We start from the raw sequence: 115,187 nt of genomic DNA, 5'->3' as shown, positions 1-115,187 counted from the left end.
GGGGGCTGTGGGGAAGGGAAGGGGTGGAGGGGTTGAGGGTCAGTATCCTCAGGGCCAGAGGCCTTCCCACACCCACCCTGAGAGATCTATGGGGCAGAGGAGGGAGCAGGATGTAGGGGCAGGACACAGGGCAAAGAAAGCTACAGGGAGAAAGCCAGGGGCCGCCAGCCTCTCTTCTTGAATCCCTGTCCCAACCTTGGCCTTTTCTCCTCCCACCTTTCCCTGGAGTACTCCCCTCCCCAAACCATGCTATCATTGTTCTCAGACCCCCTCCATCCCTCTTGCTTCTGAACCCTCAACTCCTTTTCTCTCCTTGTCTTCTCCCACCACTTCCACCCAAACACCAGCCCTGCCCGTCAGTCCTCATCCCACCCCTGAAGTCCTGATGGACCAGCCCCTCCCCCAAGTTCAGGATGCTGGCCTGAGCAGAATCCAGGATGTACCCATAATGCCTTGGTAGATGAGAGGGGCAGAGGGCTCGCCCTCAGGGGGCACCCCACGAAGTGACAGCTCATAGGGCGTTCCAGGAGGTGGTGAGGGCACCAGAGCCTGGCGGACATCCCCTGGCAGTAATTCCTCATGTGCCCGTGACCCATCAAGCACCCGTAGGCGCAGCTGGAAGTGGGCAAAGGTGTCAGGCTGGGCCGTCCAGGCCACGCGCAGGTGCCCTGTCTTATCTCTGCCCAGCACCCTCATTTCTCCCAGCTCCTGGGGGCGCTGATGCAGGCCAGGGGCCTGAGCCCCTTGAGTCGTTGAAGGGCCTGAGGGAGGAGGCTCATCAGTGGCCCCCAAGAGGCCCGAGGGGAAGGACCCTAGGAAGGGCAGGGCGAGAAAAACAGGAGAGTAGAATATGAGAGCCAGAAAGGGACCCAAGCCCCCAGGTTCTGCCCTCTAGCCTCTGAGAGCCTACAGACCCTCCCTTTTCTGCTCCTGGGTACACTCCAGACCACCTCATCCTCCCAACACCCCTGTTCCACCACACCTGAACATACAGGCCTGCAGGCAATAAACGTAATAAATAAAGCCTGCCACCCCACCCCCACAAGACTCCTATGACCTGCAGCCCCACAGGCTTCCATGTCCCTCCCCACAGTCTCTCCCGCCCCACTGGGTGGTGGTCGTGGCTTCCATTAGTGCTGCAGTGAGAAGCCTGGAAGAAAGGAGGGTAAGGTGGTGTTAGGAAAGGCGGATGCAAAAGGAGAATGGGTAGTGAGAGGAGAGGGAAAGAGGGGGACGTCCGGCTCAGGTGGCATCTGGGCCCTATGGGGGAAGAAAAGGTCCACACACACACACACACACACACACCCCACCACCCCCGCCATGGCAGCCACCAAGCACCCCTTCCTGAGCCCGGATATCGTTCCTGTGGGAGAGACTAGCATGAAGTGAGGCAGGAGATCTGGACAGGCAGCTCGGGAAGCAGTGGTTCGCCCTCTTGTACACACATGCTGCCTCGTGGCTTCAAGGCCACCTCCAAGCAGTTTCAATGTATCTCTTTGAGGTCAAGGCCAAATTGTGGAATAGTAACCACTGACCACAGTCTCCAGCCACCTTCACCACAGTGAGTCAGAGTGGAGGGTTCTGGTTTCACTCCTACCCTACCCCACCCAAACTGCTTCAGTGAGCGTGCAGTCACTCCGCCTCCCACCAAATGCCCCCTGTCTGTTACCTAGAACAACAATCCGGGCAGAAGTGCCTTGGGAACCCGAGTGAAAACTAGGGATCCTCAAGACCAGGTCTCCTTGGCCTTGGGCATCTGCCAGGACCCCGGGGGTGGGAGGATGGGGGGCGGGGCTCTAGAGACACAGGAGAGTGTGCTTTGCTGTGGGGTCCCTGGAGCCTGGACAGGGTAGGGCTTGAAGGCAGAAGGTGTGGTGGGGGTGACAGTCAGCAGTGAGCAGCGGGAGAAACTGAGGGATGCAGATTCCAAAGGCAGGCGAGCCTGGGCAGGGGATGAGTGGTCCTGAGCCCCAGCCCACGCTACCTGTGGTGGTGATGAAGGCGTAGGACTTGGAGGTCTGCCCTGCCCGCACCCCGTGCACCTCCACATGGTAGGTAGTGCCAGGCCTGAGGTCGGGTATGCTGACGGTGCGCGTGGTGCCCGGCACAGTCAGCTCCCCGAGGGGGCCCTCTGCGGGCGGCTGGGGCTGCCAGCGCAGCACCACGCGCTCGAAGTGGCCGCGGAGCCCATCGAGGGACACGAGTAGTGCGCCATCAGCGGAACTGCCCAGCACCTCAGGCTTGGGGTGGCGGGCTGCAGCCACCCCATTGACGCCTTCCGGCGAGAGGCCGTAGATGCCCTGGTCAGAGTCGGGGCTAGTGGTGGGGTGGGAGCGGACGGGCGAGGGTGCGGGGGAGCCGGGGGCGACCGCCGCCAGACGCCGCTGCAAGTATTCGTGGATGCGGCGCGCCACCGACGTGTAGGTCTGGTTGGCCCGCAGTGGGTAGCGGTGAGCCCGCAGGTGGCGCTCCAGGTCCTGCACCGTGCCGCGGAAGCGGCCCAGCTCGGCCGTCAGGTTGCCCCACGGCCGCCGAGAGGGCTGGGGCAGGCTAGGCCCAGGCCCAGACTCCTCCTGCCGCTCCTCTGCAGGCCGAGGGGGCCGAGTGGGCCGAGTGGGCCGAGCTGGGCGCGGGGTCCGCGGGGCCGGGGCCGGGGCCGGCCGAGGACGGGGCTTGGGGGACAGGGCTGGGGAGTGCACCTCCGGGTAACTGTAGTGGCCTGGTGCTGCCGGGGGCAAAAAAGGGGGAGGGGGAGAGCAGGTCAGTGGCAGCCCCCCACCCCCGCACTCCTCCCACGGCCGTCCCTTCCTCCGGCCCTCCCACCGGAGCCAGAGGCCTCGTCCATGTGCCCCAGCCCCACCTGGAAAGAGAACCGAGAAAAAGGAGTCAGTGTCCCAGGATCCCCTCACCCCTGGCCCTCCAAACCCGCCACTGTTGGCGCCCTAGAAAGAAGAGAGAAGCCAGCGGGTAAGGCCCTGTGTCTGAAGGAGAGAAAGGGAAGTGGGAGAACAGGATGTGAGCTACAGCGAGGTGGGCGTCCCTCTCTGTCACAGGCAAAGAAAAGATCCAGGCATCTGTTAAGAGACCTTGAGGTTAGTGGAAAATTGCTGCTCTGAGATCTAACTCCCCAAACCCCAATCCTGAAGTCAACAGGAGCTGGTCTCTGCTGGTCTCTGATCGGCCTAATTCCAGTCCCTACAAGATCTGACCACTGACTGTGAGCAGGAGAGCTGCTCCCATCTGCGTGGGTTGGACAGCATCTCCTATTCACTGCTTTCTCCATGGGCAGCTTTTCCCATACTCCATCCAGCACAGCCTTCCTATAGGAAGGGCCTGAGGCTTCTGCCTCCCCGGTGCCCTTGGTACCAAACAAGGCCCCCAGCAGGTGCTGTGAGACTGCCACCCACCCTGCCAAGTGTATTCAGAAGAGCCTGTGAGCCCTGCATGGGCTCCCAAGGAAGGGGCTCCTACATTCAGGAACCAGGCCCTTCCCTTCCCTAAACCCTGGCCAGCCATACCTGTGTTGGCCCTGACGGAAGCAGGGTAGCTTACTGCCCGGCCCCGCTCCGCAGTGACAGTCACCACATACTCCACGCCTGGCATCAGGTCAGTCAGCACAGTCCCGTCGGCCTCAGAAGGCACTACCAGCCGCACCCTCTGGTTTCCAGCACTGACATAGGACACCACAAATCGGTCCACCTCGGCCTGGGGGCGCAGCCAGCTGAGCTCCAGCGTGGTTGGAGTCATGGCTACTACCCGGAGGTCCTGGGGGCCATCAATCACTAGTCGGGATAGAGAGAGGAAGCATCAGGTGGGAGGCTGGTTCTTTAGTCATTAGCTTTCTGTCTAATATCCTTGCCCCGCCCAATCCCTCCCCTCTGCCCTGCTGGAAGGCAGATTCCTCCCTGCCCCTCTCAAGTCCAGCTCTCCACTCAGGACACACCCCACAGCCCCAGCTCTCACTGGTGGTGATGGTCTTGGAGGCAGGAGGGCCCCAGTTAGTCCCTCGAAGGGCGCGGACGGTGACCTGGTACTCCTGACCGGGGGCCAGTCCTCTCAGGTCATAGGCTGAAGCAGAGCTGGGCACCCGCGCCGTGAACGGGGGGCTCACCCCCTCCGTCTGCAAGACAGAGAGCACAGGGTGGATCAGAACTGGCACTCTTACCCCTGCTGCTCAACCCCCCTTATATCTCCTTTCTCCAATTCCAGGCAGTGTCAGCCTGGGACTGTGTAGAACTTGGCCCTGTACAGTTGGGGAGCATGGGTGGTGACAGCAAAAGTGCTAGAACACTTACTCCATGCCAGCTACTGTCTAAGGCAATGTGAGTAATAAACTCACTGAATCGTCATACAAACCTTCTCAGGTAGGTTGTATTCCCACTGGACAGGTGAGGAAACAGAGATACAAAAGGATTGAAAGTATCTTGCCCAAGGTCACCAACATCAAGAACGTGGCAGGAATTTAAACCCAGGCAGTGTGACCTCAGAGTCCCCTCTCATGGGCACTACCTTTTAGCTTGTTCATCAGCTGTCTGCCAGAATTCTACCCCCCAGGCAGTGTGACCTCAGAGTCCCCTCTCATGGGCACTACCTTTTAGCTTGTTCATCAGCTGTCTGCCAGAATTCTACCCAACGCCAGCCAGGTCTCTCCCTCTGGCTCCACCCCCTCCCCACCCCCAACCTTGACTTCTTTAGCAGGACAAAGCTGCTCTTAAACTCACTCCTACCAGAACAGATGAAGTGGATGAGGGATGCCCCTTCAAGTCTCACTTCCTCCTTAAGGCATCTGCCCCAGCCTGAGCCTCCCCACAGACACCCGCCCCTGGCTGTGTAATCTGGGGGTGAACCATGTCACGACATTTCCCTTTAGGCAATTTTCTTATCTCCTCAGCAGAATTGTAGGCCCCTCAAAAAAAAGGCCCATCTGCTCAGAGTTCCACAAATTTGTTTCCCAATTTCATACCTGGCACCATGCTGGGCATTGGAGACACAAAAATAAAAGGTATGGTCCCTGTTCTCAGATAGCTCATGCTCTAGTAGCTAAATGGATGGCCACGTCTTATGTTTTATTAGATCCCTACCCAAATCTCTACATGTAGTACCTGCCTGTGAGAAAACAACCCTCCTCCAAGTGTAGATGGAAGGGACTATGATTATTTGTGGTGAACCCCAGGAAATCTGCTAACCCCTGCTCCAAGCAGGGTCTCCTAGAATGGCAGCCGCTGGGGGGACAGGAGGAACTAGACATCCGTCCAACAGCACCACATTTCACTGGGTTGTCTGTCCAGCTAGGACAGCTTATAAGGAAGCTCTGTTCTGCTTAGCTATGTTGGCGGTGATGGGGACACCTGCATTCGGCCAAGCAGGATTGGAAGTTTCAAAAGGTACTCTCCTAAACCAAGAGAATTGGTGGGAAAATCAACATAGCAAATACCAAAGTATAAAACAAATGAGAAGCCACGTAGATTTCTGGGTTGAGGATGAATAAAGCTTTGTCAGCATTTCCTTGGCTGAAAAGGTATCCTGGGCACACAGGACCCCTGTCCTTCTACTCATCCTGCCCCAGGATACTCCAGCCTAGGAGGCCTTGGGTTAGCCTCAACTCAAGACCTGTGAAGTCCTCATCCTCCCCATCCATCATTCCCCAACACCACACACACACACACACACACACACACCACACACCCTTGGGTGCTCCCTGATGATGCCTGGTCCTTTCAGCGAGATAAGCCCATCCCAAGGTCTCCCTCTCCCTTCAGACCACCTACACGACCCTTTTAGACACCTTAGTCCCTCCTGAGATCCATTTGGGAACTGCCCCCTGAAAGTCCCACCATCAGCACCTCTGGCTGGTCTGAGGGAGGCTCCAAAGCCAAATGCTGGCAGCTGGCTCTGCACCTCGGTGAAAGCGTGGCTGCTTCACTGACTGTCCCTGACGAGTTTCTAATCCTAGTCTCGATATCAACCTTTTGGCCCCAGGTAGGGGACTGCACCTTGGCTGGTCCCTGGAGCTTACTGCACCCTCATCCCCCTTTTCAGATCAGACCCAAACACAAACTTTTCTGAGGCTGCAAGGTCTTGTGTCCCAATGAAAACTTGGTGTAGCCCTGGATTGCAGGCTGCAGAATGCACCCAGACAAGGAATACCTGAACCTTTTTCTGTTCAGGGGCTCATCTCCCTCAGTTTCCGCACGCTTTCTCTCACATTTCATAGAGGAGCCAGCATTTTGCAAAATAACAACATTACTTAAGTTAGTGGTCCTCAGGCTTGGGGTGTGCCAGAATCACCTGGAGGGCAGGTTACTGGGCTCCACCCCCACAGCTTCTGATTCAGACCTGGGGGCAGGGTCCAAAATTTGCATGTCTAACAAGCTCCCAGGTGACACTAATGCTGCAGATCCAGGGCATACACTTTGAGAACCGCTGAGTCAGATTAAAATGACACGTATGCAGGGAGAAGGACAATGGTGCCTCTCTGGTGTTCTGAAAATTGTTCCAGTAACGAGGTGTGTCCCTTGGCCGGGAATAGCAGAGTTTGGGCTTTGAGAGAGAAGTGTTTCCAGATAAGGTTAGAGACGGGCTTCTAGGAAGATGGCAGTGGCCAAGCTACTGAATACATTCCGTGCCAACAGAAGTGGACGGAGAGCACCGGCCAGGGCCAGAGGCACAATTCCAGAGGCAGCCATAGAAAATGTAGAAAGCATAGTCTGAGAGCCAATAGCACAGGCTGATGTGGAATCTAACTGGGGTATCTATAGACCAATCTTACAGGAGCATTTTTCACACCCGGGCTCAGAGAGGACCTAGGATGTGACAGAGGCCCATACCCAGACCACAGCAGATGAACTGAACGCATGGCCAAGCCGGGCATGGGCCATCTTGACACCACCAGCCCCCTGGTGAGGGAGGAAGCGTAGGGCACCTCTTGAGAACGTCCAAGGCTGGGTTCATACTTACTAAGAGCAGGAGACCGTGCTGCCCTTCAAGCTCCTCCCATCCATCTCAAGCGTTTATTTTAATTCCACTTTCCATGAAGTTTCTTTGGAAAGTTCCTTTTAAAAGTTCCACCCTCTCAAGATTAGAACTATGTAAATAAAATATGCAGCGAAGAAGAGAGTGGGAGAAACACTTTAAAATGTTCATAGTGTTTGTTTTAGTGTGAAGCAGCCAAGAATTATTTGTTTTTTCCCTAGTTGCCAAATTCTTGTCTTGTGATTAAACTATTTTTATAACAACAAAGAATAATTTTTTTCAAACAGAAGAAAAAAAATCCAAGCTAACTTTCTTGTACAGCAAAGTGGGGATTTCTGCTTCTGCTTCTATCAGGGAGTGAGGCGAGACAACATGGTGGGGGTCTGACTTTGGCGGTATAAAAAGAAGACTTAGAATAATGAGGCCAGCTGGAGTGGAGATGACAGCCAGCATCTCTGTCCTAGAGCCTTCCTAGGGTTTAGGCCCTGAGAGTTACTTATTTTTTCAGAGTCCGGGCTGAGCAGAGACGAGGGTGACATGGCCTACCCACCCCAGCCATTTCTGGGATCATGCAGGAAAACATGAATTGGACAGTAGAAATGTCAGATGATTTGGAGCTGGAAGACTAAACACATCATAAAAGCCCAATCTGCACAAAAAGAGTTCTCTAATAGACCACAAGACGTTGTCCTTAGGGTGGCCCCCAAATATTTTAAGAGCGAGTTGGAAGGAGGCAGAGAAAGAATGCTTTGCGACGCACTGACGACATAGAGGCGGGAGAACCACTTCACAGACTTAGAATTATTGCAATAGCCTAGACAGCTTGGCCGAAACCAAAAAAAGATAACATTGAACAGAGCCAGCTGCAAAGCCCTATATTTAGGCTAAGAAAAGGATATATAGTTGAATGCTATCTTTTTTCCTTCTTTCTTTTCTTCTCTCTTTTTTCCTTATTTGTCTATATTTTCTAAAGTTTCCACACTAATCCTATATGACTTTCATAATAAAAAGTTATTTAAAAGAAACAAATATGATCAAAACAGCTCACAGTTTGTGTGACCACAAGTTAATATATGCAAACTCTGAGAAAAGTGCCAGTCTCCGGAGTTAGCCAGGTGAATGACGGGTTCTTCTCTGCACCCACGTTCTGGGGTCACATGCAAAAAGCAGAAGGCACTAGAAGTGCGAACTCTGGAAGGGAAGATTTCAAGAACAAGCCCTAGGGAAGAGGGGTGGAGGAACCAGTGGGTTCTGCCTGTGAGAATGACATGATGGCTGATGTCTCCCAATCCCTGAAAGCCTGTGGCGTAGGATGCAGGACAAGCAAACAAACAAACAAACAAACAAACAAAAAAACACACACTCTGACTGTTGGTGAAGGCACAGCAAGGGCCACTGGATGATGGACGTCAGAATGGGGCAGATTTAGACTCAACAACAACAAAAAGAACTAACAGTGATGACCAAGAAAAGACTGGACAGCCTCAGGAAGTACTGAGCTCACTGTCATCAGGGGCGTTCCAGCAGCAATGGGCCAATGCTTGCTTGAAAGGCTACAGAGGACTTCTGTGCCCCATGTGGAGCAGGTTGAGAACGCCTTTACAGCAGCTTCGGGAACCTAGACATCTGGACTCAACCACTGATCACCTGGAATGCCCTGCATGTGGTGAGCACCCCCTCCCCCCTAGTCCTGCCCACTCAGTCCCCTCCTGGAGCGTGGTGGCTCTCACCGTGGGGATGAACTGAATTTCATAGGCATCCACGGGGCCGGGAGCCCGGGTCCACTCGGTCCGAACTGTCGTCTCTTCCAGTAGGTGCATCCTCATGCCCTCAATGGCTGGCACCTCTGCCCAAGAGAATGGATACAGGAAGCTGGTTTAGCCCAAGGCAGCTCCCACCCTGACCCCCACCATCACAGTCCCCCCTCCCCCCTCAGGGCCACAGTAGGAGATCCATCCCAGTTCTCACTCTTCTCTGGGGGTGGGGCAAAGCTAGCAGAGGTCTGAACAGGCCCTGGGACTTCACCTTCCCCCAGCTCCAGGAACACAGAATCTCCCTAAAAGCAACCAAAAGGGACTCCAACCTGCTCATGAGAGCATTAGAGGTCCTGCCTGCTGGCAAGCCCCCATGGCTCTGCTGCCCTTGGTGGACACTGGCTCCCTCGCTCCTCTGACGGCCCACTCCCCTCATATATGACCTTCCTCCACTCTTCCTCCAGGTCCCTGGGATCCTAGGCCTCAAACTGGGGCCTTCCCACTGGCTCAGATTCCCAGCCCCTGACGGAGCATACTGGGAAAGGCTGCCTACTCACCTTCTCCACAGTCCTCCCCTGCATAGCCGTCTTGGCAGACGCATTGACCCTCACGACACTCTCCCCGGCCGAGGCAGTCTCCAGGGCACGTCTGAATGGCGCAGTCAGGGCCTCTGAAGCCCTCGACGCATACACATTGGCCGGCTCGGCACAGTTCCCGGGGCCCGCAGCCCCCCGGGCAGGCACTGGCGGGAGGCTCTTCCTGCCCACAGTCCTCGCCGCTATAGCCCGCATGGCACACGCAAGCTCCCTGCACACAGCGCCCACGGCCCCGGCAGTCGGCGGGGCAGCTGCGGGAAGCGCAGAAGGGTCCGGTGTAGCCTGAGTCGCACACACAGCGGCCATCCTCACAGCGGCCGCGCCCGTGGCAGTTGGAAGGGCAGGTACGGAGGGCGCAGTCCTCTCCGGCGTAGCCCTCCCAACAGGCACACACTCCGTCCTGGCACACGCCACGCTGGCTGCAGTCGCGCGGGCACCGCCTCACGCCACAGTCGTCGCCTGAGTAGCCGTGGTCGCACACGCAGAGCCCGTCTAGGCACTGGCCGCGGCCTCGGCAACTTCCAGGGCAGCTGCGCGCACTGCAGTCCTCTCCCTCGTAGCCTGTGTCGCACGCACACACGCCATCCTCGCAGCGGCCCCGACCGCGGCAGTCCCCGGGGCACCGACGGCTCCCGCAGTCCTCTCCCGTGAAGCCCGGGTTGCACACGCAGCGGCCGTCCACGCAGCGCCCGCGCCCGCGACAGTCGCCAGGGCAGGCCCGCGTGCCGCAGTCCCGGCCAGTATACCCGGGCCAGCACACGCAGCGGCCACTCTCGCAACGGCCCCGGCCGCGACAATCCTCAGGACAGCTGCGCACGCCGCAGTCCTCGCCGCTATAGCCCGCGTTGCACACGCACACGCCGTTCTCGCAGCGCCCACGGCCCCGACAGTCGCGCGGGCAGGCGCGCGCGCCGCAGTCGGGCCCTGTGTACCCGGGCCAGCACACGCAGCGGCCATCCTCGCAACGACCCCTTTGGTTGCAGTCCCCGGGGCAACTGCGCACGCCGCAATCGTCCCCGCTGTAGCCCTCGTCGCAAATGCACTCGCCGTCCTCGCAGCGCCCGTGGCCCCGGCAGTCGCGTGGGCACGTCCGTGTGCTACAGTCCTCGCCCGCGTACCCGGGCCAGCACACGCAGCGGCCATCCACGCAGCGCCCACCCTCGCCACAGTCCCTCGGGCAGCTCCGCGAGCCGCAGTCTTCGCCAGCATAGCCAGGGTCACAGACACAGCGCCCGTTCTCACAGCGCCCCTTCTGGCTGCAGCCCCGGGGGCAGCTTTTCACCCTACAGTCCTCGCCAGTATAGCCGGGGTTGCACACGCAGCGCCCGTCCTCGCAGCGCCCCCTCTGGCTGCAACCTCGAGGGCAGCTCCTCACCCTACAGTCCTCGCCAGTATAGCCGGGGTCACACACGCAGCGCCCGTCCTCGCAGCGCCCCTTTTGGCTGCAGCCTCGAGGGCAGGAGCGCAGGCTGCAGTCGTCGCCCGAGAAGCCTGTCCGGCACACGCACACGCCCTGCACGCAGCGCCCGCGGCCGTGGCAGTCCCCGGGGCAGGAGGGCCAGCCACAGCTGGGGCCGGTGTAGCCAGGGAAGCACATACAGCGACCAAGGACACAGCGCCCCTGATCGTTACAGTCATCTGGACAAGATCCGGAGGCTGAGGGTGGGGAGGAAGGGGGCACCGCAGCGTCTGTGGGGTCCGAGCATGTGGGCCCACTCCAGCCTGGCTCGCAGAAGCAGGCGCAGCGGCTCAGGTCAAACACACCATGGAGACTGCAGAGACTACGAATGTCTGTCTGGCCTTGGAGAGGGAGAGGAGGGCCTCAGTCTCCCTGAGGGAGAGGGTGAGCCCAAATAGTGTTCCCCTGAATCAGCCCCTCCAGCAGGGCCAGCCTCATTTCCTAAAGCCACCTTAGCTTCCAGCTGCCCCTTGTCACTATATGTGGTCTCCCAGGGCCTTAGCATATGCGGAGGGGTGGGAGTAGGGGTGGGGGCTGAGTCTAGCCAGGTGGCTCCCTTCTCCAGGTTGTGCCCTGGGCTGCATTCACCACTCCCAAGGGTGAGAAAGGGGTACCTTTTTCTAATTCATACCCAAGTCCTTTATAGACTAGCGATGCCCACCCAACTTCTCCACCTGCCTCGTTTTCTTAGTCACCTACTCACCTGTGCCAGCCTGGGCAGCAACAGGACAGCATCCCCCAGTGCACTGTTCCTTGAGCCCCTTCACCAGCTCCTCCAGGATCTCTAGTCGAACCCTTAGGGCCTGTACCTCTGAAGCCGGGACAGGGGGCTCAGTGCCCGGGGGACAGCCACAGACAGCCGAAGGGGGCAGGTTAATGCGGTGGGTGAACACCACCTGCTTTTCCCCTCCTTCCACAGTGTGCTCATAAAGCTGAGAAGAGGGCTTCCCCCGTCTTGGCTCCGCTGTGCGGCCCCCTGGCTGAGGAGGGGGCCGTGAAGTTGGAAGTGGCATATTGGAGCGTGAAGAGAAAGGGCCTGCTCTGACTGTGCCCAGCAGCACCAGGAGGGCCAGGTTGGAGATTAGGGAACATTGGCTTGGCATCATTCAGGAGGCTGCAGGGAGAGAGGGCAGGTGTGAGTGACGCTTCAGAGAAGAAGATAAGATGTCCGTCCACCCCCCTCAACACACATTCACAGCCCCACCACCCACAACTAACCAACTCAACTTACATAAAGGTCCACCTGCAGCCAAACTGTAAGGGATACCTTTGGCGAGAGATATTGTGTCTCACTCTCCTTTTGACATCATTTGGTTTCCCTGCTCCCCAACTGTTACTGCTGCCCTACCCACACCACTCCCTTGCTTGTTACACGGGCACTAAGCTCACATTAGCCCAAGGGCCTTTGCGTAGTATGTTCCCTCTGTCTGGGATGCTCTTCACTCAGCTCTTAAAGGCGGGCTCCTTCTTGTTCAGATCTTAACTCATATGTCATCGACGACCAGAGGCCTTCCTTGCTGCCCAATTGGAGCATTACTGTCTATCTCAATGTCCCACTTACGTTCATGGCATTCACTGCTGCCTGAATCATCTGTCTGGCACTTGTTATCTTTCTCCCACTACTAGAATGGGAACTCCATGAGAACAGGGACCTCATCTGTCCTGGCATGGCTGAATGCCTGTGCCTGGCACATAGGAGCTGTCCAACACATTTGTTTATTTATTTATTTTTTAAAGGTTTTATTGGGAAATTGGAGAAGGGGACCAGCCAAGTTGTTGTTCTTCAATCTTCACTGTGGAAGGCGCCAGTCGCCATCTGGCTTCCCATCGGCAGCTCATGGCCTCTAAGCTCAAAGTGCTGTGTTCAATCTTAGTTTCAGGTGGGCGTAGCCACCATCCCATGCAGGATTCGAAACAGCAGACTTGTTAAGAGCGCACGATCTATCCACTGAGTCATCCGGGCAGCAGCTCAACTCAAGGTGCCGAGTTCAGTCTTAGTTGCAGGTAGGCATAGTCCAGCATCGAACAGACAATCTTGTTGTTACACCAGCTGAGCCATCCTGCCACCTGTTGGTAGCTCAGCGACAGCTCAGCTCGGGTGCAGTGTCCCTGGCCCATGTGGGAATCGAATCGGCAGCCCTGTTGCTCAGAGCTCGCGCTCTCAAGCCAACTCTTAACCAACTGAGCCACTCGGCCGGCCCCGTCCAACACATTTATGTTTAATGGATTAGTGGATAAATATCTAAGGCCAATTCTTCCACAAGGACCTGGACCCCAGTTCCTACTGTCTTCTCAGGAACCTTAAGGTGCAGATTGTCCTCTTTCTCTTTTATTCAACCTCTCACTGTCAACTAGATCCTCCCATCAGCTCGTCTATGAACTCAAATATCGCCCATTAAACAAACAAACAAACAAACAAAAAAACCTCTTCCTCAAGGCTTACATTTCCAAGTATGGAAACTTGATATAAAGGTGCAAGAATAGACAGAACAGAAGAGGGTCCAGAAAAAGACCCACACATATGTGGTCACCTGATTAATGACAAAGGTGTCACTACAATTAAGAGGAGATGAATCATTTTTTAATTAAATGGTGCTGGGTCAACTGAAAATCCATATGGGAAAAAACCCTATCTCTACCTTATGCCCACATACAGAAATTAATTTGGAATGAATCTGATGGGCCTAACTGCGAAAGGTAAAGCAATGCTTTTCAGAACAATATCTTATAGAAGAAAATATAATCTTTATAACCTTGGAGTAAGCAAAGATTTCTTAAAACCTATCCACAAAAATTTAACCTTAAAAGATTTCACATAAAACTTAACCACAAAAAAGAGACAGATACATTGGACCACATTGAAGCTGATAATTTCTGTTCATCAAAAGACACCATTGAGAGAATAAGAAGGCAAACCACAGACTGGGAGACAATACAGTTGACCCTTGAACAAAGCAGGGTTGAATGGCTTGGGTCGCTTATCTGCAGACTTTTTCCAATTGACCCCTGGAGCTCAACCCTGCCTTGTTCAAGGGTCAACTGGCAGTTGGAAATCCAAGGATGGAGGGTCGATTGTAATTATATGTGGATTTTTGGAGTGGGCTGTTGGTGCCCGTAATCCCCACATTGTTCAAGGCTCAACTGTCTGGGAGATATGTCAGGGAAAAATAGATAGATAGATAGATAGATAGATAGATAGATAGATAGATAGATACAGTTCAGGGGTCAGCAAAACTGCGGGTTGCGAGCCACACGCAGCTGTTTGGGTGCATTCCATCTCAGCATTTGCCGACCCCTGGAAGAGCCAATCCTGTTCCTCACAACAATTTAAAAACAATTTAAAAAGTTTTGCGAGACCTATAAAACAAATGAAATCACCATTATGTGAATAATATCCTGTAAAAATTTTATAAGTGAAATTATGATAGTTTTATTTTCATTTTCAATTTTACTTCAGAGGCCCGCGAGTCACAGTTTGCTGACCCCTGGCGGCTCTTCTGTCTCAAAAACATAGAAAAAAATATGTCATGACTTTTCCAACAACTATATATATATATATATATATATATATATATATATATGTATATATGGAGAGAGAGAGAGAGAGAGAGAGAGAGAGAGAGAGTGAGAGAGAGGTTAAAATCTAAAATAAAGAACTTCAAAACAAAGACAACAAATAAAAGACAGGCAACCCAGTTTTTAAAGTGGGAAAAGACTTAAGCAGGTACTCCAGAAAAGAATACAGTATATCCAAAGGGCCAATAAACATGAAAAGGTTATAACATCACTAGTAATCAGGGAAATGCAACTAAAGCCACAAAGAGATGCCACGAAATATCCACTGGAATGGCTAAAATTAAAGGAACTGCCATTGCTCGATACTGGCAAGAGTATGAAGCAACTGGAACTCTCATCTATTGTGAGAAGGAGCATAAATTAGAGCAACCACTTTGGAAAACTGTTTGGCAGTATCTACTAAAACACATAGTCTAGGGCCGGCTGAGTGGCGCGATGGTTAAGAACTCGCTTGGGATGCCAGAGGGCCCCGGTTCGGATCCCACATATGAGGGCCAGTGACACTGCCCTCCACAGCTAAGATGCTGAACAACAGCTCAACCTGGAGCTGGGCTGCCGTGAGTCGCTGGCGACGGCGTAGGCTGCAGTCCCTGTGGCAGTGGGTTGCCATGGGCTACCGTATGTAGCCAGCAGCCAGCGTGAGCGGCCAGCAGCCGCAGTGAGCGGCCGTCCAGAAGCCGGCGACTGATCTGCCTCGCCAGGGAAGAGCGCAATGATGGTGCCAACTTGGGCCAGTGAAGCAGCGTCCTCCACAACTAGATTGAAGAACAAAACGACAGCAACTTGTCTGTTCCCCTTCCCCCAATTCCCCATCACTGTTCCCATCCCCCCAATTACCCAATAAAAAATCTTTAAAAAAAAAAAAAACACATAGTCTACAGCCTGGCAATTCTGCTTCTTGGTAAATATCCAATGGAAATGACTTCACATATCCTCCAAAAAACATGCACAAGAATGTTCATGAGATTTATTTGTATTAGCCCAAAGTGGAAACAACTCAATCTATAGTAGAATGGAGAAAGGGATAAATTGTGGCATGGTCATACAATGGAATACTTTACAGCAATGAAAAAGACCCTCTTGCTACATGCAACAAGAACAATTGTCATACACAATGCTGAGCAAAAGCAACCAGACACACACACACACACAACCATTCTGAATGATGCTATCTATATCACATTCAAAAACAAGCAGAGTGAATCACTGCTTTATTTTCTTTTATTTTTTTTATTTTTATTTTTTCATTTTTTTAGCTGAGCCATCCTGCTACCAGTTGGCAGCTCAGTGGCAACTCAGCTCGGGCTGGGCATCGAACTGCTGTTGCTCAGAGTTTGCACTCTTGCATGAGCTCTTAACCAACTGAGCCACTCGGCCGGCCCCATCATTGCTTTTAGAAGATAGGCCAGGATGACTTTCAGGGATAGTATTGATTGGGAGGAGTCACAACAGGGGATATCTGGAAATGTTTTGCACCTTGATCTGGGTGGTGGTTAAACAAATGTATACATATCCCAAAATTAATTGAGCTACACACTTAAGATTTGTGCATTTCGATATATGACAGTTATACCTTAAAATAAAACACAATACCTCCCCAATCGCATGCTCCCTTCAGCCACTGCACATCGTTCTCCTCTACTTCATGGCACAGTTGTCAAAAGATTGACCTGCACTCACTGTTTCTATTTCCCCATAGCCCATGCATGCCTCAGTTCACTCTCATCTGGCTTCTGCACCTCCTTCAAGCCACTGCGCAGCCTTCCCTAAGGTCTCCCAATGATCTGTATCAAAATACCTAGGAGACATTTGTCTTCATCTTACTTGACCTCTCTCAAAATCACTAAACACTGTTGACCATATCTTCCGTTTTAAGACATTTTGTATCTGTGCTGTGACTATGGTAGCTAGGAGAGATATGTGGCTCTTGAACACTTGAAATGTGGCAAGAATGACTGAGGCACTGAATTTTTTTCCAGTACTTTTTAAAAGCTCCCCAGCTGATTGTAATGTGCACCCAGAGGTGAGGCCTGCTGCTCTAGTCACCCACCTAAGTACCTTCGTCCAGACTCACGACTGTAATTTCCCCACTAGCCTCGTCATCTCCTCTCCACTCCAAGCAACATATCCAACTGCCTACTTGGCATCTCCTCTTGGGCACCCCAAATTCAGCATGCCTGAACCTGAACTCATGGTCATCCTTTCTGTTCCCCACCCCCTTGCAGTGTTCTCCACTGCAGCTCACAGCCCCACCATGCATCCAGCTTTACAAGCCAGAAATCTAGCAGCCCACCAACACCACTATCTTTCATTATATTTACCCATATTTTCTCATAAACACCTCTTTAGTTTGCTTATTTATATCCCTCTTACCAACATCACAGTCCAAGTTATTGCTCAATAACTGCAATTGAGTCCTAGCTGGTCCCTCTGCTTCCACTCTTGCCCCTTACAATCTTGAAAAGGCAACTAGGATGTCCCTCCTTCCCCTAAAAACTCCTCAGTGTCTCCCTTCCGAATTCTCTTCAAACGCTGACAGACAGCCCCACGCCATCTGGCCCCTGCTGACCTCTTCCACCTCATCTTCCGTAACCACCACCCCCCATTCTAGTCCCACGGGCCTTCTGTAAGTCCCTCCTGCTCTTTCCAAGGCCAGACTTTGTATATGCGGTTCCCTCTATGTGGAACGCTCTTCCCTTTCCTCTTGGCCTCCTCATCCTTCAGGTCTCAGCCCCACATCACTCCCTCAGGGAAGCTTTCCTGCCCAGGTCATGTCCCCCTAGCATGTGATATCAGAGCACCATGCAACTCTCATTGGTAGCATTTACAACATTTTGTAATCACATATTTATTTGTGAGGTTATTTCATTACTTTCTCGCCCACTTTCCATCTTGTCCGTAAGGTCTATGGGGGCAGCCATGGCGCCTGTTTTTTTCTTGGCTGTTGTATCCTTGCACCTGTGCTCAATAAATGTCTGTTGATTAAATGATTGAATGAAAGGTTCAATTTAAGCCCAGGACTAGCTTCAGGGCTGAAACCAAGGACAGGACTAAGGTCAGGGCTAGAACCACAGACAGTATCTGGGACTAGAAGTTGGTTCAAAACAGCAGCTGTGGCAGAGAGCCAGCCAGATGTGGATCTGGCAGGGTCACATGGTACAAGCACTTTGGGAAACTTTGGCAGAATCTACTACAGTTATATGCAAACCCTGTGACCCAACAATTCCATTCCTGGGCATACCCACCATAGAAGTACTACTCATTCTGGGAACTCTCCAAATGTCTCCATCAGTAGATGGGATTAAATAAAGTGGTTTATTCACACAGTGGAAAGAAATAAAGCAATGAGACTACTACAGCTCTATGCAATGGACGGATCTCACTAATGTGGGGCTGAGCAAAAGCAGTCAGACACAAAAAAGAACATGCTGCAAAATTGTATTTATATGAAGTTTGAGGAAAGCCAATGTTAATTTACAGTGAGCGTTACAAGTCAGAAGTGTGGTGCTCTCCAAGGAACAGTGACGAGAAGGGCCATGGTGGGGGGAATCCGGGATGCTAAGAATATCCAGTTTCTTGATCTGGGTGCTGGTTACATAGGTGTTTGTTTGTGGAATTCATTGAGACAAGAATTGGGGAGCACAGGGAGAGAAGGGTTAGAGAGTAAAGATAGTGGGGCGCTCCGGGTGAGCCAGGAGGGGGGCTCTGTTGAACACAGGAGTGTGGAGGGGGCGCCAGAGTTCAGTTCAGGAGAAGGGTTAAGGAGAGGTGTGGACTGTGCCTGGCCTTCCAGACCAGAGAGGCTGGAGAGAGAAAGGAGGGCCGGGTGGAGATGCTGACTGGAGAGGCGGGGAGGGGGCAGGACTGGACCCTCCCTGCAACACACATGCATTTCCTGGCTTCCTTCTCTTAAACTTCTCCTCAGGGTCTGAGAAAAAGGGACTTTTCAGGACTGCTGGCCATTCCCCCCAGCTGCCAGCCCACAAAAGATGAAAAAGGATCTGGGCCACAGGGACAGAGCGTTTCCACACTGAGAGGCACCCTGAGGGAGGAAGCCCAGGCGAGAGGCCTGGCATGCAGCAGCCTTTCTCTGGGCGCCTCGGCCCTTCTCTCAGCTTGGGGTGTAGCCTTGGGTATGAGGTGGGGTACTTCCCTGCAAATCTTTTCACCGTGTCTAAGGCCATGCAAATCACAGGTGCATGCACATACAAGTACATGTACACATAAAGTACACTTGTGTGTGCTTACTCACAAGTGCAAATATTTAGACATTTGTACACACATATCCATCCAAACAAGCCTGCATCTTTGCAGATGTGCTTGCGTGTGCACACACACACACACAAACACACACACACACACACACACACACAGTCTCCCCTTCATGTTCCTCCATACCCAGTCATTGGTGATGCCTAAAAAAGCTGATTTCTCCTTAGCTCAGAGGGCAGCTATGAGAGTCAAAGAGCTTAGTTGGAGTGAGAGGAACCAAACAGGAGGCCCTTTTGGGGGAGGGAGGGAGGAGAGGCTGCGTGGTGCCCCACAGCCTTGGCGGCCTTTGGGAGTTGTCCTGTACCCCTCCCCCACGACTGGATCCCACATCTTTCCCCATGTGGTGGGGGCACGGATAGGGTCCCTGCAGCAGGCAGGGCAGAGGCTGGGAAGTAGTTAGGCTGGTCCGAGAGCAGAGGAGTGGCCCCCCAGGCCATACCCCCAGAGCCTCCTTCCCCATCCCCCTCTCCTGCCCTGTCACCAGCACCCCTCCAGTTCCCCACTTGCAGCTCTTGAAAGAACTCCCCTTTTCTCTCAGCATTAGGAAAGCAAGGAACTTGGGTGTCTCTTGCATTTCCCCATCATCCTCCCCACTACCGCAGCATCTGGGGAGCCTTCCTGCAATGGGGACGGGGATGTGGCCTCACCCTCTTGGCATCGTCCCCACAGCTGGAGGGCTGGCAAAAGGAAGGCATCTTCCCGAGCCGTGACTCAGCTTGCTGGGTATTCATGTCGTGGCCAACTTTGACACTTCGCTCATCAGGGACTGTAGGTCCCAAGAGGTGGGGAGAAGGGTTGGCTTCCGTGAGGGATGTGCCATGAGAGGTGTCCCCATGCCTCCCTCTGCCACTCATGTCACGTGAGGGGTGAAGACAGAAGGATTCCAGGAGTGTGAGAGGAAGGAGGGAAATGAGGGGGCCCCAGATATTGGACTGGAACCAAGGTGGTAAAGAGATGCGGAGCAGGGGCGACTTGGGGATCCTCATACCCCTCATGCTGGGGAGCTAATGGGCCAGGGGAACAGAACCAGTAATGAGACAGGATTTCAGAACCCCCGGGGGGCAGTGAGAGACAGAAAGCCAGATTTGGGTCCTGCACTGAGTGACGAGGACTCAAGGGCAAGGAAGTGTGAGGAATTGAGGTGCTGGGTCCCCAGGAATTTGGAAGCTGGGCTGGGTGAAGGGGAGGAGGCTGGGGATCGGGAAGCGGGCGGGGACTGGAAGCAGACAGACGGCAGCTGCCGTGTTTCCGAGCTGCTTCCCAGTAGTTCCTTTCTGTTCATTTCCAGTTGTTTCCAAGCCATGAAATTCTTTCCAGGCGAGATAAGGGGCCGTGCGCCCCACCCGGGGTGTGTCACGTGTATGGGGGGGGGGAGTTCAGATGGACAGAAGCAGGGGTAGCCTAGAAGGGGGATGGATGATGGATGAAAGACGGATCCCTGGGCCCCTGGAGGCATCTCTCAGTCGTTCCAGGCCTGCTGAACTGTGAGTCATGGGTGCAGAGCTCTGGGCCAAGAACAAGTTTTAGGATCCTCTCTGCAGGCTCTGTGCCCTTCCCAGACCTGGGAGTCCTGCTCTGCTCCATTTCAGCATTGCCTAAAGGCTCAAGACCCCCAGCCCTCCCTCCCAGGCCCTGCAACCCACACGCTGTCACCTGGGCAGTCCCCATCTGGATGCCCAAAGAAGCTCCAGCCAGAGCATTCGGGTTACTTCAGCACTTTCCTCCAGAGGTTCAGCTGGCCACCAATTCAGCCTAGCCTCTGCTTCCCCCCAGCTCCAGCACATCCGGGGACCCTGAGTCCCCTTCACCAATAACCACCTCCACCCTTGTGCCACCATCTGATGCTGTCTGAACCCCACCCCTCCACCCATGCACTGACCCATCTTCCCAGAAATACCCTCCAGAGAGAGTCCAGTCCCCTCTGCACGGTTCTATTTCCTCTGCCCCAACAGAAAGTCCCTGTGCTGGGGACTCCCCTGAGAGGAATCCTGCCAACCTTCCCTGGGGTGTAGGGACAGGATAGAGCACCCCACCTCACCCGACTCGTCCCGTCCCTCGGTCTCTCCAGAGCTGTTCCTTACCTGGGCAGTGAGCGGCTGCAGTGCCTCTGCACCTGTTCTGTCCCCAGCCTCAGGAGCGGGCCTCAGGGCAGGGCAGGGTGGGCTCCCCTTGGCAGCCCTGAGCTCCCTGGATGTCCCTTGCTTGTTCCCTGCAGCAGGGGTTCACTGAGCCGCGCAACCCGTCGATCTGGGCAGCCAGCGGCAGTGAGAAGGAGGGAGCCTGCAGCGAGCAGGGGGAGGAGAAGGGGAGGACCAGCATGAGGTCAGGGAGGGGAGCTGAGATAGGGCAGGTCCTCCACCCCTCCCGCCCCTGCCATGCCCTCCCGTCATCACATGCTACCTCTCCTCTCCTCCCGTCAGCACCGACCCCCTCTCTGTCTGGGATCACAGAGTCCCACAATACCCTCATCTCACCCCCTCCAGCCCTGGTCCTACCTGCCACGTCCTTTCCCCATCTCATTTTTTCCTCTTTTTCCCCACCCTAATTTCTGCCCAACTTGACATCCTCCCCTCCCTCGCATCATTTCTCCTCTCCCCTCCTATTTTCCCACCTGTTGCTCCTGCTCTCAGACCCTGTTTTCCCTCTCTACCAACACCCCTCCCGACGGCCGGCCCCTCTCTCCTCCTCCCCTGTGCGTCCCCTCCCACCTCAGCTAGGATCTTGCCCTGTCTGGTACCCAGCACCTCCGTGTCCCACGGATTCTCTTCTGGCAGTGGAGGGCAGGAGGAAACCTCCCTGCAAGCCCAAATCTCTCTCGGCCCTGGGCCTTCTCAGGGACTCCTTGGCCCCATTTGCTCCCACTTACACTCTGTCCTGGGGTCTCCTACCTTCTGGGCTTGCCCTGCTCTGCCCTGCCTCTCCCATCTGTTCTGATCAGCGCACCTCTTCTCCTCAGCTTTTCACCCCTTTTATTCTCCCACCTCAGCAAATTCCTGGAGAAATGGCAGATGGGGGGGCGGGGGCTTGGGCACTGGCTGGCCAATGGTTTGGCTGAACACCAGGACATATAACGCTTGGGAAGGCAGTGGAGGTTCTGGGGAGACAGAGGACGGAAGCCTGGAAGTTAGGAGAAAAGTTCAGTGATGGAGAAAGAGCCAGAGGCAGGAGGGAGGTATGGGGCGCGGCACGGATGGCAGGGTGAAGCTGTGGGAAGCGGAAGGGGGCTAATGTCTGGGGGCCGCAAGGGAGCAGGGTAGGGAGAGTTGGGGGCTGGGGGAAAGGGCACTTGGGTCTCAGGCAGAGTTGGGAAGACCAACACCAGAGGGCTGGCAGCAGATGCACCCACATAAGGCTGCTGGCTGTTTCTCTGGCCTCATTTCCCCCATGTGCTTGCTGCGCTGACAAGGGGCTGAAAAGACTTTTGACACAGAGGAGAAATAGCCAGGCTGTGGGAGACTCCACCCCAGGTTTCACACTTGAGGATAGAGTTCTTGCTATCCCGCTATAATCCTCACCACTGAGGAGTAGCTCGGCCAAGTCACAAGTGAAGGGACTTGCAGGAAGGAGCCTATGTGCGCCTGATGCTGCCACTTGGGTTGGGGCACAGGTGTCTGCCCCCCAGGGCAGATCCCCCTTGTTACAGATGTGGTGTTCCTGGGTCAGGGCACACTGGGCCAGCATGCGGCTGTGCCAAGCGCCATTAGTTCCCTGTGGCTGAGGACAAAAGCTCTCGCGTGGGTGTCCCTGCATGTCCGTATGTTTGAGTGTGTGTGTGTGTGTGTGGCTGTTTTTTCCTGGCTTTGATGGAAAGATGAAGTCAGAATATTGGATGGAGTTAGATTCAGCTTCCTTCCTCTGCCTTGGCCAGAAGCCCCCGGAGCCTGGAGTAGGTAAAAGCTTCCCTGAGATCTCTAGGCGGGGGTGGAGGGAAGTAGAGGACAGGGTCAATGTCTGAAACAGCGTGACATGTAACATGGGGAGAGCAGACTGCACAGAGGATGGGTTTTCTCTGATACCCTGCAGTTTCAGTAATTCTGTCCTGTGGTCACATCCACTTTTTTTTTAAAGTCCTGTGCCTTAAGGCTTGGTTTTATTTAGGAATATGGCCACCGTAAGTATAGCTGGCTCACAGAGTGACCAAGAGACCCTGGAGAGAAGCAGGAGCTGGAAGGGTGGCCCTGGGGTGTTTTGAAGTCCACTGCTGGGGACAGGCAAGGTGCCAAAGTCTCAGAGGGGAGCGCGGGATTCCAGACGTTTACAAGCTAACAAGGAATTCGAGGAAGCCACTGGAAGTTTGACAGATATAATTCCAGGTTCTGAGATAATCACTAAACTTTGATTCCCCTGGATTTTAAACCCAGGGGAATCAAAATTTGAAAGCCCCTGGATTTCAGGCTTTCATGTCTCTGCAGGAGCTTATGTCTTCTATATGTTTGCATCTCATCAGAAAAGCACCAAGCCGTACACAGAGCAGGTGCCTGATCAATACTGAATTCGTCAATACTGAATTGTGAAAAGACTGGGGAGAAGGACGGTAGGGAGCCCCAGGCGTGAAGGCAGGGAAGCCTCGGGGTTAGAGCGGGGTCGCCGTCACTGAGGTGTCCCGGGTGACATGTAGAAAGGTTGGGTGCTGTCGAGAACTGTCCACATGGTCTGACTGTTCACTGACTCCTCAGTCCAGGTGTCTTCAGCTCCAGGCTTCCATCCTTGAATGAACCTCCAAGTTCCTGTCCTGACCTCAAGAGGATAAGTGATAAGACACAGAAAGGGAAAAAAGGGAAAGACAAGGGAGAAGGGAAGGAAGACAAAGAAGAGTAAGGGTAATTAAGGGCAAGGACCTGAAGGATAAGGCGAGGGAGGGGCGGAAGACAGGCCAGGAGCCGTGATCCAAGGAAGCAGTCCCAGAGGCGAAAGACAACACATTTGTGCTGGGCTTCCGATTACAAAGCACGTTCCCACACAGTGTGGGCACTTTATTAATCCGGCTTTGCGGCCACAAGGCTGAGGAAACGGAGGCTCGGGAACATTAAGTGACACGTCCAAGGTACTTTGCTGGTGGTGGTGACAGTGGGCCTCTGCCCAGGTTGTCTGATTCCCAAGCCTGTATTCTCTCCCCTCCCTGAAGAAGAGCCCTGGACAGACTGAAGGCTTAAGACAGAAACAAATGCAAAGGCTTCTGGAAGGGCGTGAGAAGGAAGGGTGGTGACCTGGGTTTTTGAAGCTTCTTTCTGCATCATTATTATACAGACCCAGTTAGGAGAAGCTGCCAAGTATTTGGCAGGGGGTCAACAGAGCATCATTGAGATTTCGGGCTGAGAGATGGTGAGGAGGGGAACTTGGAGAGAAAAAGCTGAACCTGAGATGAAACACGAGGCTCGGGCAGGAAGGGGGCAAGAGGGCCACAGGAAGAAAGGTTTGGACCCTTAGAACTTCCTTTGCCTGGAGACATGGGTGTGGGGAGAAGGGAGGAGGGAGGACATTTCTATCTCGTGACAAAAGAAGGTCATACAATTGTTTTGTTCTGTGCTCTGGGGCGGGTGGGCGCCCGTGTTTACCAGAGGGACCAAGGTCGCTGTGGCAACCACACATCTGGGTCCCGGAATCCAGATGTGCCGCATCCAGAGCCATAGCAGAACGATGAGGCAAATGTTAGGCTCTCCAGTCCTGGCCTCACAGCTGGGGAGAGCACAGGGGACTGGAGTGGGGAAGTGAAGGAAGAAGGGGGAGGACGGAGGGGGGGAGGGCTGAAGCAGGAGGACAGGAAGTCATGGAGAGGGGACAAGAATAGAGGGCAGAGCAGTGGAAAGGAACCGGGCACAGGGTGGCACGAAAAGGGAGGAAGTGAGGACAGGGTCACCAGCAGCAGGAAATGAGAAGACCGAGAAAAAAGAAAGGGAAAAGAGACTGAAGCAGAGGGGAGGAAGGAAAAAACACCAAAGCAGCAAGAAACAAAAAGATGCACAAAGAATAATGGGTCAAAAGGAGGTGATGACTCACGGTGGGGTAGAGGGCAAAGTCAGAAAGAAACCTAGAGAAGAGACGCAGGGAGAGACAGGTCAGTAGTAAGAGGAACAAAAGGCAGGATCCTGAGGAAGGAAAGTAGCAGAACAGAAAGAAAAGGAGGGCCTGGGACAGGAAGGGCCAACAGGAGGTGCAGGAGAAACAACAGCTGCCATGGTGAGGTGGCCTTGGTAGAGGCTGCTGCTGGAGGTCTCGGGGCGCACAGGGCGGCAGCCCAGAGACTGCCCTGCCTCAGCCCCATGGCACAGCCACTCTCCACGCCTCTTATCCTTTCTACCCCGCTCCCTCAGCCAAGAGAATCTGACTCCCAGTTCACACCAAAGTGCCAGCTGTCCCTTGCCACTCAGCCAGAGGAGCTGTGAGCCCCACTCCAGAGCCCCCAGTCTGAGATGCCAACATTTCAAGCACTTTCCTGACTGGGGGTCAGGAAAGACAACGATGAAACAGTGATGGGCCCAGAAGGACGCAAGCAAACTAGAGAAAAAAGGACATTGTAAATGGAGAAAGGGGCAAGGGATGAGGGAAAGGTGTGTCTGCTAAGGACCAGGCACTGGGAGCATCGTCTCTGTCCTCACACCAACCCTAAGCAGTGGTAGGAGTATCCCGTTTTACAGATGAGAAAACTAAGGCTTAGGGTGTTTTAAGTTACACAGCAAGGACATCCACTATGAAAAGCCAACTCCGGTCATCTGCCGCCAAACCCTCGTTCTCTTTGCATTCACGGCCTGGCTAGGCTCAACAAGGCTCGAGGGATCTTGGGACAGGAAGTGCTAGCTGAGGAGCCGGGCTGCCTCTGGAGGGAGGACAGGCCTAGTTCCTGGGAGCCCTAGTTCCAGGTTGCCACAGTTACTCAGTCTGTTTTCACCCCAAACACAGTAATGGGGATGGGGGAGCCTGGCTGGACATGTGAGTTTCTTCCCCGCTCCTTCAGGCCTGGGCTTGTGGCCTAGGTGGCCCCTGTCCAGTCATCTGGGCATTGAGCCCAGAACCGGCCCAGCCCTCCAGCTGACCCAGGACACTCCTGCAGGGCGGGGCCAGAGGCGCTGCTGGACAGGAGCTGCTGATGGGGATCCCCACAGGTTGAGTGAGCCGTGGCGCCTCACACTTGGTCCTGCTCCCCTTCCTCCTAATTAGAAAGCACAGCCTCTTCTGCCGGACCCACTCTTGTCCTCTTCTTTCCACTGGACACTCAAGTCTCAGTGTCCCCCAGTTCAGGGCTGAAAGATGCTCCGCAACCTCCCCTTCCCCTCCAAACACCACCCCCTTCTCCACTCTGGCCCCTCCTTTCTGGCTCACAGCCCTCTGGCCCCAGCTCCGCTGTTTGTCCTGGAAAGAGACAGGAGGGAGGGAGGAAGAATCTGCTAGAATGCAGGGGACCCAGGGAGGCTGCTCACCCCGAAGGGTGTGGGGCCTCCTGTCCTTCCTGTTTACTCAGACACATTCCAGGGATTTGAATCCTAGCTGTCACACCACGGGACATCCCTGCCCCATCCAACACCACCCTCCTCTCCCACCCTGGCCCCCGGCCCCCACACACACCCGTGTTGCAAGGGCGGGTACACGGGGATGACACGAGGTCTGTGAACCCACACCCAGCCTACCCCAGAGCCGGCTGTCTTCACTGCTTAATTCTCTGATTACTGAAAGAAGACACTTTCCCCCGATTCCCCTTCACGAGCCAGGAAGGCAGCCACCATTCCTTTAACTCCCTCCAAGTTGTTTATTTAATAATTAAAGATACGCACATACATAAATCTGGCCTCCCTCCACCACCCTTCCTTCACTCCCAGGAATGAGCTCCAAAATGCAAAAACGTCCCTTGTCCCACCTGGGGACTAAGTTCCCATCTCCACCCCCAAAAGAGAAGCAAAAGAATCAAGGGCCCACCCACCCCAAACTTGATCCTCACTCAATACCCTCAAAAAAAGAATAAGGGTCTAGGGGTTCAGAGAAATGAGAGAAGCCCTATGTTCCAAAAAGGGGTGAGAAGAGCTCCAAATAAGTGCTTAACCCCCACACCCTGTCCTTCCTTTACCAATCACCCAAGCCCAGGGATCAGAAAAATTAGCAATAGTCCCACTTGGTCATTGCTCTCCTGCCCCCCCATTCTAACCCAGTGTGAGAGGCAGAAGTCAGGGATGATTGAGGTAGAGGGGCCGATGGGCAGCCTGGTGCGCCTGGCTGGCTGCAGAGGCTGCCAAGGGGCCCCCTGTGGCATTGCCCGGGGACGAGGACGGCTGTTTTCGGAGTGAGGGGGGCACCGTGGAGGTCTTGATGTGAATCACCCTGGTGCCCATGACCTCACACTCGATCTGCATCATCTCCTCATAGTCCCCAGGGGACCCCCGGCCTGACAGGGTCTCTGTGAGAAGGGGGGGCGGTTACAGAGGAGAAGGGGGAGGCAAACAGAGAGGAGGGGTCAGCAAAGCAGAGGTAGACAGGAAGGAAAAGATGATGGTGACAAGATGGGTCCATAGCGGGAGTTAAATGAGAAGGTAGGGGTGGGGTGGGAGGCAGGGAGAGGGAAATAAATAGGAAAAGAAAATGACAAGAGTGTGAGGTCCAGGGGAGAGGACATCAAGAGAAAAAAGGAGGTGAGAGTCTGGCAGGTTCCCAGCCCGTCCGTCCGTCCGCTTCTGTCTGGCACCTACCCAAGCACCTTCACAAAGGAAGGACCCACACCGCCTCTTCCTCCCAGCAGAGTCTCCTGTACTTTGTTCTTCTTTCCACCCATTTCTTGCTTCTTCTCACCCAGGAATCTAGCATCTCTCTGGAATGCCCCACTCCCTTTTCCATTTCCCCCTCAGCTCCTCATGTCGGGGTCTCCCTAGCAGAACCTCCCCCTTCCTGTTTCAGGACCCCTCCCCACACCCAGCAGGGAAAGAATTACCATTGGGGGCCATGGCAGGCATCACCAGGGACATCTTGGGCCGAGAGGTCTTATTGTGGCTGATGGCTGGGAGCAGCAAGTGGTCCTGGAAAACAGAGGGACCAGGCGGGAAGGGTGGGGGAAAAGATGCCGACAGGATCCCGGGCGCTACTTAGAACACCCAGGTGGCCGGGATGGGACAGGGAGGAGGAACTCACCCGTCGGAAGGAGACAACATAAAATGTGTCTTCCCGTCGGTCGATTGCATCCAGGAACTCTGGTTGTGAACGGTCTGGGTGGCGATACAGCTGCAGCTGGCCCACAGCGTCCCTAGGCAGGTGGGGAAACGCGATTTGGGAGGAACTAAGCCCAGTACCCAGTTTCCACTGGGGGAGCGGGGAGAAGATGAGAGAGAAACAAGACAGGCAACCCCCAGTGGACAAGGGAAGTATAATGCCACTGGTGGCAATGGTGACAAGCACAGGACAGCTCTTTAGAGTGGAACCTCACCCACACACACCCAGACTCACCTCTCTGGGGTCCCAGGGGGTTGGGTGGGGACTGCCTTAACTGGAGGTGACTTCTTCCGTAGCTGAGACTTCTGGAAGGAGAAGTATCTAAGGATTTGAAGAGGGCGAAGGGAAAAGGGAAAGAGACAGGCGGCCCCTGGAAGCTGGCGCCACCTCACACCCACCCTTCCACTTCCTCAGTAATTCCTCAAACCTCCACAACGAGCTGCTCCCTCCAAACCCTCCAGGACCCTCAGCCCTTGTCTGCAAGTGGCCTTCCTCTTTATGTGCTACGGAGAGAGCTACGAAACGTGACATTTTCGTCAATCAACCAGGTGGTTTGTCTGCATGATGCCAAATTGCCACCTGCTTAATAAGAGTTGCAGGATTAACTATATTATTTTATGTTTATCCACACGTTTGGCAAAATATAGGAACAATCATTATTTTATATACTATTTTCCTTAAAGCATTTAATGGTACCCCATATCTGACAGCAGACAGTCTTTACATTTCATAAAAACAACACTTTTAACAACGCCAGCGGCCTTCCTCCTTCCTACCTGTCTCTCCTGGGCCCTCTGGGGGATCTTCCGCCGGCCTCTCTGGTGACGCTGCACCCAGCCGCTCAGCTCATCAGCAAGCCTGAGGGAGCAAAGAAGGGGACACCTCGGTGCCAGCCCAAGGCTCCCGCCTCCCTCACCCGCCACAGGAGGGGGCAGAGCAGGCAAAGACAGCTGGTGTTCCAGCACACAGGGACGGCGCGGCCATCTGTGGAGAGGCCTCGGCATGACAGGGAAGATGGCCCAGCCGTGAATCCCCCGCACCTCAGAGACTCCGTTCGGTTGAAGTGCCGGCAGTCAGAGGAGAGGAAGAGCTGGTCCAGGTCTCTCAGCAGCAGCTCCTTGGCACCCCCGGGGAAGGCTGTCAGGTTCCTGGAGTGAGGCAGGGAGGACGCAATGGCTGCAGGCTGCCAGCACGCCCCGTCAACAGAGGAGGCAGTAATGGCGAGAGAGCAACTCTGAGTCCCTCAGGAAGAAAAGGTAAACCTGGGGAAGAGACACACTCAGCACCCCTGAGAGAGAGGGCCCTCTCCTCACCTGAAACTTGGCCGGGCTTCAGGGCTGGGCTGGGGCTCCTCGGGGCCCCGGGGCGGCTCAACTCCGTGAACCGGCAATTGCGCTGAGAACTCGAGTAAGTGTCTCCGGGGTCGGGGCTCGTCTCCGCTCATGCGAGGAGAGGCGGGAGCTGAAGGAGGCTCACTGATGCTGTGGGCAGGGAAGGACAGAGCATGAGGAAGAATTCCAGCTTTCCTGAGGGCTGGCTGGCTAAGGCCTGCCTGGGCTCCAATCTATTCTACAGGACTGAATCTCTTCACCTGTAAGATGGGACTGAGAACAGTCCCTACCTCCCAGGGCCAGGAAACAAGGAAAGGAGAGTGCTTAACCTAGGGCCTAGAACTCAGGAAGCACTTAGGAGTCTGTTTTTAATCAACGTTATCACCATCACCTACCTACCCCAGGACCCACCATTTGTGAGAGAAATGATGGAACAAGAAGGGACCACTGTAGACCCCACTATGCCAGGACACCAGAGCTGTCTGTGCATGTGGGATCAAAGGGACTGTGCCAAAGCAGGAATCAGGCGGCTGTGAGGGTGAGTTCCAGCCTGAAGGGTCTGGGTTAGCAAGAGGCTCACCTGACAGGCCCGAAGTTGAAGGCAATGAAGAGAAGGAAGACCATGATGCAGACCGCCTTCCTGTTTCCGGACCCTAACTTGAGCTCGCTGTTCTGAGGCGCAGAAGAAGACACGAGAGAGAGGGTGAGCCCTCCCACGGGGCCTGTGTGCCCCTGCCTCCCAAGGACGGTGGTCTCACCTCGGCCAGCAGGGCCTCCAGCCGCCGCCGGAGGGCAGCATTCTCCCGGCGCAGCTGCTGGTTGTCGGCCAGCACTGCCTGCAGCCGGGCCTCCAGCCCCTGCAAGTATTCCTTCTTCTTCCTCCGCGACTGGCAGGCCGACTCCCGGTTCTTGATCATTCGCTGCTGCCGCTTCAGCAGCTTTGCCTAGGTACCCGACGGGTCCAAATGAGAATGAAAGAAGGGTAGGAGAGGGGAGCCATGTCCCTCAACTCCAGGGGCTGACTGATTACCCAAAGCTCACACGGACCTCACTTACACCACCAGAGAGGGGGAGGGGTTTTTCCTCTTGACTAAAACATTTCAGGCTCTTCTCTCAACCCCTCCCTGCTCCTGTTCCTCAGAGCTGAGAGAAGTTAGACTATAGCAAGAACTTCCTCCATCCTGGTTCCTGGAGGGACCTCAGTTCCTCTCCTTAATGGCTGGTTTTCCTTCCTCTCAATTCTCCTTTTTAAGGCCCTAAGTTTAACCTTCCTAGAATTGAAGAATAGTTGAACTGGTGTTCCCCTAGGAAGCAGCTTCCCTCTTCCAACGACTGCCACAGCTGAGGACAGAATGACTCCCCTGCCTTTGATTTACTGAGACCACCCCCATTTCTCCATCTGCAGTAATAACAAAAACAAGGATCCTAAAACTACATACACAGGGGTCCACTCTGACCTTCAGGATCATCTTAAGGGTCTGCTTCCTCACTTTTTGTCCTCTCCTCATTCCACAGTTCTCTCCCATGACAGACTTGCCTCTTCCAGTCCCATTACTAACTCTACTCCTCCCCTCCCCAGAACTTACATCCACTTCAGGCGGGCAGGAGTTCCCAGGCATAGGAGCTGGAACAATGCTCTTCCTTTCAGGCCGTGGCGCAGGGGGAGCCGGCCCCTCAGGCTGGACTCGAATAGCACCTTGGATGAGGACCACTGGGGACACTGGCGCAAGTGAGCAGGAGGAAGAGGTCAGAGGGCTGTTAAGCCGGGTGGGTGCTATGCCCACATCTAAGCACCCAAGGACCTAGGAGGCCATGAGCTCCCTTAGGTCAACACAGCCCGTCTCCTCCCCTCCTTCTTCAGTACCTGGGGGTGGCTGGACAAGGGGCTGCAAAAGGACGGTGGTGCTAGGAGGCACGGCTCTGGGTGGCACTGGGACGGTGGTTATCACCACAGGTTTGGGCTGCAGTGGTGGCTTCCGGGAAGGCAGGGCTTTGCCTGAAGGAAGGTAGGGAGGGAGGGAGGGAGGAAGTAAGGGAGGAAGGAAGGAAAGGAGGGAGACAGGGAGAGAGGGAGAGAGGGAGGGAAGGAGGAAGGAAGGGAGGGAGGGAGGACTGTCAGGACTTTTGCCAGGGACCCCAGGTGTCAGGAGGCCCCATTACCTGAGGAGCCATCGGGGGATGGACCCATGCTGATCTGGACAGCTCCGAGTGGGGCGCCTGGGACATCCCGCAGGAGACACCCTTGAGGGGATGGGGACTCTGTCTTCACTTCCAGTACCTCCTCTCCTATGAAAGGCTATGTGGAGCATTCCAGAAAATTAGTGAGCCAGGAGAGTCGAGAAGGAGCTAAAGAAGAAAAGGCTCTTATGCCTCTGAGAGTCGGAAGGTACTCACTGCAGTGCGTGGAGGAAGAACCCTCGATGCTCACCTGGTTAGGGGACTCTGCTGAGAGCAGGGACGCCTCTGAGTGGATGGAGGAAGATGGAGAGACAGGTTCTGTCTTGGTATGGGCATCTGTGGGGAGGCAGGGTGAGACATAAAAGTTGGATATCAGATAAACACTAAAGGAGAAGAGGGTTAAGATGGGGAAATGGGAGACACGTTCATCTCTCCTTATTCCTACAAATAAAACCATCTGGCCCGAGGCAGACAAGCCAGAAGGCAGAGGCGCCATGGGCTGCCAATCTGCAGGCTCTCCTCCTATCCCTTCCCCCAGGACTGCCTTTCTTCTTCGGAGGCTCCTCCATTTTTTTTCACCACTGCTCAGTTTTCCTTAAGGCTATCCTTGCCCCTCTGCGTTCTCCCTTTCTTCACAGACCTTGTCCATTCACGCGGAGGAGGCCCAAGTAGGGAGAGTCTGCAGCATACATATGAGCTCATACTCCTATCCAGCTGGACTCTGGCCTCCTCCTGGCCCAGTGCTATCACACGCGTCCATGCTGACAACTGCTAGGTCTGCATCTCTACCCTTCACTGCTCCCCTACACCCTGATCCTGACTCCCAAGCTCCCTGCTGGTCTCTTCCATTCTCATGCCCCACAAGTTCAACTGGATTTATACAGGGCTCACTGCTTGTCCCTTCACACAAACTCCCTTCCTGTGTCTGTCCGCATCCCATGGGGGCACCAAATTGCAAAGCCTCCCTCACTTCCGAGCCTTCACGGCTTCTGTTAAATCTACCTATAAGACTTGCTGATTGCCCCATGTAGGTGAAATAAAACTCATCCGAGGACCAGATTCAGCCCCAAGGTCAACTGTCTGCCACCACCTCTGGTCCATACCACTCATTTTGGTACTTAATTATATGATTGCCATTATTACTATTTTAAATTTTCAAGTCAATTTATATTTTTGAATAGGTAATACAGTCATGCGATATGAAATTCCAAAGGAACAAAGGGGAATGCAGTGAAAAATAAACCTCCTTCCATCAGCCACCCAGATCCCCTCCTCAGACGTGACCGCTACTTGAGCTATTAGCCATGTGTTATAACCCTCATGACTCTCCAAAAGCAAAGACTATGTCTTATGCCTCATGTCTATCAAAGTGATGAGTAAAGTACAGGCCCTCAAAAAACGCAAATCATAGGTGAGAGTCTGACTCCAGTAACACTGTCATTTGTAAAGTCATCAACAATCTTTTTGCTGTTAAAGGCTTTTCAATCCTTTTTTTTTGTTTGCCCCTCTGTAACTTTTAATAATGTGCTGGATATGATCTGTTTGTCCCTCCAAATCCACTCTCCCTCCTTCCCTGCCCTGCTCTGGGGCCCAGGAAGAAGACATAAGTGGACTGCATCACTGGGCTCCCGTGCCCTCTTGCTTCTGATTGGAGTTCAATGAGAGAGACAGTGCCAGGAAACCTGGAAGGCACTGTGAAATCAAGAGTCAACATGTCCAAAAAATACAAACAAGAAGAAAAAGAAAAAAGAAACAAAAGAGAGAAAAAAAAAAAAAAGAAGAAGAAGAATCAACATGTCCAGCACTGACTTCATCATGCACCCTGCGCAGAGGGCTTCTGCTCCTGCAGTCTCCATCCAGTGAACAGTACCATCACCCACTGGATGGCTGCCGCAGCCAGAAACCCAGGCTTCCTCTTTGGCTCCTGTCTCTCTCCAATGCCCAGGAAGTAACTGCAACTCATGTGTTCTACTTCATTCTTTCAACCTTCTTCTCAGCACCCACAGATCTTATCTGATATACCGGATGAGTCTTCCTTGGTCCTCCTCCTGACTCCAGGCCTGCTTCTCTATAATCCATTCTCTACTCTGCCACCAGAGTCATCTTCCTAATCATACTGCTCTCCTGCTGGGCTCTTCAGAGGTTCCCAACTGCCCCCAGGATAAAAGCTAAGGGTCCCTTAGCAGGATCCCCACCTGGCCTGCAGTGCCTGCAGCTCCTTGTCACATCCCACTCCCGCTCATATTCACTTTGAAGAGATGTACGTTCCTTTCACACACATGCCAGTCCCTGCATTCTTCTCCTGGCCAATTTCTATCTGTCCTGCAAAACTCAGCTCAGGAAACTCCTCCTCCCGGGGCACATCCCAGATCCAGCCACAGGCAGGTGAGATGCCCCCTCGATGAGCTTTCATGGCACCCTGTGATGATCTCTAGCCTAGAATTAGCACACCTGTATTCACTGGTACTTGTCTTTCTCCCCCCCTCACACGCTACAGGATTCTCAGGTCAGTGTGTGGTCACATCTTCTTCCTTTGCATCCCCTGCACCCTGTCCAGTATCTGGCATGGAGCAGGTGCTCAATAAGTATTTACTGAATGAACACATAAGAGTACATAAACTTGATCATAGTATAAATAACATTAATTATAGGATCTAGGAATTGGCTATCTAGTATTCCAACTTTTCTATATTTAAAAAACTTTTTATAATAGAACGTTGGGGATAAAAAATAACATAAATAACTATACCCTAAACTGTCCAGTTTTTAAAAAATGTACAACAACAGGAAGTCAAATCACACAACAGGACACTAGGAACAAGAAAAAGAAAGAAAAATCATTCCCATCTCTTTGGTGCTGTCCTTGCTGTGGTTTCCTGAAATTCTCCCTCCCACTCCTGGCCTCTCTCCTGGTTATCTGCCATTTACGCTTCCCACCTTTTCCTCCTTGTCCTGCTGCCTGGCCCTCCCCCACTCCCACCCCCATCCGCATGTGAGTGCAAACACAAATTCTACCTTCGTAAAGCCAGGGGGTGGGGGTAGGCCATTATTACCTGAGGGATTATCAGAGGTGGGGCCCACATTGATGTGGACTGTTTCAAACGGGGATGTTGGATCATCTCCCAGGAGGCAAAGTGGGGGTGCCAAGGACTCTATCTTCACAACCAGCACCTCCCCTACACCAGGGGCCTGGGCGAGAGTAGGGGTGAAACGGGGAGGGTGGGGGCAGAAAGAAGAAAACCAGGCGTTGAGAGTAAGGACAAGAACAAAAAAGCTTTAGAGCTTACAAACCACCAATTAACTGACGTTCTGGTTTGAATGGGACTCGCGACTCGTGCCTCCCTAAACTGTCTCTGGCCCCTTGTTCTCTCCTTCTACCTTATTCCTGGCCGGGCCGAGGAAGTTTCATGATTTGAAATATTGCCTCAGAATGGCTAACTTGAGCAGGAACAGTCCCATTATCCTCAGCAGTTAACAGCTCTCTTTTTACCAGCCCCATCATAGCTGCCACATATCTCTATATATTAAAAAGATTCCATTTCACTTCTAGAAACCGGGGTGGAGATGTAGCGAATAAGAATGTTAAAGAAATGACAAAGGCAGGGAAGAAGCTCCCCCACCTATGACTCATAGTACACAAATCAATCTTCCGCACCTACGGGTGAAGGGAATGAGGCAGAGTCCCTGCCACACAGAGAGGAGCAGGAGGAGGAAGATGGCTCTCTCACCTGGCTGGAGGGCTCTGTGGAAAGATGTGATGATTCGGAGCTGAGAGAGGAGGAGGAGCAGGGAGAGGATGGCTCAGACTTCACCTGAAGATCTGGAGGAAAAGAAGTTAGAAAATAAACCAGGAAGTCCAAAGAGTGTCCAAGGACAGGCAGGTGAGGATGCCCTCACCGGGGCAAGGGGGATGGAACACACATAAGGTGTTAGAGGAGAGAGGGGTGCACGGACACCTGTGTGGAAGTGTGAGGACACAGGGAATTACACAGTTTCTGGAAAACAGTGGGAAGATGAGGGTTTCGGGAAGGATGAGGGAATCACAAAGGATATCTTACCTGGGAAGATAGGCAGGGGGTCCCATGGGGGCTCAGGGGGGCTGACATCCATCCCCACATCCAGCATGCTGCTGCCAAACTGAATAAGGGAGGATGTTAGCTGGCAGGAATGTGAGAAAGAAGGGGTGGTTCCAGACGACTTCTGGCCTGGGGCTGAGTGTTCGGGTTCTGGGACCACTCCCACCCACCAAGGATAAGAAACAAGGCTGCCCGGGGAGCAATACCGGGACATCCTGCTCCGGGCAACGGAAGAGCTGCGTCTGCTCCTCGGCCACTTCATCCAGGCCGGTGTACAAGGTGCAGTCTGCAAGAGGTGCGGAGCGTCAGGGGGTTGTCAGGTGGCCCAGCCTACGGATCCACACACAGCCCTCGCTCCATCCCTCATTGGATCGGCTCGGCCAGACCCACCGCCCGCCCACTTGAAAAGTAATACAGCCAAAGAACTTCAGCCCCTCCCCCGACCCCGGAACAACTCGACGTTTCCGTAGGGAGCGGAGGTCTCGCCCAGCTCCCGCATCCCCCGAAAGAACGGGCCGCCCTGCTCCGCCCTCCTTCGAAAGGTGGATTCCGCATTTGCCCAGCCTTCCTCTTTGGGCCTCCGCGTCCTTCCGGCGTGCCTCAGGGGCACAGCATGCCACAGCCCTCTCCCCTCCCCCAGGCCTCACTCCGCACACCCCAGTCCTCCGGGCTCAGCAAGTTGTCGGTGAAAAAACGAGTCGGGTCCGCAATCTCGCTGAGGAGCATCAGTTCCGCCATCTTTCCCCCCCACCCCCCCAACCATGAGTTCGTTTCCAAGGCCCGCCTCTCCCCATCATCAACTAATCAGTTGATTCTTTAAAAAAAACGGGGGCTTCACGGAAGCTCTACGGACCAGTAAGAGGCCTGGGTACTGAGCACATGAGTCAATAGAAGAGGCGGCTGGATAGGTCCGGCCAATGGGAGCACGACAGGAGGATACACTTCCACAGTACCGGGCCATAGAGCGCGCGCATGCGCGAAACGGGGCCCATAGAGAAAGCCTGGGAGATGTAGTTCCCAGGCCTTAAAGGTCCGCCATCTCCCCCAGCCAATACAGTTTCTAACCATTTTCGAAAGTGCTCCCCCCCCGCAAAAAAAAAAACCAAAAACAAACGGAGCACATGTGATCATATGGCTTTTTAATGGTAAAAAAGGGAAAGAGGCGCACTGAGACCACTGCTACCTCCCCTAGGAAGGGCAAAAGCAGGAAATAGAATATGGCTGAAACACTCCCTCTGCCCCCCCCCCCAAATCTCACAGCACCAATCACAATTCACAAGTTCCTATCTCTCTCTATCTCTCTCTATCTCTTCTTTTTTAAAAGATTTTATTGGGGAATTGAGGGAGGGGAACAGTGTTGGGGAATTAGGAAAGGAGAATAGCCAAGTTGTCCTTCAATCTTAGTAGTGGAGGGCGCAGCTAACTCAACTCCAAGTCCAGTCGCCATCCCACCACCCATCGGCAGCTCGCAGCCACTCAGCTCCAAGTGCTGTATTCAATCTTAGTTGCGGTGGGCGTAGCCATCATCCCACGCAGGAGTCGAACTGGCAATCTTGTTGTTAAGAGCACATGCTCTCACCAGCTGAGTCATCCTGCCACCCGTTGGCAGCTGAGCAGCAGCTCAGCTCAGGCGCAGCTCACTGGTCCATGTGGGAATCGAACCGGTGACCCTGTTGCTCAGAGCTCGCGCTCTTAACCAACTGAGCCACTCAGCAGGCTCAGTTCCTATCTCTTTTAAGGTTTAACTTTTAATCATCCAAACATCTTGCGCAGACCCTGAGCCAGCCCTGCGTCCTGTTTCTTCCCCTGAAAGATCACCTTTCCCAGCTCCTCCTGCGCTGCCCGGTTTTTTGGGTCTACCGCAAGCACCCTCTTGAGGTCAGCAGTTGCTTTTTCCAGGTTCCCAAGGGCAGCCTGGGCAACCCCCCTTCGATATAAGGCCTTTAAATGCCCAGGCTCCCGCTCCAACACCCGGTCACAGCTCTGGGCTGCCAAATGGGGCTGCCCTAGCAGCAACTGACATGCAGCCAGATTGGCATGAAGGACAGTTCGTTCTGGAGAGCCAGGTGGGGGTAAAGTCAGCAGCAGCCGAAGAGCCCGTCCATAGCATCGGGCAGCCCCTTCAGGGTTCCCAGCTCGAAATAATTCTGTGCCTCTTGCACGTTCTTGCCTGGCCAGGGACTCCTTCTCACTGGCCTCCAGCTCCCAGGAGTCCTGGCCCTGAGTGAAGGATGCCAGTGTAAGCCTAACAGGAGGTCCAGAGTGCCCAGAGAGCTGAAGCTCTGCTTCCTCACCTTGACACATGGATTCCAAGCATTTCTCTATGATCTCCCCCCAAGTTTCCTCTCTCCATGGACCTAACCCCATAGTTAGCTCTGTCCAGCCCTCTGGCAGCCCTGACCCAAAAGGAAACCCAAAAGCCAGCACCCGGCAGCGGGAGCCCAGCTTGGGTTTGTCCAAGCCATGGCCTCGGATTATGATCTTCTTGACAAAGCTCCCATCCGGACAGTGCCAGAGGTCAGAAGCTTGGAGGGGCTCTGGCATCTCACTGGCTGATCTATGAGACTTATCAGCGTCTTCTTCAAGTCCAGCAGCCAGTTTGTCAGTCCCTTGAGGATTCTCTAGAATTTGACTGGCTGGATCCGGGCTCACTTTCAGCTCAAGAACTTCAATAGGTGGCTCTTGGGGCTGCTGCCCAATTTGAGTAGTTGAATCAAGGTTCTTCTGGGGGTACTTTTCCCATTGTCGTTGTAGTTGAGAGGGGTCTTTCTCTCCCACTGGGTTGACTGGTGGCGTCTCCATTTGGCTACCTGGTCCCTTCCACTGTGGGTAAACAGTTTTGGTCGGTCAGGGATGGACCAGGTTCAGGTCAGCACCTGAAAAAAATAAAAAAAATCAAAACAATGCTAATAGTAGGATTCTGATTTAGACTCCTTTTCTGTCCTGCTGGGACCCGGGTCCCAGTCCTCAGAGTCCTCTTTTTAAAACTTTTTCTCCAAAAATCCCTGTCCCGCTCGAGCCTCGGTCCACACAGAACTAACGCAGAACTATAAATTCCATAATTCCCTGCGGTTCGGGTAGCCGCCCCAACTACGGAAACGGATCGAGTCAAAAAGCCCTTGGGAGGCCGAAGCGCCTGGCTTGTGGCGACAGCCGGACCATTCGGATCACCTCTCCTTCCGAAGCTCAGTGCTTACTGAGTACTGTCCTTGGAGTCGTGCCTCCGGCGGAGAGGCCGGCCGGGGGGGCAGGGCCGCGCGCGAGAGAGACACTGACAGTTACCCTTGGAGCACGCACGTCGGCGAAGCTAGTCGGATTCCTGGCAGCCAATCGGGAGGAGGGAGAAGTCTGGTTAGCCCGCCTTTTGGACATGACATCATTTCCCCCCGCACCCGGGAAGCTCCAGGCCTTAGCAACCAAACTATGCTGAATCGAACCGAACCAGCGCGGTCTGGCTAGCTAGGTTATTGAGAGTCTGGAGAAGTCCTGAAATGGGAGATTGGGGTGAATGCGAATAGAGTGGGGAATGGTGGAGCTGGTGATGAATGATAGCGGCAGCAGACAAGTCAGTCCTTTTATCTGGCGACCTCAGGCTCTGTGCTATTCACTTTATCCCTATGTTTGGGGCTCCCAGCCATAACCAACCTCCTGCTTCTTCTCCCATTCTATCCAGAGTGCTCCAAGATAAACCCTCAGGCCACTTTCCTCTCAACCGGCCCTATTCCCTTGGGGGACCACCTGCGTCCTCTTACCTTTTCCCTCATATTCATCATTGCCTTACAAGCTCTTCTTCCTCAAGAAATCTTTGACAGCGCCTTTCAAATTTTGACGTGCATATAAATCACCTGGGGAACTTGTTAAATTACAGGTTCTGATTTAGGAAGTCTGGGGCCTGCGACTCTGCATTTTTAACAAGCTCTTGGGTGACGACGACGATGATGATCCATGGACTACACTTTGAATAGTATGATTCTAGAATAACATCACCCCATTCTCTTTATCACTTGCTCTTTGCTTCTTCAGTGTGTCCTATATTTTGCATATGTAACTGGTATAACCTGCTCCACCGGGTGTATCAGTGGAAAACTGGTCCTCTTCCTCCTCATAGAACATGTAGGTCCCTTTGTGATTCAGCCTTGCTTGTCCAGCTCCCTGCGCAGGCTGGGCCACCATAGCTCTTCAGGGAAGGAGAAGCCCACTCTCTGTACTTCACTTGGGCTCATTTAGTTTGCTCATTAACACCCTGCCATTGCGCTCCAGACCACAGAGACCATGGCAGGACAGCCAGGAGAGAAGGTAGTTTCATCATTATCCACAGATATGTATCAAAACAGTCCACTCCTGTTTTGTGTTGAGACTCACTAACCTAGACTGGTTTTTTTTAAGTTCTATTTCTGGGTTTTGTGCCAGGGTAACTTTACACTGCTACCCCCTCCCTCTATGGCTTACTACTCTGATTCATGGAATTTCTGAGTTACTGTTGAAAATGAATCCATCTTTTCTCCTTCTCTCTTCCCCTTTCCATTTCAGAGATTTCTGAGAAAGGCGTCACAAAAGGTTTGATTATACCCTAATCCCTGGACAAAGATTGCTAATTTATATTATGTGTGTCTTGCTGAAAGGGCCATTCCAATGGCCCTTCAAAGATCAGCTTCTTTTAGTTAAAAGAAACTATACTGTGCTACAAATGTATTGCTTTGAAATGTTCTCTTGTTGTGTGTGTGTGTGTGTGTGTGTGTGTGTGTTTCCTTTCCAACATATTCTACAGGGCAGGGAACTTGTTTCTATTTCTTTTGTGTTTCATCTCATGCATTCATTCAACAAATATTTATTGAGCACCTGCTATGTTCCAGGCAGCATGCTAGGAACTGGGGATACATAGGTGAGTGAGACAGACACAGTCCCTGCTGTCATGCAACTTATAGTCTGTCCAGGGAGATTAAGCAATTGTAGTGCTATGTAGAAGTATGACGTGCCATGAGAGTGAATGAGGGACGAGGGACTATTCCCTGATGATGAGAGATTTTTTGCTGGCATCTAAAGAATGAGTTAGAACGAAGTCTCCGAGAACACACCTATAGACCCCATATTGAGAAACACTGAATTAACTGGTTAACTTTGGCTCTTCAGGTGATCCCTCATCACCATGGTGACTAGAAAAACAAGCGCAAACATTAGCAATGAAACTCCTAAAAAAAAAAGTAATCCAAATCATCCAGAATTTTTTTTTGTTTTTAAGATTTTTTATTGGGGAATTGGGGGATGGGGAACAGACAAGTTGCTGTCCTTTTGTTCTTCAGTCTAGTTGTGGAGGACGTTGCTTCATTGGCCCAAGTTGGCACCATCATTGCTCTCTTCCCAGGCGAGGCAGATCAGTCCCCGGCTTCTGGACGGCCGCTCACTGCGGCTGCTGGCTACACACGGTAGCCCATGGCAACCCACTGCAGCAGGGGCTGCAGCCTATGCCGCCGCCAGTGACTCACAGCAGCCCAGCTCCAGGTTGAGCTGTTGTTCAGCATCTTAGCTGTAGAGGGCAGTGTCACTGGTCCTCATATGTGGGATCCGAACCCGGGCCCTCTAGCGTCCCAAGCCAGCTCTTAACCAACACACCACTCGACAGGCCCTATTTTTATTTTTTAAAAGATGACCCATCAAAATGAAAACACAAGTTTTTAAAAAGATTTTTATTAAAATATAGCTAACATACAATATTATATTAGTTTTCAGGTGTACACCATAGTTATTCAACATTTATATACCTAAAGATCACCATGATAAGTCCAGCAAGCATCTGACACTGTACCACACTATCACAGATAAAATTTAAGTTTTATAAGAGGATTCAGAAGTCCCCAGAAGAGACATCCATAGATCTATAGATTCCCCCAGGTCTCAGCTTGAGAAACACAGGACTAGGAAGGGGCCAAGGTATGAAGACTCGGAAATGGAAAGAGCATAGGCTTCTCCAAAGTGTCACTGCATGAGTGTTGACTGACTCACACTGCTTGCTCTCTCCCAGCTCCCTGTCCCTTGAGTCTCATGATGCCAGGGCTCAGCTCTCTGGGAATAGTCACCAAGGAATCAGGAAGAAGGAAGGGAACAAGCCAGGAGGATTGTATCCCCAGGCCTGGCTAGAGAATATGGGATCTGAGGAAGACATAAAAAGAGAATGACAAATGAGAATTTGCTTACCTGTTGGGACAGAGGCTTAAACTGGTGAGTGAGGAAGGAGGAATGTCTCCCCTCTTTTTACTAAAGATTTGAGAATGAAATGGAAGAGCAGCCTTGAGGGGAAGAGATGAAAAGGAAGTTTCTTCCCCAAGTGACTGGATTCATTTCCACCCTCTCACTACAAGTGTCCTGTGCTCCCCGCCCTTCCTTTGGTGTGGCAGGGACTGACTTCACAAACTTCAAAGTGTATGGATGCAACTGGGACATGACTTACCTTGTACCTTAGACACTTCCCCAGTTTCAGATGAGAGGGATGGGAGGGAGGAGCACACAGGAACCCCCGGAAAGGAAGTGAGATTATGGTAGACTCTGGGTTAGGAAAGTCAAAGAGGCATCTGGGAGAATGGGAGGACTTAGCAGGGAGGGGTGAATGATTCTGCTAGCTGTGTGGAAGATGAATCCCATTCCAGAAAAATTCTTCCCTCCTCCAAGTCATCATAGGGAGCACTTAATGCCTTGCTGATGATAGGTCTGAGGGGAAACCCCATAACTGACAAGTTTCTGAGGATTTACCTGTTAAATAATTGTTTTACACTCCACTTGGAGTCACTTCTTTCCTTCCTTCTTTCTGAGCCCCCTCCTTCCAAGGTGGCCCAGAGGACCCGGCCATATTCTGCAATTCTCTTTGCCCTATCCCATCAGGGCATTGTTTTGCCTTCATTAAAGATCTAACCTGATGGCAGAACCCAACGAGAGGTTCAGGAGCTGGTACGAGGTAATTTGTGAGCTGGTGTTTTCTCCACACACAGAGCATAGGCTACCTGCCCTCTAAATGGGCAAAGTGAGGTTCTTTTCTTATTCCTTCAATAATCCTTACTGAGTACTCAGAATTCGTCAATGGAACATGGAGATAAATACAAAGATCCCCACCAGTTGTCTAATAAGGATAGAGTCATAGTTAACCAAAGCTCCAGATGCGGGGGCAAAAGTGATAAGTGAAAGAGAGGTTATGCCCAACTGGGGGTGATCTGAAAAGGAGTCAGAGGGTTGAGCCTTGGAGGATGGCCATAATTTTGACATGCCATGATTGAAGGGACTTACTGCAGGTAGAGGAAGCAGCACAAGGCTGGAGAGATAAGGAAAGGAACCCCACTTTACACCCAGTATCACTCATCTCTGGCTTGTCAATCTCAGCTTTCTCAGAGCATTCTAATACCCGTTCATGCTGCCCTGTCACCCCTCAGGCATGGAGCTGGTTGGAAGGCTTGACAGCCTCACATCCCCCTGCGTTGTGTACCCACCACTTGGAACCATATGGGGCACTTGCTCTCTGCCATTTAGCATCAGCATGGGAGACAAAAATTCTAGCTTTCCAAAGGCTAAATTAATTTCCCCTTCTGTTTAGTTTCGGTGGTTTCTGTGGTTTTTAGTTCTGGGATTTATGTCAAAATTGTTCCTCCTGTTCACTCTCAAAGCATTTTGCTTGTGCTTCTCTTATAGGCAGGGTTGTCAGATAGGACGAAGAAGTGAAAGGCAGCCTTTACCACAGTGAAACGTTTAATGATGAGAGCTGCTCTATGTTTTTTCCAATTACAGTTGACATACAGTATTATATTAGTTTCAGATGTACAACAGAGTGCTTAGACATTTATATAGCTTGTGAAGAGATCGCCTGATAAATCCGGTACCCATCTGACACCATACATACTTATTACACTACTAGTGACCGTATTCCCCACACTACATTCTATATCCCCATGACAATTTTGTAACTACCAATTTCTACCTCTTAATCCCCTCCCCACTCACCCACCCCGCTCACGCCCCCAATCCAGCAACCATCAAAATACAAATGAGAGCTGCTCTTTACCGAGCCTACCGCATTAAGACCACAGAAGCAGGCATGCTAAGTGTCTCATGTGTATCACCTACCTCATTTCTCCTCACAACTCCTTGAGCTACCTACTCAGTCATTCCACAGATCCTTATTGAGGGCCTCCTCTGTGCCAGGTACTGTGTGAGGTTCTGGGAATAAGGCAGTGGCAAAAGTCCTGATCTCTTGTAGCTTATATTCAAGTGAAGGTAACAGGCAATAAAAATCAACCAGTAAAGCATAATTTCAGGTCTGTACAACCAGGTAGTATTACAGTAGATAAATAAATAAGTACATCAGAAAAGAAAAATATAGTGTCAGGCAGTAACAAGTGCTATGAACACAATGAAACGAGGTGAGGGAATGGCCAGAAAATGCCCTAGGTGTGTGTGGTGCTGTTTTTAATCAAGTGATGAGGAAAGCCTTGTGCAGGCAACGTCTGTGCAGACATAAATGATGTAAGGGAGCAGACATGCAGATATCTGAAGGAAGTGTCCAGAGAGAGAAAACAAGAGTCCAAAGGCCCCAGGCAGGTAGGAATTGGATTTTTATACTAAATTCATAGCAGCTAGAAGAACAGCAAGGGGGCTGGAATGAGTTGAGCAGAGGAAAGAAGGGTAAGAGTGGGAGGAAATGAAGTCAGAGAGGTGGGAAGGAACAAAACTAGGTAGGCTGCACAGGCCAAGGTGAGGGTTCTAAGTGTGATGAAGAATTGATCATTTAAAAGATCACTCTGGGGTGGCCGGTTAGCTCAGGTGATTAGAGTGCAGGCTCATAACACCAAGGTTGCCGGTTCAATTACCATGCAATCTAGTTGCGCCCTCCACAACTAGATTGAAGACAACTACCTGACTTGGAGCTGATGGGTCCTGGAAAAACACACTGTTCCCCAATAAAATTTGTAAAAAACAAACAAACAAACAAACAAACAAAAAACAGTCTGGTTTCTGCATAGAGGAAAGACTATATCCATCAAAAATGGAAGCAGGAAATCCAGGTAAGGGGCTAGTCTTGAGAGCTTTGATTAGGGTAGAGGAGAGGGTCAAGGGTAGAATCCCAGGGCCCTCTAATTCTTAGGAGTCTGGAAGATCAGTAGGAGCTATCAATGAAGAGCAGCAAATAAGGAACTACGGAAGACTTTCTTTGGTTGGGTCCAGAAAGAGTATTTAAAGTGAAGAAAGCATTTCAAGGAGAAGGGAGTGATCAACGGTGTCATATGTTGCTGATGGGTCTAGTTCCAAATTTGTCAACTTGACACATATATATTACAAAGTAACTAAATAAACATCATGCATCTTAAGAAAAACAAATCTTCCTGCTATTGTTGAAGCTCCCTATGTGTCCCTCTCCATTAGAGTTCCCCTCCCACCAAAGGGTAACCACTCTTCTGAATGGTGTGCTTTTACTACATAGGTGAGTAGCAAACTAGGTTTTTTTCTTTCTCAAAGACAAGCTATGTTATTATAGCATGATTGTATGATGATGGGAATGTTTTAGAAAAGAGGGGAAAATTGATTATGTGGGAGAGATGGGGGATAATTTCACGAGTCCTTTTTCTGAGCTGGTGAGAAGGGACAGGATCCCAATGGACAGACAGGGTGAGGCTGGGGACAGGTTAGTTTCTCTGCATCACAAGGGGAAGGCAGTGAATATGGTAGAGATGCCCTGGCCAGGTAGATTTGGGGCCAGAGTTATGGGGAAGTTCTCTTCTGAAAGTTTCTATTTTCTCACTGAAATAAGAAGAAAGGTTTGTCATCTTGTGAACTCGTGGTCTCAGATTTTGGGACTGTGAACTGATGTGGAAATGTGGGCTTACAGTCATGCTGAGGGATCCCAGGAAGTGAGACCAGTCAGTATGGCCTTGTTTTGCCCCGGACACATTCAGCTGTTGGGTGCAAGTGTGGATCAAGCTGAGTTGGATTTTACCAGGGATGTACTGTGTTGGAAGGACAGGGGCCAAGAAGACAGGGCATGGGCCGAGAGGTGATTATTGTGTTGAACCTGGAGATCTACGCTGGGTGATGAGGGGAGTGAAAAATTGAGGGGATCAAACATCAAAGAAGAGTGAGAGAGTCAGTGGATGAAAGGTCCAGGTAGGGATGAAGAATTTGGGGGATGGGGGTTCTGGATGGAGGAGGGGGTGACATGAAAAGACTGAAGAGATTTTGAAGGGTGGCAGTTATTGGTGTTAACCAAGTTGAAAGATTTGCAACAGGGAGTGAGCGGTTGGGGAGAGGGGACAAACCTCATTGCAGGTACTGAATTTTCATGAAGGGGAGTGGTGACCCAGAATTTTATCCTGGGGGAATCAGAGCTCCAAAGTAGGTTTTAGAGGAGGCCAGAGCCTCTGCTGGAGAACGGAATCTTTGTGGATAGGGGTGCAAGAGCCAAAGGCACCATGTTCAGAGGCGGGAGGTAAGGTGGGAGGAGACTGAAAGTGGAATATGGCTCCTGAGGGAGGAGTCTGAGTGAGATGAAGAGATCTGGGAAAAATCATTTTTGGTCCCTTTTTTCTCAGCTGAATTCCATTTAATTCAATTGAATTCAAAGAGGTCTTATCCGATAAGGGTCTGAAAAGCAGAGATGAGCCAGATTTGTCTCCTACCTTCACAAGGTAAGGTGAGTACATCAAGGTCTCTGGTGGGCAGAGACAAAAAAAAAATGCAGATAACATGAATAATGGGTAGGTTTTAGACCCAGATACCTTCCTCTAAGAAAGTTACTCTGGGGGCTGTCCAAGTGGCTCAATTGGTTAAGAGCATGAGCTTTGAGCAACAGGGTCGCTGGTTTGATTCCCACATGGGACAGTGAGCTGCCACCGCTTCCCCTCAACTAGATTGAAAGTGGTGACTGGACTTAGAGCTGAGCTTGCGCCCTCCACAACTAAGACTGAAGGAAAACAACTTGACTTGGAGCTGATGGGTCCTGGAAAATCACAATGTTCCCCTTCCCCAATTCCCCAATAAAAATCTTTAAAAAAAAGAAAAAGAAAGTTACTCTGGTTGATGCCACACCTTTTGGCTTCTCCCCTCCTCCCTGGTTGAAGCTACACCTTGTGGCTCTCCCCTACTCCTTGGTGGCCCCTGAAGTGCCTCTAAACCTGTGATTTGCAGTTTTGGCTGCCCATGGGAATCATCTGGGGATGTCTTAAAAAATATTGATGTCTGAGTACCACCCCCAGAGATTCTGATTTAATTGGTCTAGATGCAACTGGGGCTTTGGGATTTTTAAATGCTCCCCAGATGACTCCGATATGTAGCCAGGGCTAAGAATCATTGCTCCAAGGAATGCCTGGGGCTCTGTTTAGAGACCCACTGCTCTAGTCCAACCTGTAGGAGAGAGAGATTCCTTCTTGCTGGAGTGAGGGGATGAACTGATCTGAGCCTTGAATGAAGGTCAGTTTTGGCCAAGCGGAGAAGCAGATGTGAAGTGGGGAAGAGCATCCTGAGCACAGGCTTAGATCGGGTCTAAAACACATGATGAGAAGCAAATGATTTGGTTTATAATAGGCAGAGATTGAAGAAAGAGGTCTAAGATTTGAGAAGAGCCAGGCAAAGACCTAAAGATGGAAATGATGAGTAATTTAGTTTGGTTGGAGATCAGGTTGAAGAGAGAAAGCTGGATGATTTCAAACTATGCGAGGGGTTGAAGGGCAGATTCAAATTTTGTAAACAATTGAGTAAGCCATAGGGAATCTTGAAGGCCCCTTTGAGCACTGTCAGGGGAGGACCAGGGAGGATAACCTGACAGCAGTGTCGAGGCAGACTTGGAGTAGAGAGAGTAGGAAGTAGGGAAACCTGTTAGGGAAACTGCTGCAATAATTCTAGATGAAGTCATTTTTCCAGCAAGGACTGGGGAAATGTTAGATTCAAAAGATACTGTGATGAGGCCGGCCGAATGGGGCATTGCTTAGGAGTTGGCTTTGGACGCCAGCCTTGAGCAGCAGGGCTCTGGGTTCAGATACCACATGAGGGTCAGTGATGCTGCACCCTCTACAGCTAAGATGGTGAACAACAGCTTGACCTGGAGCTGGGCTGCCTTGAGTTGCCAGTGACTGCGTAGGCTGCAGTGGGCTGCTGTGAGCTACCATGAGTGGCTGGCAGCCACCGTGAGTGGCCGTCCAATGGCCGGCAACTGACTGCCTCAGCTGGGAAGAATGCAGTGATCACAATACCAACATGGGCCAGTGAAGCAACGTCCTCCACAACTAGACTGAAGAACAAAAGGTCAACAACTATTCTGTTTCCCTTCCCCAATTCCCCAATAAAATCTTAAAAAAAAAATACTGTGATGGTAGAATTGACTGTGCTTGACAGCACACCAAAAGTAAACACAGGAGGGAGATGGAGGAGGCATCAAGTTTTCAGATAAGGGTGCTCTGGGAAAATGGTGCCATTCACAGAGACAGGGAAGCAGGGTTTTGGCAGCATTTCATCAGTTTGATTTGAAACCTGCTGAGTTTAGAGGACCAGCAGCATGGCCCATGTGGATATGTTCGACAGGCCCTGGAACAATGTCTATATGGATAATATCTTAGCTCAGGCTGCTGTAACACAATGCCATAAACTGGGGGCTTATAAACAATAGAAATGTATTTCTCACAGTTCTGGGGGCTGGGAAGTCCAAGATCAAGACACTAGCAGATTTTGGTGTCTGGTGAGGGCCACTTCTGGTGCATAGGTGGCTGTCATCTAGCTATGTCCTCCTATGGGGGGAAGGGCCAAGGGAGTTCTCTGGGGTCTCTTTTATAAGGGCACTAATCCCTTTCATGACAGTCCACCCTCATGACCTAAGCACCGCCCAAAGGCTCACCATCACACTGGGGATCAGGCTTCAACATATGAATTTCAGGGGAACACAAACTTTCAGTCTATAGCTGAGAAGCATTAGAAATGATGTTTCAGTTTGGAGTGGATGAGATTTTCAAGGGAAAGTCTCAAAGAAAGGAAAAGTCCAGAGACAGGCACTTAGGGGAAAGGAGGAGAAAAAACAAGGGGGGAGGGAGATGATTAGAAGCGTGTGTGTGGAGATAGAGGGTGAAGGGATAACATGTCCCTGAACTCTGGTGGAGTGAGGAATCCAGGGTCAGGGAGGCAGAGTACAGTGAGAATGCCATTTATTTTGGCTCCTGGTAATTTCTGGTCATTGGGTACTATTTGAGAGAGCAGCTTCAGCAAAGCAGGGAGTGAAAGCATTGTTCAAAGGGTTAAGAAAGAGTGGGTATGAAAGAAAGACAGACCCAAACACACCTGTGGCAATACTCCCTAGCTAAGGGGGGAAATGAGTAGGTTGTGAGGAAGTAGACGTTGCAAATGTGAATTCTGTTCTCAAGAAGTTTGGTGAGGAAGGCCCATTCAACTCGAAATGTCCAAAGGAGAACCCATGATTTCCAGACCCCATCCCACCCTCCTCCCAAGTCTCCTATCATGGTGCATCGTTTTCCTTCTAGATCAGCAGTTCTCAACCTTTCACAGGGGTCGCCTAAGACCATCGGAAAACACGTATTTTCGATGGTCTTAGGAACCGAGACACCGCTGTATCCATCTCCAGGCCCACATGCAGATACGCCCACATATGAGTACCCGGTGGGGACCCCTTTGAAAGGGTCGCGACCCACAGGTTGAGAACTGCTGTTCTAGATTATTAACTCCATAAGGTCAATGTTCACATCTGCTGTCTCAGCAGATGTCTCACCAGCATCCTGCATGGTGTCTGCATGTTGTATGACTACATGGGTTCAGGATTGGTCCCTGTCCTGTAGGTGTACAACTGAAGATACCAGATTCACTATTTGTGCCCCTCCCCCCACAAGAGGCCTCCTGGCTGACCTCAGGATAGGAAAGGGCAACTAGCCCTAGCTGAACTTGAGAGTCTATTTACTCCCTCCTTGGGGCTGTGGTCTGAATGCTTGTGTCCCCCCCCCCCAATTCATATGTTAACATCCTAATGAGCATTGATGGTATCAGAAGGTGGAGCCTGTGGGAGCAGCTTAAGTCATGAGGGTGGAACCCTCATGAATGGGATTTGTGCTTTTATGAAACAGACCCCACCGAGCTCCCTAGCCTCTTCTGTCACATGAGGATGCTATGAGAAGAGTTGCAGCAATCAGAAGAAGGCCCTCACCTGATGGTGCTGGCACCTTGATTTCAGACTTCCAGCCTCCAGAACTGTGAGAAATAAATTTCTGTTGTTTGTAAGCCACAGAAATAAATTTCTGTTGGCATTTTTGTTATAGCAGCTGGAGTAGAATGAGACAGGCTCCTACAGCTCCCTGCTCCCTTTGCCTTCCCTCTACTGGTACAACACACCACTTGGAGCTCTAATTCAAGTTGTCTGCCACCCTCCGGCCCACAGGCAGGAACAGCTGGGAGTAGCTAGCATTTCCCCTGCCACCCTGTTTCTGACTAACTTCTTCAGAATGCTCTGCCCTCTTCTTTCCTCCTGACTTCCTGGAGTTGTAGAGCTAGATCTCTGGGTCTCTTTGTACATCTTCCCTCGCCAAAGCCCTAAGCCTAAGTCCAGGGAGTGGAAAAGGTGTGCTGAGGAAAGAAATCCCCACTGAGAATGGACCCCGAAGCCTTCCCAGGTTGGATCCCAGGGAACCCTCCCCCATATTTGTGTCTGTCTCTCTGGTGTCTTGGAAATCTTTTTCCTCCCAATTTTGTCTCTGTCAGTTTTCTCCCCTCACCACCACACCCCAGAGGAAATCAGGGGAGTTGGAAGGGGGAACCGAAAGAGCAGGGTCTCTGCAAGGCTGCAGTCTTCCGAATTGTGGGTAATAAATCCACTTAGACTCTTTAATATAGTCTTTCAGAAATTCACACACACACACACACACACACACACACACACACACTGCACACGCACACACACAGATCAGAACAAAGTGGGGAATGTCCAGGAGAGCGGGGAGCGGGCGGCTTCCTCCCAACATTGGGAGGTCAGAACCCTGGGTTCCCTACTGCCTGGCTGCCCAGGGATTGGGAGAGGTGGAAAGAAGTATTTACAGAGAACGGGGTCGTAACCTTCATCCCAGGGTAGAGGGTCCTAAACTGGGAACCTCCCAAATCTCATTCCAAAAAACAAAAAATAGAGGTTCTGGGATTAGCAAGAAAATCAGGGGACACCGGGGAGTAGGAGATGCGAAACTACAAGCAAAAACTGGAGTGAGCTTGGGGGCGTGGTTACCCTGGGGCTCGGTCCTCGAGCGGGGGGAAGGGGAGGAGTCTGTTGGTCTGGGAGCGCAGCCTAGCGCCACAAACCCAATCACCGGATTGAATCACCCCGCGAGGAAGAAAAGAAGGCGGAGCCTGCCGACCTGGAGGCGGGGTTTGTCAAAGCCTGGGCGGAGCCTATAGAGGAGGCGGGGTTTGGGGGACCAGTCTCCACGCTGCCAAGCAGAGACCCACGGATCTCCGCTGGGGGCGCTGCATTTAGAAGGGATGGGGGTCTGGAGAGACTGGGGGCCCGGCATTTGGCTGGGATCCAGGGAAGCGGCGTCCTTTGGGGTGTGGGGTTTGGCGGGGTTCCTGAGGAACTGGATTCGGAGCGTGCTCGCAAGGCGAGAGGTTCCGTGGAAGCCGAGTTTAGGATGTATCGAAGTCCGATAGCTCCAGGGGCGGGTGTGCAGGGCGCCCATTGAATCTGCGGCGTGACTGCAGAACGCTCTTGGGAGGTCGAGGGGCGCAGGGTGGGGATGGGCCGGGGGCGTCCTTACGGATCCCAGTAGTTCTCGTGGTGCTGCGCAGCAATGATGATGACTACCGTGAGGATGGTACAAAGCACCATGGCTGCGATGCCCACCGCCAGGGAGATGAAGGAAAAGTTCCGGGCCTCGCGTGAAGCAATCTCGGCCGACACTATGTCTCCGCGGGCCAAGGCGGTGCGCACCTGCAGGGGAGGGGTGGGGAAAAGCGTATCAGAGAGCTGCATGCCTCAGCCTCCCTCTAAAATGCTCTCCAGAACGTCCAGCACTCCCAGGGAATAAGAAAACTCGAGTGAGCCTCATTCCCAACCCTCCCGTCCGCACCTGCACTGCCTTGAAGATGGCGATGATGCCTGTAGGCCAGAAGCAGCAGATGGTGGTCAGCACCGCGATCGGCATGTAGTCGTGCGGCGGGCGCCTCGGCTCCAGCAGGGCTAGCCCTGGGCCCTGGGGCGGCGCGGGGAGCGTGGAGGTTACTCCCGTTCCCCCCGGGGTCCCGCCAGCATAGGTCTGTGGAAGGAAAGTCGGGGGAGGAGGGAAGAGGAAGTTACCCCGACCCTCTGAGCCCCACAATGTCCCAAGCAGAGAGCGGTTTTTAAAGCATGGTTGCTTCTCAGAGAGCCTGATCATCCACTGCCCTTCCAGAACACCCATAAATTCCACCTGGGTCCCTCTCCTCCCCTCGTTGCTGTCATTAACCTTATATTCTCAGGTGTCTCCACGCTCCCTCCCTTAAGGTATGGCCCCACCGGCGCCCAGTGAGTCCTGGCCTCGCTTCAGGCCTTGTTTCTTATCTACCTGTCCTCCTTCCCCCACTCACTCGGTCCCAGGTTTCTTCTCCCTCATCTGCTCTGTTCCCCCTCCCAGGCCATGATCTCGGACCCCAAGTGACTGCCAGAACCCCGTCCCCATTCCTAGGCCTTTCCCTAGTTCCTCCTTTCTCTAGGTCTTAACCCTACCCCCACCTCCACCAACACAGCCCGGTCCCCTGGCCCTGTTTCTCTATCCCACCAGCCCCCAGATGTCCCCAATTTCAGGGGACTGCTCCACTGTGCCCTCCCCTTCCTCTTAGGCCCGTGTCCTCCCGGTACTCACCGTGCTCACCGGGTAGACCGGCACGTAGGCAGTGCAAGGCTGCAGCTGCAAGGGGTAGCCAGGGGCCACGTAGCCCCCCAGAGGCAGCGTGCCTACCGCCCCGGTGTGCGTAGGCACCACGAAGCCCGGGGCCTGGGCAGTGTGAGAGGGCGCCGGCGGGGGCGGAGCGGCGGCAGCAGGCGGCGGCGGGGGCAGTGGGCCCTCGAAGCGAGTCTCCTGCAGGTAAGGGTCGGGTGGCATGCGGGGCAAGGTAGCACAGCCGGGTGGGGGCGCCCCGGAGGCCGGGCCGGGAGGGGCGTGGTGTGGGGGCCGCGGCAGAGTGGCAGAGAACGAGGGACCGCGCTGAGCAGTGGCCCCGGTGGAAGCCAGGCCGCCAGCCCCTAAACGCGGGAGGGTGGCTGTGCCAGACTGGTGGTAGTGGTGGTGGTGGTGATGGTGCGAGGAGGGGACTGCCTGTGGGGGCGGGGCAGGGGGTTCGGCTGGCGGCTGGGGAGCATTGTAGGGTGGTGGAGAAGTGTGAGGGACTGAGTCCGGAAGGCCTGGGGGCGATGAGCAGAGAAGAGGGTACAGGGAGAGATAAGAGATGAGATACGGAAGGGTATGGGAGAAATAGAGGGTCAGGGGTGGAGAAAGATAATGGGAGAAACAGAGAGGAGATGGGTGAGAAGCCATCTCTCATTCTTGGGGCAGCAGAGAGGTTGTATCTAGGCCATCTGTGCCCCTATTTCTGTCTTTCAATCTAGTTTTGAGGTCACAACTCTGCTCGTCTCCCTTCTTCAGCAAGGTGCACACAGCTCTTACCAGCAGACCCAATCTCCTGTCCTCCTTGGCGTCTGAGCTAGTCCTGCGTGTGCACATGGGTAGACATGCAGCACTGTGTTAGCATGCGCTCATTTCAACAGTTGTATAAACATATGTAGGGTGACATGTTCCACTTTGCAATGCCTTCAGTGGGGGAGGGGTTGCCCTAGACTCTCTGGGAATCTCAGTACTTCTTTTAGGGCTGGTAAAGAAGGGCCTGCTGGATTTTACTCCCCTGACAACCCCCATCTGATCATGTCTTCATATTTCCCCCCTAGATATCTCCATGCCAGCCAGTGTCACCTGTCCATCTGTCACTTCCAATGATGCTACCCTGCAGTACCTGCTAAGCCACTCTTGCACTTCCCTCACTACCTCAACCTCCCCCCAACCCACCTCCCACCCCACCACCACCCGCTGCCCATGTTGTTGGCAGGAGGCAGAGGCTGAAACTGGAAGGAGGAAAGGAAGAGAAGGGAGGGATATGGTAAGAGGAGGGGGGCTTGGGGGGGGGTGCTGAGAACTGGATAGAAGGGAACAACCTGCTAGGGACGGGTGAGGGAGGGGGTTGGAACCCAGGGTTGGGGGAAGAGTCAGGAGACCGTAGAGAGGGTGGGAGGTTTTGTTGTGGTTTTTTACCTGACTTTTCCGATGACATGCCTGTGGTCTTGCTGGGACAGGGTCCTTAAGCTGGAGTTGGGGTCCCCGGCAGGCGCCGGAGTCTGGGTGCACAGATTGCGCAGCCAGCAGCAGCGCAGGAGATGAAGAGAAGACAGCGGCGGGGGGCGGAGGGCGAGCAGGGAGGGGGGACAGCTTAAAGGGACAGAGGCGAGGGAGGGGAAGCACTTCAGACGTCCCCCCCACTCGTCTCTCCTCCTCTCACCCCAGCATTCAAGCCCCCAGTTTGGGCTCCCTTGGAGTTGTCATGGAAACAGGGAGGCAAGAAAGACCAGGCAAGGGAGGTGGGACTAAGGAAGGGAAGGAGGGAGAGAGAACTCTCTAGAGTCTTCCCCTCCAAGGCTGGCTGTAGTGATTAGATTGTGGGAGGAACGGAGCAGGTGCTCAGTGGATTCAATACCCCAGTTCCCTACAGAGCTGGTTCACCCCAGTCAGGTCTTCCTTCCTCAGTTTTCCTCAGAGTCCCTGCCAGGTCCCAGAATCCCCCAAATCCTTGGCCCTAGTTTCCCCACTTTAGGAGAGCTAACTGTGTATGAGAGAGAACTGTGTGCAGAGTTGAGACCTGCAATGGCCTGAAATGTTCCCAGAGTTATGGCCTCGACCTGCCACCCTGGCCTGGGGTGAATGGGGAGGTAAAGTGGGAAGCTTGGATCTGTAATAATTCAGAGTAAGCCGGCCCTGGGTGGGGGACGGGAAGGGAAAGAACAGGCAGGAAGCTTAAGGGAAGCACAGATACTTCCTTCTTCCAGGGTGAAGGAACTAAAGCGCTTTGGGAGAGGGAAGGGGTGAATTAACTGCTCATTTTTGGCTGCTCAGTTTGGGAAGATGTGCTCAATTCCCTTTCCCCCTTTGCTTATCAGGTTTCTTAGGGCTTCTAAGAGTTCCTGAGCCTGTCTGTGTTCAGACCTATTCCTTAAATCTCACCCATCCACTCTCCCTCCCTCCCCCCATGCCGTGACATAGTGCCACCTCCTGAGACGACCTGGGGGCACATCGGTATTTCCAGTCTTTTTATTTGCTTGTTGTACCTTGGGGGCGCATAGATGGGAAAGGGAGGTGAAGATGGGCAGTCTACCCAGACTTACAGGAGTTGGGCTTTTTGCAAAAATGCAGCCGGGTAATCATTATTATCTGCCACCTTTAGACCAGTACTTCCCAGTTCACACCCTGATGCAGTCACTCTCCCCAGGGCTGTGTTTTACCCTTCTGTGTCTAAGCAGAGACTACAGGGCTGTACAGAGACCCTGACCTAGGCCAATACTATAGGCTGCAGAGATTTAGGTAGCGGCCCAGGATAGTCACTCTGGGTTCTATGTTTGTGTGAGCCCCTAACCTTCCACCCCCCCCCATCCTCATTCTACACAACTCGGGGCTCAAATTGGTTTTACTGGAAGAGACTTCAGACTGGCAAAGACCCTATGAACAAAGAGAGGGGTTCAGATAAGCCAGGAAATGCTTTTCTCAAGGGAAATATCTTTAAATGTTAAGTAAAAGACTTAACTGGGGCACCTGGGTGTCCAATAAACTCAAAAAAAGTCTGGAGGCTTTGAGAGAAATAAATGACCAAGATTTATTTAAGGTTCTTAGGGTTTACAAACTGGTAACACAATTCAGGCATTATCCAGATTGTTCTGAAGAAGAAAGAAAAGCTGAAGGTTCTTATAGTAAAAAGTACATTCTTGAGAAGAATCAGTTTTGCATTCTTAGCCTCTGGATTGTTCCTATTATAGATAGTAATCCTCAAGATGACCAGTGATCTGGATAATGGATGTCAGGTGATCTAGATATCTGAATATTCTTTCCTTAGCCTTCAGGGGGGTAATCAGAGGGTTATCTGGAGGTCTGATATATATATATATATAGATATGCATATATATGCAGAGACTGACAGGGAGCTAGAAAGTTCAAAAGTTTACGTTAAAACAAGAATAGAATCGTTTCTTCATAGCTAAACCTATTTGATTTTAGTAATTTAGCAGCTTGGCTATAGTGAGTCCATTTTATTTCTTCACTCTATTCGTCATGGGTATTGGGTAAGGGTCACATTGGAGAGGTGAGTGTGCCTAGAGCTTGGAAGTCTGGACTGAGTAGAGGGTCTGGGTAAGGAGCCTCCCACAGGAGCTCCCTGCTAAGGACCAGATTGTGGGGGTCACTCTGGTTGAAAGTCTAGTTGAAACCACACTAACTAACATGAGTCAGCGCTGCCTCAGGGGCCCTCCGCCCCTTGGGGGTGGATCATTTATGGGGAGCTGAGTAGAGTAGGGCAGGAGAAACTGGGCCAGACTGCTCTTTTAGCTCGAAGGGCCTCGAGGACTCTCCGCGTCTGTGGAGACAAGGGCACTACACGCACTTCAGAATGAAGAGTTGTAAGACGCTGACCTGGGGCGGGCTGGCAGGGGTGGGGTAGGGTGTGCCTGGACTGGCTCCAGTCCTCAGCAGGTGGATGGACGAAGTGCAAAGGACTGCTGCCCCCTCCTCCTCCTCCTCCCCATTCCCCCGCTGCCAGCGCCCCGCTGGGGAGCGAGAAGGTCGAGTTCCTCTGCGGAACCGGACCCCAGAATGGGACGAATCCAGGTGGGGAAATCGGACCCCGGGCCGCTGGTGCAGCAGGGCCTAGAAAGGCTTTCTCTCTATTCTCTCTATTCTCTCTATTCTCTTTGCTGCTTCTTCCTCTCCTCACCGGTCTAAATGGATCGCTCCGCCTAGTTCCTCCCCCCCGCTCCTAGGGCGCAATGGAAAGTTCCACTGCCCCTCCGGTCCCAGTCCTGAGTTGCGGGGGACGCTGGCAAGGTTGCCAGGGAAAGCCCCGGACGTGACGGCTGAGCGCGACCCCGAGCAGCCGCCCCTCTCCTATCCGTCATTCCCGTGCGCACGCTGTCCTTACCCCCTTTCCCTTCCCCCGGTGGGTTCCAGACAAGGGAGAAGTAAACAGCGGGTGGAGCGAGGCTCTCGGAGCCAGGCCAGGTGGGAGTTTGCACTCTCCCGGGGACCTGCGCGGCTCAGGGTTCTTTCTAGCAAAACCCCGGGTCATACATGGCCAGGGTCATGCGTTAGAAGATCCTGGGCCTAGGAACCCAGTCCTGGCTGAGTTGGGGGCGGGGCTTCGCGTGCGCGTTGGGACGTCCTCATGGTACGGGGTGTGTTGGTGGGGAGATGACTGGAGTAAGTTAAAAGTTGGCTAGTTCATGACCAGAACCCCGCACGGGCGGCGGAGACTGGATTGCCCGTTGTCTGTTCCAAGGGGAGGGGACATTTGTCATCTCTCTCACAGGCCCTCATCGCCCCTCCTCAGGCGAGAGCATGGTGGAGCTCCGGGGGCCGTGGCTCCCCTCGGCTGGTTTCCTGCTCCTGTTGCCCTTCCTGCTGCTGCTGCTGCTGCCTGCAGTCCCCGCACACCATCGCGCTTCCTACAAGCCGGTCATCGTGGTGCACGGGCTGTTTGACAGCTCATACAGCTTCCGCCACCTACTGGAATACATCAACGAGGTCTGGCAGGGAACCCCTAGCTGCGGGGCGTTGGAGGCCTCTACAGTGTTTGGGGAGGGAGAATACGGAACTGAAAACTGCCACTCTCGGCTTGCCCAGTTCCTCGGGAGCTGGTGCTGGCATGGAGCGAGTTGGGTGGCGGATGAGATCCCTGATTCTAACAGGGCACAGTGGGCATGTGGGCTCTGGCCAGGGGGTGGTGTGGAAGGACTTCATACTCCATCCGGTTGCAGCATTGCCCCCTTCCCACAGACACACCCTGGGACTGTGGTGACAGTGCTCGATCTCTTCGATGGGAGAGAGAGCTTGCGGCCACTGTGGGAACAGGTGCAAGGGTTCCGAGAGGCTGTGGCCCCTATCATGGCAAAGGCCCCTCAAGGGGTGCATCTCATCTGCTACTCACAGGGTAGGTGCGTGCCCCTCACCAAACTCCTCAGCACTATCTGCAGCGGGATCCTTGTATGAGGGACACTTCCCGTGTCCCCTTTTCTGAATCGCATTGCTCCAGCAAGGGCTCTGGTGCCTGAGCCATCCTTTTCTGACTTCCCTCAGCACCTGGGTCTCACCTCTGTGTGTGTCCTCAATGGGAGGGAGGCTCCCTGCACTAATGCCCCTTCTTTCCCCATTCCCCATCCCATGATTCTTGGACCTAAGAGATAGTGGGGCAGTAACTAGAGTTAGAGTCAGAAAACCCAGAATCTAATTCTGGCTCTGTCACTTAACATGATGTGAGACCTTTTACCACAGGGTGGGCCAGCATTCTTTGGGCCTGTCTTCTTTTTTGTACATTGCGGTGTTCTGCCTACAGGGGGCCTGGTATGCCGGGCATTACTGTCTGTGATGGATGAGCACAATGTGGATTCTTTCATCTCTCTCTCCTCTCCACAGATGGGGCAGTATGGAGGTGAGGGGGTACTGTGGGCTTCATAGGGGCCCTGAATTTGGGGGGGGGCACAAAGGTTTGGGTCCCCTTGGCACTACTGTTCTCTTGCCAGACACGGACTACTTGAAGTGGCTCTTCCCTACCTCCATGAGATCTAACCTCTATAGGATCTGCTATAGCCCCTGGGGCCAGGAATTCTCCATATGCAACTACTGGCATGGTGAGTAGGGGATGCTAAACTGGGCCTCCGTAGAGAGGGTACTCTGGAGGGTGGGGCCTGCTGCTTCCCCTGTCTGCCATAACAGCAACAATAATGATGATAACATATTTATTGAGCATTTACTGTGTGAACAGGCACTGTTCAGAATGCTTTATGAGTATCACTTATTGTCTTAGAAAGTACAGTCTGGTGCACTTTGGGGTTGGAAAACTTTTTCTTTTTTCTTTTTTTTAAAGATTTTATTGGTGAATTGGGGGAGGGGAACAGCGTTGTGGAATCGGGAAAGGGGAACAGACAAGCTGCTGTCCTTTTGTTCTTCAGTTTAGTTGTGGAAGACGTTGCTTCACTGGCCCATGTTGGTATTGTGATCATTGTGCTCTTCTTAGGTGAGGCCGATCAGTCGCCCGTCTCTGGACGGCTGCTCATGGTGGCTGCTGGCCGCTCACACTGGCTGCCAGCCACTCGGTAGCTTATGGCAGCCCACTGCAGCAGGGGCTGCAGCAGGGGCCGCAGCCTACGCCTGCAGCCTACGCTGTCGCCGGCGACTCTCAGCAGCCCAGCTCCAGGTTGAGCTGTTGTTCAGCATCTTAGCTGTAGAGGGCAGTGTCACTGGCCCTCATGTGGGATCTGAATCAGGGCCCTGCTGCTTAGAGCTGGCTTCCCAAGCCAGCTCTTAACCGCTGGGCCGGCCCCAGAAAACTTTTTCTTTAAAGGGCCAGGTAGTAAATAGTTTTAGGCCATATAGTCTCTGTCCCAACTATTCAGTTCCGGCATACTAGTGTGAAAGCAGCCATACACCATGTGTAAATGAATGTGTCTGTGTTCCAATAAAACTACAGAATCTAGCAGTGACTGCATTTGGCCCACAGGTTACAGTATGCAAATAGCTAGTGTAGTTTTTCAGACGGCAGATGCTGGGTCCAGAGTACTTGGTTTTGAAGCCTGACCCTGCTAGGTGACTTTGGGTGTTACTTAACTTTCCTGTGATTCAGTTTTCCTCATCTGTAAAGTAATAATATAGCACTTACCTTATAGAGTGGCTGTGAGGATTAAATAAATTAATGAATGTAATGTACTTTGAACAGTACCTGGCTCATTGTAGATGCTAGATAAAGGTGTTCGCTAGCATGTTTACAGTTATTATCATTGCTACATTATATTCCTATTCACCTTGTCTATTACTGTAGCCTCCTGATTGGTCTTCTGTCTCCGGTCTTGCCTCCTTTCCCTGCTTCTCTGACTATCTTTCTAAATGCTCTTTGTACCCAGACCCCCACCATGATGACTTGTATCTCAATGCCAGCAGCTTTCTGGCCCTGATCAACGGGGAAAGAGACCATCCCAATGCCACTGGTGAGAACCCAGGCTCCTACTTGGGTCCCATTTCTGCTTTTCTGATCCCCTATGTTCCCCTCTCCGACTTGGCCTGAACCCTGTGACTGAATCAGGCTCTCTTCTTTGCAACCTGCAGCATGGCGGAAGAACTTTCTTCGAGTGGGCCGTCTTGTGCTGATCGGGGGTCCTGATGATGGTGTTATTACCCCCTGGCAGTCCAGGTAATAAGGGACTGTGTGGCCTGAAGATTGGCTAAGGATAGCCCCTAACCTCCACCAATCTTCACCTCTTGCCTAAAACTGGTCCCACTGTTCAGTTAATGGTCCCCACCCTCCACTTATCCTGTCACCCAAGGCTAAAACCTGGGAGTCATCCCCCAACCCCTTGTGTCTAGCTAGTCACTAAGTCCTGCTGACTCTACTCCCTTTCCATCCCTGTCATCTCCGTTTTGTAAAAATTTGAACTTTGAAATAATTGTGGATTCAAAGGAAATTGCAAAGATGGTTTAGAGAGGTCCTGCGTACCCTTCACCCAGTTTCCCCGGTGGTCGCATCCTAGGTAACTATAGCACAATGTCAAAACCAGGAAACTGACATTGGTATGATACATGGAGATAGTTCCAGGCCATTTTATCACATTTCCTATCACCTCTTCTACTCCCCTGGGCTGCTGTGATGGCCTCCACACTTACTTACCCCTTTCATCCAATTCCTAAGGAAGACCCATGCTCCATGGCTCTATATACGTGTTACAAATCAGCACGAGTGACCTGAAATGTCACCTGGTCTGCTTTAGTCACTCAAAACTCACTGAGCACTATGTGCCATGGCCCTGCTCTGGGCCCTGGGGATGCAGCTGTAAATGAAAGAGAAGTCCCCGATGTTACGTAAGCTTACATCTAGTGGGGGCGACAGACAATACACGGAAGTATACATATCGGGTAGTGATAAAACAAGGCAGGGAAGGGGTTAGAGGATGACTGGAGCCCATTTTAGAAGTGGTCAGAGAAGTTCTCCTGGAAGAGTTGCCGTTTGACCAGAGACTGAAGGAAATGAGGGAAGGAGTTGTGCAACGACCTGGAGAAAGAATGACCCAGGGAGAAGGAGCAGCACCTGCATAGGCCCTGGGGCAGGTGGGAGGAAGAAGGAGGCCAGTGTGACTAGAGTGCGGGGAGCTGGGGAGATGGTAGGAGAGGCTGAGAGAGGTTGCAGGGAGCCAGTTATGTGGAGCCTTTGTAGGGCAAAGTAAGGTCCTTGATTTTTTTTTTTTAATCTAAAATACACACAACAAGAAATTTACCATTTTTAAATGTACAGTCCAGTGGCATTAAGTACATTCATATTGTGTAACCATCACCGCCATCCATCTGCAGAACTTACTGTTTTCTTTCTGAACTGAAACTCCATACCCATTAATACTAACTCCACATCCCTGCCTCCCCTCAGCCCCTAGCAGCCACGCCCCTTGGCTTTTTATTCTATGTGAAATGGGAAGGCATCAGAGGGTTTTGGGAAGGAGCAACGTCCCTTATAGTAAGAGATGGGATTTATTTATATTTCATTTCAGATCTACAACAACCCTATGGAGATAGTAATAGCTCACAGTTGTAGCACCTTTTATGTTCCAAGACACTATTCTAAGTACTTTTCAAATAAAACTCATTTACTTCCCACAACCCTGTGGGTGATTACTATTATCCTCTTTTGACATATTAGCAAACTCAGGTGTGAAGAGATTAAATAATTTGCCTACATTCAGAGAGTTGGTAAGTGGAGAAGTCAGGCTACCTGACTTGACCACCTGGTTTTACTTCCTCTTTACAAAGGAAGTATTTATTATATAGGACAAAGAGGATAAGTAACATCCTCAGCTGCACACAGTGGGGCATGTATGGCAGTGCTGGAGCTCAAATCCAGGTCTGTGTGTCCCTACTGCTCTCTTACACCTTATGAAACCCAGCTGTTCAACACTGCCTCCGGGCTCCAGCTCAGCTCCCCCATGTGCACAGCTGTGCCTCACCTCTGCCTTTGCTCGTACTGCTCCATTTGCCTGGGACAGAACTTCCCTAGTTCAAGGTCATCGCTGGGAAGCCTTTGTTGATGCTCTAAAACTAGTGCAGTGGCTTCTGTAGCCCATTGGACTTACCACTATTAGCATCTGTTCAGTTATTCATGGCCAGCGGCCACTCAGTGCCCATGCCAGTCAAATATTGATTAAACAGATTTGAAGACCTTTTTATTTTGAAATAATTTCACACTTAAGAAGTTACCAAAGTAGTACAACGCGATCTTGTATACTCTCCATCTAGAGTTCCCAAATGTTAACATTTTACCATTCTAAGAGATATTGTGTATGCTCAAGCAGTAGTTCGTCATAATCAGAAGTGTCTGGATGCTGATGGTAGTCACTGTGAGCACCTCTTGTAATTCCAGAAGTCAAACATGACTATATATTGAGTACTACAATTTTCATACAGTTTTTTTCCTTTCTTAAAATGTGTATACAGTTTTTTGGCACTCTCTATACTGTGTGTGTGTGTGTGTGTGTGTGTGTGTGTGTACCATTTGAGAGTAGGTTATAGACATAATGTCTCTTTACCCCTAACACCTCAGTATGTTAGTATATATCTCCTATATACAGGACACTGTTTTACATATTCACAATACAGTTATCAAAACCAGGAAATTAACATTGATTTGGTACTCTATAGAACTGCTTCACATTTTTCCAATTGTGTTTTTAGGAAAAAAAACAAATCCAATGCAAGATCCAACCCAGGATCATATTGTATTTAGTCATCATATCTCTTTAGCCCCTTATCTGGAATACTTCCTCAGTCTTTGTCTGTGACATTGACATTTTCGAAAGCCAATGGGCCAGCTATTTTCCCATGCTTAGATTCAGGTTATGCATTTTGATGGGAATTTGGCAGAAGTGATGCTGTGTCCTCAGTGCATCATCTCATGAGGTACATGATGTCCAGTTAAATATTTTGAGTGTCCCCCACTGCTGCCTAGAGTCTCCCCAACAGGTGGTGAGTTCCTAAAGGACCCTAGCCCACCTTGATTTTTCTCCAGCTCTCCTGATAACACCCCCCCCCCTTCTCTTTGTAGCTTCTTTGGTTTCTATGATGCAAATGAGACGGTCTTAGAGATGGAGGAGCAACTGGTGAGTCCCTGGGATTTCTTCCTGTCTTCATGCCCTGTCCCCCCTCAGTCTGTAGACCTCCCTGCCACTGAGCCATGAGCTGAAAGGTTCACTCTGTGGGGAGGGGGCCCGGGACACCAGCAGGAACTCACTTTGTCTCTCCCTGTGTCTTTCTTCCATGCCCCTTCACCCAACTTGAAGGTTTATCTGCGGGATTCTTTTGGGTTGAAGACTCTATTGGCCCGAGGGGCCATAGTGAGGTGTCCAATGGCTGGGATTGCCCACACAGCCTGGCACTCCAACCGCACCCTTTATGAGACCTGCATTGAACCCTGGCTCTCCTGAGGACGTCCCCAGGGATCCCCCAGGAACTCCCTGGCCCAGAGACCAAGTGGTGGCCTTGGAAAGCAGATGCCAGGCTCTTTTGTGCCTGTGACCACATCATTGCTCCCACACTGCCCCCACCAACCAGGGCTCCCAGGACCTCCCTCCTCTGCTCCATGAATGACAAATCCTGGTCTCCCCCACCTCATGTCTTCATTGGGGGGGTGCTCCATGCTCTCCCATCCTCCCAAGGCTGAGGCTGGGAAGTGAGAAACCAATTTTTTAACTTGTGTCTGCTCCTCCATCTCTTGCTGTACAGGAGGAGAACCCAGCCCCTGCCCACCACAGGGGTCTCCTTCCAGGCCACTCAGGACATTTTTAGCTTCTGTTCTCTCCACGTTCCTTTTTCCTCTGAACTCCCCTGTCGTCAGCCCTCCCAACCCCCAAGAAGGATGACCCATGAGAGTGGGGTTCTGAGGCTCCCCTATGGGGATAGTTCCATTCTTGAAGTGTCAGTGTTGGGGAATATCTGTGGCCTGCAAGGCCCATCTCAGGTTTGGGGATCCCCCAGTCCCTATGTTTAGTGTTGGGGTACCCCCTGGGAGCCCAGTTTCTTTGAGGCCCCAGCCCCTCTTTTAACTACCCTTGAATGGGTATTACCTTATATTTATGGAAATAAAGTTCCATTTCCTCAGTGTGGCTTGGCTTATTTCCAGGTGAGGGGGACCTGGCTCCCCAAAGAGGGTGGGGATGGAGAGCCCAAGGCCTGGGTGCCCGGATGCCTGGTCTGGGGTGGGACCCCCTTGGTGTTTCCGCTCTCTCAATGCCCATTCTGTGTGGGTTCCTGATTCTCTGTGGGTTCTTTCCTGCTGAGGACAATTCTCTTCCTGTCCCAGCCTAAGATTGGGGGACTGAGCCCAGGGCTCCAGTGGTTTGTGCCCCAGCCTCATGAATGGAATGCGCCTGCCACCCCCAGGCTAGATGACGGGGCTAAGGGGTCAGGGAGGGCATTTAGTGAGCCCCTTTTCAACCTCCATAGGCCAGAGCTGGGTGAGGGGCTGGACAATGCGCCTCTTCTTCCTTGAAAGAAGGAATTTTGGTGGAGACAATAGGGCCCTGTCTGCTCTGGCATGGGGGGCGGTGGCTGACTCAACTCTGTCCCGCCGGGCCCTAACAAATGTCACCAAGAAATGGGGTCAGTTTTCCCCGTAGTGCCCTGGCTGCCCCCTGCCCCTTGGTGATGACTTGTCCTTCTTTCTTTCCTCAGCTGACCTTGCCTCTTCTCCCATGACCTGACCCTACTTCGTTCTTTGCCAGCTCTGTCTCTCTCCCTGCCCCACAACTCGCCCCTAGTCTGTGATGGGTTTAAGGTGGGAGGCAAGGGCCAAGGGTACTGGTGGTGTTAGAGCTGGGAGTCTCTGCTGATGGCGTGTGGGGGTGGGAATGTCCAGAAATAAGAGGCCTCTGAAGGTTGGGAAAATACTTCTAGGGGGCCTGTTGCCAGAGTGGGGGTGAAGGTAGTGGGACTTGGACCCCACTGAGCTGACCAAGCTGGAGCTCTGGAGGAGGCCTGTGGGAGGGGGCAGAATGGGAGGACTCTGTCTGGCCCAGCCCCTCCTCTCCCTTGCAGCTGCCCTGCCTGCCCACCAGTCTGACCTGCTGCTGCTGAGGCTGGTTGGCCTGGAGTCTCTGCGAGAGAGAAAAAGGCAGGTGGGGAGGGAATGTCAATGGGGAAAGCGCGGGGGTCACTCAGAGCCTTAGAGTGAGTGTGAGTTGGGGGGTGTTGTCTGAGTGAGGGGTGTATGTGATGGCGTGGGTGTGTGAATATGGTAAGAATGTGTTTAAGGTGTGGACTTTCTAGGTGTGTAGGTTTGTGCAAGGAGGGAGGGGGTATAGTGGTGAATAGTTGAGGTTTTGAAGGTAGTGAGGTTAAGGTAGAAGAGGGCATGTTAGAGATAGGAGGGTCATGAGGGGAGGGCTAACGGTGTGTGTAGAGGGGAGGTGGAGGGAGTGTGTCCGGGTGTGAGCTTGTATGATGCTGCATGGACCACTATGTGCTAAAGAAAGGGGTGGCGTTAGTTAAATGTACACGCAGGCATTGACAGTCCTGGTGACTAGGGCATGTTTGTACAAATGAATGTGCTGTCACCCTTAGAGGGCACCAGCGGACTGTGCTTGGTGGACTGGAGCTAAAGAAGTTAATAGAGTGAAAGGGCCTTCATTAACCCTTTCTTGTCTGCAGCCGACAGTCGAGTCAGAAACATGGGGCCCAGGGCTGAGCTGTGTACTCTCTTAGGCGGACTGTCAGTCTTCCTCCTACTGATGCCAGGCGAAGGTTCCAAGGGTGGATCCCTTAAAGAGAGGTGACAACAGAAGGGGCGGGGCCAGGGTGAGGTCTTCAGGAAACCTACTGGGGTGGGGCTTCACAGGTGGCAAAACAAAGTTTAGAATGGGGCTGAGACTGTCACCTAGAGGGAGGGCGGGGCCTCAGTATGCCTAGAGGCACCTGGGACTCCAGGCTCCCCAGGGCCTGGCCCACTCAATGTCTCCCACCTTCTCCCGCATGGGTGCAGTCAAGGGGTCTGCTCCAAGCAGACTCTGGTGGTCCCGCTCCGTTACAACGAGTCCTACAGCCAACCGGTATATAAGCCCTACCTGACCCTGTGTGCTGGAAGGCGCATCTGCAGCACCTACAGGTGAGGGATGGGTAGCCTGGATTTCAGGGTCTTTCAAGAGGAACCCCAAGAACCCAAACCAGGACCCATATGCCAGGGTCCAAAGCCAGGGGCTGTGCTGTGTTCCAGGACCACTTACCGCGTGGCGTGGCGGGAGGTTAGGAAGGAGGTGCTGCAGACCCACGCCGTGTGCTGCCAGGGCTGGAAAAAGCGGCATCCCGGGGCGCTCACCTGTGATGAAGGTGAGGCTGGCTCTTCCCGGGCCCCTAGGTTGGCACACCCACGGGTCTGGGGAGTCGGCGGCGGCCCAGTTCCGAACAGCCCTTCCTGCGCCCGCAGCCATCTGCGCCAAACCCTGCCTGAACGGAGGCGTCTGCAGTCGCCCGGACCAGTGCAAGTGCGGCCCCGGCTGGGGTGGGAAGCACTGTCACGTGGGTGAGTCGGTAGCCCTCCCGAGCGGTGGCGCGGGGCCCTTGCCCACCCGGGCGCCCGCCCCCGCCCCACCCGCTCAGCCCTCTCCTTTTTCCGGTAACTAGATGTGGATGAATGTAGGACTGGCGTCACCCTCTGTTCGCACCATTGTCTCAACACGGCAGGCAGCTTCACCTGTGGCTGCCCCCACGGTCTGGTGCTGGGCCTGGACGGACGCACCTGCACGGAGGGGTCCTCGGAGGCCCCAACTAGTGCTAGCATCCTTAGCGTGGCGGGTGAGCGGCGGGAGTGGGGCCGCGGGGAGGGCAAGGGCCGGTGGCAGGGACTGGGCAGTGGTCACGCTCTCCTTGCTCTCCTTTGTCCCAGTTCGGGAAGCGGAACAGGGTGAGCGCGCCCTGAGGCGAGAGATTCGTGAACTGCGCAGGCGCCTTGAGCGGCTGGAGCAGGTGAGCTGGGGCCCCAGGGGCCAACCCTGGTGAACAGGGCACACCCCATTCTCAACACCCTGAGGTGTCTCTTCCTTTGTAGTGGGTTGGGCAGGCCGGGGCCTGGGTCCGAGCGGTGCTGCCTATGCCACCGGAAGAGCTGCAGCCGGAACAGATGGCAGAGCTGTGGGGCCGGGGCGACAGGATAGAGTCTCTCAGCGACCAGGTGCTGCTGCTGGAGGAGAGGCTAGGCGCCTGTGAGTCTTCATGCCCCTCTGCTGGGACCCCATCCCCGAACAGTGGCCTCCAGCTCTTCCCAATTCAATTTCTCTTTTCCCAAAACCCTTCCCCAACACTCACTCTCCCCATACTGTCCGGATAGCTGCACATCACCACCCCTTCTTCTGGTACTGTCCCCAACCTCGTGGTTTCACTTGTTGGGTGAGTGTTAGTCTCCCTAGTATGCATACACTCCAGGCTGGAGGCTGGAGGCAGTCCACAGCCAACAGATCTGCCTGTCTCCTTATCATTAACCAGGCTCCTGTGAAGACAATAGCCTGGGTCCAGGCCTCAGTGGACAATGAGGAGGAACCTGTGCAGAGCCCCTGCACCCTAATTTATACAGAAACTGGACCCACTAATGCTTTGGGATTCGCCAGCTGGGGAGCTGCAGATAAGGTTATCTGCCACTAAAGGAGCCATGAGCATGGAAACTTCAGAGAACTGAAGAGGGAAGGCTGCGTGTCTTGGCCTGTTCCTGAGTCGTCCAGCTGGGGCAGACTGCCTGGGGATGGGCACTGCTCCTTCAGCTCCTTAACAAACGCAGCCAAAAAATGTCCAGATCTCTCTCTCAATCTTTATTCTCAGTGCCTTGCTGTTATCCAGATAATTAATAAAAACCAACCACGCAAAACTGAGTCTCACCCTCTCCTTTTGCTCCTAGCCCACCTCCCTGTCGTGGGCACAGGTTTGGGATGGGAGGCGGGGAGTGGCTAATGCCACAGGGAGGAAATGAAGACTGGCTCAGAGTGGGGTAGCCTCAAAAGAAAGAGAAATAAATTAAAAAGCCCTCTTATCCTCTCCGGCCAGGGTTCAGTTCCTTCCCCCAACTCCCCAGGGAGCAATGAGTGCAGTGCCTAATGTCTGCCTCTTCCCCTGTGTCCGGTGAGACTGGTACTGCAGAGGGATGGGTAGGGTCAGGGCCACGGAAGAACTGTACCACAGGGACGGGGAAGCAGAAATGTGAAGACCAAACTGGCATCCAGGAGTGTGCTCAGTCCTGGGCATGGGCAGGGATGAGACCTCTGAGTGAGAAGAGTCCAGCCTCCAGACAGGAGGCTCCTCAGGAGGGAGCGTGAAGGTGCTGAGAAGTGTTCCCAGGAGGAGCCTGGGAGGAGTGTTCCAGGCATCGACTTCCAGCCACGGCATGAGTCCTCCGCCCCACATGGATGAGTCCACTGAATCCATGGACCTGGGGGTGGGGTGGGGATTGTTCCACAGAATGGATGAGTCCACTGGCCAATGTGGGGTGAAGGGGGAGAGAAGACCGCAAAGGAAGAGGGTCCACTGGGGACAGAATGGAGTGCTCCCACCCTTGTGTAGGCTGAGCCACTGGAGATGAGGGGGAGGCAACTGTCCCACAGACATTATGGCACAGGAGGTGGGTAAGGGTCAGAGTGGGGGACTGCATGGAGGCAAGAGAGTCCATGTTGGGAGCTGGGCAGGGGCAGGGACATCCACTTCAGAAGCTGAAGGTTCCAAAGAGGAGGCCTAGTGGGGAGAGGGGAAGTGAGGAAGAGGGCGTGGCCCTGCTCCAGGACCCTTGGGGCTTTGTAGGTGGGTGGAGGAAGGCAGGGGAGATGGGAGGGGAGCTCAGAGCCCGGCCTCGCCCGCTCCTCCAGGCTTCTTCAGATAGTCACCACCACCCCTGCCATCACTGGAGATTTCCCGGAAAATGGTGAGCATGGAGTGCCGGACTCTGTCGGCCAGAGCTGGGACGTCGTCTGGTGTCAGCCCTTCTGTGGGCACTGGGGGCAGCACCCGGACCTGACATCGCCCTGGGAGGGGGTGAGCACTGTCAGGGCCGGTCTACCCAGGCCTCTGCCCACAGGTTGGGCCCAGTTTGTGAGCTCTCCTGCTACTCCCCTCCTCCACCTTCCAGTTCTCTTTCCTGACCCTAGACAACTGCCCCTCTGCCTGCCAGCTGCCACCTGCTCTTTGAGGGCCTCCTGCCCAAAGCCTTCCTCAAACCCTAGTCCAGGCACAGCACCCTTCCAGTCCCCATTGTCTCAGCTGAGTGTTTCCTGCTGAGTGTTACAGCTTTGCACACACAGGTTTTATCTTTCCTGTTGACAGTAATGGCCTCTCTTGAAGGGACCAACTGTTACCTATCTAGCAGGGTATGGTGGGTGCTTAATAAATACTTATTGGCTGCTGTGGGGCCACACTAGATGATCCTGTGGACATCCTGCCTCTGGGGACATCCCTCTAGCCTCTCCCGTGGCCCTCTGCCACCCCCATCCCCAGATCAGCTCAGAGCCCTCACCTGAAGTGAAGCGGCGCTCCTTCTTGCAGTAGAAATCTTGATAGGAGGACATGACTATGGGGACAATGGGAACCTGGGGAGGGGAAAAGCAATCAGCCCACGGCTCCCTTCAGAGGCCCCCATGACAAGAGACGAAGGGACGGTAGGGAGCTGGGGGCTCAGCAGCAGAAGGGGAGGCAGTAATCACCTGGGCCTGCACTGCAAGGTGAAAGGCGCCACGTTTGAAGGGCAGCATGGAGCCGTTGTGGTTTCTTGTGCCCTCAGGAAAAACCCAAACCCGCACCTGGGGAAGAAAGAGGGTCCAGAAGCCACACACACAGGGCAGCACCGCAAAATGGTCATGACGCTACAGTGGGACTTCTGAGGTCCCTTGGCCCTGCATGTCAGTTTATTTACAACTGTTCTACTCCATAAGCCCCCGACCCTCACATCCCCAGGCTGACTCACGTCCTGGCTGAGCAGGGTCTGGGCGACCTCAGACATGACACTGATGGCATCCCCAGTGCGCTTCCGGTCAATGAAGATGACTCCAGCCAGCCAGCAGGCCAGCCCAGCAGAGCCGGCCCACAGCAGCTCGCGCTTGGCGATAGGCACACAGCGACCCGGCAGTACCTCCATCATCCCTGGGGCACAGAGGGGAGTGGGGTGAGGCACAGTCACCAAAGGTGGCCCACCTCGCCCAGGGCATCCCCCACACTAGGGCCTGGGTATAAAGGAAGAGAGACCAGGGGGCAGGGTGGGAAGTCCGCAGTGGAGGGAAGGGTGACTAAAGGTCTACAAACGCTGCTTATGAGGGAGCTGTACCCCAGGGAAAGACGGCAATGCCCCAGGTGAGGGGGAGTTGAGGACCTCCAGGAGAGGTGATTCTGGGGAAGGTTCCAGGAGGAAGGGCATGGCTGGGGGAGGTGTGTCCCGTGAGGGGGTCTCACCAAGCAGGTCAAGGGAGCTCTGGTGGTTGGAGACGACGACGTAGGGCTGTGAGGGAGGGAAGTGGTGAGCCCCTCGCACCTCCACTCGGATCCCATACAGGTATTTGATGTGGAGCAGCATCAGACGCAAGATCCTACGGGGTCACAGCAAGGGGTTCCAGCGGGACCCACCAATGTCCCCGTGCATGCCTCAGGTCCCCCCCGCCCCCTCAACTCCTCCTGATCATCCTTGCAGTCCTCTCCCCGGACTCTCCAGTCTCTCCGACACACCCTACACTCTCCCCATTGCTTCTGACCCGTAGGTCCCCTCATCACCCAATGCCCTGGCCCTCACTTCATGTTCTCGACATTGCGTCCTCGCACGGCACACACAGGAATGGCGAGCACAGCCAGGAAGAGGATCCAGCCGTTGTAGAAGGCCATCTTGAAGAAGTACTTGGCACTGGGGCTGCAGAACCACAAGGTGGGCAGCAGGACGAGCAGCAGCAGGACGAGCAGCAGCAGCACGGTCCATGCCCCTGGCCACAGCTCCATTCTGGTCACCTGCAGGGGTGGGACGAGGGGCATGGGTCTCATTCCTGGAGGGGGGTGAGGTGGGCAAGATGCAGAAGGCAGGAGCCACGGGATGGGCTCAGGGCTCCCGTCGAAACCCACCCAGGAAGCCTCTCCAGGATGGGGGCGGGGGATGGCTCCAGATACGTTCAGACACACGAGAGACATGTGACATGTACATCCACAACTCAGGTACAGGATAATGAAAGGACAAGAAACGTGAGAGCGAACACTAGTAGCTGGTAAGGATCTTAGAGCTGTCTACACCTGCGCTGTCCAATGCAACAGCCACCAGCCACATATGGCTCCTGAGCACTTGAAATGTGGCCTGGTTCGAATTGAGACTCGCCGGAAGTATAACATATGTATCAGATCTCAAAGACTTGGAATGAAAATCAGAATGTAAAATATTCCATTAATAATCTTTTATATTGATCACATTTTGAAATTACAACCTTTTGGACATACTGGGTTCAATAGAGCGTATTATTAAAATTAATTATACTCTGTTACTTTTTCACCTTTTTCAATGTAGCTACCAGAAAATTAAAAATTACATATGTGGCTTGCGTTATATTTGTGTTAGGGCTCGTCTATATACCATATATTCTGTTAAATCACAAAATTTACATTTTACAGGAAGAGGCCCAGAGAGGTTCAATAACTTACCTGAGGTGATATGGCTCCTAAGAGGTGCTTCCTAGCTTACACCTAAGCAGCTGTGCCCCTAACCACTGAGTCACACTGCTGCCTGTACGTATACACAGAGGTGCACAGAGCACACAGCAGACACAGTGAAAGTGACGAAACAGCCACAGACATTCTCAAGGGCTGACTGGCAAGAATCAAAGCGGTCACTTATGAAAACACAGACACACAGTCATACAAAGACAGACACATACACAAACTTACAATAACACCCAGTGACAAATGAAGGATTGGAAATGCGTATCTAGAAAAATCCCTCTCCACCCAGGCGGCCTCCCCCATTCCCAGATACAGCCATGGACATACCAGGAGTAATTACGTCCATCAATCCTGCCTTCACAGACAGGCAAACAAATCCCACCACCCCTTCCCTCCCTTCCAGCAACACTGGAGCAGTTTGGTCACGCAGGTACAGAGGATAAGGCCTCACCAAGAGAAAATGGGGCAGCAAGTAAAAGGACATCACACCACCTGCCCTGGGAGAGAAAAGAGCTCAGGAGGAAGAGGCACAGGCACCCAGAACTGCCTTCTAGACTCTTCCTTCTTCCTCCACTAGGCTGCCCCGCGGCTAGGGGCAGGGTCACAATTCACAAAAACGGTGTTCAGGCAAATACGAATCATTCCTATCAAGGCCAAAGGCACTTCCTTCCAGTGACAGGATGGGCTGTGCTCAAAGGTAAGCCCATTGCCAAGAGTGAAGGTAACAGGCAATAGAGGAAACACGAGACCCTGCCGGCTCTAAAATGGTAGGCTTCTGTGCTCTCCACACCACTGCCCCAGTAAGTGCGGAACAGCATCTCTCCCCTCCACACTCTGCAACAGGCTCCTAACGCTTCCCCTCCAATCCAGCTTCCACATGGCAACCACAGAGATTTCTGTAACACAAATCTGGGCATTTCCCTGTCTTGCCTAAAGGCCCTTCTCACTGAGATGACTTCTGCTTACATCTTGGGCCACGTGTCCACAAATGCCTTTTTATCCAAACTGACTTATTTCATTCAGTTCCTCAGACACACCATGATCCTTCATGCTTCTGTGCCAGTAAGCAGGCTCTTGCTTTCGGCTGGAATGCCCTTCCACCTCTCCTTCACTTGCCTCACTCAGCTCAGTGTCACATTTTGGAGGTCTTCCCGAACCCCTCCAGGCCTGAGTTTTCATTACACTTTTATCTTGATCACTGGTTCTCAAAGTATGGAAATGCAACTTCTTGGACCTCACCCCAAATCTCCTGAATCAGAAATTCTGGGCGTTCGGCCCATCAATCTGTATTTTAACAAGCCCTCCAGGTAAGTTTGAGAACCACTGATCTTGACACCACACTGTGTATAACTGCTCACTGGCATTTTTGTTTCCTTCCCTGGCCTGTAAGCAGCCTGACGACAGGGACTGTCTTATCCCCAATGCCTATGACAGGAGGCAGGGAAGGTGCTCGTAAACATGTGCTGAACAGATCATGAGGCGTATACATACCCACACAGCCAGAATCAATGACAGAGGCAACGGTTCTGAACATGAAGACAGCTACCCTCTTGAGGACTATTAGTCATGAAAAGAAAACTCACTGAGAAAGCAGTGAACACAGCCAGCCCAACAGTAACCTACTCTGAGTATACACATTCACTACACAGCCACAGTGAAGGCAGAATGACACCAAGATGGCACACACCACTGTACACACAAGAGAAACATACAGAATGGGGACTAACATGCCACAGGGGAAAGGTGCTGCGGTCATCAAATACACGACAACAGTGCAAAGTTGGGGACAGATAATGCCACGGCAAGGCTGACCCTGTGGCAGGCATTGAGCTCTGCAGACAGACTGTACCCAGCCACCAGAGAGAGAGATTGTGCAGAAGGGACACAGGCCAGGGAGGTCAGCAAGGTAAGGCATACAGGGATGTTCTTTGGGGAGGCCCGTGACCCTCTCTGATGCGTAACATTGAGTGACCCTCTCTGGAGCAGAAATAGCCACTGATTTATAAACATGATGGAGCGCCAAATGGATTAGTGAGCACATGGTTCCCAAAACACTGCCAATAACATTAAGAAATAAATAGTAAGTGTAACCATAAGCACACATGCTTTGGGCATGTCACATCAGTGTGTCACACAAAGGAGCACGCACACCTGTGGTGTGAACCTTGACTGGGAAAACACATGCAGCAAAGAGGTCAACCTGATCACAAAAAGAGCATGTGCTAGTCAGTTAAGCCACGAGATAGTACACATGAAGACTACTGCATATGGCGGGACCATGGACAGAACATGTGAGCCCAAACAAAATAATCTTTACACGCTCAAGTAAACATGCATAAGCACATCATGTGCAAGAAACATGAAACCAATAATAGATGTAATATGTATATGAAAACTCACAGCCTTGGAAATATCAAGACAAGACAGGAGACATGGACATAAGATCCGAGAATGAGAATGGGCAATTCTGATGGAAAACAATGCACCATTTCTCCACAGCCCATGGGTAGCATAGGATAACCTAGCAGCACACAGGCCATTCAATATGTCAAAGGTACACAGGCTCTATGTAGAAAACACGGCCCCCCACAGGCATTTATGTGTTAGTAAGGGTCTAGCAGTGTGGAAGACCACTGAAAGACAAGAGGCCCTGTGCCTAGATGGGAACGGACCTGTTTGAGGGCATTCCTAGGAAGCAAATTCCGCTCAGGAAGGGGAGCAATAAAAGGCCTTCTCCTCAGCACAACTGCCCAAGAGTCATGTGGGGCCAAAGGGCAAGAAAAGGAATTGGGGAAGGTGCAGGAACTCCCTCTCCAGGATGCCCTGTCCACACCCCCATCCCAAATTTACGAGGTCTCCGTCTCGCCTTCCTCTTGTCTTTTCCATCCTTTCTCCCTCTCAGGCCCCCTCTCCTTTCCCCAGCAACCCTCTCCCCAGTCAGCTCTCATCCTTTTCTCAGCAACCCTCTTCCCAGTCCGCCCTCACAGACCCAATCTGGCCCCCACCCTCTCCTCCACGTCCCTTTTAGCAACCTCCACCCTCCTCCTCCCAGCCCTTTCCTGCCCCCACCTCAGTGGGGTGGGGAGCCTGGGGGGCTGGCCCCCTCCCCAGCCAGTCTGCCGCAGCGGTCGTGGCGGGTGGCTGTGTCTCTGCCTCTGTCGGGGTGTCGGTGCCAAGGGGGCGACAGGATTTGGGGGTGTCCTAGCCCCGGCCGATGGAGAGGAGGTGAGAGTGGGAGGCTGGGCCCATGGCGGTAGGAATGGTGGGGGGTTGTCCCCCCAGCTCCCTCCCTCCCTTCCTGCTGTCTCTCTGAGGGCTGGGGCTGCCGCTGCCGTTATCCCCCCACCCCTCCCAACGCCTGCTGACTTCCGGGGCTGGTCAGGAAGTAGGGGGCGGTGATGGGCGGCCAGTTTTGCCAATCGCCTCCCAAGAACCCAGGCATCTCCTCCCCACATCTTCTCTCGCTAGCTACGCTCGGAGAGATTTCGGCTGGGCTCGGGCTCTGCTTCTGCCCTCGGGCTCCAGCTGCACCTTTTTTTTCCTCCATGAAGTTCCCTTTCAGCACACATGACTTGCGTGTCCCTTCGTGCTGTATTCCTTCCTCGGCCCATTCCTTCTCCTCAGTCTCATCAGCTCTCCTCTTGTCACTTTTTCTTGGGTTCTTCCTTTCTCCTTAACTCCCATACCTGCTGGTTGCTTATTCCTTCCAACTCTTCTCCAAGCCCCCTTTTCCTGTCCTCCATTCAATTCCAAATATTTATCAAGCACCTGCTATACGCCAAGCACCGACTTCTTCACCTCTCTTTGTCCCTCCAGGGCTCCATCTCACCTCATCTCACCCTCTAGCCCTCTAGTCTGGTCTCTTTGCCCTTTGTCCTGCTCACTATCTCCAGCAACCCAACTTCCTCCTCCACACCAGCCCCCTGTTTGTAGAGAAAGGATACTCGCAGGGCCTCTCTGCCCGTTTTCTCATGCTTTTTAACCTCAGTACTTTTTCTTTTCTATTGTAGTTCCTTCCTGTCAGTCTCCTTACCTAAGCTGAGACAACCCCTCTCCCCAACATAGAATCTGGGTGCATCTATTCTTACAATGAAAATTGGGCATTAGGGTTGCTTTCTTGGAAAAAAAAAAGTGAGCAAGAACGCTGATTCGTCTGAGAAGATGCCGCCTTAAATTAATTTTGTAGCCATGTATCTAGCTCCCTCTCTAGCCCTTGTCCCCCATACTACCATTATCCTTCCAGGATCATTCCATCACTCCTCCTTCCTTGGTCTCCACCTCTCCTCAATAACTTTTCCCCTAAACCTCTACAGAACTTCTGAACCCTCACTTTCCCTGCTCTCCTCTAGGCAACTTGCAACTTCTCACCTTTCCTCACTTGAATCACGTGGGACCTTTTACCTAGTTGCTGTTGAACTGCCCTCAGCCCGAGTCTGCCCCGCCCCCGCCCCCAGATAACACCTTTGCCTTGCTGGAGTTTACACGCCCTGAGGAAGAAAATGTAAGGAACACTGGTAGTGGGAGGACTGTTACCTAGTTCTGCTCCTTGGGTCACAGTGAGGGTCACTGACTGTAGAACAGAGGCCCAAACCCGTAGGAAAGGCCCAAGCTTTGAAGCCGCTTGCCTAAGTCCCACGGGTCCAGCCCAGGAGGAAGACCCCCGTTCTAATGGGCACCTTACGAGAAGGAAGAGGTGGGCCTAACCCCATCCCGCCGCGGGTCGCTTTAGAAAGGGGCGGGCCTTGCCCGTTCAGCACCCACTCACAAAGGGGTGGAGCTAGTCCTTTTCTGCTGTAAAGATTTAAAAGAGTCGAGGTCAGCTCTGTTCTACTGTGTCACTTTAAAGAGCGGGTGGGCCTTTAGTCTATTTCTACTCTGTAATTCACCTAAAGAGGGGCGGGAGTCGTCCAGCCGAGAGAAGTGGGTTAACACCAGCGCCGCAGATCGATGTTCGCATCATCGAAACGTCGGGCTAATCCCAGTTCTGCGCCCTTCTTCACTAAGAGGGAGGGGCGGACCCAAGTTCTGCTCCGAAGGAGGCCGGAGCCATTTTGAACCCTGCGACCCTAGTGTTTGTCCTCTTTTCTGAGTTCTTTGCCGTCTTTTCCGATCTCGGCCAATCAGGGGCGAAAGAAACGGCCCAATCAGCCGAGAGAGACCACAGTCGGAGGACCCGGATGAGTCTGAGCCGAATCCTTTGAACCCGCTAACCCAGCCAGTTGTAGAGTAGTCACCATGACGACAAGATAGGTGAAGGGGTGGGACCAGAGAAGGCTCAACTCTCACAAGATTGGCCCACCCCTTCCCGCCGCCTGCTGCGCATGCGTATTTTATCTAAACACCATTTTCCTCGAGTTCTAGCCAATCAATTGCTTTAGAGCCGTAAGCTCCAAAGTCCAATAGGAATGCGGACATTCTGTGACAGAGGAAGCGAAGAAAAGAAAGGGGCTTATAGCAGGGAGGTCTATGTGGCCCCGAACCAATTGCTTCTGGCCTTTGGTTATGACTGGCAGCCTCCCAGACGAATAAAGCCTTCCCTGGCCCAGCGACAGGACGTATGACGTTATTACCAATCCCTTGGCATTCCATACTGACTGCTACTGTATCATCCAATAGTCATTGTGCAAGGGCAGGACCGCGTAAACCTCTTTCCTTCCCCGCCCTCTGCGCCAATCCTTTCTTTTGAATCCTGTGTGATTGGCAGGCACTCAGACCAATCGTGATTAAAAAACCTTGAAGGCTCCCCAACGATCGTGAGCAGGAGGCGGTTTCTCGTTTGTTGGGGCTTGTATATGTGTTTGCGTGGACTAAGGGGTACGTGGGGGCGAAACAGAACAGGCCATGGCAGCTGCGGAGGAGGAGGACGGGGGCCCCGAAGGGCCAAATCGCGAGCGGGCCGGGGCGGGCTCAACCTTCGAATGTAATATATGTCTGGAGACTGCTCGGGAAGCTGTGGTCAGTGTGTGTGGCCACCTGTACTGGTGAGAATCGGGAAGGGGTCAAAAAGGAGTGGGGCTCACCTCCATACTGGGGAGGCTGGGGGCGGGCGGACCATACACTTATACGTATAATCAGAGGGCACATCCCGGTAGGTGAGACATACGTCTTTTCGGGCATATGTGGGTAGGTGGGTCAAGCCTGTACAGACGAGACTTGTGGAAAAGAGAGGCATAGGAACTAGGAGCTGGGACATAGGGTGTTAAGAGGAAGTAGGGCGGGAGAGTGGGCACCGCGCATCTGTACAGATGAGACCCGAGCCACCTTACTCAGAAAAGTGAGGGGTCTTAGCTATACTGGTGGAAATGGATTAGACTCAAAAGGTAAGGGAGGCATGCATCAGTTGAGTGGGGGAGACCTAAGGAATGTGGGATCACATTCAGGTGAGGTGTGGAAGGGGGTGGTATGCCCTGCGGACAAGGGCACTGTGGAGGGACAGTCTTGAGAGGTTAAAGGATTGTGGAAATAGGGACTTTATTGGGCCTGGAAAAGAGGAAAAGGAGTAGTGGGGGAAGGTGCTAGTTAGGGGATTTGGTTTGGGAGTAATGGGGGCAAGGATGGGGCTGGGGCTGAACGAGATGTGGAAAGGGGAGGTTGCAGAGAACTGGAAATGAAGACAGAAGGCAGAGAAGGGAGGGGATGAGGGTGTGTGTGTGTGTTTTCGGGGAGAGGAGAGGGTTGAGCATGCTGAGGATGGATGAAGTTTAAGGTGTTGGTAGATGAGAGAAGCAGGAAGGCCAAGTTAGCTGGCGTGATATAGGAGGTGGAAAATATGAAAAGTAACAGCAGGTAATACTTGGGAATTGGGGGTGAGATGGGACTCTGAGGTCGGGTCTGTGTCTCTCTTTTCTGTAGCTCGTTTGACCTTTTTTCTTTCCCCCCATCCAGTTGGCCCTGTCTTCATCAGGTGCGTACTCAGAGCAGATGAAGAGGGAAATGGGGGGGTCTGAGGAGCTGGAAGACCCTGCTGTGTACTGGAAAGCACTTCATTTTTTCCCCCCAGTGGTTGGAGACACGGCCAGAGCGGCAAGAGTGCCCAGTGTGTAAAGCTGGGATCAGCCGAGAAAACGTTGTCCCCCTTTATGGGCGAGGGAGCCAGAAGCCCCAGGATCCCAGGTGAGAGAGAAGAGGGTGCTGAGGGAAGATGGAAGACTTCCTCCCTGCGAGTGGGGTCTGCAAGTGGAGAGAACATTCCCTGTTGACATCTCTCTCCTTTTCCTCAGATTGAAAACTCCACCCCGACCCCAGGGCCAACGACCAGCTCCAGAGAGCAGAGGGGTGAGTCTTGTCTGATTGTGTTCCTTTCTTGCTAAAGACTTGCCTGGCCCCCCTCTAACTTTTTCTGCCTCCTTAGGGATTCCAGCCATTTGGTGATAGTGGGGGCTTTCACTTCTCATTTGGTGTTGGTGCTTTTCCCTTTGGATTTTTCACCACCATCTTCAATACCCACGAACCATTCCACCGGGGTACAGGTAAGAGCCTTCCCTCAGCTCCTACCAGGGAGCTCCCTGAATCCCCTCAGGCCCATTCCGGCCATGGAGTGGATGCTTCTTCGCAGCTTTCCTCTTTTCCACAGGTGTGGATCTGGGACAGGGTCACCCGGCCTCCAGCTGGCAGGACTCCCTCTTCCTGTTTCTCGCCATCTTCTTCTTTTTCTGGCTGCTCAGTATTTGAGCTGTGTCTCCTTTCTCCCCACCGCCAGCCAGAGGAGAATCAGTATTGGAGGTCCCTGCTGACCCTTCCTTACTCCTGGACCCTCCCCCAAGTCCCTTCATTTCTGTTGGCTAAGGCCAACCCTGGCCACTCTCCAGGAGGGTGTGGGAGCGACATCTGTGCGTAGGGTGGGAGAAGCACGTGCTCTGAACGGCTCACTCAGTAGCATCATATCTCCCAGCTGTGGGAGAGGAGGATGGATTGAAGAAAATGTCTGTGTCTCCTCTCTCTTTTACTTTCCCCCAGATTTCTTGATTTGATGTTGAAAGGTGGGCAAGGCTCCCTCTGACTCTCCTGCTTTCCCCTTGTTGATTTAATTTTTCTCTCCCCAGTGTCTAATATGGGTTCTGACTTCAGTGCTTCCTTCCCCTCACTACCTCCTTTATTACAAACTCAATAAACAAGGAGAGATGTATTGATGGGAACTCTGCCCACCTTTGTCCTTCCCTCCCACTCAGAAACGTCCTCTCCACACCTTGAGCAGATGTTTGGAGTGGTGTGGGGAAGCGTGGGGTGACCCTCTCCTTCAGGGCTCTCGGGGTGAGGGCATTAAACACACACACACAAGAACAAAGCGGGCAGGATATGTCAGGTGTTTACTCATCGCTGTTTGTGGGAGGCTCTGGTTGTGGAAGAAAGCTTGGCGGGGTGGGTAGAGGTTATACATGGGGAGCTGGTTTGGGGCCAGGCGGTGTGGGGAAAGGAAAGGGAGCTGAGGGATAGGAGGGATGGGGGGCTGTGGGCCCTTTAAGGCCCCCCTGCACTGCTCTCGGCTGCCTCGGGCTCTTCCGACTGGTTCAGCTCTGCACGTTCTTCCTCCTCCTCCTCCCGGTTCTCTGGGGCCTTCCTGGGGAGGAGGATTGGGGAGAATTCTGCATATTGGTCCTAGCACTCCCCGCACCTCTCCTTGCTGTCAGGGTGCCCCAAGCCTGAGCTGTCTGGCTTTCTCCACTCACCTCTCCTCTCCCCTGCGTCGCCATCTTCGCCACATGATGATGCCAATGAGCAGGGTGGCTGTCCCCAGGCCTCCTAGGATCCCCAGGACCAGGCCTAGTGTTCCTAGCCCTGAGCCGCCCACAGATCCTGTGGGGAAATGGGGAGGACTGAGGGCACAGCCCCCACCACTCACTACTCCTTCCTTGTTGACCCTCCAGTCACGCTGGGGTCTGTCTGCTCCTCTGACGTTGTCCAACCCCTCACCTGCAGCTGGCCCCTCCTCGCCTGTTTCTGGAAGACAAAGTCAGAGCAAGTCAGAAAGGAAGGCTGCTGTTTGGGAAAGGGCTATTTAGTGGAAGCCCCAGTGGCATCTTCCCTTCAGAGTGGCTCTCTTGATAGGGTTTGGGTGGGGCAGCCAAGGCCTGGGTATGGGTCCACTGAGGGAGGGGCAGGATGGCTCCTGGGGACAGTGCCAGAATGGGGTATGGAACTGGAGCCTGCTCAGGGTCCCTGGGATCTGGGGAGAGGTTTCCTCACCAATGATGCTGATGCTGACAGCACGGCTTTCCTGGGGCCCGTGGCTGGGATGGGTGACCACACAGCTGTAGGTCCCCTGATCCTGAGGCCCTACCTCAGGCAGGCGCAGCACCGGGCTAGAGTGCAGGGGTAGGGGCGTGCCCTGCGGGGGGAGGGGGACAGGAGGCTATTACAACCCGTCCACACATCTCATACTCCCGTCTTCGTCTTCACATCCACACATACCTGTCTTCCTCCCCAGCTCCTTGCCTGCTTCTCTCTCCTTGAGCCCCTGTCCTAGTTGCCCGTTATGTATCTCTACCTCCCAGCCCCCTCTCCAGGTCACTCACATCCTTGATCCAGTGGATCTGAGGAGGAGGCTGGGCGGAGGCTTCACAGGTCAGGGTCACGGTCCCACCAGGAGCTACTGCTCCACCTTCCGGGTCCACCACCAACTGGACCTCCAGAGGCACAGGCTCTGGGGCTAGGAGGGGGCATGAGGCAGAGTCACCCTGTGTGTGGTCCTGGTGGCCACACTTTCAGGTTGTAGTGGGACGAGCTTGGGGCCCTCCGCACCTCTGTGCTCACCCCAGACATTGAGCTGGATGGGGGCTGTGTGCAGGGCTCGGCGCCGGGGAAGGCCAGGGCAGAAGCTACAGGAGAAGGTGAGGTGGGGCGTTCCTCCCCGGGCTGGGGTCATCGTCAGCTCCGACTGAAGTGTGAAAAGCCCTGTCTCAGGGTGCCTCCTGGTTTCTTCCTTCACAGACACTCCTATGATGGGGGAAGGAGAAGGCAAGATACCCAGGGTGTGTGGGGGAGAGGCATCAGAAAGAAAGCAACTTGGAGGGGAGGCCTTGGAACTTACCTTTGCTATCAGGTATTAGGGCTTTCCCATCCAAATGCCAGCTTAGAGTCCCTGCAGGGTAACTCCCCTCAGACACACATGTCCCTACCTGGGGAAAGAGTGACCTAATCATCTTTGAAAATAAGAGACTCCCATACACATGCACCCAGCTACACTTTACTCCCATTCGCATGACCACTTTCTACTTCCCTTTCCTTCCACTACCTTATTGGGGACACCAGCCATGAGTTCAGAGGCAGGATCAACAATTTTTGGCTTCCCAGGAATCTCTAAGGAGGGAAAATTTCAATCAGAGGCTGGAGCTTTGAAGATTCTCACACCCCCCAGTGTGGAAATGGGGCAGCGAAATTAGAGGCTCTCACACACCAGGACCAGAGTCAAGGACTGGGATTGAAGGTTTTTCCTTAAGATGAGAGGTAGGCCTTGGGGAAGGCCCTGGGACCCTTACGGTAGACTTGGACTTGGTAGTTGGACTTGGTCTCCTTTCCATTCCGGCTCATTGCCCGGCACCGGAAAGTCCCCTCATCCTGGATCCCGATGGCCGGCAGGAGGAGAGAGCCATTGGGGAGGACCCGAGCCACGCTATCCCAGGGGCCTCCCTGGGGAGACAGGACCTTCCAAGCTTCTGTCCGGCCTGTGTTCTGGGAACAGAGGAGAAGGGCCTTGAGGGAAAGGACATAGGAAACAGGAAGGTGGGGAGCGTGCAACAGGAGCCCTGCTTACCAGTTTCCATTCCAGTTGCTGAGGAGGTTTCTTGGGAGCACCCTTACAGTTCAGCACCAGTGGCTTCCCAATCCGGGCTGTGACGTTTTGACCGCCTACCACTGTCCCTGGGAGACAGCACCAAAGTGGAGGGGCCGAAATAGAGATGGGGGCTAGTAAATCCAACAGAGTGGGTGAGGGAGCTTCAAGAGCAGTGCCCAGGTTCCAGGAAAGTTCTGGGAAGATCTGGGGCGGGGGTGGAGTGCTTTCTGCGGGGAGGATAGTTGGCTCACCCCACAGACTGAGGACCAACACCCAGGCTCCGACCGCTGCGCCTGCTGCCATCCTGCTTCCTTCTCGGGCTCCTGGCTCTGTCTGCCCCTCACTGCTGTGGCCTCCGCCCTAGGTGGGGCTTGCGCCCTTTCCCCTGCCCCCATCTCCCCGTCCTGTCCTGGCACAGGGAATGCTAGGAATTCATGACTCTCGGACAAGAGTCCTTCAGACACTAGGAGAAACAATTATCACCCCACCCCTGGGCACTGCCACATCCATGGGGGTGGGGAGTGCACCTCTTAGCATGTCTCACCCCCTCAGGACCCCCAACGTGTTCCATCAGTCTTGAGGGTTGCTGGATGGACCACTGGAGCCCCATCTCAAGGAGGCAAGGTTGCCAGGCAACAGGGTTCAGGCCAGGCTGTTTGCCACAGAGAAAAGGCAAGGGTACAACCTGGGGCCTGGGTGGTGAGAGCAAGGCTGGGGGAATCCGGGAAAACCCATTTGGGGCTTTATGAGAAAAAAAATTTTTTTTCTGGGGTTTCTCATGTTTTTGAAAATAATTCTCAACTAAACCCAGGGAAAAAAGAAATTTCTTTATTTAAAACTTTTTTTCTGTGAAACTACAAGTTTACAAGTGAGGAGAGAACTGCCCCCGGCCCGTGCCTCCCATCCCGCCCCCCCCTCCCCATCACAATCCCAACCTGTCCCAATCCTGCCCAGATCTTTGACAGGAAGGGTGCCCCACTATGACAGTCTTGTGAAATCCTGAGGATGTTTGAGGGGTTCAGATGGTAGGGTTCAGGGCCAATCAAGGATGGGGCAGTGGTGATTTTACTTCCCCCCTATACCTGGCTTTTTGTAACCTACTTCCTCTCCCCACCCTCTTAATTTTGGACTGAGGAAAAAAAAATACACCTCATTTCTGGGGAAATTGAGGGAGATACATACACAAACACTCCAACCCATACTTAACATATTTTGCAATAACCCCCTCCCCATTCTTCCCCCTCCAATCTGCAAATAGTTAAAAAAAAGATTTAAAGATGTGTCATGGGAGGGTAGCAATTCCTCAAAATCACTGAGTCTAACCCTGCCCAAGAGTTATGGAAGAGGGAGAACAGGCCAGCCCAGCAAGCCCCCCCTACTGCCTCCACACCAAATGCAGCAGGAAGCTGCCTGCACAAGCAAAGAACACCTGGGGTTTTACAAGCAAAGGAGAATGCCTAAGTGATTTTAGGGGGGCAGGCTTGGTGCCCTGCTAAGTGTACTTCCTGATGGACAGCTCTAGGAACCAGGTGGGCCTCTTCACCAGTTCTATTTGTTCCCCTTTCTCTTATGACTCCTTTGGCTATCACCCCTAATATGGGAAAACGAGAAATTTTAAAAATCAACATATTTATAAAAGCATCTACTTCCCCAAACTAAAAATTAAGAACCAACAAAAAAACCCAAAACACTTTAAAAAATACAGATGGATCCTAGGGTTTTTCTCCCCCCACCAAAAGAAAAAAAAAAAGTTCAACCCCAAAGCCCAGTCAACAATTCCCTAAAGTAGCAGAAACTCCCTCCGAGGTAGATATCTGAGTCAGACACTCTCGTCCACCGAGCGATTCTATTGGTTTAAAATGAGCTGCGTATGAGGTAATAAAGCCGTCTGGATGGGCAAGGGGTGGGAGGCACAGGGGCGTGGCCCAAGTCCTCTGTCCAGAAGTTGTGTCCCCATTTTTGGCATCTCTGGTGGGGCAAGGCTGGCGTCTCCACAGATCCCAGAGTAGATAAGGGGCGGGGGAGGGAGAGTGGTGGAAACCAGAGAGAGGGAAACAATAGTTGTACATGTGAGAGAGAGAGAGAGAGAGTCAGAGCTGAAAAATAGGAGTATGGGTGTGTTTCTGTGTAACAAAGCGGGACAGAAAAGACTGAAATAAAGGAAAAAAAGGGGGAGACAGACCCCAATTTCCCCTTAGGGGACCCCATTCTCCCTGCCATGTAGTCAGCGCCCCCAGCACGGAGAGTCTGGTTGGGGGAGGGGACGACCCCATTTGCCCTTCTCTGTCTTGTGCTTCTCCTGTGTCTGGGGTTTGTTCTCTGGATGCCTGCATCCTCTTCAAGAGTCGCCTTGTGAGTCCCCACCCCTGTGGCCCTGAGGGACGAGATCAGTTGGAAGTGTCAGAATGAACGCTCCCTGGTCCCTCTGTCGGGGATGTCACTGAGGATGGGGTCACAGCCTCCTGCCAGCCGCCATTTGCCTGGAAAAAGATAGACACAGTTGGGGTAAGGGTCTGTAAAACCTAGTGTGGGGACAACAGTGCCGGGAAAAAGGCCGTCCTGTCCTGGTGAGAGGTGGAGGGGGCTTCAGGTATCCACTCACCCTCATTTCCCGAGGGCTGTACATCTGGCTTCCCCCGAGGTTATCCCCGTAGCCCCCTGGCCCCATTGAGTGTCGGAGTGATTCCACCTGTGGGCAGCCAAAGGCGGGTATGACAGTGACAAGCCTCAAAAGAAAAAAGTATCACCCTGAAGGGAGAGAAGTCAGATTTGGGAAAATCCTACTTAGGAGGAGATGGGCCACCTGACCTGGGAAGCAGAGTAGGAGTCTCCATTGAGCCCGGGCATCCCCAGAAACATGTCTCCGGATCCTGAGAGATTGAAAGAGCCGCCAGAGCCTTGGGGGAGCAGAGAGGGAATTAGGGGAACATGTAACAGAACCTGTGATGGCAGACAGAAGCACCACCGCTGTTTCCAAAAAGCCCTCTCAACTAGCTCTGTAGGGGTGTGCAACTATGCACAAATTATCCACAAAACACCACCACAACACTCACAAAGATTAGGCCGTTTCTGAGCCTCCCCTGGCCGGCCACTTGCTAAAGAAGCCCACGTAACTTTGTCCAGCGGCCTATTCCCGACATCCCCACCCCACCTCAGGTTGGTTTCTCTCACTCCCCAAAGCCCCCACTCTATGATCCTGCCTAGCTAGGAAGTGGGAACAAAAGCAGGACATGTGCAGAACAGCCAGCCAGGTGGAGGCAGGATCCACCTGCAGAGGAAGGGGGTGTCGGGGAGCTGGTGCGGCTGTGGCCCCCCTGGGTGACTGACACGGCGGTCTTGACAGCATAGATGTTTGCCTCCTCTTGGAACTTTCCAATATTTTTCTTATAGCGAATCCGCTTGTTGCCAAACCAGTTGGAGACCTGCAGGGTGTTGGGCAGAAAGGAGGGTCAGGTGGAACACCTTTCCCTCTGTGAGACCCTCAGTCAATAGGATCAGAGAGTTTTACTATTTTTTTTGTTGTTGTTGTTGTTTTAACCAGAAAACTCCTCAAGTCCCCCAATACCTGAGAGACAGTGATGCCACACTTCTTGGCGAGCTCCTCCTTGGCCTCCTCACTAGGATACGGGTTACTCAGGTGGGAGTAGAAATACTCATTTAGGACCTCCGTGGCCTGCTTGCTGAAGTTCCGGCGTTTTCGTCTGCAGAGGAGGGAGATGGGTGGTGAGGACATTGTTGTCCTAGCAGGGCCCCATGGTGCGTACCTCCAGAGAAAGCCCCTGGCACGGAGTACCGTATTATGGACTTAGAGAAGGGGAAGGAGCCCCGTGCTGGGGGCAGGCCCGGCCCCTGCGCCCCACCTGGCATCCAGGAAGCGGGAACGCAGGATCATGACGGCCTCACAGGTGCTCTGCTTGAGCTGCATCTGTATGGCGCTGAACTTGCGGTGGATGATGCTGACCATGCGCTCCATCTCCTTGGGCGCCACCGGCCGCGTGCGGCTCTGCTCTCTCAGCAGGTTCATGACGTGGGTGGTGAACTCGTTACATGCCTGCAGGAAGCCAGTGGGCTGTGAGGGGCCCCTTGACCTTAGGACTCCCCCCAGGGCTGTCCCTGCACCTGCTCCGCCGCCTCTCCTCACCTGCTCATACTTCTCCAGCTCCGAGTGGTAAATATGGCGAATCTGGGCAAGTTTGCTGCGATAGTCCGAGTGTTCGATGGAGTTGTCAGGGGACACGCCGCCTCCGGAAGCTGCAGCGGCGGCAGCAGCCGCCGCTGAGCCCCCCCCCTTTTCGGGCCCAGCCACACCCTCTGCCAGAAGCATGTTATCCAGGCGCATCAGCTGTGGGTCCACCGGCTCCTCCTCCTGGGAGCTTCGAATGCTGAGGCCTGGGGTGCAGGCAAGTGGACTTAGGGACGCTGGGACCCCACACCCACTTCTCAGCCCTTCCAGTACCTCCTGGAGACCCAGGTTTCTTTGGTTTCCTCTCCAGTCCTCCTTAGCAATGTCTCTGACCCCTAGCAATGTCTCTGACCCCCCCTTTCCTCAGGGCCCCAAGTTGTCAAACTCTAAGCCTGAGTCTATAGTAAACAGGGTTCCATCCCCAGAGTTGAGGAAACAGAGGGGGAACCACGTACCCCACGTACCGGTTTTCTCCTTGATTTCACACAGGACGCTAAAGAGAGCGGGCTTCATTCGGTGGCAGTTTAGGGCATGTTTCCTTGGGGGGAAAAGGAGAGAAAGTTGAGCTATAGAAACAGGCGTGCGGGGCGGGGCATGAGGTTGAAAGAGGGGAGCCTGGAAACAAGAAGGGAGGTATAAAGTGGGGTTGGGGTCAGAATGGAGTTGGGGGGTTCCTGGGAAGAGAGCAGCTACCAGAGCATGGAGATGTGGTTTTCCAGGAGACAGGGAAGGTGGAGGCCGCAGGCTGAAGGCCCCATGGGCAGGCTGGGGGGCTGTGGGAGGTGGTCTAGAAGGGTATAGAGGTGGGGGTTTGAGGGTGACTGCAGACAATGAGGGTGACTAGGTAGATTTCAGAGGAAGAGAGATGGAAGCTGGGGAGAAGAGTCAGAGTCTGAGGTGCCAGAGAGGAATTAGGGGTACCAAGCTAAAGTGGGGAGTTCAATTTAGTAGAGATGTGTGTGGAGGGTCCTGGGACTGAGAAGGGGCAATGGATGGGTGAGGACCCTTGAAGGAGGGGCCATGGTGGAGAAAAGTGATAGGAGCTCTGGGGAGGGGTGTGGAGGTCCCCAGGTCTGGAGAGGAGGGGGCTGGGCTGGGTGGAGAGTGAGGGGAGAAGACAGCATACCAGTTTCTTAGTCAGGGAGCCTGAAGGGGGCTCTGGAGATGGAAGGATGTGGGGAGTGTGGGGGTCAGTGAGAGGTTAGGAGAGGGGGTGAGACCACCTGGGGCTCCCCTCTTTAAGGTTTCAGGACCTGGGGTGGAGGTTTGAGAGGGATCACTTATCTGGGATCTCTCAGGAGTAGGGAGAGAAGAGAGCTTCCTGTGGTTGGGGGGGGGGGGGGGGCTCAGCGCTTGTGAATGGGGCTTCTGCTGGGTCTGTGTGGGGTCCCGGGGTGGGGGCACTCACTTGGCCTGGGCCTCGTCCAGGCTCTGGTCGGTGATGGTCATTATCTGCTGCAGAATGTCCCCGATGTCTTGCTTCCCTCGGCCTCCCGGGACCCCCCCGCTACCCCCACCAGGGTCTCCGCCACCGGGAGGCTCGCCAGGGCCCCCAGGCTCTCCACCCACCAATCCCAGGCCCCCCCGGCCCCCGCCTGGAGGAGGCGGCCCCAGCAGCCGCTCGTCCATAGTTGGGGGGGGGCCCTGAGGCCCCCTCCCTGCTCCGCCCCTCCCCCGCCTGGTTACTTCCCCCCCCAAACTCGCTGGGGCCGCTGCTCCCTCCGCCCCAACCCCCGCCCGTCAACCCCCTTCCTGACTCCCCCGGGGTTTCACCCCGGCCCTTAAGGGAGACCTGGGGTACCGGCTGGACCCCCCACAGGAGACCCCGGCCCCCGGCGGCGGAGAAAATGGAGCCGGAGAGAGAGAGGAGGCCCAAGCGGGGGTGTGTGAGAGAGAGAGGGAGGAGGGAGGAGGGAGAAGGGGGGAGCGACGAAGGGAGGCTGGGGGAGGGGAGCCAGAGAGGAAGAGGAGGGGAGAAGAGAGGAGGAACGGGGAGGAGCTAGGGGCGGGGAAAGCCACAGAAACAGAGGAACTGAGACCGAGTGGAGGCGGGGAGAGAGAAGAGGGCAGACAGAGGCGGGGAGGAGGCTAGCCCAGCGGGGAAAATATGGGAAGGCCCCGGGGCTGGACCTCTGCGGCGTTGGAGGGGGGCGTGTTGGGAGTGGGGGATAGGTGGTGGGGGGCGGGGGGGCCTGCCCCCAGGATTCTGAGTTTGGGATCTAGGTGATGTGGACTCTGGCCGCTGGAATGCCTGGGTTCACAGACAGCGCAGTTCATATTTCTTGTCCTAATGACTCCCTTCCCTGTTCTACTTAATTAAAACCACGAGAGGGGGTGGGGGTGGGGGGGCTAATTAGGGAGGTCTCCAGCCGCTGCTTAATGAGCCAGTAATTAACCAGCCAGGGAGGGGAGCTGGCCTCAGGCCAGACTGGGGAGAGAGGCAGCCTCTGGCCTCACTCTGTCCTACCCTCGGTCCCGCAGCCCGAGACACCAGTCTTCAGTCCAGAGGGGAATTACATTTATTCATACAACCAAAACATCAGACAGGGTTAAGTGTCCATTCACAGCCTGTAGGCCCCTTAGTCCTGGGGCTAGGGTTCGCTGGGGGTGAGGGTAGGAGAAGAGTCTTTATCTCTTTGCTGTGCCCATCCTCCTTTTCTTCAGACTGGGAAGAAGGTGGAACTGTCTCTCAGGTCATAACCTTAGGGAATTTGTCTTTTCTTGGGGATGGAGGACTGATCCCTCAGATACTGCCTAGTGGCTTGATTACTAGGGGTGTGCCTACATCTCAGGACCAAGACGCCAAGCCACTCCCTGAGATCAGAGTAGGTGTCCCTAGGTAGCTGGGATCCTCGCATTGCCTCAAGCTCCCCTGTACTTGGGGAGGGGCTGAAATGACCACCATACCTGCACTATTCCCAGGATCTGAGGACTTTCACCCTCTCCAGTTCCCAGGGAAGGTGGATGAGGGCGATGAATACTGAGATTTCTGCTGGGTCTTCCAGTCTCTGGTGCCCCTGCCAAGCAGGGTTGAGGGCATGCAGTGGGCTGCCCAGCTCTGAGCCTCAGGAGTTACGGAGGGGTTGGTGGGGGGCTCAGGTCTCAGCAGGTGTGTGTGGGGGGCCGGGACCTTTGTTCCTCCATTCGACCCCCACCCTGAACTCTCAGCAGCAACTCCAGGAGCTCCTGCCCCCCTGGGGGTAGGGGAGGCTCTGACCTCTGGGCTTCCATCCGCTGGCACTGGAGGAATGGAGGGAGAGGAGGGTGTTGGTGAGGAGCAGGCCTTGAAACGAGCCAGGGCTGGTGTGAGGGGCATACAGGACACCTGTGATGGGGATGAGGGGACTAGGGCTTTGGGAGGGGACAGAGGCCTGGGGAGGAGGGGTAGGGCCCCAAAGAGAACAGGGCCAAGAGACCAGGAAGGCTGGACCTTGCCTCCTGGGGACGGGGTGCTCTTACCTGGTGACTGAGGATGGTGCTGTAGAGCTGTTCTCTGTCCTCAACAGGCCGAGGTGGGGCTCTGGCTAGGCTTGGGGGATTTTGGGGAGCATGGAAGGTGGCTCTCTGCTCCTCTAGGCGGCGGGACTGGGCCTCAGCCACCAGGTCCAGAAGGAGCTCAGTCTGCAGGGAGAGCAGGGAGGCCGAGCGCAGCCCCAGGGCTGGGAAAGGAAGGATAAGGGTCAGAGAAGTTGGCTGGGGGTGGGGTGGGGGGGAGAGGAGATGCCGGACAGCAGGTTAGGGACCCGTCGTCAGACATAAGGGTGTGCAATGGGGAGTCCAGAAGAGGTGAGGAGAGAGCCCATGATAGAGTGGACCTTGGTAATGGGCTCAGGAAGGCTGTGGGCACCAGGGTCAGGGAGTTCCCTGGGTGGGTGGGGGTACCTGTGTGGCGGGTCCCTGGAGGAGGGGATGGAGGAGCAGATCGCCAAGGCCGACTAGTGGTGTTCACAGGAGGCCAGCCATGCTCATCCTGATGGGGGGCCTGATGTGGAGACATCCATTCCAGTCAAGCAGGGACAGGGTGGGCAGGGGGCTAGGCCAGCGGCCCATTCCCTCTCTGTGCCTGCCTCAGTGTGCCCAAACCCTTTCAAGTCCCGAGTCCGCCGTTGCTAGATCTCTGCCTCAGGTCCTCTCACCTCCCTTTCTCCCTGTGTCAGCCTCCTCCACCCGGGTGCCCAGCTCACCTGCTCACCATCCTCTTCTTCCTGGGGTCTCTCAGCCTCCATCCCCTGGAGGGGAGAAACCGATGGGGGAGGGGTAGCTGGGATTTGGAGGAGGGCCGGAACCCTGAGTTCCTGAGGGGAGTGGAGGCTAGAAGGGGTGGGGGTGAGCCGGGGGCTGGATGTCTGGGTACTAAGCAGGAAGCTGGGTTCCTGGTCAGCCCCCCCACGGGCCCCGCCCATCCCTGTCAACTTCCTCCAGTTCTCTTTTCCCACCCAAACTACTTGCTGGACCTCTCTCCCCACAGGGGAATAGAAACTGGGAAAAACTCCTCCAGCAGTAGTGGAGGGGTTTCAAGGTGGGGAAGACTCTTGGCCCTCTCATCTCCAGAGCCTGAGTAGACCCCCAACCCCTGGCTCTGTTCCCTCCATCCCCTCCTCCGCTTCAGCTCTGTCAACACAGGAACTAGCTACACAGGAAGTGGTTTCACTCCTCAGAACCCCCCCACCCCCAGGTCTCTTCTCTCCCTAAGATGGACCCTGACATAGGATTCAGCCCTCCCCTGCTTCCCAGCTTCCCTCAGGCTTATTGGGATTGGGGGTGGGCATGGATCCAGTGGGAAGCAGAAGACTCGGGATCCAGGGATGTCAGGCCCTCAAACATGCATATGTATCCGCCTAGCACTGGGTTCAACACACAGTATTCAATATACATGTATGTTGAATAGTTATCCCAGCTCACTAGGTGCTTAGTCTATGCGGGGGAGGGGGACAGACACTCGAGATATGCACCAAATGGGGAAAACTTTCCTTTCTTAACGAGTGAATGAGGGATATAGAAATGGAAAAGGGAGAGGGCCACCTTCCTGGCTTGGTCTTTGATATGAGCTGATCAGGCTGACTGGCACCGAGATGGAAGCAGGACAGACACATTTGGGGCCTCTAATTGGTAACCTGTCATAGTATCGGAGTTACTGCTGAACAATTTTGAAGACAAAATGTGATAGAGATCTGGTTCTACCACTTAATGCCTTGCAACCTGGGTCAAATAAAATCTGTGCCTCAGTTTCTGAAAGAGTATAATTGAGTTTTAATAACCTAATAGTTTATGTGAGGATTAAATGTGATAAAGCATTTGGCACATAGTGAATGCTCAATAACTGGAAGTTATTACAAGGCACATCTCAGAGATATTGCGGGTTTGGTTCCAGACCACCAAAATAAAGCAAGTATCACAATAAAGTGAGTCACACAAATGTTTTGGTTTCCCAGTGCATGTAAGTAATGTTTACAACTATACTATAGTCAAAATATTAAGTGTGCATTAGCATTGCCTTAAAAATACATAACCTTAATTAAAAAATACTTGATTGCTAAGAAATGCTAACCATCTTCTGAGCCTTCAGTGAATCCTTTCTGTTGGGAGGGTCTTGCCTTGATGTTGATGGAAACCTATCTGTGAAGTACAACAAAGCGCAATAAAACAAGGTGTCCTTGTATTAGCTTTCAAGATGCCTCCTGCCTCCATGTCTCAGGCCCATTACCAGGTGTAGCCACGTTGCTGAAAGGTGGATAGTTTGAGATGTGCTCTCCACCTTCCTCTACTTCAGCCCTTGGGAATCTCCCAAGTGGCTATAACTAAATGCCCTTGGAAGAGTATGCATGATCTATGATCTAGTGTGTGGTTTCTCCCTGAGCTACTAGACTCTTGCTTTCAGATGATACCCTAAATTATAACATAGGATCCCTAAATATACTTAAACTATACTCAAAGCCTCCATCTAAATGCTGAATTTGGGGCACAAAACTCTGAAAACACTAACGCAGTGTTTTGGGTTTTTTTTCCCATTGCACTCCTCAACCCCTTCAAAAGAAGGTAAGTAACACTTTAAATCAGCTTTATTTGGCGACAGAGTTGGGGTTATTTGAGCTAGCAGTGGCTGGAAGAGTGGTGCTTCATCCCTACAGTGGTTTAGGGGTGGTCAGAATCAAGGAGTCATCAGCTGGAGTGGCCCTTGGCACTCCCCCACCCCAGCACCTACAATGCCTGGCACATAGTAGGTACTCAAATATTTGTCAGCTCTTTGTGGGTAGTGGGGATTATGTGATGAGTGATATACAGGCTCCCTTTGGGAACCATGTACTGTACAGAAAAGAACATCTTACATCCTATCTGTAGTTCTTGGTTCCAGTTCAGGGTACTTAGCACACTCCTGTAGCCCTTCACCCTTTTTTCTGGGTGAAGAGCTGGGCCTGCATCATCCCAACACTCTAAATCCTTTCCAGGGCTGCAGATTCTCCACGTAACAGACGATGATGGTTGCGAATAGGCATTCACTTATTTTGGGGAAGGAAGCTATACTCCCGATCCCCTGCTTTTGGAGCTCGAGAACTTTAAAATCTAAAGGATTTCCAGACTGCCTGTCAGTTAAAGGCACTCAATTTTAGAATCCCTCCCTGCTATTAGCCTTCTATTTTTGACCCTCGCCTCCTGCATTTAAGGGTATCCCTTGGTGGGTTGGGGGACTCCAGGCAACCTGAGGGGATCCCTGCTCTGGGGACGGAGTAAGGCAAGGAGGCGGGACTGGAGTGTTGGAGGCAGGACCGCACACTCCCAGGGCCACCCAATCGCAGGGCCAGTCATCAGCTGAGGCCACACCCCCGCTCCCGACCGCGACCCCAGATCTTCCTCGCAACATTGCAGGGTTGGGCCGAGGCCCGCGCATGCCTGCAGAAAACCTCCGGCCACGGCGGGGCGGGCCTCCTTCTGCTCCTCTTTTCGATGGGTTCCGGCACTGATAGGCCCCGCCCCCATGAGCGGCCAAGTCAATGGACAAAGTCCGGGTTTGCAGACCTGCTCCGCCCCCAGGCGGGCCTGCTCCAGCTGACAGCGTCCGGCAGCGTGGCAGAGCCCCGCCCCCGCGCGGGGGCACGCTTCCCGACGCGGTCCGCGCACGCGCAAAAGCGCCCGCCCCGCGGCTGGGCGTGGCCTTATGACGCGTCTCCGGTGGCCCCGCCTCTTCCAGCAGCGTCATCAGATCCCAGTGGTTACGCTGGCGGGCGATGTCGCAGGGCGCTAGTCCGGCTTGGTCTCGCAGACCTCGGGCCGCCCCCAGGCCCAGCAATAGCTGGGCTACCTCCACCGCCCCTTCTCGAGCTGCCAGGAACAGCGGCGTCTGCTCCTGCACGGGATAAAACCGCCAGGGGCGAGGTCAGGGAAGGCCACGCCCATAGGGCTGGCCCTTCGCGACTCCACCTAATTGACTCGGCCCCTCCCACTTCAGGTTTTGGGGGTCTCCTACGCTTTCTACCTCTCCTGCATTGTTTCTTTTTATTAGTGGGGAGCCCTCTACCCAGTCTAACCCTGCCGTCTTGGGCGTCTTTATCGGCTCCGGCCTGGAGAAGGGAGTGAGCAGCCCGGGCGTTGTTCACGGCGGCGGCCCAGTGCAGCGCGGTTTTCCCTGGAGAATGACGTAGGACGGTTACCCTGAGGCTGGGGGCCAGACGCCTGGGTTCCCGTTTCCCACGGCTCCTGGGCTTGGGGGAAGGGCATCTCTGGCCCGCCGGCTCCCTCAAAGGCGGAAGCGTTGCCTGGGTGACCGCCGACCGGCAGGAAGCGTTACCCTTGGTGACGTCACCGGTGCTCAGGAGGGACAATGGGGCATTGTCCTGGGGTCTGTGGGACCGGGAGACCCCTCCCACTTCTGAGACACTTTTCTGTCATCCCAGTTTCCAGTGGGCTAGGGCAGAGTGTGTTGTTGAGGATGATGGGGGAAGATACTTGCTCCATACTGCTCCTGCACCGCAAATTTACCACTCCGAGAGCAGGGTGGGAGGGGTGGGAGGGAATCTTCCAGCCTCCAGTCGCTCCTCTGCTGCTCCCTTCTTTTGCATTTTATCTCACACCTTATCTGCTCGGCTTCCCTGTAGCACATTAACCTCCCCAGATGCGTACCCCATTTATCTCTGGCCCCCACATCAGCTTGGGCTGCAATCAGTTCTTCAACCAGGTCCTCCACCGCCAGCCTTGCGGCTAGCATCAGGGCTGTGGTCCCATCCTCTGTCCGTGCATCCACTGCAGTCTGTCTGCCGCGGAGTAGGAGCTGGGGGGCCAGAGAGGGCCAGTGACCCCTGGTAAGTCCTGGACTGCTAGCTCAGGCTCCTCACACTGTTAACCACCTCCCAACTCATTCAGCCATCTGTTCTCGTTTCCCTTTCAGGCCCCCATCTCACATCACTTTCCTGATTGCCAAACCCTGGAGGATGCTTTTGCTCAGCTTTACTTGCAAGTTTGCTCCCTGTTCTCTTCAGTGACCCCAGTGTGCACTGACCTGGCAGACCTCCCGAGCATCAGCAGCCACAGCGGTGTGAAGCGGGGTGCGCCCTGCTCGGTCTGGCTGGTTGGGGTTGGCTCCAGCCTCAAGGAGGCGGCGGGCAGCAGTTAGCCTGGAGAATCGGGCAGCCAGGTGCAGGGGGGTTTCCCCAGTGCCCACTGTGTGAGCCTGGGGACAAGCCCCTCCACCTAACAGAGGTTCCCAGGGCTCAGGGCTTCCCAGCCATGTTTCCTGGAAGGTCCTGGACTCCACTCCTCCACAGAAGACTGCTGACATCAGGGGTGTCACCCCATCTGTGGGTGGGAGAGGAGGAATGGGAGACAAGTCAATCAAAAGGACCTAACTGAGGTAGGGTGGGGGAGAACATGGAGGCTCAGGAAGAATCACAGCTTGAGGTGTCAGGAGGCCTAGTTCTTGATTTTGTGTGGCTTTCTTTAGTCAAGTGACTGTTTTACTTTTCTCTGGGCTTCAGTTTCCTCATCTGTACAAGAAGCTAGCAGGCCTTAATTCTCTAACATTCTAGGGCAGTGGTTCTCAAACTTGAGTCTGGATCAGGCTCCCCCGGAGAGCTTGTTAAAACAGAGTCCCTAATAGCTTGAAGTTTTGCATCAATGGAGCCTGAGAATTTGTATTTCTAATATTTTCCCTGGTGATGCTGAATTTTTCTGTGCAGGGACCACACTTTGAGAATCATTGTTCTAAGGCATTAACTCTAATGGTTGATTCTCCAGGTCTGATATCAAAAGATTTTCTGATTCTAAACGGGTCAGAGGGAGTTTTCCTCTTCTTGGTCTGTGTTGGCTCACATACCCGGTCCACGGGTGTCCACGTCAGGGACATCTATCTCAGATTCCTGGGGAGGAGTCAGCATGGCTGCCTGGGGGAGCTCCTGACAGTTACCACTCAGAGGCCAGAGCTGGCACTTGGAGCGTGAGGCCCTTTCTTCAGTCTTGGGAGCAGAAAAACGATCAGTGAAGGAGAGAGGCCTTGTCCCCTCCACCCCTCCATCACCTCAGGACCACTCCCACCCCAGTACTTTACCTGGTCTGCCTCTTCTCCTTCCTCTGGGCCTAAGCACATCATAACTCCATCCTCATCAACTTCTGCCCCTGGTTTCAGTGCCCTGGAAGAGGGTGGGTGGGTCCTCGAGGTTTCCAGCAGCCTTACTAACCTTTTCCCCTTCCCCTGCCTTCAACTTGTGCAATCGCATCTTGTTGCTTCTGATCACAAATATCTCCATAGGGAAGAGCCCCCTCCCTGAGCCCTGGTTCCTCCCCAGGCTCACTTGAGGGCGATGCTGTCCTCGCCCAGTGGGGGCCGGCGTCTGCGAGGAGCTGACTGAGTCCCAGGCCTTCGGATGAACCCAGGGGGCAGCCAGAGAGCCCCGTGCTCTCGGCGGCGCCGTATGAGCTGCAGGACGAGAAGAGCCCCGAGGGCCAGGAGAAGCACCCCGGCCACCGGTGAACACAGCACAGGCCAGGGAAGCTGGTTGGCAGGGGGCGCTGTTGGAGAGGTGGGGTAAAAAAAGAAGCCGTTCCAGGTGAGGCTGGGTACTACTGTGAGATCTCTAGGCAAGTGCAATACCCTGTTAGCCTCAGCATCCTCATCTGTAAAATGGGAATAATAAGAGCACCTGCCTCAGTGGGGCTGTTGGGAGGATTAAAGGAGTTAATACTGTAAAGCACTTAGAGCACGCCCTGTACATAGTGAGCACGATAGTAGAGTTCTTACTCTTTCATGTACTCTTTACGGTTTGAGTTGGATACTCTCCGTCTAGGAGAGAGGATGGACCAGAACCCAAGGTTTGTTTGTGGGAGGTCAGTGATAGAGGGAAGGATAAAGTACTTTGGAAATAAAGAGATTGTAGAGCAAATGGGCAACAAGGAGATCCAGTTAGAGAAAGAGAGGTGAACACGGGTAAGTTCCCACAAAGAGCACTTGGGTCACAGCAGCCCTGTTTCGTTTGCTGTCCATTGCTGGTTGCTGGCATGAAAGCCGGCATGGGAGCAACGCCAGGGGAAATGACGGGGTCACCTACCAGTGCCTGCACGAGGGTGGGCAGCCAGCAGGGGTCCCGGCAGTAGGGGCTCCAGGGCCTCCACTGCAGCCATGGCAGCAAGGAAGCGAAGCAGGAGCGCAGGGTCCCAGGGACAGCGGGATGCAGGTTGGTCAGGGCCGCAGTGGGACAGATCGACACCCATCACCACCACAAACCTGAGGGGGAGGCACCTCAGAGATTCCTGTGTTGGTCCCTGGCCCCCTTCCCTCTGCCTGTTAAAAAAAAGTGTCTGGCCTGCCCCTCCAGCCAGCCGCCTTACCCTGTGCTGAGGGAGTCCGTCTCCTTGCCCACAGGCTGTGTTTTAGGGGCTGCTCTCCCCTGAGAGAGGTCCGGGGTTTCTCCTAGCTCCTCTTCGGCCTGGGCCCCAGGATAGGGGTACACCATGTCCCTGCCATCACTGTCCTTCCTCACCCAGAGCCCCACCCTCAGAGTCAGGGAGAGCACCCGGGCCAGGGCCAGCAGCTGCTGGTCCAGGGCTGGGGGACTCAGCACCACCAGGAGGGCCAGGGAGGGCCCTCCCTCTGAATTCCCATCTTGAGGCCTGCAGTCGCCCCCATCCCAGCCGCATTCTGGAGTGTTGCAGCCTTTCTCACAGTGCCCATTGTGGAAGTGATCACGGCAGAACTGGTCATAGGCTGGACTGTGGGGTGAGGAGAGGGGGACTCAGGATCCCCAAAGAAACCTGACTCCCTTCTTCACCCCCCAGAGAGGAGTCCTGATATTCCAGTCTCTAGGGCTCTGGTTGCTAAGTGGGGACTGCTCCGGAGCAATGGGCTTAGTCAGGCCCTGGATGGTAGGTGGTCGAGACACCCTATGTCTTCCGACACCCTTGTCTCCTAAAACTGTCTCTTCTCTCTACCCTCCCAGGCTCTCCTGTCTCCCTGAAGAACAACCAGAGGCTCTTTTCCCTCAGGAGTGCCGGTTGCTAAGGGAGATACTCTATGGTAGCAGGGCCTTGAGAGAGGGGCTTGAGGCCTACAATTCTCAGAGAGGAGCCCAGGCAGAGGCAGTGCCTTCTTTCTTGGTCCCCCATTAAATATTGATGCTGCCCTATCCCCCTGGATTGGAGTCTAGGGTCTTCTACCTTTACTTAGCAACGGTTGTTAGGGTGGAAACTCCTTGGAGCTTGAGGCTGTGATCACACTGTAACTCACAGGCATCTAAGTCCTTCCTCCTGGCCTCACCCTGCCCTCCACCCGCCCCCCCCCCCCAAGTCAGGGTTTCAGACTCACTTGCAGGCTGGAGGCGTCTCACAGTCATAGCCATCAAACAAACACTCTTCAGAGTCACACTGCGGGTGGCACTGCCCATCCCGGAAGAGAAGCCAGCAGCGGGAGTGGGAGGGGCAACCCTTCCAGGGGTCCAGGACCCCTAGGGAGCAGTCCCCCCCATCCCAGTTTCCTTCTGGTCCACTGCAGCCAGTGTCACAGGCCCCATCTCCACCTCTGCCCTCACATCCCTTTGCTCCGGCACTCTGACAGCGGGGCCCTGGGGAGCTGGGAGGGCAGGAGCATCGAAAGCCTGGACCCCCGAGCTGGGAGATCTCTAAGCAGCTGCCATTGTGTAGGCATGGAGAAGGTGGGCCACAGCCTTGAGGAGCAGGTGGGGTCAGGCAGTCAGGACCCCCGTAGCCATTGAGGCAGGCACAGCGGGGTGGAAAGCCAGACTTGGGGGAGGGCAGGCACAGGCCACCATGGTGGCAGTGATGGAGACCACAGGAGGGGGCTATGTGGCTGCAGGTGGGGCCTTCAAAACCCTGTGGAAAGAAGAGATGGGGAAAGACCCTGTGTTATTCTTCCCACTTGCCCTCAAGCAAAGTCTTGGGTTAAGATAACTCAGAGGGTCCTAGAGTCTCATATCTGGAAGGGGCCTCAGATAACATCAAGGTCATTTTACAGATGTTGAAACCATGTCCCTTGTTTTTTTCACACAGTGATATTATAGTGTGATGAAAATAAAGAACCACAGCTGTGTGCAACAACCTGGATGAATTGTAGCATCATGATACAAGTCCTGGAAGTCTAAACAATTAATAGAGTAGTATTAATTGAACTAATATTATCTTAATCCTTGGAGACAGGATTACATACTTTCTTTTCCTCTGGAAGGGGAACAGGAAGAGGAGGGCCTAAGTACATGTAAGTTATTGTTAATATTGTAATCCTTGGGTTAGGTTCTTGGGTGTTTTATTGTAAGAATAATAAAAGAAAGCTGCGCAAACAAATGATGTTCATGTATCAGGAACCAAGGCTTAAGATTAACCCAGTTTCATGCACCTGAGGCCCATAAACATACATACACACACACACTCACAGAGACATGGCCACAGACACACAGAATTAACTAAGAACTTTTCCAAGGTTACCCCACTTGACCTTGGGGACCTTCCCTTAGACAATGCCCATGATTTCTGAAAATTCCATTCATACTACCACCTGCCTCCCCTCCCCTCCCCCCATCTGCTTCTGAGAGCCACTCACCCCTGTGAATGTGGGAGGACTTTCTCCAATAATTCCCACTCCAGGGCCCCCCAGGCTCAGGCTTTAGCACCTTGTGTCAGTGTTGGGGTCAACAGAGAAGTCAGCTTTGCAGGTCACTCACCTGGGGGCAGTGGCAGGTGAAACCTGGGGTTGGTCCCGCTGTGGCTTCACAAGACCCTCCATGGGAGCAGGGCTGGCTCTGGCAGGGGTCTATCTCTACTTCACACCACTGGCCTGTCGTGGGGGTGGGATTAAATGTCACACACACACTGCCTCAGTCACTGCCTATCTCATTCCTGGAGACAGCACTAGCTGTACAAGATAACTAGACTGCCTTGTGGGCAGGGATTGTCTGGGTTTCCATGGTCAGCTTAGCTGTGCCACAGAGATGCCTAGGCCCCCACCCCACCCCCACCCAGGCTTCACCTGTGTGTCCAGGTAGACACTGGCAGTAGAAGGCATTGGCTAGAGAGTGGCAGGCTGCAGTGCCAGTGGGGTGGCAGGGCTGATCCAGACACTCATCTACGTCCCCCTCACAGCGCAGCCCCACGAAGCCTGGGGGGCAGGTGCAGTGGAAGCCTCCAGGTTTGTGGGTGCAGGTCCCATGGTTGTGACAGGGCTGGGATTGACAAACATCGGGTTCCTTTGAGCAGTTCTGTCCACTGTAGCCTGGGGCGCACTGCAGGCAGGGGGTTAGATAGGAAACCAGTAAGCGATCCCAACCCAGGGCTACAGGAGACAGTCTGTAGGTCACATTGCAACTAAACACAGCTCCGTTTTTGGTGATACCTCTCCCTTCAACTACACACCCACCAAGCTGTGATGCTTTGTTAAGTTCTAAGCATTTATTGAATACCTACTTTGTGCCCAGAACCATTTAGGCACTAGGAATACAAAGAAAACTAGAACTCATCTGCGCTTTCGTGAAGTTCTCAGGCAGCCAGAGGAGGCAGACAACTATTAGTATTTATTGCATGATTCATATAATAACCTCATAAACCCCTCCTAAAACTCCTCTATATCAATTATTTCATTCGATTCTTACTTTACAGCAAAGGAAACTGATTCCTTGAAATTTTGAGTGACTTGTGCAAATCACACAGCTAGTAGATTTCACTGCAAGTCTGTGACTCCATAACCGATGCCTTAACCATTTTCTGAGTTTCATATTGTTCTGCTAGTGAAAGAAAGGTCACTGATGAGGCCCATGCCATGTGCTGAGTTCTTGCGAGAGGAAGGCGAGCATGCAGGAATGGAGTACCAGGCAGGAAGGCTTCAGAAAGATGGAGAAAAAGGGATTCACAAAGAAGTGGCCAGGGGGCTGGACAAAGCAGATGAGGGAGTGTTCTGGAAATTTCTGGAGGAGGACGTTTCATGAAAGAGGAAGGAAAGCTGAGAAGCAGGTGCATGGGGTTCACTGGTCATCAGTACACTGTTTCTGTGTGTGTGAAAATGCTCCCAATAGTTAAATAGGGTGGTTAGGGGATGTGCACAGTGCCTTCTAGCCAAAGGCGTCGTTCTGAGGACAGAGATCAGGCTGCTCGGACTTGCCTCTGCCAGTTTTGCCTCTTCTGCTCTGACCTGAACCACTGAGGAGAGGCTGGACTCCAGCCTGGAGGGGAGTTTGGTACATATTCCTGAGGAAGGCACCTCCTGGGCACCCTCCAGTGGTAGAGGGTAAGGAGGCTACCACAGAGCCCTAGGGGGTGTGTGGGGAGCCAGCAGAAGTTCCATGTGGCTGGAGCAGAGGGTAGAAGGGTGGGATGGGGAGAGACAAGGCCTGCGAGGCAGGCAGGCCTGGGGCACGCAGGGCCCTGGACTTCATTGTGAGAGGTGGACAGGGGAGAGACAGGTCAGTTGAACACTTTCAGCAGAGCACCCTGGTCAGAGTAAAGGCTGAACGCCTGGGAGGACAAGTGTGGAGGCAGGGACAATAGGAGGCTTGGGTGTCCAGGTGGGATGCAACAGAGGCCTGGATAAAGGGTGGGAGAGGGGTGAAGGGGCAAGATCAGAGCTGAGAAATATTCAGGAAGTCAAATGGCGTGAGACTTGGTGGTTGGCTGGGTATGTGGGGTACAGCAAAGGGAAATGGATATGTCAGCACCCACCCAGGACTACGGTTTCCTGCATCCAGCCCACCCTTGTCACCCCTCCTCCCTCTTTTAGACCCACTCACCTGGCAGAGATACCCATTGGGCTGGGCCACGCAGGTGGCCCCATGCTGGCAGGGCCTAGACTCGCATGGGTTCACCCTGTCCTGGCACATACTGCCTTGGAATCCAGGGGGACAGTGACAGAAATAGAAGGGGCCACTGTCAATACAGAGGCCTCTGTTCTGGCACAGGGAAGAGACTTCTGTGCCTGGGGAGAGAGACAAAGGATCAGTAAAGCTAAATGGGGTGGCAGGGTGCCCAGGGGCCCCGACACTGAGCAGAGACCCTTGGGGACCACTACATTCCTGGGGCCTTGAGGAGTCAGTACCTCCCGAAACGGATGAGGCGAAAACATCAAGTTGCCCCTCCTGCCTGCTCTGCTAGGATGGAGAGAGGTACCTTAGGCTTATCCGAGCATTATAAGTGACTGTGCTCTTAGAACAGATCTCAGGAAAGAAAGAACTCAAGGGAAACTTCAGAAGCAGGCATGTTTGTTAGCTAATGGCCTAAGTCTGTCCACTGAGCTTGCATCCTCCTAAGTTCCCACCATTATTCCCGTCAACCACCCTGCACCCCACGTCTCCTTCCTGAGGCCTTCCCATATCAAATCTCATTTGAACAAGGGGTCATTCTTTCACAAGGGCGTTGGTGTAACATCAGATGAGTGTGTGTGTGTGTGGTGGGGGTGGGGAGGGCGGCGGTGAAATGTGCTGAGTGCAGTTGGGTTCAGTGTGGACTACTCTAGTAGAAATGATAATGACAGAGCTGAGGTGCTCCATGCTGAGTGCTCCCTGCTGATGGTGTTTACTGGAGTCTTGTTGACTGGGCTGGTTGGTGTTGCTACTGACTGTGGTGCTAGGAGCCGAGCTGTCTTAGGCTGCCTGGGTGTTGAACTGTATAATCGGTCACTGTGGTTGGATGCCCTTAGGGAAGGGCACCCTTTTCCTCTTCACTTGCCCCCAAGTCGGTCCTTGGGCTGGTACCTTGGCTCAGGGCGGCCTTCTGGCAGGAGGACAGCGGGATGTTGCAGAGAGGCCCAGTCCATCCCTGGAGGCACAGACACTGGAAAGAGGGCCCAGTCTGGAGGCAGCGGGAATTGTGTGAACAGGGCTTCTGGGCGCATAGGTCCAGCAGAGTCTGAGGGTGGGGAGGGGGCATGAGGCAGGACAGGGCATCACTCCTGGTGCCAGAGACTGTCCTCTGCCAACACCAGCTCTCAAAATCCTTCACTCTAAAATTCTTACCTGAATGGGCTGGGACCAGGTGGCTCTCTCTGGATTCCTTTTTTTTTTTTAAGATTTTTTATTGGGGAATTGGGGAAGGGGAACAGTGTTGGGGAATTGGGGGAGAACAACCAAGTTGTTGTCCTTCTATCTTAGTTGTGGAGGGTGCAGCTAGCTCAGCTCCAAGTCCAGTCGCCATCTGGCCGCCTGTCAGCAGCTCAGGGCAGCTCAGCTCAAGGTGCCATGTTCAATCTTAGTTACGGTGGGCACAGCCCACCATCCCATGTGGGAGTTGAACTGGCAACCTTGTTGTTAGGGGCACGTGCTCTTACCAGCTGAGCCATCCTGCCACCCGTTGACAGCTCAGCGGCAGCTCAGCTCAGGTGCAGCTCACTGGCCCATGTGGGAATTGAAATCGGCGACACTGTTGCTCAGAGCTCGCGCTCTTAACCAACTGAGCCGCTCGGCTGGCCCTCCCTGGTTTCCGTTGATACCCACATCCCAGAACAGTCCCTGGGATCAGACATCCTTTTAGTCCTTCACATCCATACAAACCTCAAACTAGACCTCAACCCCCAACTTCCAAACCTCTCTTCATGTGAATACCTTGCCCAAACTTCCCCACTGCCCACCTTTTAGTGCCTGAGATCCTCTCATTTGAGATCTCCAGCCCCTTCCTCCTCAGCTCACCTGGCTCAGTGCCCCTCACCTGACAGTTGCTTCCTGTGTAGCCAGTGGGGCAGAGGCAGCGGGGGCCCTGGGGGCCGTCTTGGCAGGTAGCTGTGTTCCTACAGGGGCTGGACAAGAGAGACACAGGACACAGTAGGAGGGAGGTCTGGGAGATAAGGGGGAGGGGTAACCACTAGGGAGACGGAAACCAGGAGGAAAGGCAGAGTGAAAGGATATGGGATGTGGGGTGGGAGGCAGCCTAGAGCCCTAGAGGAGACGGCGAGGAAGGGTGGGAAGGCTGAGGGGCTCCCTCCCTTCCTCCAGGGCTCTTTGCACCCTGCTTACTTGTCTGCACAGCTGGGATGGATCCTTTGCTCACAGTGTGGGCCCTGGAAGCCCATGGCACAGAAGCAGAAGGAGGTGCCAAGCCTATTCACACAGGTACCCCCATTGAGGCATGGGGCTGGAGAGAGGAGGCTGTGAGGGGTTGCGTTTCTTGCCTGTAACCTCAGTCACACCACATACAGGACAACCCCCACCCCGTCAAAACACCAGCTCACTGTATCCAGTTTTTTTTTTTAAATATGGCACAAACACACGCGGAGCAGGCCCTCCATCTTCTTTTGGCCCCACCCCAGGACATGGGAGGCACTCACCAGAAGCACAGTAGTCGGTGCTGGTTTGGCAGTGGCGCCCAGTGTGGCTGGGAGGGCAGGAGCAGGAGTAGCCCCCAGGGATGGGGCTGCAGGAGCCGCCATGGAGACAGGGCCCAGAGTGACATGCTGTTACCGCCTCGCTGCAGGTGGGCCCTTGCGGAAGTGGGTGGGGTCTGAGAAAGGGAACCCTCCTTTTCTCCTCTCTCTTCCTCCCTTTCCTTTTCTCATCTGCATCTCTGTGCTCCCCTATCCAACCACCTCCCGCATATATTACTTGTGTCCCCTGCAGCCCACATCCAATTCTCCTTGGTGGCAACCAAGAAGACCCAGAGCCCTTGGACACACATCTCCACTGGTCTTGCCCTTGATTTAGAGGTGGCCAGCCCCGGGGTGTATGTGGTTTAGGGAGCGCCTCACCTATGTAGCCCGTGGGGCAGGTGCAGTTGTAGCCAGAGGGCTGGGGGTGGCAGGTCCCCCCATGAGCACAGGGTGTGGAGACACAGCCTCCCAGCTCTGCCTCACACTCCGGTCCTGTCCAACCCATGTCACACACACATGAGGATCTGGTCATAGAGAGAAAGGGGAAGGTTTTCTAGTGTTTTTCTAATAGACCCCTAGGACCCCTTCTTTTTGGCCCTGAGACTCTGGCCCTTGGCTTCAGCGACTTTGCTGTCAGCACTGCCTGCTCCCCTCCCCCCATGCTCATTTTATTCAACTAGATATATATGTCTATTCCTTCTATAATTTGTTTATTGTCTGCCTTTCCTCATTAGAACGAAAGCTCCTTGAGAGCAGACACTTTGTCACTTTTTTCTGTGCTGTTCCTCCAGTCCCTAGAACAGTACCCACACATAGTAGATGCTCAACAAATATTTGTCCAATGAATGATGGATTGGCCCTGGGATTTAGTGCTCTTCTTTCTACTCTGAGCCTCTAGCCCTCTGTGCCGCCCACTGTTTATGAACTCTCCTCTCATTGGATAACACTCACCAATTGAGCCCTCCCACTGGCTGTGACGTCAGAACTGCCATTGCCTCACTTTCCCGTTGGTATTTCCCACAGACTTGCCTCTCACTGGCTATCTTCTGCTCTAGCTGAGGACCCAGAGGCGAGTGCAAATGGGGAGGACCTGGAACGCATTACCTGTGGCAGTGCCCATGGTGGCAGGTGCAGTTGTCCTCAGTGGGAGCACAGCCAGGACTTCCATCCGGGCAGAGGCAGTAGGCTTCGGCTACCCGATGCTGGCATTTTTGCTTGGGCTGGCACAGGTTGAGGGCACACAGGGGAACCTCACAGAGATGACCTGGGGTGAGGAGATGGGTCAGAGAGAAAACAGGGTCCTTCCATGTCCTCGATGGGGCCAAAGGCTACTTCTTATGCAAGATCTGCTCACCGCTCATGAACCTGTCCTTCGGTGGCTCCCTGTTGCCTCAGGATACTGTCTAACTTCTCTAGAATGACAACCAGGAGCCTGCAGGACGCAGCCTTCTAACTGTGTTTCTTTGCCGTTGCACCGTAAGCTCTGGATGTGCTACTGTTCCTGAAGTGGGGTGTGCTTTTCTTCCCTCTGCACCTTTGTACATGTGGCTGTCTGCAGCTGAGACACGCTGTCTAGCATTCTGCCTCAACAAACTCCTACTCGTTCTTTGAGCTTCAGCTCCTGAAGCCATCTCATCTCCAGCCTGGGCTGGTGGGTCCTTTGTGCATTTAGGGTCTCGCCCATTCCTCTCAGAGAACCTCTCTGGGCCATAATCAGCAAGAGACTTGTTGGTCTTTCTGCCCTAGATGTAAAGCCACTTGAAGATAGCAGTTCTCTTACTCAGCTCTGCGTCTGCGTCTGCATAGCCCACACTTAATAAATGCTTGCGGAATAGGCAAGTGAATGGCTTGCCTTTGAACCCTATCCTCTGCTCCCAAACCCCAATTACATCTTTCACATTGGGCCCAATGTGGGCCCTACAACACCATCCACCCTCAGCCCCATGGTTGTACAGTTGTGCAGGTTTTGCACTAAGTCACTTTAAGGGGTTCCATTCTCATTTTTTTCTCACATCCCAACCCTCAAACACCCACCAGTGAGGGTACCACCTCAAATGGACTCGAATATCCCACCAGTGCTTGCCAGCACCTCCCCAGCTGACCTGTGAAGCCAGAGGGGCAGAGGCAAGAGAAGGCTCCTGGGAGATCAAGGCAGCTGGCGCCAGTGGGGCATGGGCCACTCAGACACTCGTCCACCTCCACCTGACAGCGTGGGCCTTCAAAGCCTAGGACACAGCAGGAAGGGCAGAGACCTGCATGGAAGTCTGCCCCTGCTCTCCACCCTCCCTCCGGTGTTTGAGCCCCCGTTTACCTGGGGGACACTCGCAATGGAAGGATCCAGGCCGGTCCTGGCACTGCCCACCATTGGCACAGGGCGAGCTTCCACACTCGTTGATGTCCTCCTCACACCGGGAGCCTGTGAATCCTGGTGGGGCAGGGAGTGGGTGGGGACACGTGGTAAAGATCATTTTTTTTTCTTTCTCTAGATTTATTAGGGAGTTTGTTACAAATGTTTGACTGAGCTTTACAGATATGATTTCATGGATTCAAATAAGAAATTAAGAGTTTAAACTGATACTTAGCCTTCTCCCTACATATACAAAAATAACATTGGTACGCATCAAATGGCTCGGTTTGGGGTTTTGTCTAAACGTATCATTACATAATGAAAGCACCAATGTGAGGGCTTCTCAAATAGTGATTTGAGTTTCAGGACTTAACAGAGCAAAACTTGGTATATTCTTCATATAAATAAGGCATAACTGGGCATATGTACTAATGCTGAAAATACATTTTATCAACAGCATAAATACCAGTCCCGGCCCTTCCCATGGCCAGGAAGGGTGGACCTGGACGGCTTCCCAGAGAGGACACCTGGGGTAGATGCACAGGACGGGAGGGTGACGCAGGCAGGTGAAGCTCGGCCACCTGCCAGCTCTGTGACTTTGGGCAAGCTCCTGGACCCCTCAGGCCTCCAGTTCCCTCCTCTGCAAAGAGGATTAATAATGGAACCTACCTCGAGGTACCATTGAAAAGAGTAAACGAGATAATGCCTGAAAAGTACAGATTCAAGTGCGTGGCCTGGAGTAAATCTTCAAAATATTCAGTAAACACCGGTTGTTAGCACAGCAGGGGCCAAGAGGGATGTCTGACGAGGTTGGAGGAGACCTGGGGCACTCTCCCTGCATCTGTGGCAAGCAGTGCCAGGATCCACCTGGGGCCCTGACATGCAGGGGGTATGTACAGAGGACTCTGAGGGACCTCTGAAGAGGAGGGCATTCGGGTGAATTGGCATGACAGAGACGAGGGTGGGTGGGTAAGCAAGGGAAGATTCGGGAGAGGTAACCAAAGAGAGTTTGGGGAGCAGAGGAGTTGGAGAAACAGGGACTCCTTGGTATGCCAGGGAGAGGTGCCTGAGGCTCTGGGCCTGAACTGGGGAGCCTCAGAGGCCTCAGCTGTAGGGGCTGGTGTGGAATCCTCACTCACCAGGCAGGCAGATGCACAGGAAGCCGTTGCGCTGGTCCTGGCAGTCAGCTTGGTTCAGGCAGGGAGCTGAGGCACACTCATCTGTCTCCACGTTGCAGAGTTGCCCTTCTAAGCCTGAGGACAGGGAGCTGTGGTGAGGGGTGTGGCTCAGCCAGCCGGTTCTGCCTTGGCTGCTCGCCCCTTCTGCCCCCACTGCTCTGTGCCCCCGTCGGACAGACCCCCGCCCCGGGTGCTGTCTGCAAGTGGGTTGGAAAGATTCACCCTGAGGTCCTGCTGTTCTGCTGTGTGGCTCTGCCCGCTGCAGGTGAGAAAGATCAACGACAGGGCACCTGCCAGCACCTGTGGGAGGGCTGCGAGGAGGTGCCTTTGGGGTCATTCCTCTGTGCACAGAAGGGGTGAGCAGCCTGGAGGTCCCAGAGGGACAAATGAGACAAGTGGGCATCTGCTTGGAAGTGATTCACTCTTGTTCTACCTGGGCAGACCTCTGTGCCAGGGAGACCAGGGCTCTCCAAGGGGGGCATTTGGGAAGCTGCATCGCTCCCATCTTTGTCCTGTTTCTTTGGACTCATCCTGGTCTCCACTGTCTCACCCTGAACTGAATGTGGATCAGCCTCTGAACCACAGCTGCCTCCCTCTTCTTGCCTGGGAAGCCTGCCTCTGAAGCTCCTTGATGTCCACAACCTTGTCCCTTGGACTATGGAGTTTCCTCAGCATTTTTCCTTGGAAGCCACTCAGCTTAGGAAGGCAGTGCAGTGCAGTAGTTAACAATATCTAAGCCCTGGGTTTGAATCTTGGCTCTGCCAATTACAAGCCAGTGACCTTGGACAGATCACTTCTCTGTGTTTCAGTTTCTTCATTTATGAAATGGGCAGAGTAACAATGCTGACCTCACAGAGTTATAATGAAGACTAGATAATGCAAGTATCTGCTCATGTAGTCCGTTGCACAAAGTCAGCTATCATTTTTCTGGTTTCATTCCAATCCAATATTGGCTCCATCACTATCTTCCTAGGGAGATTTTCCCCCTTAAAACTGGTTTGGAGGTGGGTACATTCCTTTCCTGTTGTACCAAGTTCAAGCACACAGGCCCTTTGATGGGGAATCGGAAGGCTTTACTCTCAATCTCTACAGAGAAGAGTTTCTGGGATTAGAAGGTACACTCTAGGTTGGCATGAGCAGAGGCTGCAGCATGACAAGTGTTAACTGCTGTTCTGCTCTCCCCGGATGGGCCTCTGTGTACAGTGGACCAGGCTGTATACCCTATAACGACTCCCAAGTGAATGCTTCCTCCTGACCCCAGAGTTGAGCAGTGCACAGCCTCACTACCACTGTGGCAGCCCTTCTCCCGGGGGCCACGGGTTTCCCAGAGTTTTCATCTGGGGACAGGGAGAGAATCCTTCTTTGGTAACTGACCTCACTGGCCTGAGGCTCTCTATGCTCTGGAGGCGCGATGCACCGTGGGCTCAGAACTAGTTCCCTGTCTCTTTTACCCAAGGCCCCCATCCAGCTGGTACCTGGTGGGCAGAGGCAGTGAAAGGCGGCGAGCAGGTCCAGGCAGGTGCTGCCTGGGTGGCAGGGCTGGGACAGGCACTCATTGTGATCGGCCTCGCAGCGGGAGCCCGTGTAGCCAGGGGGACAGAGGCAGTTGAAGGAGCCAGGGGTGTTGAGGCAAGAGCCGCCGTGTTCACAGGGACTGGGGCCCTGCTGGGCTGGGAGGAGAGAAGGGCAAGGGGGTCAGACTCCGGGGTGGCTATTTGTGGCAGACGGGAGCAAACTGGGGAAAGAGCTTGTGTCTTCAAGATGAAGAAGGACTAAATGGGGCCTGGAAGGCTGAGCATTGGTTAGAAGACCAAATCTGGACACATTCAGGGGCAAGAGTTGTTTGTATTTTTAATTTGGAAAACAAGTTGCCCATCTTCCATGCAGAGGCTATCTGGGGGCTCAGAGAGGATCTGATGTGGGGGTGCCTCACCCATCTGACACTCGTCCAGGTCCTGGTGGCAGGTGGGCCCCGAGTAGCCAGGCTGACACAGGCAGAGCGTGGCCCCCGTCAGGGGGTTGGTGCTGCACTGGGCTTCCCCATGGCACGGCTGGCTCAGACACATGTCCTCCATGTGACACAGCAGGCCTGCAGGTCAGGTTGGCGAAGCTCTCAGCACCTACTTGAGGCTCCCAGCTGCTCTCCTGCTTCTCTCACACACCACCTCCACCTCCCACCTCCCTGAAGTCTCTGCCCCATACCTGTGCGGCCAGGTGGGCAGAGGCAGGAGAAGGAGCCCACGCGGTCGATGCAGGTAGATCCTGGGGCACAGGTGGCAGCGACACAGTCGTCCAGGTTCTCTTCACAGCCTGTGCCTCCCCAGCCGCTTACACACACACAGTGGAAGCTGCCAGCCAAGTTCTGACAGGTACCCCCGTTTCTGCAGCGAGGGGCACCCTGGGCCTCACACTCATCTACGTCTTCGGAGCAATCCCAGCCTGCAGGAGGGTGGGAAGGGGACAAGGGATGGAGCTGGGGGCCCCGTGAGGAAGGGAGGCCAGGGGCTGATCATCCGGGCCACTGGTGCCATGAACTTGGCTTAAAATGACTCACCTGTCCAGGCCTCTGGGCAGAGACAGGTGTAGGTGCCCAGCCCATCCTGACAAGTGCCCCCGTTCTGGCACTGGTGCCTGACACAGTCATCTGGATTCACCTCACAGCTTGGGCCTGTGAAACCTGACAGGGTCATGGGATCAGCTGAAGGAGGGGGACCCCAGGGAGACAGCCTCCCTGCCCAGAGAGAAAGGCTGTGGAAAGGCCCCTGAGGACACACCTGAGAGGCAGAGGCAGAGGTGGAAGGTGGAATTTCTCCCTGGAACCAGCTGGCAGGTACCCCCATTGGGACAGCCCGTTGGAGGGCAGGGTCCTGGCCAGAACTCGCAGTGTGGACCTTCCCGCCCAGCGGGGCAGAGACACTGGAAGGACCCCAAGGTGTTATGGCAGGAGATGCCCTTTGGGCAGGGTCCCGGGTCTAAGAAACACTCATTGACATCGTGTTCACAGGCATGGCCTTCGAAGCCAGGTGGGCAGCGGCACTGGATCTGGGGGTAGGTGGCCAGGCATACCCCTCCGTTCATGCAGGGGTTGGCTGAGCAGAAGTCCCGAAGCTGGCACTGCTCACCTGAGGCAGAGGAGACAGGGGGCCGTTTCTAGCACTGCACAAATCCAGCCCATCTGAGGTAGCCCAGCTCTCACTCTGCATTCTCTTTCTAATCTTCATATTCCCTTCCCTTTGCTCCCAAACCCTTTTTGCCCTGTCCTGTCACCCCTTGCCTCAGTTTTGCTATTTCTTGGGAGGGTTATATCTGGGGTGACTGTATTTTCTAAACCGAAAACAGGACATGTAGCTGTTGGTGGAGTGTTGCGCATTGGCCCTGCCTGGGAAGGTCTGGGACACAGGGTCCCTTCAGTGGTGACCTTGGTAGGGAGGTGACCTCTGTAGGCAGGAGATTCAGCACCTTGCTGCTCCACAACTGGTCATGTGCCCTTGGGCAGTCGTCTGGCCTGTCTCATCCTGATTTCCTAATCTTCAGGTGGACATAATGATCCAGACAGTGAGAAGGAGACACCCCTCACAGCCGTGTGCACCAGTGGGAGTGGCAGCAGTGGTGGCAGCCACCATTTGTGCACTAGTGCTGTGGGCCAGGTGCTGGGTTCAGTAAGCGCTTCCTGAGTACCACCCCCTTTCCTCCTTTCAACAGCCCTATGAAGTGTGGACAGCAGCTGACAACCAAGGACCAGAGAGCTTAAACATCTGTTGCAAGGTCACATGTCTAGTCAGTGGCAGAGCTAGCATTGGACCTGGGGTTTGGGGGGACTGCCCCAGAGCCCTGACTCTCACAGCCTAGCAAGTTGCCAATGACCAGCCTTCTGGTCACACATGCTGGTCTCTCACCCAGTCTCAGGCCCCGTTCTTCAGAATTACCTGGGCAGCTTAAAAATCTCCATGCCCTGGGTGCACCCCAGACCCATTGAGTCAGACTCCCTGGGATGTGGGCTTTGGGTTTTTAAGGCTTTCCAGGTGATTGCTATGCCCAGCCAAGTTTGATGAGCTGTGCCCCTCACAGAGGCACCCATATCCCACAGACTTTCCTATCCATGTGGCCTTTGCTGCCTGGTCTAGTCCCTCCATCCCAGTCTGGTCCTGTGAAGCCATCCTCTCTGGGCCTCACAGCTCTGTCCACACACACTGACCCCCTCCTCCGGGTAGCACACCCTGCTCATCATGTGTCCTGCTCTCTTGCCCAGGGCTGCACCCCGCCTCCTAGGATGGGCACCCATTCCTCTCCCTGGGTTAGACCCCTCCCACCCCCATCACACCTCCCTGAACTGAGGCCTTTCCAAGTGATGTGATGGACACCCATCAGTCAGATGGAGGCCATTCAGGTGCTCAGGATGCAGAGGTCCCCTGCTGTGCCAGGCCTCCTCTGGCTACTGGGACAAAGGGAGGTTGAGGGGGCTGGAAAAGGGGTCAGGGTGATACACTAATGGGGGGTCGTAGGAGCTATTTACCAACTGGTTCAGAAATATTTCAGCATTTTAACAACTAGTACAACCATACTGGCGAGTGTCAGTCATGGGTAAATGGGTCACCAAGAATCGGCTTGTTGGTTCTCATGGCCTCTGTCCTCACAAGGCTCAGTCATCTTTCCTCCCCAGAGCCCAGCCCACTGCTCCTTCCTGACCGTCCTCTCCACCCCCATCGGTGCTCACCTGTCCATCCAGGTAAGCAGGAGCACTGTGGGCGTCCAGAGGCCTGGATGTGGCAATGGCCCATTTTGGAACAGAAGGAGGAACAGGGGTCCTTGAGCTTGACCTGGCACCTTTCGCCAGTGAAGCCAGAGGGGCAGGTGCAGAGGAAGCTGGCGGTCAAGGGAGACGGAGGGGTGGGGGAGCCTGGGAGGGCGGGAAGCAGGGCTTGGCAGCTGCCCCCATTCTGGCAGAGCTGGGCATCCTGGCAGGGGTCAGGAAACTGGCATGTCTCACCCAAGAAGCCAGGGGCACACCTAAGCCGGGAGGAGAGGAAAACGCACATCACTGGCCCCTGTTCACCTTCTACTTCCATCTTCCTCCTTTGCCTTCATTTGTTTCTTTCTCTTTCTCCCCTGTTCTCCCTCCCCCTTTCCAGCCTCCCACTCCCACAGGCACACTCACTGGCAGGTGCCTTGGCCCTCAGAGATGCTCAGGCAGGTGCCTCCGTTGGCACAGGGTCCCGAGAAACTCCTGCACGGCAGCCCTAGGGATGGACACAAGGATGGGATGGGAGCAGGGAGCCAGGTGCTCCACTTATCTTCGTCTCATCAGGTGCTCTAGAAGGACCTGCCTGCAGCAGCCCCGCACGTGTGCACTGTAAATTAGCCTTCATAATCCTGTTCCTAGGCCCCACGGGGTGCTTGCCCCAGCCCTCTAGATCCTGGGCCTCTCACTTACTAATCTCCACCCTCCTTTCCTGTTTTTTTTCTCTGGCCTCCCAAGCCCAGCCTCAGGCTCCATTCCTCGGAAGCAAGACAACAGAAATCAGAAGGGGGGCTGAGGGGACTCCTGGGAGGTGAATGGCTGAGACAGTGAAGGGATTTCCTCCCGGAAGGGCCCAACAGGGAGCCATCCGGGGGGTGGGGACAGCTGGACCGGGAAAGGAGCTTGGTGGGCCCTTGACCTTTCCAGGTCTCCATCTCCTGCTCCCCTCTCATCTCTTTCCCTAGCAGGTGGTCAGTCTGTTCCTCTTCTCCTTCTAAGCATGATTTCAAGAGCCTGCTGTCCCCCAGCTCCAGGGCCGACTGGATTCACCCTGGGGATGGGCACCCTCTTACCCATCCCCCAACAGTCACCACCTGGCACGAGGCCCATAGCCTTGGTGTGTGCCGGTCCAGCGGCAGAGTTAGAGTTCTGTCTCCCTGCAGGCTGTCCTCATTTAGGGGCTGAGAATCTCCTCCATCCAGTGTCGCCTCCAAGCATGGGGCTCGACCCCCTGCCCCCAACCCACCAGACATCCTCCTAAGGAAGATGGGCACCCCCATCTCTTCCACCCTGTTCTCCTCACCTCTGGTCTCCACGACTGAGTGACACAGCAGCGACAGCAGCAGCAGAGGAGGCTGCATTCCAGAGCCCCTGCCCCCAGCCCAGGTCTGCCTCCTCAGGCGGGGACCCTCAGAGCCCACTAAGGCAGGAGCCACCTCCTCTGCTCCAACAGCACCTTCCTCCTCCTCCTTGGCTTGCGGCAAGCCTCACGTCTGAGCTGTTTCCTGAGTCACACAATGTCCTGGACACCCTAATGATGGTGGAGGGGGGGAGGAACTTTGAGGGGGATGAGGGAGGGGCCTTCTTCCCCTGACGCCCCCTGGGGGGGGGGCTTGGACAATGTGGCTGGAGAGCAGGTGATGGGAGGGAAAAACTGGGCTGGTGGGGGCCCCTGGGGACAATCCCAGCCCTTCTGTTGATGTGGTCTCTCCTTTCTAGAGATGGGAATTGCAAGGTGGCCAACTGTGCCCTGGGAGGGTCAGGACCTGGAAACAGGTGTGGAGTGATGGGAGACTTCCTGTTCCTTTTCCCAGGAGAGGGTGCTTGTTTTGAGAGGTCAGTACAGATGCTTCTGAGAGAATCTGCAACTTTTCTTAAGTTGAAACCAGTACCCTTGGAGGAGGGAACCCAGCGGACTTCTGGGCTTTACTTTACCCCCTGCTGGGGACTTTTCTCCTTTTGGGGATTGAGTAAAATGCTGGGCTGGTTTTGGGGGAAAGATTGGCCTTCCTTTGGAGGGGAACGTATAAGATTGTCATCAAGGCTAAATGAACATCTACACTGAATTTTGCAGTCTGGATTATGCATAGCAAACACCACTCCCCCCCAACCCCCCACGCTGGCTTCTTTGGTTGTGACTGGCAATCTTGTTGAGGTATCCTCTGTATCCCCAAGGCCCCTGAATGAGGAAAAATAGATTTTAATTAATAAATGTTTTAAAGAGCAGAGCTCAAAGCTATTGATACAGGGTGGTTACATGATAGAAAATCCACCCGCTTCACAAATTTTATGGCAATTATGTAAAGCAGGGAGTAGGAGATAAAAACCTGGGAAAAATGAAACTTTAAGAAAAAGGTAACTTAAGCATCTTTTCATGTGTTTTCAATTATTCTTTAGAGCAATTAAAAATAGAGAGAAAAAAAGAAAAAGGTAACTTAAAATCAGTTTTTCGGGGAGGGAGGGTAGCTGCTCACTTGGGCCATATCACAGTCACCATCATTTGACCACATTCGCTTTATCATTATTTCTCTAAATAAACATTAGGATTTTTTTCTGAACCATTTGAGAGTAAGTTGCACACACGATATCCCTTTACTTGTAAACGCTTTGGTGTGAATTTCCTAAGAATAAGAACATTTCTTTTACATAACCACAGTACAATTATCAAAATCAGGAAACTGTTAAACAAAAAATTTTAACTTCCATGGCTGAAAGTCTTTTTTTTTTTTTTTTAAAGCTGAGCCATCCTGCCACCTGTTGGCTGCTCAGCGGCTGCTCAGCTCGGGCCGGAACTCGAACCGCTGTTGCTCAGAGCTCAAACTCTTGAGCGAGCT

The 115,187-nt window shown here is 53.6% G+C and overlaps 12 protein-coding genes across 26 annotated transcripts in view; 3 read left to right on the top strand and 9 right to left on the bottom strand.

The window, feature by feature from the left end:
• The window catches only part of TNXB (tenascin XB), a 70,212-nt gene extending 48,987 nt beyond the window's left edge, over positions 1-21,225 (bottom strand). Inside the window, 8 exon segments of the mRNA XM_019626683.1 lie at positions 444-812; positions 1,985-2,725; positions 3,519-3,782; positions 3,964-4,120; positions 8,703-8,818; positions 9,284-11,122; positions 11,485-11,895; positions 20,711-21,225. Coding sequence (XP_019482228.1) covers positions 444-812; positions 1,985-2,725; positions 3,519-3,782; positions 3,964-4,120; positions 8,703-8,818; positions 9,284-11,122; positions 11,485-11,887 — 3,889 coding nt within the window. The 5' untranslated portion in view covers positions 11,888-11,895; positions 20,711-21,225.
• Positions 21,226-26,346: 5,121 nt separating this feature from the next.
• On the bottom strand, positions 26,347-36,179 carry ATF6B (activating transcription factor 6 beta). Of its 2 annotated transcripts, none has more exons than XM_019626680.1 (18): positions 36,057-36,179; positions 35,607-35,686; positions 35,383-35,461; positions 35,053-35,144; positions 34,378-34,513; positions 31,575-31,660; positions 31,307-31,442; positions 31,011-31,142; positions 30,733-30,866; positions 29,905-30,090; positions 29,727-29,818; positions 29,129-29,296; positions 28,856-28,963; positions 28,592-28,673; positions 28,050-28,120; positions 27,738-27,849; positions 27,541-27,625; positions 26,347-27,012 (listed from the first exon to the last, which is right to left on the bottom strand). In XM_019626680.1, the coding sequence occupies exons 1-18, from the start codon at positions 36,136-36,138 to the stop codon at positions 26,783-26,785; spliced, it is 2,091 nt and encodes a 696-aa protein (XP_019482225.1). In that variant the 5' UTR covers positions 36,139-36,179; the 3' UTR covers positions 26,347-26,782. The 2 variants fall into 2 exon arrangements, with proteins under 2 accessions (XP_019482225.1, XP_019482224.1); XM_019626679.1 differs by having other exon boundaries at positions 36,048-36,160.
• Positions 36,180-37,128: 949 nt separating this feature from the next.
• On the bottom strand, positions 37,129-38,736 carry FKBPL (FKBP prolyl isomerase like). Of its 3 annotated transcripts, none has more exons than XM_019626626.1 (2): positions 38,683-38,736; positions 37,129-38,276 (listed from the first exon to the last, which is right to left on the bottom strand). In XM_019626626.1, the coding sequence occupies exon 2, from the start codon at positions 38,200-38,202 to the stop codon at positions 37,153-37,155; it is 1,050 nt and encodes a 349-aa protein (XP_019482171.1). In that variant the 5' UTR covers positions 38,203-38,276; positions 38,683-38,736; the 3' UTR covers positions 37,129-37,152. The 3 variants fall into 3 exon arrangements, with proteins under 3 accessions (XP_019482171.1, XP_019482169.1, XP_019482170.1); XM_019626624.1 differs by having other exon boundaries at positions 38,598-38,690; XM_019626625.1 differs by lacking the exon at positions 38,683-38,736 and adding an exon at positions 38,572-38,662.
• An 11,470-nt stretch (positions 38,737-50,206) lies between these two features.
• On the bottom strand, positions 50,207-53,995 carry PRRT1 (proline rich transmembrane protein 1). Its single transcript, XM_019626620.1, has 4 exons — positions 53,685-53,995; positions 52,245-52,783; positions 51,474-51,659; positions 50,207-51,334 (listed from the first exon to the last, which is right to left on the bottom strand). Exons 1-4 carry the CDS (start codon positions 53,701-53,703, stop codon positions 51,158-51,160), a joined length of 921 nt encoding a protein of 306 aa, XP_019482165.1. The 5' UTR covers positions 53,704-53,995; the 3' UTR covers positions 50,207-51,157.
• Positions 53,996-55,963: 1,968 nt separating this feature from the next.
• On the top strand, positions 55,964-64,652 carry PPT2 (palmitoyl-protein thioesterase 2). Of its 6 annotated transcripts, none has more exons than XM_019626727.1 (9): positions 55,964-56,089; positions 56,995-57,209; positions 57,462-57,615; positions 58,018-58,113; positions 58,205-58,312; positions 59,582-59,665; positions 59,784-59,868; positions 62,761-62,815; positions 64,386-64,652. In XM_019626727.1, exons 1-9 carry the CDS (start codon positions 56,080-56,082, stop codon positions 64,407-64,409), a joined length of 831 nt encoding a protein of 276 aa, XP_019482272.1. In that variant the 5' UTR covers positions 55,964-56,079; the 3' UTR covers positions 64,410-64,652. The 6 variants fall into 6 exon arrangements, with proteins under 6 accessions (XP_019482272.1, XP_019482267.1, XP_019482268.1 ...); XM_019626722.1 differs by lacking the exon at positions 64,386-64,652 and adding an exon at positions 62,996-63,812 and having other exon boundaries at positions 55,972-56,089; XM_019626723.1 differs by lacking the exon at positions 64,386-64,652 and adding an exon at positions 62,996-63,812 and having other exon boundaries at positions 55,973-56,089; positions 57,016-57,209.
• Positions 64,653-64,692: 40 nt separating this feature from the next.
• On the top strand, positions 64,693-67,326 carry EGFL8 (EGF like domain multiple 8). Of its 2 annotated transcripts, XM_019626729.1 has the most exons (9): positions 64,740-64,824; positions 65,361-65,481; positions 65,692-65,814; positions 65,923-66,035; positions 66,133-66,228; positions 66,330-66,500; positions 66,592-66,671; positions 66,754-66,907; positions 67,188-67,326. In XM_019626729.1, the coding sequence occupies exons 2-9, from the start codon at positions 65,381-65,383 to the stop codon at positions 67,232-67,234; spliced, it is 885 nt and encodes a 294-aa protein (XP_019482274.1). In that variant the 5' UTR covers positions 64,740-64,824; positions 65,361-65,380; the 3' UTR covers positions 67,235-67,326. The 2 variants fall into 2 exon arrangements, with proteins under 2 accessions (XP_019482273.1, XP_019482274.1); XM_019626728.1 differs by lacking the exon at positions 65,361-65,481 and having other exon boundaries at positions 64,693-64,824.
• A 160-nt stretch (positions 67,327-67,486) lies between these two features.
• Positions 67,487-76,480, bottom strand: AGPAT1 (1-acylglycerol-3-phosphate O-acyltransferase 1). 3 transcript variants are annotated; one of them, XM_019626731.1, is made up of 7 exons: positions 76,250-76,480; positions 70,459-70,667; positions 70,125-70,258; positions 69,643-69,818; positions 69,383-69,478; positions 69,196-69,268; positions 67,487-68,707 (listed from the first exon to the last, which is right to left on the bottom strand). In XM_019626731.1, the coding sequence occupies exons 2-7, from the start codon at positions 70,656-70,658 to the stop codon at positions 68,523-68,525; spliced, it is 864 nt and encodes a 287-aa protein (XP_019482276.1). In that variant the 5' UTR covers positions 70,659-70,667; positions 76,250-76,480; the 3' UTR covers positions 67,487-68,522. The 3 variants fall into 3 exon arrangements, with proteins under 3 accessions (XP_019482276.1, XP_019482277.1, XP_019482275.1); XM_019626732.1 differs by lacking the exon at positions 76,250-76,480 and adding an exon at positions 75,897-76,023; XM_019626730.1 differs by lacking the exon at positions 76,250-76,480 and adding an exon at positions 74,433-74,745.
• A 533-nt stretch (positions 76,481-77,013) lies between these two features.
• Positions 77,014-79,498, top strand: RNF5 (ring finger protein 5). Of its 2 annotated transcripts, XM_019626749.1 has the most exons (6): positions 77,014-77,344; positions 78,249-78,267; positions 78,364-78,476; positions 78,584-78,638; positions 78,715-78,832; positions 78,937-79,498. In XM_019626749.1, the coding sequence occupies exons 1-6, from the start codon at positions 77,205-77,207 to the stop codon at positions 79,032-79,034; spliced, it is 543 nt and encodes a 180-aa protein (XP_019482294.1). In that variant the 5' UTR covers positions 77,014-77,204; the 3' UTR covers positions 79,035-79,498. The 2 variants fall into 2 exon arrangements, with proteins under 2 accessions (XP_019482294.1, XP_019482295.1); XM_019626750.1 differs by lacking the exon at positions 78,249-78,267 and having other exon boundaries at positions 77,252-77,344.
• A 147-nt stretch (positions 79,499-79,645) lies between these two features.
• AGER (advanced glycosylation end-product specific receptor) lies at positions 79,646-82,526 on the bottom strand. Of its 2 annotated transcripts, none has more exons than XM_019626746.1 (11): positions 82,386-82,526; positions 82,114-82,220; positions 81,839-82,031; positions 81,595-81,659; positions 81,391-81,478; positions 81,102-81,296; positions 80,876-81,009; positions 80,547-80,688; positions 80,274-80,300; positions 80,030-80,156; positions 79,646-79,920 (listed from the first exon to the last, which is right to left on the bottom strand). In XM_019626746.1, exons 1-11 carry the CDS (start codon positions 82,435-82,437, stop codon positions 79,821-79,823), a joined length of 1,230 nt encoding a protein of 409 aa, XP_019482291.1. In that variant the 5' UTR covers positions 82,438-82,526; the 3' UTR covers positions 79,646-79,820. The 2 variants fall into 2 exon arrangements, with proteins under 2 accessions (XP_019482291.1, XP_019482293.1); XM_019626748.1 differs by having other exon boundaries at positions 81,114-81,296.
• A 1,904-nt stretch (positions 82,527-84,430) lies between these two features.
• PBX2 (PBX homeobox 2) lies at positions 84,431-87,985 on the bottom strand. 2 transcript variants are annotated; one of them, XM_019626744.1, is made up of 9 exons: positions 87,726-87,985; positions 86,773-86,855; positions 86,276-86,523; positions 85,995-86,185; positions 85,700-85,835; positions 85,403-85,556; positions 84,943-85,031; positions 84,737-84,823; positions 84,431-84,614 (listed from the first exon to the last, which is right to left on the bottom strand). In XM_019626744.1, exons 1-9 carry the CDS (start codon positions 87,944-87,946, stop codon positions 84,522-84,524), a joined length of 1,302 nt encoding a protein of 433 aa, XP_019482289.1. In that variant the 5' UTR covers positions 87,947-87,985; the 3' UTR covers positions 84,431-84,521. The 2 variants fall into 2 exon arrangements, with proteins under 2 accessions (XP_019482289.1, XP_019482290.1); XM_019626745.1 differs by having other exon boundaries at positions 86,782-86,855; positions 87,726-87,981.
• An 833-nt stretch (positions 87,986-88,818) lies between these two features.
• Positions 88,819-92,259, bottom strand: GPSM3 (G protein signaling modulator 3). Its single transcript, XM_019626734.1, has 4 exons — positions 90,502-92,259; positions 90,200-90,299; positions 89,777-89,976; positions 88,819-89,557 (listed from the first exon to the last, which is right to left on the bottom strand). The coding sequence occupies exons 1-4, from the start codon at positions 90,718-90,720 to the stop codon at positions 89,420-89,422; spliced, it is 657 nt and encodes a 218-aa protein (XP_019482279.1). The 5' UTR covers positions 90,721-92,259; the 3' UTR covers positions 88,819-89,419.
• A 99-nt stretch (positions 92,260-92,358) lies between these two features.
• On the bottom strand, positions 92,359-113,857 carry NOTCH4 (notch receptor 4). The gene is made up of 30 exons (XM_019626733.1): positions 113,657-113,857; positions 112,771-112,852; positions 112,330-112,622; positions 110,390-110,737; positions 110,170-110,292; positions 109,818-110,054; positions 109,549-109,704; positions 109,091-109,285; positions 107,577-107,690; positions 106,402-106,515; positions 106,193-106,315; positions 105,195-105,354; positions 104,469-104,614; positions 104,052-104,204; positions 103,741-103,858; positions 103,436-103,523; positions 102,487-102,640; positions 101,527-101,711; positions 99,777-100,029; positions 99,472-99,584; positions 98,103-98,626; positions 97,130-97,510; positions 96,850-97,025; positions 96,097-96,313; positions 95,853-95,934; positions 95,622-95,760; positions 94,809-95,104; positions 94,433-94,580; positions 93,841-93,938; positions 92,359-93,659 (listed from the first exon to the last, which is right to left on the bottom strand). Exons 1-30 carry the CDS (start codon positions 113,712-113,714, stop codon positions 92,949-92,951), a joined length of 5,985 nt encoding a protein of 1,994 aa, XP_019482278.1. The 5' UTR covers positions 113,715-113,857; the 3' UTR covers positions 92,359-92,948.
• Between the last annotated feature and the right edge of the window lie 1,330 nt (positions 113,858-115,187).

This window comes from Hipposideros armiger, unplaced genomic scaffold, assembly GCF_001890085.2.
Source record: "Hipposideros armiger isolate ML-2016 unplaced genomic scaffold, ASM189008v1 scaffold_687, whole genome shotgun sequence".
Taxonomy (NCBI): Eukaryota; Metazoa; Chordata; class Mammalia; order Chiroptera; family Hipposideridae; genus Hipposideros; species Hipposideros armiger.
Note: the sequence above shows the minus strand (reverse complement) of the source record. Positions and strands in the feature narration are given on the sequence as shown.

Excerpts from the sequence above, each read along its gene's own strand:
- GPSM3 (XM_019626734.1), bottom strand. The coding sequence starts at position 90,720 with ATGGGCGGGGCCCGTGGGGGGGCTGACCAGGAACCCAGCTTCCTGCTT. Across the intron at positions 90,300-90,501 it reads AAGAAGAGGATGGTGAGCAG|GCCCCCCATCAGGATGAGCA; the intron begins GTGAGCTGGGCA and ends TCTCCACATCAG. Across the intron at positions 89,977-90,199 it reads TCCAGGGACCCGCCACACAG|CCCTGGGGCTGCGCTCGGCC; the intron begins GTACCCCCACCC and ends TTCCTTTCCCAG.
- PBX2 (XM_019626744.1), bottom strand. The coding sequence starts at position 87,946 with ATGGACGAGCGGCTGCTGGGGCCGCCTCCTCCAGGCGGGGGCCGGGGG. Across the intron at positions 85,836-85,994 it reads TCCCGCTTCCTGGATGCCAG|ACGAAAACGCCGGAACTTCA; the intron begins GTGGGGCGCAGG and ends CCTCCTCTGCAG. Across the intron at positions 85,557-85,699 it reads GTGGCATCACTGTCTCTCAG|GTCTCCAACTGGTTTGGCAA; the intron begins GTATTGGGGGAC and ends AACACCCTGCAG.
- PPT2 (XM_019626722.1), top strand. Across the intron at positions 58,114-58,204 it reads ACAGATGGGGCAGTATGGAG|ACACGGACTACTTGAAGTGG; the intron begins GTGAGGGGGTAC and ends TTCTCTTGCCAG. Across the intron at positions 59,666-59,783 it reads AGACCATCCCAATGCCACTG|CATGGCGGAAGAACTTTCTT; the intron begins GTGAGAACCCAG and ends TGCAACCTGCAG.
- RNF5 (XM_019626749.1), top strand. The coding sequence starts at position 77,205 with ATGGCAGCTGCGGAGGAGGAGGACGGGGGCCCCGAAGGGCCAAATCGC. Across the intron at positions 78,639-78,714 it reads CAGCTCCAGAGAGCAGAGGG|GGATTCCAGCCATTTGGTGA; the intron begins GTGAGTCTTGTC and ends CTGCCTCCTTAG. Across the intron at positions 78,833-78,936 it reads ACCATTCCACCGGGGTACAG|GTGTGGATCTGGGACAGGGT; the intron begins GTAAGAGCCTTC and ends TCTTTTCCACAG.
- NOTCH4 (XM_019626733.1), bottom strand. The coding sequence starts at position 113,714 with ATGCAGCCTCCTCTGCTGCTGCTGTCGCTGCTGTGTCACTCAGTCGTG. Across the intron at positions 103,524-103,740 it reads CATCCCAGCTGTGCAGACAA|CCCCTGTAGGAACACAGCTA; the intron begins GTAAGCAGGGTG and ends TCTCTTGTCCAG. Across the intron at positions 94,581-94,808 it reads ATGCTCGGGAGGTCTGCCAG|CTCCTACTCCGCGGCAGACA; the intron begins GTCAGTGCACAC and ends CTGGCCCCCCAG.
- FKBPL (XM_019626626.1), bottom strand. The coding sequence starts at position 38,202 with ATGGAGACGCCACCAGTCAACCCAGTGGGAGAGAAAGACCCCTCTCAA.
- AGPAT1 (XM_019626731.1), bottom strand. The coding sequence starts at position 70,658 with ATGGAGCTGTGGCCAGGGGCATGGACCGTGCTGCTGCTGCTCGTCCTG. Across the intron at positions 69,479-69,642 it reads AGACCCTGCTCAGCCAGGAC|GTGCGGGTTTGGGTTTTTCC; the intron begins GTGAGTCAGCCT and ends TTTCTTCCCCAG. Across the intron at positions 68,708-69,195 it reads GGAGCGCCGCTTCACTTCAG|GGCGATGTCAGGTCCGGGTG; the intron begins GTGAGGGCTCTG and ends ACCCCCTCCCAG.
- PRRT1 (XM_019626620.1), bottom strand. Across the intron at positions 51,660-52,244 it reads CGGTCTACCCGGTGAGCACG|ACCTATGCTGGCGGGACCCC; the intron begins GTGAGTACCGGG and ends TTCCTTCCACAG. Across the intron at positions 51,335-51,473 it reads CCATCTTCAAGGCAGTGCAG|GTGCGCACCGCCTTGGCCCG; the intron begins GTGCGGACGGGA and ends CCTCCCCTGCAG.
- AGER (XM_019626746.1), bottom strand. The coding sequence starts at position 82,437 with ATGGCAGCAGGCGCAGCGGTCGGAGCCTGGGTGTTGGTCCTCAGTCTG. Across the intron at positions 80,301-80,546 it reads TGTCAGCATCAGCATCATTG|AAACAGGCGAGGAGGGGCCA; the intron begins GTGAGGAAACCT and ends TTTGTCTTCCAG. Across the intron at positions 80,157-80,273 it reads CGAGGAGGGGCCAGCTGCAG|GATCTGTGGGCGGCTCAGGG; the intron begins GTGAGGGGTTGG and ends ATTTCCCCACAG.
- EGFL8 (XM_019626728.1), top strand. The coding sequence starts at position 64,706 with ATGGGAGGACTCTGTCTGGCCCAGCCCCTCCTCTCCCTTGCAGCTGCC. Across the intron at positions 65,815-65,922 it reads CGCATCTGCAGCACCTACAG|GACCACTTACCGCGTGGCGT; the intron begins GTGAGGGATGGG and ends GCTGTGTTCCAG. Across the intron at positions 66,672-66,753 it reads GCCTTGAGCGGCTGGAGCAG|TGGGTTGGGCAGGCCGGGGC; the intron begins GTGAGCTGGGGC and ends CTTCCTTTGTAG.
- ATF6B (XM_019626679.1), bottom strand. The coding sequence starts at position 36,138 with ATGGCGGAACTGATGCTCCTCAGCGAGATTGCGGACCCGACTCGTTTT. Across the intron at positions 34,514-35,052 it reads CCACAGAGCCCTCCAGCCAG|GCCCCTGGTGTAGGGGAGGT; the intron begins GTGAGAGAGCCA and ends ACTCTCGCCCAG. Across the intron at positions 28,674-28,855 it reads AACCGAACGGAGTCTCTGAG|GCTTGCTGATGAGCTGAGCG; the intron begins GTGCGGGGGATT and ends TTGCTCCCTCAG.